This window comes from Procambarus clarkii, chromosome 46, assembly GCF_040958095.1.
Source record: "Procambarus clarkii isolate CNS0578487 chromosome 46, FALCON_Pclarkii_2.0, whole genome shotgun sequence".
Taxonomy (NCBI): domain Eukaryota; kingdom Metazoa; phylum Arthropoda; class Malacostraca; order Decapoda; family Cambaridae; genus Procambarus; species Procambarus clarkii.
In genome coordinates this window covers 16,320,185-16,464,363 of record NC_091195.1, presented here as the reverse complement: position 1 = coordinate 16,464,363, position 144,179 = coordinate 16,320,185, and the positions used below count along the sequence as shown (strand labels likewise).

The 144,179-nt window shown below is 42.8% G+C and overlaps 2 protein-coding genes across 3 annotated transcripts; one reads left to right on the top strand and one right to left on the bottom strand.

The window, feature by feature from the left end:
• Positions 1-23,650: 23,650 nt before the first annotated feature.
• Tnpo (transportin 1) lies at positions 23,651-120,531 on the bottom strand. 2 transcript variants are annotated; one of them, XM_069301715.1, is made up of 22 exons: positions 120,375-120,531; positions 95,260-95,335; positions 94,727-94,821; positions 94,174-94,335; positions 91,883-92,013; positions 87,764-87,845; positions 75,015-75,158; positions 74,388-74,546; positions 73,867-74,055; positions 72,672-72,789; positions 69,994-70,196; positions 69,070-69,219; positions 68,034-68,195; positions 66,083-66,190; positions 63,831-63,989; positions 63,408-63,495; positions 52,643-52,741; positions 49,589-49,684; positions 47,853-47,928; positions 44,775-44,949; positions 39,623-39,734; positions 23,651-29,898 (listed from the first exon to the last, which is right to left on the bottom strand). In XM_069301715.1, exons 1-21 carry the CDS (start codon positions 120,528-120,530, stop codon positions 39,627-39,629), a joined length of 2,736 nt encoding a protein of 911 aa, XP_069157816.1. In that variant the 5' UTR covers position 120,531; the 3' UTR covers positions 23,651-29,898; positions 39,623-39,626. The 2 variants fall into 2 exon arrangements, 1 of the variants encoding a protein (XP_069157816.1); XR_011222173.1 differs by lacking the exons at positions 23,651-29,898; positions 47,853-47,928.
• A 4,842-nt stretch (positions 120,532-125,373) lies between these two features.
• LOC138350545 (uncharacterized) lies at positions 125,374-134,486 on the top strand. Its single transcript, XM_069301555.1, has 4 exons — positions 125,374-125,398; positions 131,314-132,081; positions 132,362-133,740; positions 133,836-134,486. The coding sequence occupies exons 1-4, from the start codon at positions 125,374-125,376 to the stop codon at positions 134,484-134,486; spliced, it is 2,823 nt and encodes a 940-aa protein (XP_069157656.1).
• The last annotated feature ends 9,693 nt before the right edge of the window (positions 134,487-144,179 follow it).

Here is a 144,179-nt window from a genome sequence, read left to right as displayed (position 1 = left end):
TGTACATGACATGATCATTTCATTAAGATCAATGATTCTAATACGAATCTTCTCAATATTTCATGTTTTTCTTCACTGTCGAGGGAAGGTGAAAAAATAAATTTTAAAAATTAATAATTTTGTAATGTAAATTTTCTATATTTCTATTAGGAAGAGCAATCAAGTTACTAAAATTCATGGTAAAGAAACTAGTAACTATTGAAGGATTTTTTTTACGGCGTTTCGTTCCTCTCTGGGACATCTTAAGGTAAAGATTTAATAAAGAAGGTGTTGTTGTTTTAGATTTAGCTGCTCAGGACGAAATGTGCATGTAGCACGGGCTATAGTGAGCTATATATTTTATATTTTACGGATTATATTTTACTAGTCGTGTTGTATATTAACATACAATGAATTAGCTACTCAGGACGAAATGTGCATGTAGCACGGGCTATAGTGAGCTATATATTTTATATTTTACGGATTACATTTTACTAGTCGTGTTGTATATTAACATACAATGATTCAAGTTACAATCTGGACGTCGTTGTCTTAGTTCCTGTGCAGTTGTGGTTCTCTTTGTGCTGTGCAGTGAGCTGGAGGAAAGCTTTTCTTGATATTGCTATATTCATGTGGAGCAAGCTTTACCTTTCATTTACGACATCAGATCGTGGTGGACGTATTAGTTTGCTTCTGCACTGATTTAGATACATTTGTATTCAGTTTACACGAATATACTGGATATGTTAATTAAATTATTTATAAATTAGGAGAAAGCTTTGAGAACTCTTCAGTGTAGTAGAAAGAAAGTAACTTTGTGTATATATATATATATAAATAATTTCTGATGAAGTTGGCTATGTCACGGCGTGTTAAGATTTCACCACGGCTGTCGAGACAGTGATTGTAGACGAGTGAGCCTCAGTATTATTGAACAGCAACGCACAGGTGTAGTCTCCAGCGTGTGTGTTACTAAAATGGTTGAAAATAAGGTAGGAGTGAGGGACATATGTCCCGCCCAGGGAGTACACGTACCGGTTATTGGCGGAATATCTGGCCACCATTTCACCTGTGGAGTTCAACCACTGGACCTGATACTGGCTCAGGTTATCCCGGGGCCACACCTCCGCCTTGCAGAACACGAAGTCGTCGTAATTGTAGCCAATATCGACGGAGCTGCCGTTGACAATTACAGCTTGAGCCAATGAGTTTTGAGGGGGCAGCCAGGTGGAGGAGGAGGATAACAGGGAGAAGAATAAGACTGCTGCAGGGAGGAGTTTGATCTGCATGGTGAAGATCTTCAGTTATATCCTGATGATGTATCTTGTTTAGTAATAAGTCGCTGGGATTTATTGTGAACTTTCGCTGCTCGGCTAGTTGTTGTAACTCTAGGGTGAAATCTGGCTCGGTTTTATATTACTCTATATTAGTAATGCTTGGCTCCAATTCGTTTGTCGTATATATATATATTAGTCTATCTGTGTTCCATATTACTCTATATTAATAATGCTTGGCTCCAATTCGTTTATTGTATATATATTAGTCTGGCTGTGTTCTATATTACTCTATATTAATCATTCTTGGCTCCAATTTGTTTATCGTATATATATATTAGTCTGGCTGTGTTCTATATTACTCTATATATATAATTTTTGGCACCAATTCGTTTATCGTATATCCATTAGTGATCGAAAAGTAATATATACATATTGTTAAGTTCCTCTTTAGTAAATACAAATATAAAATATTTATTAAAAATACTACTCATCTCCTTGTCATAATCCGTTATTTGACCTGTCTCAGTTTTTAATGGACCAATCCTTTCCATAGTCTTTTGTTCGATATAACTGAAAAAACTTTAGGATTTGTCTTTGCTTGCCCTGCTATGCGAACTTCATAGTTTCTTCTTTCTCTCCTTATCTCTTTTTTTAACATTTCTAACCAGTTGTACGAATTCCTGTTCTAAACTGACTTCCTCATTCTTAATCATTTTGTACCACGCTCTCTTTTTACCTATAAGGTTCTTCAAATCCCATGTTATCCACCGAGATATACCTGAAGAACGACACCAGGTGTCTTGTTACTAACGCTTAGATTAATAAATCCAAGTGTCCTATTTGCCTTATTACGAACATTCATGCATTGATCTTTTGGTTTTAAATTCTTACTAATCATAACTCCCAGATCTTTTTCACAAAGACAGAGGGTTATACACAAGACTATAGGTCTAAACTGAAGGCGGAAGCACATATATATCTTGGTTACAATTAATGTTTCAGTGTACGAATATGTAAATACTACTTTCCATTATGCACTGCCACACAAGGGCAGGGGTGAGTTTATTGAAGATGCACCTTAGAAGTAATATAAATAAAATTGTTCTTCATTCTTTAAAATGGACAAGCAAATTTTGGATAAATTGTCAGGATGTCGTCCAGTACATATGAGTCAATGAAATAATTACACAGTTGGTAGTAAATAGGCCAGGAGGTCTAAAATCTTTTACGATTTCCCATTCAACAATATAGTGTTGTAGTGAATGCATTAAAGGTTTGTCATAGAGTTTACTATCTGAATATTCTGGTAGTGGCTCAGCTTCACTAACCTGCCAGATGTGCCTATAGCCAAGGCGAATTCGCTCAATGACTACATCACATTGCCTGGTCCGGTTACTGTGCTGACAATACAAATACCTATTATTACAAAAGTTGTCATAGCTTTTAATACTGCAGCTTTCAGGTCTCTGGGCATTTCTTAGTCCATCTAAATCTGAAGTAATTTCTTCAATTTGTATGTTTTGTAATAATTGCATTAGATAGTATAAAGTCATAATCATTGTTTTCTTTCCTGCAAGCTTCATTGGCCAATCGATCTACAAAGTCATGTTTTCCACTCCAACATGGGATGGGATCCACACAAATTTTATACAATAGTTATTATCATTGGCAAAAATTACATTCGATTTAATATTATAAGCTACTTCAGATATAAATTATTATGGGATATTAAAGGACCACAGACCACTTTTAGTCACAAAATATCATTCAACCCCCATTGAGAATTAGATACTCAGTGGCTAGATAAATTACCCCGTAGCTCAGTCTGTGTCGTACTTGCCCTCTGTGTACAAGACATGATCATTTCATTAAGATCAATGATTATAATACGAATCTTCTCAATATTTCATGTTTTTCTTCACTGTCGAGGGAAGTTGAAAAATTAAATTTTAAAAATTAATAATTTTGTAATGTAAATTTTCTATACTTTTATTAGGAAGAGCAATCAAGTTACTAAAATTCATGGTAAAGAAACTAGTAACTATTGAAGGATTTTTTTCTACGGCGTTTCGTTCCTCTCTGGGAAATCTTAAGGTAAAGATTAAATAAAGAAGGTGTTGTTGTTTTAGATTTAGCTACTCAGGACGAAATGTGCGTGTAGCAGGGGCTATAGTGAGCTATATATTTTATATTTTACGGATCATATTTTACTAGTCGTGTTATATATTAACATACAATGATTCAAGTTACAATCTGGACTTCGTTGTCTTAGTGCCTGTGCAGTTGTGGTTCTCTTTGTGCTGTGCAGTGAGCTGGAGGAAAGCTTTTCTTGATATTGCTATATTCATGTGGAGCAAGCTTTACCTATCATTTACGACATCAGATCGTGGTTGACGTATTAGTTTGCTTGTGCACTGACTTAGATACATTTGTATTCAGTTTACACGAATATACTGGAAATGTTAATTAAATTATTTATAAATTAGGAGAAAGCTTTGAGAACTCTTCAGTGTAGTAGAAAGAAAGTAACTTTGTGTATATATACATATAAATAATTTCTGATGAAGTTGGCTATGTCTCGGCGTGTTAAGATTTCACCACGGCTGTCGAGACAGTGATTATAGACGAGTGAACCTCAGTATTGTTGAACAGCAACACACAGGTGTAGTCTCCGGCGTGTGTGTTACTAAAATGGTTGAAAATGAGGTAGGAGTGAGGGACATATGTCCCGCCCAGGGAGTACACGTACCGGTTATTGGCGGAATATCTGGCCACCAGTTCACCTGTGGAGTTCAACCACTGGACCTGATACTGGCTCAGGTTATCCCTGGGCCACACCTCCGCCTTGCAGAACACAAAGTCGTCGTCATTGTAGCCAATATGGACGGAGCTGCCGTTGACATTTACAGTTTTAGCCAATGAGTTTTGAGGGGGCAGCCAGGTGGAGGAGGAGGATAACAGGGAGAAGAGTAAGACTGCTGCAGGGAGGAGTTTGATCTGCATGGTGAAGATCTTCCGTTATATCCTGATGATGTATCTTGTTTAGTAATAAGTCGCTGGGATTTATTGTGAACTTTCGCTGCTCAGCTAGTTGTTGTAACTCTAGGGTGAAGTCTGGCTCGTTTTTATATTACTCTGTATTAGTAATGCTTGGCTCTAATTCGTTTGTCGTATATATACATATATATATATATATATATATATATATATATACATATATATATATATATATATATATATATATATATATATATATATATATATATATATATATATATGTCGTACCTAGTAGCCAGAACGCACTTCTCAGCCTAATATGCAAGGCCCGATTTGCCTAATAAGCCAAGTTTTCATGAATTATTATATTTTCTCAATTTTTTTTCTTATGAAATGATAAAGCTACGCATTTCATTATGTATGAGGTCATTTGTTTTTAATTGGAGTTAAAATTAACGTAGATATATGATCAAACCTAACCAACCCTACCTAACCTAACCTAACCTATCTTTATAGGTTAGGTTAGGTTAGGTAGCCGAAAAGGTTAGGTAGTTAGGTAGTCGAAAAACAATTAATTCATTAAAACTTGGCTTATTAGGCAAATCGGGCCTTGCATATTAGGCTGAGAAGTGCGTTCTGGCTACTAGGTACGATATATATATATATATATATATATATATATATATATATATATATATATATATATATATATATAGAGTTAAAATTAACGTAGATATATGATCTACTATATATATATATATATATATATATATATATATATATATATATATATATATATATATATATGTCGTACCTAATAGCCAGAACGCACTTCTCAGCCTACTATTCAAGGCCCGATTTGCCTAATAAGCCAAGTTTTCATGAATTAATGTTTTTTCGTCTACCTAACCTACCTAACCTAACCTAACCTAGCTTTTTTTGGCTACCTAACCTAACCTTACCTATAAATATAGGTTAGGTTAGGTTAGGTAGGGTTGGTTAGGTTCGGTCATATATCTACGTTAATTTTAACTCCAATAAAATAAAATTGACCTCATACATAGAGAAAAGGGTTGCTTTATCATTTCATAAGAAAAAAATTATAGTAAATATATTAATTCAGGAAAACTTGGCTTACTAGGCAAATCTGGCCTTGAATAGTAGGCTGAGAAGTGAGTTCTGGCTACTAGGTACGACATATATATATATATATATATATATATATATATATATATATATATATATATATATATATATATATATATATATATATATATATATATATATAGCAGCAGGGTACAGTAGGGTTTCAGCAGGGCACAGTAGGGAATCGACGCTGCTGTTTGGGGAACATGAAGTTGTTTCTGCAGAAGGTGTCCAGCAGGGAGACCCACTTGCCCCTTTTCTTTTTTGCATGGCTGTTAAAGAGGTCACAAGCAGGTTGACCAGCGAACTCAACATCTGGTTCCTGGACGATGGCACCCTGGCAGGGACACAGGAGTCCCTGCTAGAAGATCTACAGCTGGTGAAATCTAAGGGAGAGGAGTTAGGACTCACCCTAAACCCATTAAAGTGTGAAATCATCTCATCTAGCCAACCAACCATAGATGCAGTGCGAACCATATTGCCAGGAGCCCAAGTGATCGCTCCCACCGACAGTGTGCTGCTAGGGGCACCTCTGGGCTCGAGCGCCATTGAGGTAGTCCTCGAAGAAAAGCTGAACGACCTGAGGAGGATGGAGGGAAGAATAGGGGCTTTGGACGCCCACGATGCTCTGTACCTTCTCACAAGGTGCCTGGCTTTGCCCAGACTGACCTATTTCCTAAGGTGTGCTCCCTCCTTCGACAGCCCAAAATTAACAGAATATGACACACTCCTAAGGTCAATAACCGTGAAAGTGTTAAACCTCTCCCTGCAAGATGACCAATGGGACCAAGCAACGCTCCCAGTTAGACTCGGGGGATAGGTATTCGCAAGGCGACCCAGTTAGCATTGCCGGCATTCTTATCCTCGACCAGTGCAACAGGTGAATTAGTTAAGGAAATACTACCGGAACACCTAAGAGACTTCATTGGGATTCATGATCCCAAATTCGCGGAAGGAGCCGGTCAGTGGGACACTCTTGTCAACTCTCATCCTCGACCGACTTTTCCAAATGACTGCAAACAGTCCAAATGGGATAGCCCCATAGTGGAGAACATCGCCACATCATTGCTGGAGGCAGCTTCCAGGAAGGACAAAGCGCGTCTTCTAGCTGTGCAAGCTCCCCATGCCGGGGACTTCCTGTTGGCAGTCCCTAATTCCGCCTTGGGGACCCGCCTGGACCATCGGACCCTAAGTATTGGTGTTGCTCTGCGCCTTGCCGCCCCTATCTCCACCGAGCACCGGTGTATTTGCGGCCATGCTCGGGCAGACCAATACGGCAGCCATGGTCTCATCTGTCGTAAGACACAGGGAAAGATTGCCAGACATGAAGCAGTCAATGACATCATCAAGAGAAGTTTGGCTTCAGCTGGGTGCCCAGCACAAAGGGAACCTCAGTTGTGCAAGCCTGACAACAGCCAAAAACGCCCAGATGGAGTCACCCTGCAGCCGTGGAGAGAAGGTAAACAGGTCGTGTGGGACTACACGTGTGCATCCACATTGGCTGATACCTATCTACCTTACAGCGCAGCTGAGGGAGGCGGGGCGGCCACCTTCAGGGAGACCCAGAAAACTAACAAGTACAGGGACCTAGAACGTTGTTACAGGTTCGTGCCAATAGGCTCTGAGACTCTGGGCGCCTGGGGTAAATGTGCACTTAAGTTCCTGAAGGAGCTGGGCGAGGAACTCATTGGGAAGACTAGAGACCCAAGAGCGGCCAGTTTTATGTTCCAGCGCCTCAGTGTCGCTGTTCAGAGGGGAAATGCGTGTTGTATCTTGGGTACGCACCCGACCCCCGAGGAACTGGACGAGGTCTTCGAACACTGATTGGTATATTGTTATATTGTTATATAAGTGTGTGTTTTCTGTAAACTGTAACATTGCAATAAAATCAAATAAAAAAAAAAAAAAATAATAGGGGTGGTAGGAGAGGAAAAGATTAAAGTATTCAGTGAGAATCCACAAGGTCTTCTCTGAACACTATTTATTTTCTTCTTCGAGGATGTGGGTCCCTTTAATTAAACCAGTGGTGGTACCCCTATATATATATATATATATATATATATATATATATATATATATATATATATATATATATATATATATATATATATATATATATATATTAGTCTGGCTGTGTTCCATATTACTCCATATTAATAATGCTTGGCTCCAATTCGTTTATTGTATATATATTAGTCTGGCTGAGTTCTATATTACTCTATATTAATCATTCTTGGCTCCAATTCGTTTATCGTATATATATTAGTCTGGTTGTGTTCTATATTACTCTATATAAATATTTTTTGGCACCAATTCGTTTATCGTATATCCATTAGTGATCGAAAAGAAATATATACATATTGTTAAGTTCCTCTTTAGTAAATACAAATATAAAATATTTATTAAAAATACTACTCATCTCCTTGTCATAATCCGTTATTTGGCCTGTCTCAATTTTTAATGGACCAATCCTTTCCATAGTCTTTTGTTCGATATAACTGAAAAAACCTTTAGGATTTGTCTTTGCTTGCCCTGCTATGCGAACTTCATAGTTTCTTCTTTCTCTCCTTATCTCTTTTTTAACATTTCTAACCAGTTGTACGAATTCCTGTTCTAAACTGACTTCCTCATTCTTAATCATTTTGTACCACGCTCTCTTTTTACCTATAAGGTTCTTCAAATCCAATGTTATCCACCAAGATATACCTGAAGAACGACACCAGGTGTCTTGTTACTAACGCTTAGATTAATAAATCCAAGTGTCCTATTTGCCTTATTACGAACATTCATGCATTGATCTTTTGGTTTTAAATTCTTACTAATCATAACTCCCAGATCCTTTTCACAAAGACAGAGGGTCATACACAAGACTAAACTGTAGGTCTGAACTGTAGGCGGAAGAACATATATATCTTGGTTACAATTAATGTTTCAGTGTACGAAAATGTAAATACTACTCTCTATTATGCACTGCCACACAAGGGCAGGGATGAGTTTATTGACGATGCACCTTAGAAGTAATATAAATAAAATTGTTCTTCATTCTTTAAAATGGACAAGCAAATTTTGGATAAATTGTCAGGATGTCGTCCAGTACATATGAGTCAATGAAATAATTACACAGTTGGTAGTAAATCGGCCAGGAGGTCTAAAATCTTTTACGATTTCACATTCAACAATATAGTGTTGTAGTGAATGCATTAAAGGTTTGTCATAGAGTTTACTATCTGAATATTCTGGAAGTGACTCAGCTTCACTAACCTGCCAGATTTGCCTATAGCCAAGGCGAATTCGCTCAATGACTACATCACATTGCCTGGTCCGGTTACTGTGCTGACAATACAAATACCTATTATTACAAAAGTTGTCATAACTTTTAATACTGCAGCTTTCAGGTATCTGGGCATTTCTTAGTCCATCTAAATCTGAAGTAATTTCTTCAATTTGTATGTTTTGTAATAATTGCATTAGATAGTATAAAGTCATAATCATTGTTTTCTTTCCTGCAAGTTTCATTGGCCAATCTATCTACAAAGTCATGTTTTCCACCTCCAACATGGGATGGGATCCACATAAATTTTATACAATAGTTATTATCATTGGCAAAAATTACATTCGATTTAATATTATTAGCTACTTCAGATATAAATTATTATGGGATATTAAAGGACCGCAGACCACTTTTAGTCACAAAATATCATTCCACCCCCATTGAGAATTAGATACTCAGTGGCTAGATAAATTACCCCGTAGCTCAGTTAGTGTCGTACTTGCCCTCTGTGTACAAGACATGATCATTTCATTAAGATCAATGATTCTAATACGAATCTTAATATTTCATGTTTTTCTTCACTGTCGAGGGAAGTTGAAAAATTAAATTTAAAAAATTAATAATTTTGTAATGTAAATTTTCTATACTTCTATTAGGAAGAGCAATCAAGTTACTAAAATTCATATTAAAGAAACTAGTAACTATTGAAGGAATTTTTTCTACGGCGTTTCGTTCCTCTCTGGGACATCTAAAGGTAAAGATTTATTAAAGAAGGTGTTGTTGTTTTAGATTTAGCTACTCAGAACGAAATGTGCATGTAGCACGGGCTATAGTGAGCTATATATAATATATTTTACGGACTATATTTTACTAGTCGTGTTATATATTAACATACAATAATTCAAGTTACAATCTGGACTTCGTTGTCTTAGTGCCTGTGCAGTTGTGGTTCTCTTTGCGCTGTGCAGTGAGCTGGAGGAAAGCTTTTCTTAATATTGCTATACTCATGTGGAGCAAGCTTTACCTTTCATTTACGACATCAGATCGTGGTGGACGTATTAGTTTGCTTGTGCACTGACATAGATACATTTGTATTCAGTTTACATGTATATTGTTGGATATTTCCAACATCGAATACAGCATTGTTGTATTCTCATTACTTATTACTAACCATATTAATATTGTAGTAAGTGAAATTAACAACTCGTAGAATTCTCCTGTACTAATAATTCATCTGTGCATTAGGCTAGAATTCTCACGTCACCTGACGCCAGTATTGCGTCAGATTTCTTTACAGTAAAACACATTATATTCAATTTGTGTGAGAATTAAATACGATTCTCCATAATTAAAGCATTCTGTATGACAACTGATTGCAGACGAATTGTTCTTTAACTAAAAGCCGAATAGAGCGTTAGAATCATAGCGTCTACCTCGCTTTAGTGTTAACGTCATTAATGAATGCCATGGGGAGACATTAATTCCTCTCCCTTATATGTTTACTATTCTTAAATAGTTAAATAATAATATTCCGTTCCTCTAAATAATAAACCCGTCCAGTCTTTAGAGTTTCAAGCGCGAATGCGAGAAATATTAATGTTCAAGACAATAATTTGTGTTGTGAACGTCGACTGGGCGTGGGTTGGGGGACGCCATCCTCAGTCGGGAAGCGGACACGTGCAGGGCCAGAAGGAGGCAAAGCTGCGCTTACCGTACTCACAAAAGACGCCATTGTCCAGCATATAGGACAAGTGTGTCCATCCACAGATGAAAGCCGCCACTGTGAGGCGTGAACGACCTTGCAGATAATATCTTCAACTAGTGCTGGTGTTAAAGAGGGACCTTAGACTTGGTTCCTGACAACACGTGATCAGCCAGCTTGAAACGCATCAATCCAGGATAGGTTCACCGGAGCTTGGGATGCGAAATTACGGCAATCTTAATACTTACACAGTGCCCACAGCTAAGTACCTTTTATTTGATGCATCATTTATAAGTTTATTAATAGCGGGGTGATTGCACGTCACGCGGCGAGACAACACCTAATAACAGGTGATTAGAATTCTATCTGTAGATATCAGTAATCTTGAATATGAATTGAGTAGTTAAATCAATTGCTACTGGTAGTTATTTATCTTGCAGCTCGAGAGACGGATTCCTCATGCTGCCTTCTCCATGTTAATCGTGCCATTCGTCAATGTGCCAGAATTGGAGATTAAGAGGACTTCCAGAGTTATCTAAAGGATCCTACTACAAGCTAAGGCTTATTTCTTTTTTCCTATATTTTAGCAATTTGATACATTCAGAATTTTTCAACATAATGTGTGATTTACTGTAATTCATTGCTATGCTCATATTCATGTTCTTCTTTGTATGAATAATATTATATTCAACATTATTTATAGGATTAGATTATTATTAATTGAATTAGTGAACGAACCACACTGATTCCTGGACGTAATGACCTCCAGTAATAACCCCCCAATGTTGGTGTTTGAGGTTTGGTTTTTTAATAATACAGCCCATTAATTATTCTTATGATCATGCTTTCTAGTCATATCCATAGTCACTGGTTTCCTCTAGAATTTTATCTAATGATCTGAAATTCTCAGTTTCCCTCTTTACTTTAAAAGCGGGTGGTCCTTCGTAATTTAATTTACTACTTTAATTATTAATTAATCAGAATCAAACCCAAATATCCCACATATATACTGGAAATGTTAATTAAATTATTTATAAATTAAGAGAAAGCTTTGAGAACTCTTCAGTTTAGTAGAAAGAAAGTAACTTTTTGTATATATATATATATATATATATATATATATATATATATATATATATATATATATATATATATATATATATATATATATATATATATATGCAAACAAGCCTGAATGGTCCCCAGGACTATATACAACTGAAAACTCACACCCCAGAAGTGACTCGAACCCATACTCCCACAATTGGTATGTACAGGGACGCCTTAATCCGCTTGACCATCACGACCGGACAATAAGGAAGTGATAGCCGAGGCTATATGAACCACTTCCCCGCCGGCACTCGGATGGTAATCTTGGGCATAGCATTTTATCAAATCACCTCATTCTTTGGGGCACACGTGAGGAACACAAATGCAAACAAGCCTGAATGGTCCCCAGGACTATATACAACTGAAAACTCACACCCCAGAAGTGACTCGAACCCATACTCCCACAATTGGTATGTACAGGGACGCCTTAATCCGCTTGACCATCACGACCGGACAATAAGGAAGTGATAGCCGAGGCTATATGAACCACTTCCCCGCCGGCACTCGGATGGTAATCTTGGGCATAGCATTTTATCAAATCACCTCATTCTTTGGGGCACACGTGAGGAACACAAATAGTAGATTCCTTATTGTCCGGTCGTGATGGTCAAGCGGATTAAGGCGTCCCTGTACATACCAATTGTGGGAGTATGGGTTCGAGTCACTTCTGGGGTGTGAGTTTTCAGTTGTATATAGTCCTGGGGACCATTCAGGCTTGTTTGCATTTGTGTTCCTCACGTGTGCCCCAAAGAATGAGGTGATTTGATAAAATGCTATGCCCAAGATTACCATCCGAGTGCCGGCGGGGAAGTGGTTCATATAGCCTCGGCTATCACTTCCTTATTGTCCGGTCGTGATGGTCAAGCGGATTAAGGCGTCCCTGTACATACCAATTGTGGGAGTATGGGTTCGAGTCACTTCTGGGGTGTGAGTTTTCAGTTGTATATAGTCCTGGGGACCATTCAGGCTTGTTTGCATTTGTGTTCCTCACGTGTGCCCCAAAGAATGAGGTGATTTGATAAAATGCTATGCCCAAGATTACCATCCGAGTGCCGGCGGGGAAGTGGTTCATATAGCCTCGGCTATCACTTCCTTATTGTCCGGTCGTGATGGTCAAGCGGATTAAGGCGTCCCTGTACATACCAATTGTGGGAGTATGGGTTCGAGTCACTTCTGGGGTGTGAGTTTTCAGTTGTATATAGTCCTGGGGACCATTCAGGCTTGTTTGCATTTGTGTTCCTCACGTGTGCCCCAAAGAATGAGGTGATTTGATAAAATGCTATGCCCAAGATTACCATCCGAGTGCCGGCAGGGAAGTGGTTCATATAGCCTCGGCTATCACTTCCTTATTGTCCGGTCGTGATGGTCAAGCGGATTAAGGCGTCCCTGTACATACCAATTGTGGGAGTATGGGTTCGAGTCACTTCTGGGGTGTGAGTTTTCAGTTATATATATATATATACATATATATATGCAATTGACGATCACAAAACACTGATCATTTTATGCGGAAAATCCACAGAGAAATAACGTTCACCTCATTTCATATTTCTCTGTGGATTTTCCGCATATATATATATATATATATATATATATATATATATATATATATATATATATATATATATATATATATATATATATATATATATATATATATATATGCGAACAAGCCTGAATGGTCCCCAGGACAATATGCAACTGAAAACTCACACCCCAGAAGTGACTCGAACCCATACTCCCAGAAGCAACGCAACTGGTATGTACAAGACGCCTTAATCCACTTGACCATCACGACCGGACATAATGAGGTGATAGCCGAGGCTATTTGAACCACCCCACCGCCGGCACTCGGATAGTAATCTTGGGCATAGCATTTTACCAAATCACCTCATTCTTTGGGGCACACGTGAGGAACACAAATGCGAACAAGCCTGAATGGTCCCCAGGACAATGGTCCCCAGGACAAATTTTGTCCTGGGGACCATTCAGGCTTGTTCGCATTTGTGTTCCTCACGTGTGCCCCAAAGAATGAGGTGATTTGGTAAAATGCTATGCCCAAGATTACTATCCGAGTGCCGGCGGTGGGGTGGTTCAAATAGCCTCGGCTATCACCTCATTATGTCCGGTCGTGATGGTCAAGTGGATTAAGGCGTCTTGTACATACCAGTTGCGTTGCTTCTGGGAGTATGGGTTCGAGTCACTTCTGGGGTGTGAGTTTTCAGTTATATATATATATATATATATATATATATATATATATATATATATATATATATATATATATATATATATATATATATATATATATATATATATAAATAATTTCTGATGAAGTTGGCTATGTCTCGGCGTGTTAAGATTTCACCACGGCTGTCGAGACAGTGATTGTAGACGAGTGAGCCTCAGTATTGTTGAACAGCAACACACAGGTGTAGTCTCTGGCGTGTGTGTTACTAAAATGGTTGAAAATGAGGTAGGAGTGAGGGACATATGTCCCGCCCAGGGAGTACACGTACCGGTTATTGGCGGAATATCTGGCCACCGTGTCACCTGTGGAGTTCAACCACTGGACCTGATACTGGCTCAGGTTATCCCTGGGCCACACCTCCGCCTTGCAGAACACGAAGTCGTCGTCATTGTAGCCAATATCGATGGAGTTGCCGTTGACAATTACAGCTTGAGCCAATGAGTTTTGAGGGGGCAGCAAGGTGGAGGAGAAGGATAACAGGGAGAAGAGTAAGACTGCTGCAGGGAGGAGTTTGATCTGCATGGTGAAGATCTTCCGTTATATCCTGATGATGTATCTTGTTTAGTAATAAGTCGCTGGGATTTATTGTGAACTTTCGCTGCTCGGCTAGTTGTTGTAACTCTAGGGTGAAGTCTGGCTGAGTTCTATATTACTCTATATTAATAATGCTTGGCTCCAATTCGTTTATCGTATATATATATATATATATATATATATATATATATATATATATATATATATATATATATTAGTCTGGCTGTGTTCTATATTACTCTATATTAATAATTCTTGGCTCCAATTCGTTTATCGTATATCCATTAGTGATCAAAAACTTAATAACATGTTGTTATTATCTACATAACGTTAAATAATGCAGATAGCTAATAGTTATCAGCTGCCAAGTATTGGCCTTACCAGTGGAGGTGAAATTACTGATATGCAGACCATTGAGCTGTTACGTCGGCATGTGCGATAGGTGGCGATTACCGGGCTGGGTTGTGGTGGCGATTGGGCAGTGAACTGTCATTCTCTCACCCTATTAGTGAAGTACAAGCTGGGGTTGTATTGTATTTTATGTCAGATGGAAAATATATTTCTATTGACCAACACCCGACCCATTATGAGTAATTTGAAAGTATTCGTGTATAATGTAAGATTTGTGGGGAAATATTCTTGTGCAGAATAATTGTTAAGTAAGAATGACTGAAGTGACGCATCTAGCAAAGTAAATTATCGTAGTATTGTACATTGTTATTAACTGTCACAGACCTCCAGATAACGTAGAAGCTGGAAGACTATTAAACAAGTATTTTTAACATTTTGTTTTTATTGTTATTTTCTACCACAGACGTGGCCACACATTTACAATGCTAACTAGCATATATACATTTTCTTCTGTCCTTCATGGACAGGATGAAAGATTTGTCAAACAAGCAGTTCAGAGATTTATTGAATAACCACAGGTGATCGTAGTGCTTTCAAAATGTTAGGCGTTAGGCTACATACGTAGATACACAGATTTATCAATGCATTAATGTGAATTTATTATGGTGAAATGTAAATTCTGATCAGCTTTATACACATACTTACACACACACACACATACATACATACATACATACATACATACATACATACATACATACATACATACATACATACACACACACACATAAATACACATATATTTGTCTCTTTTACTCTGACAGGGTGAGATAGCTGACAGAGAAACTAGTGTGCAATTAAGAACTTAACCACTGAAGGTGATTAAGATACCTTTACAAACTCAGGTTATATAGTTACATTACATGGTTAATCTAGGGTACAAGTTCAATATATCATCAAGTGTTCCAGTACTCATATAGTAATTACACAGTTCAGCATACTTTAGCCCAGGAGGGCGAAAGTCAGTCAGTATGGGACATTCTACAATATAATGTTCAAGAGAGTGCATGTTTTCTCTTTCACAAAGTTGACACATTGTGTACTCGACATTTGGGTTTTGAGAAAGCTGCCAGATACGTCTATATCCCAGACGTATTCTGGCCACTATAACATCACATTGCCGTGTTCTTGCTCTATTAGTCCCATATGTGAATGTCTCCTCACGATATCTATCATAATATTTAATACTACAACTTTCAGGTCTTTGTGAATTTGTTAGGTCGATGAGATCTTCATTAGACATTTAAGTATTCTCTTTGTAACTGTTAGTGAAACACCCATATCAATTTCTACTACTGGTTTTCTACAGGCTGTCTTTGCAAGCATATCAACAGTGTCATGCCTTGAGATGCCAACGTGTGAAGGTATCCATAGGAATTTAATTTCAAATCTGTTTTCTTTAGCAGTTAAAACATTCATTCGAATATCACTGACTATTTTGTGGGTGTCACTACTATGTGCGTTCAGTGCCAGGAGTGCACTCTGCGAGTCACAGTATATAAGTCCACTGCCTTTGTCTTTTAAAAATTCAGTGGCAAGATATATGCCTGCAAGTTCGGTTTGAGTTGTACTTGCCCAATCATTGACGCGCTTCATTGCTGTATGTACAAGAGAAGGTTGTTCAAATATATTACATGCGCATCCGGTACATAGTCCACCTTCTTCTACAGAACCGTCGGTATAGCACTGAAACACATCGTTACCCATACTCTGAGTACTTTCAGTGATGCTTTTCAGTGTTATCTGTTTTTATAATATAGTGTTCACTATCTTTCTTAGGTGCATTTACAAAATCAATTGATAGATCCCAGTTATCCCATGGAGTAATTGGTTGATTAATCATTTATTGAGTTGGGTACATATTTAAGATTTAGATGGAATTGGCTACCTTGTAGAACCAAAATGCATAATCAGATGTCGCTCTTCTTCTATGGACCTCAGGTGAGTGCAGCATATTAGAAAGTTTTGGTTGAAATTTCATGCGTTGCCGAGATCTACTCAACGCCTTCACGCCGAAAACTGTACTAATGGACAAAATTCTTTCACTTATGGTAGGTAATTTTAACTCTGCTCTCATATTTACTATTCTCGTGGACTTTGGAGCCCCAAGGATGAGACGCATAGCTTCATTTTGCAAGGTTTCAAGAGAAGGATCTTCAGAAGGATCTTCATTCCTTCTGAAGATGTATTAATATACGAAAGTACTTAAGGAAATTCCTTTTTCAATTCTTCCTCCGTGGTCTGACAATGTCACATTTTTCATCACATGTTAATTTTCGTGATTTACACACACACACACACACACACATACACAAGATGCCGAAGAAATATAAGAAAATTCACCTTCGCAAATAGAGTGGTAGACGGTTGGAACAAGTTAAGGTAATTACACTTAGGTAATTACACACACACACACAAACACACACATATATATATATTATTAAATATGACCGAAAAAGTAAGATTAATAATTCTAACACGAATTGTCTCAATCTTTCGTACATTTCTTTTCACTGTTGGAGGTAATTCAAAAATCAATTCTCCAAAATTCATTTTTATTTCTAGTCTGACGCGACACTTGAGCGCGTTTCGTAAAACTTATTACATTTTCAAAGACTTTACAGATACACAACTGAATAGAACTTACATATCTCCGATTTGTTTATATCGACATTTGAGTGAGGTGGATGGGGTGAGGTGGTATTTAATAGGGTATTAATTTCATCAACACAAGACAGAACATGAAACAATGGGTATTGAAATGGAAGTGATTGTAGAAAACCTATTGGTCCATATTTCTTGATGCTTCTATATTGGAGCGGAGTCTTGAGGTGGGTAGAATATAGTTGTGCATTAATTGGCTGTTGATTGCTGGTGTTGACTTCTTAATGTGTAGTGCCTCGCAAACGTCAAGCCGTCTGCTATCGCTGTATCTATCGATGATTTCTGTGTTGTTTACTAGGATTTCTCTGGCGATGGTTTGGTTGTGGGAAGAGGTTATATGTTCCTTAATGGAGCCCTGTTGCTTATGCATCGTTAAACGCCTAGAAAGAGATGTTGTTGTCTTGCCTATATACTGGGTTTTTGGAGCTTACAGTCCCCAAGTGGGCATTTGAAGGCATAGACGACGTTGGTCTCTTTTAAAGCGTTCTGCTTTGTGTCTGGAGAGTTTCTCATGAGTAGGCTGGCCGTTTTTCTGGTTTTATAGTAAATCGTCAGTTGTATCCTCTGATTTTTGTCTGTAGGGATAACGTTTCTATTAACAATATTAAAAGACATTTTTAAAAGACAAAGGCAGTGGACTTATATACTGTGACTCGCAGAGTGCACTCCTGGCACTGAACGCACATAGTAGTGACACCCACAAAATAGTCAGTGATATTCGAATGAATGTTTTAACTGCTAAAGAAAACAGATTTGAAATTAAATTCCTATGGATACCTTCACACGTTGGCATCTCAAGGCATGACACTGTTGATATGCTTGCAAAGACAGCCTGTAGAAAACCAGTAGTAGAAATTGATATGGGTGTTTCACTAACAGTTACAAAGAGAATACTTAAATGTCTAATGAAGATCTCATCGACCTAACAAATTCACAAAGACCTGAAAGTTGTAGTATTAAATATTGTGATAGATATCGTGAGGAGACATTCACATATGGGACTAATAGAGCAAGAACTCGGCAATGTGATGTTATAGTGGCCAGAATACGTCTGGGATATAGACGTATCTGGCAGCTTTCTCAAAACCCAAATGTCGAGTACACAATGTGTCAACTTTGTGAAAGAGAAAACATGCACTCTCTTGAACATTATATTGTAGAATGTCCCATACTGACTGACTTTCGCCCTCCTGGGCTAAAGTATGCTGAACTGTGTAATTACTATATGAGTACTGGAACACTTGATGATATATTGAACTTGTACCCTAGATTAACCATGTAATGTAACTATATAACCTGAGTTTGTAAAGGCATCTTAATCACCTTCAGTGGTTAAGTTCTTAATTGCACACTAGTTTCTCTGTCAGCTATCTCACCCTGTCAGAGTAAAAGAGACAAATATATGTGTATTTATGTGTGTGTGTGTGTGTGTGTGTGTGTGTGTGTGTGTGTGTGTGTGTGTGTGTGTGTGTGTGTGTGTGTGTATGTATGTATGTATGTGTGTGTGTATGTATGTATGTATGTATGTATGTATGTATGTATGTATGTATGTATGTATGTATGTATGTATGTGTGTGTGTGTGTGTGTGTAAGTATGTGTATAAAGCTGATCAGAATTTACATTTCACCATAATAAATTCACATTAATGCATTGATAAATCTGTGTATCTACGTATGTAGCCTAACGCCTAACATTTTGAAAGCACTACGATCACCTGTGGTTATTCAATAAATCTCTGAACTGCTTGTTTGACAAATCTTTCACCCTGTCCATGAAGGACAGAAGAAAATGTATATATGCTAGTTAGCATTGTAAATGTGTGGCCACGTCTGTGGTAGAAAATAACAATAAAAACAAAATGTTAAAAATACTTGTTTAATAGTCTTCCAGCTTCTACGTTATCTGGAGGTCTGTGACAGTTAATAACAATGTACAATACTACGATAATTTACTTTGCTAGATGCGTCACTTCAGTCATTCTTACTTAACAATTATTCTGCACAAGAATATTTCCCCACAAATCTTACATTATACACGAATACTTTCAAATTACTCATAATGGGTCGGGTGTTGGTCAATAGAAATATATTTTCCATCTGACATAAAATACAATACAACCCCAGCTTGTACTTCACTAATAGGGTGAGAGAATGACAGTTCACTGCCCAATCGCCACCACAACCCAGCCCGGTAATCGCCACCTATCACACATGCCGACGTAACAGCTCAATGGTCTGCATATCAGTAATTTCACCTCCACTGGTAAGGCCAATACTTGGCAGCTGATAACTATTAGCTATCTGCATTATTTAACGTTATGTAGATAATAACAACATGTTATTAAGTTTTTGATCACTAATGGATATACGATAAACGAATTGGAGCCAAGAATTATTAATATAGAGTAATATAGAACACAGCCAGACTTCACCCTAGAGTTACAACAACTAGCCGAGCAGCGAAAGTTCACAATAAATCCCAGCGACTTATTACTAAACAAGATACATCATCAGGATATAACGGAAGATCTTCACCATGCAGATCAAACTCCTCCCTGCAGCAGTCTTACTCTTCTCACTGTTATCCTCCTCCTCCACCTTGCTGCCCCCTCAAAACTCATTGGCTCAAGCTGTAATTGTCAACGGCAGCTCCATCGATATTGGCTACAATTACGACGACTTCGTGTTCTGCAAGGCGGAGGTGTGGCCCAGGGATAACCTGAGCCAGTATCAGGTCCAGTGGTTGAACTCCACAGGTGAACTGGTGGCCAGATATTCCGCCAATAACCGGTACGTGTACTCCCTGGGGGGGGGGACATATGTCCCTCACTCCTACCTCATTTTCAACCATTTTAGTAACACACACGCCGGAGACTACACCTGTGTGTTGCTGTTTAACAATACTGAGGTTCACTCGTCTACAATCACTGTCTCGACAGCCGTGGTGAAATCTTAACACGCCGATACATAGCCAACTTCATCAGAAATTATTTATATGTATATATACACAAAGTTACTTTCTTTCTACTACACTGAAGAGTTCTCAAAGCTTTCTCCTAATTTATAAATAATTTAATTAACATTTCCAGTATATTCGTGTAAACTGAATACAAATGTATCTAAGTCAGTGCACAACCAAACTAATACGTCCACCACGATCTGATGTCGTAAATGAAAGGTAAAGCTTGCTCCACATGAATATAGCAATAGCAAGAAAAGCTTTCCTCCAGCTCACTGCACAGCACAAAGAGAACCACAACTGCACAGGCACTAAGACAACGAAGTCCAGATTGTAACTTGAATCATTGTATGTTAATATACAACACGACTAGTAAAATATAATCCGTAAAATATAAAATATATAGCTCACTATAGCCCGTGCTACATGCACATTTCGTTCTGAGTAGCCAAATCTAAAACAACACCTACTGTATTAAATCTTTATCTTAAGATGTTCCAGAGAGGAACGAAACGCCGTAGAAAAAATCCTTCAATAGTTGCTAGTTTCTTTACCATGAATTTTAGTAACTTGATTGCTCTTCCTAATAGAAGTATAGAAAATTTACATTACAAAATTATTAATTTTTAAAATTTAATTTTTCAACTTCCCTCGACAGTGAAGAAAAACATGAAATATTGAGAAGATTCGTATTAGAATCATTAATCTTAATGAAATGATCATGTCTAGTACACAGAGGGCAAGCACGACACAGACTGAGCTACGGGGTAATTTATCTAGCCACTGAGTATCTAATACTCAATGGGGGTGGAATGATATTTTGTGACAAAGTGCTCTGCGGTCCTTACAAATCCCATAATAATTTATATCTGAAGTAGCTTATAATATTAAATCGAGTGTAATTTTTGCCAATGATAATAACTATTGTATAAAATTTGTGTGGATCCCATCCCATGTTGGAGTTGGAAAACATGACTTTGTAGATCGATTGGCCAGTGAGGCTTGCAGGAAAGAAAACAATGATTATGATTTTATGCTATCTAATGCAATTATTAGAAACATACAAATTGAAGAAATTACTTCAGATTTAAAAGGACTAAGAAATGCCCAGAGAACTGAAAGCTGCAGTATTAAAAGCTATGACAACTTTTGTAATAATAGGTATTTGTATGGTCAGCACAGTAACCGGACCAGGCAATGTGATGTAGTCTTTGAGGGAATTCGCCTTGGCTATAAGCACATCTGGCAGGTTAGTGAGGCTGAGCCACTACCAGAATATTCAGATAGTAAACTCTGCGACAAACCTTTAATGCATTCACTACAACACTATATTGTTGAATGTGAAACCGTAAAAGATTTTAGACCTCCTGGCCAATTGCACCACCAACTGTGTAATTATTTCATTGACTCATGTGTACTGGACGACATCCTAACAATTTATCCAAAATTTGCTTGTCCATTTTAAAGAATGAAGAACAATTTTATTTATATTACTTCTAAGGTGCATCTGTGTCGCCTGCCTCCAAAGACGAGCATCTTCACGGCAGAACTTTATGCCACTATCTATGCTCTTCGTCTTCTTTCCGGTTGTAGTCGATTCTGGCAGTGCCCTCATGGCTCTGGGGTCCTTTAATTCAGTCCATCCGAACGTAGTAGATTCAACATCGGCTGTTTCTTATCTCCAGTAGATTTAAGACAGTTTTGTTCGGGTCGCAGCCATGTTGGTGTGTCTTTAAATGAGCGTGCAGACACTGCCGCAAAGGAAACTATCTACTCTTGTCCCATCTCCCGTAAAGGTATTCCTTATTCAGAATTTTACCCAGTTATTCATTCCTCCATCCTTGTCCGTTGGCAGGGTTGTTGGTCTTCTGTAACAACAGAAGAGTACGCAGTTCGATAACAAACTGCGTACTCTTAAGAGTAGTGTCCCCGTGGCTTTCCTCATACCACCATAACCGGCTGTGGGGAACGGCTCTGGCAAGGAAGAGTATTGGCCATATGCGCTTACCTCACGGACACAATGAAGCGCCGCCCTGCTCCTTATTGCCCCTCTTACAGTTGTGCATATCCTTGTTGAATATCCTGACTTAAAGGACGCGCGCGTCTGGCTTTCCGACAGTCCCTCGCGGTCACTTATCCCTCGATAGAATTCTTGGCGAATCAGATACTTTTGATATAGTTCGCCTTATGTGCTTCTGTTCTCATATTGGCATCCTCGGTTACATTAAGCGTTCGCTGATTATTCTGCACATTGGATGGTGCTACATAGACTTACTGGTTTGGTACCTTTTGATAATTACTTCCTTTTGTCCTATCACTCCCTGGTCACATTTATCAAATGCCTTTACAACAAAGTCGGTGTATTCAACATTGCATTTTGTTCTAATGCTTCCATGCTTTTGTCAGTGATCGAGTAACTGCAAAAGGTTGATACCTGGTTGATGGGGTTCTGGGAGTTGTTCTACTCCCCAAGCCCGGCCCGAGGCCAGGCTTGACTTGTGAGTTTGGTCCACCAGGCTGTTGCTTGGAGCGGCCCGCAGGCCCACATACCCACCACAGCCCGGTTGGTCCGGCACTCCTTGGAGGAATAAATCTAGTTTCCTCTTGAAAATGTCCACGGTTGTTCCGGCAATATTTCTTATGCTTGCTGGGTATGATCTTCCTGCTCTAAATCCATGTTGATCTAGGTTGTGAAGGTCGGAAGGTATTGTTCCCCATAAAACTGATCTCGTGCCTCAAACTTGTGGGGTTAGTGCAACCTGTTCATAATTTGCAGCCATCGCTTTGCTCCTTGCCTTCGTATGGGAGCTAAATCACCAGATTTACTCCCCTTTTGGGATGTCCCAAAACCAAGCTTTTTTCTCCACACTATACTTAGCGTTTATGCTACTGGGCCTTTAAATGTCTATAATTACAGAACTCCATGCGTCTAGACCTGGAGGCGCGTGCGAGTGCTATAAAAATTTAAGCCAGAGCCAAAGAATACCACCTACCAGGGCAGCCAGGATGGCCGAGAACTGGCCAGTGCAGGAGGGAAAGGTGGAGGGGCATTGTCCCAGTGCTCTTTTCCCTTTTTTAAACATGGAGCCCTACTGCATAACACACTCGTGCGTGTGTAAAAACAGCTTTCTCCCTCTCATCTCATCATCATCTCAACTGAACACCCAACTAGCCTCAAGGCAGCCAATCAAGGGCGACCCCTCATGGCTAACTCCACAGAGTGCTTCAAATTGCCTGTAAAGGCTCCTTACATTTATTCCATTTTTTAATGTACAATGCCTAGAGGAGACAGGAGATTCGACAAGTTTCGCAATAGCATATTGCATCAAATTTGGATTAAATAAAACTATTTATTCACCAATCCATTTATACTGATGCACCACTACTTTTAACAACACAGTGTATACTAGGGTCAGGCAGAGGTGGCGACAGCTTCGGCCAGTGACCCTTCTCCCTCCCCTTAAAATATTAAAAGCAGTTAACAATTAAAAAATGTATATTTTTGTGACCCAACAAGTATGGGAACCTGAAACTGGAGTTTAATACTGCATACCAATGTGAATCTCTACCCCCATCCCCAAACTCCCTACTTATTTAAGAGCAATTGATTCCCTGAGCACAAAATTATTATCCATAAAAGTTAGGTCACTTGTAGCGGCGCGCGAGCTGCCACCCACCCTCCTCCTGACCCCTCACCACAGCGATAGGAAAGGCGACATATGGCTGGTTCTGCACCTTTGTGACTTGGATCCTCCCAGATCACTTTCAAAACAATATTTTGCACATAAAAACTAAAACTGTTATAAAATTAGACGTTTTCAACGCGTCAAACAGGCTTTGATTTAACATGCAGGAAGACTTCATAGTGACAATTATTTTATTATGTTTCACAGGCACTTTAATCTGCCAAAAACAATATCTTTTTCAATCAACAATGAATAATGTTATTAGATGTTATACAAGTATAAAAAAAATTAAAAAATTATCAGCCATGGAAATGTACACAACAAAGAACCATGGGAGAAACCTTGGCCAGATCACTCTCAACCTCTGCATCTCAAAAGCAAAATACTCACACCTATCCCTAATTATCAATGTTATCTTAAAAAAAATTAAACAAAAAATACAATTTAAGATAAGAAGGGTTGCATGGGGTCACCAAACACAACAAAAATATCTGCCATAACACTGCCCACAAGTCAAATGGAATTCTTAAAGTACAAAGCTACTTGGAATCTAATATGCATTCTAAGGTATTTAGTATAAAAAGAGATAACAATACTTCCTTATAGACTGTGTTACTTCAAATTTTAAGACACAAACTCACGATTGTAAAAAGCACTGGAAATCTTGATTCTTAAATAGAATGTAGTGGGAATTATACGTACGAATGTGAATTATTCCAACAATACACTACAAACGATACACTGCCATACATCACATACAAAGGCTCAGTTGATGGGTAACAATAAATACTAGATTATTATAACTAATGAAATAAAAATCTTATGCAATACACTAGCAAAGGCCCTAATATACAGTGGAAGTAAGCAGAAAGATACGAGTTAAAACAAAGATGACGTACACGAGGAAATAAAGGGGACAGGACTGCGCCAAGTGATACAAACCAAAAATAAATCTTCCTATGTACAATATATTACAAAGTCACAAGAAATTCATATGTATGGCAACAAGGTATTCTTCTCAAAAGGTGCACAATACTCTCAGAGCGTAATGCTAATTTACAGCTAAATAACCACCAACAAAGCCCTATCAAGAGAATTCTACCATTCAAGCCTAAATTTGTGCAAAGATCATATCACAATTGATTTACAAATCAGGATTTACATCTATCACAGCAAAAACCAACAATTTGTACAAGAAAACATTCTCGGGCAGTCAACAAACTTTCACTGGTGACCCACAGGCAGTTCAGAAACAATGTAAAGACCATATCATAGGCATCAACAGACATACTGGTTGGCTTTGGGGTTATGCACTTGAGAGGTGTCTTGCTCTTATCAATCAAAATAATTAACAAAATATCATTAAAAACTGATATTAACAACAATATTTGTACTAGAACATCAGCAAATGAGCAAAATATAGGATAAAATTAACCTAACTCCTAATAACATCTCTCAAATAAAAATAGAATAAGAATTGTCCCTAACATATTAATGACTAGTTAAAACCATAACTATTAAACTCTTTATCATCACTGAGCATGATCAGAAACTAAGAAGAGGACCCGCATTATAATAAATTCGTAAAACACGAATTCGTCAAGAAGAATCAATCATTCAAAGATACATCTCATTCATACACCCTCCATCCACTCACAGAGTGAATAATAAATTAAATAAAATTAACTGCACAATGTCATTAGTAAAACCGGTTGTTCGGTTTCCCTCAAGTTCACTTTCAGGAAGCAAAACATGAAAATGAATTTGAGCCAATCCCAAGCCGAGATTACTAGTGCTACTGTATCAAGTGAGCACCCACCCGGCTCCTAACTTTTACCTAGCCATACGTAAGTCTGACCACTCCATCCCTCCCAACTCCTACCTCCTATCCTGAACCTATCTGCAATATTTAGACACTTTGATCGTCCCCAGTGTCAGCGGTGCTTCTGCCTAACAATTTACCTAGCCGCTAGTTACGAGGCACCGTGACGCAAAGAACAATTTCCTAACTGCCAAATGACATGATATTCAGCCTAGCAAATTTACCTATCTTCTCACATAAGTCATTTGACTGGGCCTATCACATAAACGAGAATTATATTGCAAGGTGATATAAACGGATAGAAATTACCTTCTCATTGCAGCAAACGCCTCCATCCCTCAACCAAGATACACACACAGTGTATCTCTTCAAGCTAGCTTTTCAATACCAACCTGACCTTATCCTCTCAAGCCTTAACCCCAAGCCAGATATAAGATGCATAGGTGTGAGTGATACGATGACTGATTGGTGCATTCTAGGTGGCCACTTGTTTTTTGTTAGTAAAATGCTGATTTCAAATCTACTTGGGGCATAAACATTCTGAACAGTAGTGTGTGTGGCCTTCCAAGTAACCAGCCAATGCCAATTTTTAGTTAATGGCGCAACTATCAACACTGGCATGCAATGTGTTCACAGAGAGCGAACAAATAAACCAATTGACTGTCAGGGGAATATTCCAACTTTAAGGCACAGTCTAGGACAAAACAGACAGAGCTTCAAAAAGGGTGACAAACTTCATCCTTATTACCAATCTAAAGATCATACCAAAATAATATTCAAAAAACCATGGCAGCTACAATACTGGCAGCCAAGATAGGAAGAGAAAAATATATTTTTTTTTGTCCCTATCATAAGGAAATCAGAATGTTAGAAGGTTGACTTTTGTGTTGTTTACAATTTTGGGCAGCTAGAATTGGGCAAGACTGGGGCTACACCAAGACCATATTATACATTAATGGCTACCCATCTGGTTCATACTTTGCCGAGGGTTACAAGTCCCTGCTTCTATGTCTAGTTGCTGTCTTAGAATCAGCCTAGACCACACGACAAGAAGCAACGACACCTACACACTCGCATGTGAAGTATAACCAATTTTCTCCTCAAACACGAGGCCAAATCCAGTCACCATCATACAAGATCCTACCAGCTTTCACAGATAATGAAGTTTGGTTTAATATTATTAGTGTGACAAAGCTGCATACTGTATACTGAAATTAATAACCAAAAATATGATATGACTGGAATGCGCGCACACAGGAAAAAGGGAAGAGGAAGGAGGGGGGTATAGTAAAAGAAAAAAGGGAAATGAGAGAGCAGGTGGAAGACACACACAAGAAAGAATTAAGACAAATTGATTACTGTACTACAAATGTCTCAGATCGAGTACAAGTGTCATTAGTGAGCATCACACCAGTGTGATGAATATTAGTGAGGGTGTGTGCGCGCACGTGCACACGAGCGTGCGTGCATGCCTGTGTACATATTTACAGACATACAAGTTCAAATTTTGTGAAGGTGATGAGATTGAACGTTCACATACATGTCACAGAACGCAAGGCATCAATACATAAATCAAACTTCTTATCAATGCTGTTTCACAGTTTAAAATGGCTAAGGACTCTTGTGTTGAGGCAATACCCCTGGGGTAAATAATGGCTATCATCAATGAACATTATAACAAAAGGAGATCACTGCATAAAACTTTCATACAATGTTCATTGACAGCTATCAAAAATTTGTTTTTAACACTCCTGCAATTAAAATATGATCCATTTTTCAATACAGCTTCAAACAGACCAAAAGACAATACATTATTTGCCCTTGACACAGGAGGTGGTGAGGCCACATTATCTCTCAACTCATTATTGCCCAGCACCCTACTAACAAGTCACCGATACATATGCAAGTAGTAATTATAATGACATACTGAGGGCATGCAAGAAACACGGCAAATAACGACACTACTGACAATATCATCGCTACAGATACACCAAACAAACTGCTACCAGGGTTACTGCCGACAGTCAGAACACTGTGATCCGAGGTGGCTACGCTCCAAATACACTTGGATACACCTACAAAATACAAATTCATGAAAAAATGTCTCTAATAGCTTGTATTCTGACTGCCAACACAACCCCTACAGAATTTATGATTTTTTTGAAATGGTGAACCCAGAAACCTTGAAGATGCCCCCAAACAATGTGTTTTTTTTTTCTTATTTGCCCCTGATGGATCCCTCTATTAGAGAAAAATTAAAAAAAAAAAATTAAAAACATAAAAATGCCCCTAGTTATTAGCCCATAGCCTATACAATTTCCTAACTTTCAAAATATATATTTTTCAGCCCCCGTAACAAGAACCAAAGAGTTTTGAGTGTATACAAAGTTGATATGTATATCTCTGGAAGGTGACTTACACGTGAAAATGGTCTCAAAAAATGCACTGAGCTTATACCACTCTTTGGCTCTTAAACCTACAAATTTTGCATTGTATTTGGTTTAAGTGTGTGGAACCCCAAACCCCTCCTACAGTAAATGAAGCTAAGGTCCCCCTTGCTATATATAATACTAACAGTATTTTCTCCCTCAACACTCCCCACTCGTAAACAGCATTTCATTAATTAACATCTATTGCACAGCATATATCCCCCACTTATCAATGATTCAAATGTAAAGACTTTCAGAGGAAAAAAAAAAGTGATATTTAACTTACTTTGCATAACAGTACAAAAATCAAAGAAATCACTATGATCACAGTCGTTTCCATTAAGTCCTATGTGTGCACTGGGAAAACAAATTGAGGTATATCCTTCAGCAATACCATCCTGAGCAGGGCATGTGAGAGTTTTTGTAGCGCTCAATAACAGCAAGTGACTTGGCCCACAGGGCTGCGAGGACCTAAACCCTCCAGCCGGACGGGGCTAAGAGACTTGACGAGGTGATATGAACCCTTTGGCTAGATCCTATTGCTGAAGGTTAGACCATTAAGGCACAGTATAGCTACCAGCCTGAGCACCACTCGAACTACCAAAGCTGCTTGTATCTATAAAAAGCGACTTCACACAGTTTGAGAGACGTTATATATTGTATTATACACCATTAGAAACAAACTCTGCACTGAACCATCAGTTGCGCTTGATGTCACTAGTCTAATCTCCTCCTGATAATCTACACGTAAAACTGAGGCCATCTGCTTCTCATACGCATGTGTGAACAGAGACAAAGTAGCACCATATCAAGGTAGTGTTTTAGTTGTCCAGCACGCTGGCAACAGCAGTAGCCCCAGGCTGGTAGAATTACTGTTGAGAGGCACACGCTACTTCAATCTCCTATTACTCCTGCCACACATCATCCTGCAGGTGGAATCTTGCCCACACTGCTCAGACGAAGAAAAAAATAATACATGACCTAAACAACAATGACTTGTGAGAAAATATGGTCATGGATACCATGATTGGCACAAGGAAAGACTTATTACAGTAAGTGATCATGTAGAAAATAAAAGTTTCCATGTATTTACATATCTTACATAATATAAACCATCACTACCTACACATGAGGTGATGTGAGGCATGTGGCAGGAGTGCATAGAATGAGTGGAGCAGCCTGGTACACCCACACAGCTGCCCACGCCCTTGGCCAGGTCTGGTTGGGGCAGTGCACAGGTGGTGGGTGGGCGTTGATGTTCTGTGCTGGGGACTAAGCCTCCCACCCGGAGTCCCTCCCACCAGGGGCTGACCACCCCCCTCCCTCCGCGTCCCACCCACCCAGTCCGCGAAGTCCCTCCCTCGACGATGCGCGCGGCAGCCACCTCTAGCTAGCCCCTGCTTCTTGGCTCTGGCTGAACCTGCCTTGCAGTTCTGCAAGTATTCATCAGCATCCTGTACAGCAAGACAACACTGTTCAACAGGCAGGCAAGCAAGCTGAGGAGAGTGGCTGAGAGAAGAAGTTAATCCCTCCCCCCACCCAGGCACGCAGACTCCATTGACATGGAAAACCTGGGCCTCCTAACTGCATACGCCACAGAGCTCGGCCAGGACTAATTCCCTCGTCCTGGGCTCTGATCTTGACACGACAGCAGCACCACCTGTTGAATAAAGAATCTGGTGAATAATACCATCAATTCACATTTAAAAACTATGTATTACTGTAATTCTGCTCTAGTTAAACTGTTTTAGTTTCTAATAGGATCTGGTGCATTGAATATTGAAGGACCTCTGCACATTCTCAACCATAATTGTCTTGATTCTTATCTCTTTACTTCATTCGTATCTCCACAAATCTTAAGTCACTCCCATTACTTAGTTTCAAATGTGAATACAGAGCAGTAATGCCAAAGACACGACCATTGACTGGCTCATGCAGAGTACAGTATACAATTAGTTAACAGTAAAGTAATTGTGAGAACAAAAACAAAAACATTTATATAAAATGAAATCACAGAAGTGTGATTATCTATGAGAAAATCACTGGAGCAGGATGGTGGAATTGAATATATCTACTTTATTAATGAGAAAATCATTGGAGCAGGATGGTGGAATTGAATATTTATCTACTTTATTAAAGTTTTAGACTAAGCAGTTCAAAGACATCTATTCCAAAAGGACACCTGAATTATATTTAATGTAGGAAGTGAACTTTATGTTGTGCACAGAAACATGGTCTGTTATGCCGCACTGGACTGTGTGATAGCACACTGGAAATGCTCTAACTGCCTTTTAAAATAATTAAATAAATTAAGTGAATTAATTTAATTATTCGGCTAAAATATCAATAGGATAGATATAATGGTTAGAGAAATGACGTGAGGATATTAACCTGACAATGCACTGATGCAGCATCAGAGTGAGAAAGTGTTAACTGAAACCGACATGGTGCTCAACATGGTGGGGATCTGTCATTAACAACGGCTTAACTTTCCCTGCCACAATTAAAACAATGTGTTTCTATATAAACCTGTCTCAATAGTCTCCTCAGCATGCACGCACAATAGGGAGAGAAAACCATCACCACAACCATCTAACATTTGTATTAACACTCTCGCTACACTTGAGGGGGTTGTCCAATAGGGAATAAAGTGCCTCAACTTTCAAAACACATCAACACTTCCTTTGTTCAATGCCACTCAAGGCACTTTATATTACAACACAATCAGTCTAAATACATTTCCGATTGCAGAAAAACTTGACGCTATATATGTACACCACAACCAGAGAGATTTAACACTAACAAGACATGGAACGTATTAGAACAAGGAGGAATCGTGCAGGAACGTCTGTGGGAGGTTTGACGCTGAGAACCCCCAGTGTCGTTAACCCTCAAACCGCTAGGGGCCCAAATGGAATTCACACCCACAGGCGCAACAAAAAAAAAAATCCAAAAAATTCTTTCGTCTTATAGAAGTGTTCATTTTTGTTCCCTGATCACGGAAAAAATAACAAAAAAATTGCAGGTGGCATATTTTAGCCGCAATAGGGTAGGGAAGTGTGGCAAAAAAGGGGCGTTGGCAGAGCCTTCGCCAGACGAGGTCTACTCCGCCCGAGCTGTCAGACGGCAGTTGCCACAAATATATTATTACCTAATTATTTCAATGTCTGATTTTTTCTTAGTTTTTTTGCAGTAATATTATTCCATACAGTGAATTGTGGTATATTTATATTATAAAATGTGTGAACCATTGCTGTACTCAAAATTATGGTGTGCATATTAGTGATTCAATTATTATGTTCATAAAATAAACAAATAGTTTTGCTGTTGTTACACTATATACACAGGTTATATATAAGTATTTGCATGTTTTGTACACCATAACGAACTACTAAGTTGGTCTTGTGAGTCAAAAAGCAACGAGGAGTGAAACACCAAACACCAGCGAGCCACTCACTGCCACTCCCTCCCTCAACACCACCTCACTCACCCTCATTCACCTCCCACAATACTCTTTTGTATTTATTCACTATACACAGACGTTATATATACGTATTTACATGTTTTGTTCACCATAACTGTACATCTAAGCTTGTATGGTGAGTGAAGGCCATAAGACGTAGCTACTCACACAGTCAGCTGATCGGCGGCCGCCCTCAAGGCCAGACGCACTAATATTTGTCCTCCAACAATATTGTTTGTGGTGTTATTACGCTATATACACACATTATATATAAGTATCTACCTGTTTTATTCACTATACCTGAACAAATAAGCTGGTATGGTGCCCAAAGACCATAGTGGCCATCAGTAAACATGCCAAGTCGTGCAGACGACGCTCCTCCCTCACCAAAATGGCGGCTCCCAACCTACTCCTCTCGCTGTTATCTCACACTATACACACGTTATATATAAGTATCTACATTTGTGTTCACCATGGCGAACCACTAAGCTGGTATGGTGAGTGCAGTCAATAAATGGTGGCCACATACAGTCAGAAGACGACGCCACAACCCTCCCTCCCACAGCCTTACTCCTCCCTCCATGGAGCACAGCGCTAAATATCACCACAATCCTGCTATTATCAGAATCCTGGTCAGTTTTATCACAGTCAGGGGGCTTCAGTAATACTATCACTGCTAAATAATAGCAGTATCATTTATATTATGGTATTTGTAGGCGATGCTGTGGTCACAAGCTGAACAGCGGTGCTGTGAGCTCGTGCTGCGTGCGCCAGCCTTGGTGGCTTGCTCAATACTGACGCTGTAACACCCAAGAATGTTGGCCTGGATTTTTTTTCTAGGTGGCATCTGGCAACTATCGGTCGTGGCTGTACTATAGCTGCCCCTATCCCAGGTGGGGCGTTTAAATTATAGCGCTAGACACGAAATCATATATAAATGATGAGCGCGGTTTCGGTTTTGTCACTGATATCATTTATATATGATATGCGCGGTTTGAGGGTTAAAGGAAGGGGTGATCGAGACAATCCTTGAATTCTCAACTGTAAAGGTTTTGTGCTCCCCAAGGTCCTACTCAGCAAGGCTTAAAATGTTTACAATCAGTGTGTCTTCTAGGATATGTTGCATTATAAATACAAATTGGGTGTGAAAATGTTTACAAATGATTCTCTAGAGTTGCAAAATCAAAAGTGAATTTACAATATTATGCACGACTTGAGCATAACAAAACCAGCATTGAATGTAATGAAGCACCATTTTCTGGGCGAGTGTCTGAGGCTCCCCGGAGCTATCCATGCAAATGTGTATATCTTTATAATTTGGCATCAGTCAGTGTGGGTAGAGTTCTAGGCCTACCGAGGACCACGAGCCAGAACCTGGCCCCCTCAGAGACACACGAGGAGCAATGGCCTATAGAAATGCACATGATTTCGAGCATTCTATATCTGCCATTGACCGGGACAGGCACCCCAGAAAGATAAGTGCCCCAAAATAAACCCCTATTCTGATTAAAACAATGAAAATAAGCAAATGAGTGGACACAACTCCCCAAAATGAAAACGAGCAAATGAGCATGACATCACACAAGCCGCACCGCATGTCTGCACAATTTCCCCCCCCCCCCCACCCAGGGAAAGGGAAGGGAAAGCCCCAGACTCTTGCACCGGTGATCCACCCTGCAGTTCTGAGGCTCAATGTCAAAAACATGAGAAAACTGCCGACCCGAGGGAGGGAGGGTTGCCAAGGAGCCTCCGGGACTCAATTAAATAATGACGTTATATTACATTCAACACTGGTTTTCTGGGGGAAGTCCCTACGGCTCCCAGAAGCTAACTACACAAAGCCAAGGACAAAAAGAGGGACAAATCCAGGAGACAGAAACCACGAGTCCGAACCCGAAAATAAAACAACTGTCAACCCCAAATGACCCCTCGGATGACCCGGGAGACCTGAACCTTAGAACAGGGACGAAGGGAACCCGGGTCAACTCAAAGCTCGCCCAGGGCCACAGAGGCCGCGGCACACAGGCAACGGCTAAGAGTCGCAACCGGACACAAGGAGACGTGCCCCCGGCCAACCAACCAAGCAGCAATAACCCCAGGGACCCCTCTGGAAAATAGCTGTCCCAAAATCACCAGAAAAGAAGAGACTGCCACAAACGAACAAACCAATCACCAGAACCCAAAGAAGCCAAAGCTACCAATAAACAAACCTGAACCGAAGGGGCCCCAACAAACCGAGGGAAAAAGAGCACCTTGCCCAAGATCAGGATGGTTCAGGTGGCGCATGTGCAGGCTGGAGGTGAACAACACCCAAGACAGCCTGCGAATGGTGCAGAAGGAACAACAAACCGAAGCAATCCAAAGCCGCTCCGCCAGTACCGCACGAAACAAGGCGACAGTATGTGGCAAGATGACGGTCCTGAACCTCCACGGGAAAAGGACAAGACCACGTCAACAAAAAGCACAGTATACCTACAAAGAGAAAAAAATGAAAAGGACCAAGAAAACCCCATACCGCCGCCAAGACGAAGCACACAGGTGGGACACACATCAAAGAAGACACCTGATCAACAGATGGTGAGACTCGAGTCAATATTACCAGACTTGAAGACTGAAGGAGATGACCGAATCAGCCCTGTCACGGACTGTACCGATCGTTTAAATGAGGCAGAGCCATGGGAAAACTCCTGGGTGCTTACACCGAGCAAGCAGCGCCTGAAGCAAGGAACCAAAAGGAACATCCTCCAGGGAACCAGGAACCCAAACCCGGGGAAAGAACGAACCCGGATGAGCAGACATGCCCCGTCTGGGGAGGCAGCATATATGTATATACATATATGCTGGTATATACATATATATACCATATATGGTATATACATATATATAACATATATGGTATATACATATATATAACATATATGGTATATACATATATATAGTTGGTATATACATATATACACCGCCTCTGGTGATGTATATACATATGTATATGTATATACATATATACATGCCAGGACATATTTGCATTAGGAAAAATTGCACCAGACTCACAAAGGGCATCCTTGCTAGTGCCGGGTTGCTGGGTCCTGTAGGCCTACTGTGAAACCGTACCAAATACTTTTGAGTTTTAAGTTTGTTTCTTTGTTGTGCACTGCCTCATTATAACATCTTTCATGCCCTTTATGTGTCGATAATAATTTGCCAGCTCTTCATCATCAGTCACTTCTCTGACACCATCCCCCGCCACTGACACCACCAGACTTTGCTGACACCATCCCCCACCACTGACACCACCAGACTTTGCTGACACCATCCCCCACCACTGACGCCACCAGACTTTGCTGACACCATCCCCCGCCACTGACGCCACCAGACTTTGCTGACACCATCCCCCACCACTGACGCCACCAGACTTTGCTGACACCATCCCCCACCACTGACGCCACCAGACTTTGCTGACACCATCCCCCACCACTGACACCACCAAACATTTCTGACACCACCATTTATTACTAATCCTTCATTCTGACTTCGTAATATAATAAAGCAATGTTACAAGCAACTGAAATAGTAAAATATTTGAGTTTAGTACGGTGTGTATTGAGGCAGCAGCGGGGAGCCACTTGGGGCAGCAGTCAGCTGGTCACTCAGGCTAGACTTGGAGGCGTCTCATTCACACGCCCGACACTCCCATAGAGGATAGCTGACTTCCTAACCCCCCTAATACATCCCTCTCACCACTGACACACCCATTTATTATGCATTCTTCATTTTGACTAAGGAATATGATAGAGCGATGTGTATCAAGCCACTGAAATGGTAACATTTTCTCTCCTAATTTTGTGAAAACCATCAAGTGAGTTTAGTGTCGACGCGGTGATTGATGCCAAATTGAGGCAGGCAGGTGGTGCAGTGTCAGCCGAGGCCAGAACTGGTGGGTGGACATGTCTCCAGTCACCCTGACAACACCTTCCATCACTGACACCACCTGCCTCCCCTGACAACATCTGACATCTGCCTCCCCCGACAACACCCGACACCACCTGCCTCCCCTGACACCACCTGCCTCCTCTGACACCACCAGTCTTTTCTGACAACCCCCAATGAGAATAACTTCCACCACCTGCCTTTTGACGCTAAACCCCCAACTACTGACACCAATTGACCCCAAACTCCAACCCTCACGAATGATGAAACCTGCCTCCCCGGACACCATTTTATCATCCTTCAACCATTTCTCGCTGGAAACAAAAGGTAAGCAAAATATAATATTGTACAACCGTTTACATTTTCGTGAATCATAGTTGGTGACAGTGGCTATCATCAACTGTGACTGCTCGGTCTGTGTTTGCTTTGACGAACAATCCTCGCTTAACCCAACATTTGTATGCTCCACTCATCATTCAGTACTGAATTCAATTTGTTCGGATCATCCGGGAATTCGATAGAGCGGGATTCGTTAAGAGTGAGGATGCACTGTATCACCCACGGCCCATGTGTAGGACGCATGAGATCCAAGCTGCCACATTCATCTTTTGGGGAGGGTGCCTACAAGGCTTATTTAACGAATATTAGTAGTGTCGAGACCGAGTACAGAGAGAAGAAGTGATTATTTTATAATTAGATATAGTATCAAAAGATGATAAGTAGTATGGAAGAGGCCCAATGAGTCCTAGAAAGGACTGGATGTAAGCCCCACCAAAAGGCAACAGACGTTCCAATAATGTAAGTAGCGAAGATCTACTCGAACCTATGAAATCCCAGACCAAGCATAAAATCACGAAGGCTTATATGGACCCATTGGCATCCGTGACCAATGGTCGTACAGGATCCCGATATGATTTGAACATGATTGCGACGTGATGGAGAAGAATACGTGCCCATGATAAGATTGATGAGAAAGCGGTGAAAATTATCCACAGGAAGGACGTAACTGATGGATCCGAAGGACAAGGAACCGAACCCGGGAGGGGATGACGCCCAAACTAACTCGTACGCAGGTGGGGGGGGGGGGCCACTCCTTGTAACAAAGCCCCGCTCTGAGGGTTGCAAAACCCAGGTGGTGTCCAACGAGACCCAAGGTCCCCCAAGTCGGCTCCTTCCCAACCCTGGGAACCTCCAGATCAGGCCCCGAGGGCAAGTTATCCTCCACAGCACCGGCCTCACAAGAAAAAGCCGGGGCAGTCAAAAAAGCAGGAAGACCTGCTTTTGTGGGGAAGCAACCCACTGGTCAGACCCCGGTGCCACGGCTAGAGGAACCAACTCGAATGCCTCCGCCGCCACCCCACCGCTACCATTACCTAGCCAAATACCAAATCTACACAGTAAAATAACAACATACTGGAGTAAACGATATACAAGAAAATGCAGAATAGAACTAGTGAAGAGCAGGGGTGATATAGGCACAATCAGAGAACGATGTATAAACATGAGAGGTACACTGTTGTTCAACACCCTCCCAGCGAGCATAAGAAATATTGCCGGAACAACCGTGGACATCTTCAAGAGAAAATTAGATCAGTTTCTCCAAAGAGTGCCGGACCAACAAGGCTGTGGTGGGTATGTGGGTATGTGGGCCTGCGGGCCGCTGCAAGTAACAGCCTGGTGGACCAAACTCTCACAAGTCAAGCCTGGCCTCGGGCCAGGCTTGGGAAGTAGAAGAACTCCCAGAACCCCCCATCAACCAGGTATCAACGAGGTAATCCCGAAAGGGGCAGCTCCCAAAACTGCCAGTCTCAAACTTTTAAACCCTGCCCCGACCCCGAAGCTCTCAGGCGCTTAGGAGCCAGAGGCAAGGGAGGGGGTGGAAGGGAACAGAATGAACCACAACAGGGGAAGAACAAAGAGGTGCAGACTGAACCAAGGCCGAAGCAACCAATGCCTCCAAGTACGGGTCCCTATAAGCAAAGCGGGGTAGCCACATGGCATCCGGGGAAGCAACCAACCTAGCACGTTGCAGCAACCTTTACCAATCATGCAATGCCTGAGCCGCCTGCACCCTAATAACGTCAGCAGTAGATTGGGCGAATTGAGTCATAATGAACAACGCTCGCAGGACTCCGGGTCGAGGGTGTCACCGACCCAACGGGCAGCATGACAGAGGCAAAACAATGAGCGTCGCCTTGACACAAGGGAACAGAACAACCCTCAAACTTGCACAAGGCAAGAGGGAACCCAGGGGGTCGCATCCGTCAGACCCAGTGTGCCTCCAAGGGATTTCTCAGGGCCCCCTAGACTATTATTGCTAAGGGTAAGCCCAGGCAGGGTACTGATAACCTGTGCTCAAGACTACTAAAGAACAAACTGATAAAGTTGAATCCCCTAGGACGTGTCCACTCACGGGAGCCAAGCAGGGTTTACCACCAAACAACAGGGGTCAAGACCCTAATATAACAGGGAGCAAGGAAGACCCCCCCCCCATAGGAAAAAACAAAAAATAAAAGAAAATCCCTGAAAGAGGACAACGTACCCAGGAGGAACAGAGCCGGCTGCTGTAATAGGTGAAAATTAGCTGCACAGTATCTTACACCCCTACTGGTGCAAAAACTACCTCTCACCCCACGGTAACAAGAGGGACCTCCCCCCCCCCCCCCCCAACACACTCAAGGCGGTCACTGAGCAGCTTCCCCCTCCCGGGGAGGGGAAGCTGCGCAGACATGCAGCGTGGCTCGTGTGACGTCGTGCTCAATTGCTTGTTTTCATTTGGGGAGTTGTGCCCACTCGTTTGTCTCCGTCATTTTAACCAGAATAGGGGGGGGGGTTTGTTTTGGGGCGCTTACCTTTCTGCGTGCCTGTCCCAATCGATGGTAGATATAGAATGCTCCAAATCCCATGTGCCTTTCTATAGGCCATTGCTCCTCATGCCTCTCTGAGGGAAGTCAAGTTCTGGCTCATGGTCCCCAGTAGGCCTAGAACTCCACTCACACTGATTGATGCCAAAGTTTAAGGATATACATATAAGCCTGGATAGCTCTGGGGAGCCATAACAAGGGGAGTTTCTGGGAAGCTTCCCAGAAACAGTATGGTGGGAGGAGGATGTTGGCGAGTGAGGTGTTTTTGAGGGAGGGAGTGGTGGCGAGTGGCTGGTGTGTGGTGGCCACTCCTCGTTTTTTGACACCATATCAACTTAATTGTTCGTTATGGTGAACAAAAGATGCAGATACTTATATATAACCTGTGTACATAGTGTAATAACTGCAAATGTATTTGTTTATTGTTTTATGAACATAACTAAATCACTAATACGCATACGATATTTTAGAGTAGAGCGATGATTCACACATTTTATTATATAAATATATCACACTACACACTATTGAATAATATTACTGCAAAAAAGAAAATAAGAAAAAATCAAATCAAACACATTGAAATAATTAGGTAATAATATCTGTGGCAACTCCCGCCAGACAGCTGGAGCGGAGCTGACCGCCTCTGGCGCTTGCTGTCAACGCCTCCTGTTTCCCCGACTTCCCCCGCCCTATTGTGGCCAAAATACCTGTAAGCCACTTACGATTTTTTATTATTTTTCCCGTGATAAAAAACACAAATGAACACTTATAGAACGATTATTTTTTTCTTCTTCTTCCACCTGTGGGTGTTAAAGGCCAAATAACCCAGAGCAGCTTAGGGGTTAAAGTGATATTTATTCTCACTGCATTACCACAACTACACAACAGTATGTAGATATTGTAGAACAGTGTAGAACAGTGTGTGTGTGGTGTGGAAAAAAAAAATAGTAGTAAAACAGTTGAGAGGCGGGCCGAAAGAGCAAAGCTCAACCCCCGCAAACACAACTAGGTGAATACAAAACCATCATCAAGGACTTATGTTCAGCACCGAGTCACCCAGTGCCTCAGGGTACACCTCAGGAGGTCTGGCTGCGGGGACGCCAAGTCCCAAAAACATCAAGATAACCCACCTGCTCACACGCCATAATGCTGGGTAAGGCGTTCCTTCAAGGGAGGAGGAAATTGTTCTGTGAACCGCTTCCAGTTCTCCTCGCCAACTTGCTCCTTAAAGCAGTGTAGTATCTGAAGAAAAACAAACAGTTTAGTTAATCATGTAAATAAATTAGACATTTTGAAATGTGGTATTGTCAGTCTCAAACACTTGGCAAAAATTTAATCTATAAAATTAGAATATCTGCAAATGTCCAAAGTATGAGACCAGATGTTTGGGGCTAACCTTATCCAACTTTCAAGTATGACACATGGGGCTGGGGAGGCTACTCAGCCACAGAGGCCACCCTTTAAGAAATATCTGCATCTGTGCTGACCTCTTGTGATTTTCATTAACCTTAAGCGGCATATTAAGTTTTGAGTAATTAACGCAAAAGTGCGCATCACTGCATATGCAGTTTTGGAATACTACGCAAAATTTAAACGGCCTGCGGATACATGGGGTTCACATCACCTTCCTCAGGGCTTTTGTAAACAGACGCCATTTTTTTTAAATTGTGGGCAACATTCTTGGGTGAGAGCGCCTCAGTACCGAGTGAGCCACCAAGGCTGGCGCACGCAGCATGAGCTCACAGCACTGCTGTTCAGCTTGTGAAGAACAACAATAGTAGTAAGAAATGTCCACAAAGTGGATATGCAGTTGGTGCCTTTATATCATTACTGAGTAATACATAATGACAAATAATAATGAATAACTATGTTAATATGATGTATTTTGTATCAAATACATTGTCCAATGTTAATATGTTACTTTCATCAATGTCCCACAAATATTTTTTAGGGGAATTTTTTTTAAGATTAGTTTCTCCTCCTTTGTTTATTATCTGATTTTGTTGTAACCTTTACATCCTGGAGAATGCAAATGTTTTCATAAATATTTGAAGATGAAATGAAATTGGTCAACAAATAAATATGTCACAACTCGCAAAACTTGGAACTGAATTTTTTGGGGGCTGATTTTTTCTGATTTCAAACTATTTTCTTTGTCTCTTTAGGTTGTTTTGATGATTAGGGACCATATTAGGGCCTTTTCACTTATATAAAATATACCCTAAATATATCCCCTAAGTCAATATAATTATTATAATAATCCCTATATTTTGTGCATTTTTTGGGTTATTTTTTTTTTTACTTCATTTCAACACATATTGACCAACAACTTTCACATATTCGAGTACGAATGCCAAACAATGTTTATTAAAACAAATTAACAAATTAAAACTACCTTTATTCATTGTTGATAACTTCAATTATCTCTGAAACTTGAGTTTCAACTTTGAGTGGCTTCTAAAATTCCAGTTATTGACCAATTCTCATTATTTTGACATAATTGTGTGCTTGGCTGTCTGTTCTACAATCCCATCGAAATGGATTTTTCATGAACTTTATACATCTGGAGTTGTAATTTTTTTGGTCTAAATTTGCCACATATTTCAACTGCCGTATTGATGATCTTTTTACAGTAAACTGTACTGAAAACCTATATTCTAGTTTGATGAAAATGAAGATCATGTGCTATTCTGTGAGAATAATAACATTAAATGAACAATTAATGATGGTTCATATTTTTTATTCCAAATTGAAAATCTGAAGTTTTCAATATTCAATTTCAAAATTAATTTTGATTCTCTTGTTTTTCAAGTTACACTGTGATCATTTAGACAAAGTTGGAGCATTTGCCTAGTTGATTATGCAACAAAAAAAATGGGAAAGTGTTTGTGCACGTTTTAAAAACTTGTGTTAAATTATTTTTAGTCAAATCATATATGTATGTATTGAGCGGTCTAAGGGTAAAAGCCCGCCTCTCAACTGTCAATCAATCAACTAAATCCACCCCCCCCCCCCCCAAGGAAGCATCCCATAGCAGCTGCCTAACTCCCAGGTACCTATTTACCGCTAGGTGAACAGGGGGCATCAGGGTGACAAACTGTGCCCATTTGTTTCCATCTCCACTAGGGATCGAACCCCTGACCCTACAACTATGAATCCTGTGCGCTGTCCACTCAGCCGTCAGCCCCCCCTCCCAAGGTTAAGGTGAACAAAAGATGCAAATACCCCTGCCACATGGGCGCCCACCAACACTGGAGGTTCATGGTTCTCATGACCTTGCTCACAACAGCCCTCCCCCCCCCCTTACGGTCGAAAAGTTTCCCAATTCCGGTAATTTTACCCGGGTATTTGTTGTTACCGACTTTATAAAACACTGCAAATTGACTTCAAGATAGATACTGATCAAGAACAGAGCCAATCAATGACGAAAGCAGTGAAAGAATGGCCTACGATGGAAAAGTTCAGGAGTGTTTGTCAGTAGTATAGAAAAGGGCGCCTTTTTATGTTCTTATATGCAAATATCCCTTTACAGCATTCTATTGCAAACAATTTGATACCAAATTGAATAACGGCACAAATTGAGGAGAGAAAGCCTAAGCCCCGAAATCATCAAGATAACCGCAACAAGATAGATGTGTAATAAGATCATCTTCTATACTGCTGATGCATATACAGTGGTACCTCGCATAACGATTGCCCCAAAAGACGAATATTTTGGGTAACGAACGGCCCGATCGGCGTCAAATCGTCCCGTATGACGAACGCTGGTTTGAGTAACGTCAACACCACATGGTGGGGTCGCGCTGCTGCTTGCACATTCTTAGACGCCTCCGACGATGCACATAAATTATGTTGTTCTTGTTTAAAGATGCTAATGATGCTGGGATATAAAAGGGTGACTGCTGAGATGTTGCAAAGCATTGACGTTTTTGTAGGAAAAAAGAAATGAAATATCTGATATACAACAAATGTCAAAAAAGTTCGTTCGGTGTTCGGCAGGTAGGCTGCTCCATTATAACAATCTTTCTTTGTTTCAAATGTGTTCCATTTGTTTTTTATTTGTCATTTACGTCTCAATAATGGAGAAGCCTACCTTACATACACTGAATAAACCATTATGACATTTTCCTTTCTTCAAATGTGTTCAATATTTATTTTTCATTTGTCTTATAGCAAAAGGTTCGTTCGGTGGTCGGCAGGTAGGCTGCTCCATGTTTCTTACATACAAAAAACGTAAATAATAAAAAATATGAAGAATTTGGAAAACCAGTACAAATGTCAAAAATGTTCGTTCGGTGGTCTACAGGTCGACTGCTCCATGTTTCTTAAAAAAAAAAAAAAAACGAAAAATAAAAGAACTGTTGAAACAATTTGAAAAATGGACAAATGTCATAAAGGTTCGTTCAGTGTTTGTCGGGTAGGCTGCTCCATTATTGAGACGTAAGTGATAAATACAAAACAAATGGAACACATTTGAAACAAAGAAAGATTTTCATAATGGAGCAGCCTACCCAACACTGAACGAACCTTTTGCTATAACGAATATGAAAGACAAGGGCTGCTGGCTGGGTTAGTAGTGCGTGAGCAACCATTTGTAGCACACATGCCTCTGGCTCTCAAACACCTGTCCCACACGGTGTTGAAAGACTGTACTCAGTGCAATTCAGACCCTATTGTTTGAAGAACATAAGGGTCATAACATTGGTGAAGCTAGGCGTAATATGGGCTTAACACAACGGTCGGATGCCTGTGATACAGCACCTATGAGGATGATACAGCGAGCGTATCCAGGTGTAGCTCTGAGCCCCACCCTTGCCATCTCTAATGTATATAGATGATACATAGATGAATCGTTTTCTGCGTTCAGTGATGATGCATCTGATACAAGTAGCATAGATGAACAGTGTTAGCGGCTTCCATGGTGGTGGTGTTCATTGATATTTTTAAGAATACCTGAATCTTTTCCTGACTGATGGACACTGTTTGAGGCTAGCTGAATCTCTTCCTGACTGATGGACACTCTTTGAGGCTAGCTGAATCTCTTCCTGTGTGGGACCTTACAAAGCGATCTTTTCAAGACTACCTTACAAATTGAGCTTTTCCTATAATCGTTTCAATACTACCTTATGCTTTACAAGCTTGGCTACATACCACCTACAAGTACTAAAGCCAAGGGTGCACGCGAGTGCATTATTTGCAAGCACACATAACGATGAAACAGGAAACAAAAATCTATCTGTAGCTGGTGCAAGGAGAGCAAAGTCGCGCTGTGTACCATGGACTACTTCGTTGACTATTACGCACCTCCAAAGTACTGAGTGTGTAATACAGTGTGTTACTGTGTAAATAGTATGTGAAACTGTACATATTGTAATATTAGTGCATTTTTACCACGTAATATTGTGACAATAAACATTTATTGTGGACACATTACTGACACATGTATCACAGTTTCATGGAAAATTATGAACATTCTACTGTATACATATTGTAAAGGTCACAAATATGTATCATATACGATAAAAGAAACAAATAAAACCGCATTGGAAATGCATAGGAAAAATATTTGAAAATATATTTGTGGCAACACGCGGTGCTTGAATGGCCTGCGCGACCGTGCCTGGGAGCTTCACACACGGGCGACCAGGCCCTGATGATGTCACAGCGCACCTTGTCCACGCCCTCACAGCCAAAGTAAGTGGAATTTGGTAATTATTTTTACATAGACATGTTCAGGGACGGTAATTTATCATTTTACAAAGAAAAATTATATTTTGGGGAACATTTGATGTCATGCACACTAGGGAAATTTCACAATAAACACAGTGCATCACACTGGTTACATGGGGGACACTCGTTTTGTATGACGTCCGTTTCACATGACGAACATGGAACGGATTAAATTCGTTATGGGAGGTACCACTGTACTTACAGCCAACTGGGTCTTAAAATAATTTAGTAAAATTACTTTACTCACAAACTACTTTTAATACAAAAAATGTGATTGATAATAAAACAATGGTATAAAAAATACCACTGATTTAGTCTCATCTCTTGCAAAGCACTCAGGGACAGTGAGAACTCACCAGCCGTGAATAGAAAATACCACACTTCACAATAGAACAGTGTTGGCCATGGACACTGGGCCATGATAGTAATGATGGACCTGCCCAGCTCAACAGACCTGGACAGGTCTGTCGAGCCTGGCCTCAGGTCGGGCTCGGGAAGTCGAAGACCTCCCAAAACTCTCTCCAGGAAAGCAAAAATACAGAAAAAAATTACCTTGTGGAACATTTCTTTGAGATCTTGCTTGGGGTTGATCCACGAGGCAATGGCATCGCAGAAGAAGATGAAGTCCTCTACCACACCTCCCGGGTTTACACTGATCATGTTGCACACCCCGCGGAACGCAGAGTCCTTCTCTTCATTGTCACGGATGTTGCGCAAGGATATGCACCTGCACAAGTCAATGGCCAACAATGTCGCCCCAAGAGGAGGATATCGCCAGTGGCCAACAGTTACGGGAATGGCGAAAAGTCACCGATGAGAGGTAGAGGGAGAGAGAGAAGAAAAGAACTGGTTGGTTACAGGTGTCATGTTCCTGTTCACTACAAACTAACACACAAGATGGGCTCCGCTCAAACCTCCGTGGACAGTTAATGGTCACATCTAAAAACTACGTAACATAACAGCTTAAAAAGCCTCTCTACTGCAACTACCAAGTCCAAAGAGGTTTGTATGGAAAGAAATAAACCTAGAGATAACACAAAAATAAATATTGGGACACTGACAATGCTATTCTGAAACTATAATAAAAAAAATGAAATGAAAAACTGTCGTGCTAAAGAAAATGCTCTGGGAAGACTAGTTTAACTAACAAGCACGTGAACAGACGGGGCTGCGGCAACTTCAACTTTACTCAACACTTAAGCAAAACATGGGGGAAACAATCAGTCTCTTCAATGATACTAACAAAATGAAATATGGGAAAGCTAAATAATAATAATAAACAAATATTTAATAACTGCCAAAAACAGAAGCATTAATAAATAATTATCCAAATAAATGCTCAACACACACACACACACACACACACCACACCCGCACTTGTATTCTTGCAAGAGACTAGCAGTGAAAGTAACGGGGAAAAAGGATCGTACACAAGGCAACATATGAAGGCCTATATATATACAAGGGGTACATTTTAGAATGAATGCAAAACTTGCAACTGAATGTGTGCACATCTGAAGGAAAATTATTTTATATGAGCAATGGTGATGGTAAGAAATTGGAGTAGAAGAATCAAGAAATAAACATTCAATACATACATACAGTACAACTACAGTCAGCCATGTGCTTTACAAACCCCTTTTTAAAAAAAAAATGCATTATTCAATTTGTGTTTGTTCAAATAAAAAATATGAATAACTGATGAGGCAGTCAGTCTCAATAAAAATGTGCAATAAAGATGGAACTAATTTGCCCAGTGACCGTACACAGTGCCACTTGAGTTGTGTTTATACACTAATGGATGGCTCAGAAGTTGTCAACTCTGCCATGGCATTAGGCACACGTTCGAGTACGTACATGGTGAAAGGCAGTCTGCCGTGGTTACCTTATCACCATTATTCTCCACCTCAGCCAATCCATCACTATCACCCACCACAACCACCTTTAGTATCTAAATAAACACTATCAAAAGCTTCAAACACACACACACACACACACACACACACACACACACACACACACACACACACACACACACACACACACACTGCTACATACAAGATCACACATTACCAAGAGGCAGAACTTGATACGTTGCTCATTTACCACAGAGTTAAAATATGCAAGGACTCTCCCTCACACACACGCACTCACAGTCTAACATTCAAGTTACATACACATAGCCACACACACACACATCTGCCAAAACCACAGATGGCCTATAAGAACCTAAACAATAGAATAATTCAGAATGCTATACACACACTGCCAGACCTTTCCTGGAGTCTGCATCATCATCATGGAAGCCCCACCTTGTGATGCACAAGATCAAGTATGTCCAAAGATTTACTACAAGACTGGTGCCAGAAATAATGAAGCTGTGTTAACAAGACAAGCAATAAAGCACGTCCAACAACACTACAAGACACCGACAAGATATCACCACAACACACAAAACACCGAGCAAGATACATCAGGTGGACAATTATAAATAATCCCTTAAGAGAGAAAATAGAACAAAAGGGAATAGGTGAAAGCTGGAAACTTGAAATACAATAAAGTATTCATATAGTGGTGAGAGTTAGTGCAATGAACTGGGAACAATGGCAGTCACTTTCAGTTACAGCTTAAGCAACAGGATTACTAAAAATGAGGAATAAAATGAACACACACACCTGATAGAGAAATAGTAGAGGCTACAAAAGCTAGATCTCACCCCGCCAAACAGGTAAGCACAGACAACACGCATGCACATCCAGAGACCAGCGTACGCACACACACACACGTTCTTACCAAATGCAAGTAAAATAACTTTAATGGCAAGTGAACTTAAAAATAAAGTAAGTTAATCTAACTTTAAAACTCCACATAGTTTATCTAAATCATACTAAAGACAAAAATACAGACAAGCTATATTACTGGCAACAAAATGTACCTAACCTGGGCACATTGGTTCACTGAACTAAACACTATCATTTCAAATGTAAAAAACTCTCATGCTAAATAAAAGAATGCTCCAAAAAACTGAAGATTTAAATAATGTGCTTCGTGAGTGGCTTGAACTGTTGACAAAGCTTGCTGAACCAGTACCCAGGCTAGGTCGTGAAGGAACTTTAACCCACAATTTTATTGGCAAATATTAAAAGCTTGCTAGAAGGGACAGACTGGGACTCACTAAAGCACAAAATGTGGCACACGCGCAAAAAAAAAAAAGACGCGCGCTTCAATCTCGGCTTCCTCTTGAACCTTGGCATATTACCTCCCCGCCTTGAGCACAAGCCTTTACTGGGCAGTGGTCAAGAGCTTCGTCAATTTGGGAGAAATGAGGAGGCACGAGAAAAGCCGAGACGACAAAAAGCGCGACCCCCTCTCTTAAGGTCCCGTGTCCACATTAAGCACTAAAATGATCAAATTGATACTAATATTACTATAACCAGTGTCAACTTTAGCAAAATATACAACTTTTGGCAAAAAGAGAGCTTAAGTGTTACAGTGAAGAGGCATTAATAATAATAATAATTAATAATAATAATAATAATCATAATAATAATAAAAAAGTACTAGAAACATTAATGTGGAGTAATGCTAAATGGAAGTCAAAGATACAACTGAAACTGAGGGTTTACACACCACTGCCTGATAAACTGTTGCAACAGGGGAGCCACTTCATTGGGGCACACATAGCCTAGGCGTCCAATTGTAATGGCTAAAGAGCACAGCAACACGCAGGAAAAAAGAAAAGGAGAAAGAAAACCATGACATAATGATAACAAACCCATGGGGAGATTGGTAACAATAATAATAATAATGCTAATAATAATAATAATAATAATAAGAATAATAATAATAAGAATAATAATCATAATTAACAAATTAGAACGGAGTGACATAAGGCAGTAATAATACAAAATTACCAATTAATGATGAAAACATCAACAGTATCATAAACCGGTTTGATGAGCAAACCTTTAGTGTACAAATTGATTCATGAAGGAAGTTTCTTCACAACTAATAAATTAATGATATCCTCAAATAATTTTAGTAGTAGGTGAATACTCAAGTGGTACACAGGGCAGACTAGAACTACCAACAGGTCCTGTGTTCGGTATCGTTCAACCACTCTAAACCAAAAGGAGCAGGGCCTTCGGGAGGGCCTGCTACGCCCTCCCAAATTAAGTACTGTACACACAAACAAAAAAATAAAAAATCTTAAATCGGAAGTAACTCATTACTAGAATAGTATCTATACAGGCAAAACAATTCACTTGTAATGCATACTTTTATAAATCCAAATTAATTCTATATACCTGAGAGAGAAATCTTGAACTTTTTAGCTTTCAACAAAAATCTTTACGTGCCAAAGATGCACACATCAATCATGAACGCAATATTTCAAATTAAAAATGATAATAAAAATCCTGTGAAATTGAATTGCATTAAAGTTTTCTCTCTATTGAGTGGAGCAGACAGGAAAAGGTAGCGCAGCAAGAGGATGCAGGTAACAGCAACTAGTTACTGACTGGGCTGGTGTGGGCCAAAATATTAACCTCTAATCATAGAAATAAAACATTTAGTAATGGTAGTCAACAGGAAACTTACAATCGAGATAAACCATCTTGGGTCCGGTATTACAATAACTTTTAACGAGTCGTTCCATTAAGCCCAAAACCTCTGTTATCCCAGAGCGAGCCAATTGGAATGACTGATGAAAGAGGTTAGAAGGTGGAATAAACAGTGTGCAAACTATATTACATGATACAAGCAGTGTGCTGGTTAACAGCTCAGCCCAACCTGCTACAAATCAACTCTGCTAATTTAAAACAAAATGTATACTGTATATATATATACGGGAACTTTATTGTGAGCAGGCAATCAATGACCAGTTTCATTGTTCTACCTTGTCCTCTCCCTGATAATGTTCACAGTATCAGGGATCCCCACCAACTTCATTTAAATACTGAACACACAAATTCAGTCTTACACATAACCCAAACAGAGTAAATAAGGCTATAACTTTACAAGAGACGAGCTGTTGCTTGCACTGTAGATCTAGTAAACAAACTGGGGATCCATGTTACCAAATATATAGACAAATGTGGGTCGTCAAGTACTCTTAAATAATATTTACTGGGTCGGCCAAAACATCTCAAACTTTGAGGATTAAATGGTTACAAAGGGCTCTTTAGAAGATTACGAACCATTTAAATAGTCATACGTGAATATTATAGTTATTAGACGCCTCATTACACTGCATATCAATTCTGACTTTTAGAGGGGGGTGGTGGGGAGCAAACAAAAATATATGTAAACCCGACAGCAACAATAGGGTGTGAACAGTTTGGCATAAAAAGTAAATGAATACATACCTGTATTTTCAAGCAAGGTCTTGGGTGTGTTTGGCTTGTTAATGATGAAGATAAGGTCAGTGAGAACTAGGTTTATGTACACACGCATTTCTGGTCCTGAAATAAAGTAATTAAAGCAGTTGACGAATGAACTCCATTATTAGCAAGAAATCCCATGTAAAAACTAATATTGGCAAAAAAAAAAAATTATATATTAGAATCTGGGGAACCAGATGTACTGTATTTAAAAAGTAATCAAGGCTCCCTATATATGTAAACAATACGAACATACTGGACCTTTGACAACCCGCCGGCATCATGTCCTGTAAATTTAAGCAAATACTGTATATAAATACTGCATCTATAATAAGAAATCTATTATAGAGCTCCCCATTCCGGGGAGGGGGAAGCTGCGCAGATGTGCAGCATGGCTCGTGTGATGATGTGCTTGTTTGTTACTTTTCATTTGGCAAGTTCTGTCCAATCGTTTGTCTATTTTCGTTGTTTTAACCAGAATAGGGGTTTGTTTTGGGACGCTTACCTTTCTGGATGACTTTCCCGGTTGATGGCAGATATAGAATGCTCCAAATCACATGTGCATTTCTATAGGCCATTGTTCCTCGTGCCTCTCTGAGGGGGCCAAGTTCTGGCTCGTGTTCCCTGGTAGGCCTAGAACTCTACCCACATCGACTGATGCCAAAGTTAGTGATATGAATACCAGCCTTGATAGCTCCGGAGAGCCGAAGAGGCTCCCCCCAGAAAAAAAAAAGCGTTGAATGAAATGAAACATCATTTTCTGGGCGAAGCCCCGGAGGCTTCCTGAAGCTATCCAAACTGATGTGCGCTATATTAGTTTGGGATCATCAGTCACAGGAGTTCTTATGCCTACCGGGAACAACGAGCCAGAACCTGGTCCCCTCAGAGGCGCAGGGAGCAATAGTGTAGGAACACTTTACATTTAAAGTATGGCATACTCTGCCATCAACCGGGGTGGGCACCCACTAAGATAGGCGAACAAAAACAAACTAGCCAGTAAAATTGTGACCTACAGCCAGAAAGAGCAAAGAAACTACTGCTAAAAAAAAAGTAACAAAAATCACAAACTAGCAACCTGCCCGCAACTAGTACTCCCGCTCATTACCATATACACCCCCCCCCCCCAAACGAGGGAGGGGACGCCGGCCGCTCACCACCTCGGTTCTAGGCATGATGTAAAACCCAAAAAGTGCCGACCGGAGGGACGGAGGGTGCCAGGGAGCTTTGAGGGGCTTCGCCCAGAAAAATGAAGCTTCATTACATTCAATGCTGGTTTTCTAGGGGAGATCGGTCAGCTCCCTGAAGCTGGCTACCTACAGAGAAGGAAAAGCAGGGACTTACCCAGGAGGCAGCGGCGACGGCCACAACAGATGCCGTAAGGCCATACAAGGCCGGAGAGGGCCTTGGGTGTTCACTAGATATCAGGCGGCCAGAACCCTGTTCGACTTCCAAAACCCCCGTGCCCAAATGTCAAATCAAGAAATATTCCCAAAATACTGCAGCGAGCGCCGCATACTTCTACACAACATGGGCACAAGGGTAGACTGCAGGCAGGCTGGACGTGACAATGCAGGCAACCTGAAACACACGAGCCCGGGAACGGGGAACCAGGAAAACCGGATCCACCCAGAACACGTCCACCGCCACTGAACCTGTGGCCCTCAGATAGAGGTGTCGAGGCATAAAGCCGCCACCCACGATGCACCCCCGGCCGAACCAACCAAGCATCCACCACCACTGGACCCGCTCGCCGTCTCATTCTTCGCCAAAAAAAGGAGACGGCTGCAACCAAACATAATGACCGGTTGTTTAGTTTGGTTGCAGCGAACGAAGCGGCGTATTTATTTTTTGGGTGGTTAAACGACCACCCAGAAAATAAAGTGTTTGCAGAAATGTCACGGAGAAGACCCCAACAATCAAGTGAGCATCTATAATAATTCTTATCTAGAGAAGCTAATTTGTTAATCAATAACAACTTCAATCTGACAACTTATACTGATTAATTTAGGATAAATTTATCAATCATTATCACAGTTATCAACAAGTAATAATATTTACTTGCACAATCTATAAATCAATTGAAATCTTGCTTGATTAATATAACTAGTTATTTTTACATTTACTAAATAAAATCCTAATTACTTTTGGAACAGTATAAGAACTTGGCTAGTGTGTGTGAACAGTTTTTCCAATTTTTTTGAAGCTAGAACAGTAACCAGTAAATTGTTTTACTCATTATTAATGTTGTATTTTTTAGTATTTAATCCAGTACAATGTATATTGATGTGGTTAAATGCCAACAGGTACATGTTTCGTCTATCAATATCCGTGTTTACCCTTAAGAAACGTATCTGAACCTACAGCCCATTATCAAGGCACACAAGAGGATACTGTGGCCGGATATTTAAAACAGCTAAGGATTCTTTTTTTTTTTTTTTTGTAGTTGTAATTTTGCCCTTACCTATTTTTACTCCCACATATTTTAATCAATCCCAGGTATTTATCCCACAGACCATACTGTCATCACTAACAATTAGTATTCCAGTATACCACACACATATTATAGGTTTACGCAATTTAACAAAGGTGCATATGGCACTAACTGTCTGGCTTGCCTGACAAGATCAAGAATGATAAGCATAGGTGAATTGAAAAAGATATGGAATCCAAATCAAAAGTGAACATGCCAGTGCAGCATGGTATATAACTTGCAAATCAAAGGAAACACTGTAGACGAGTTGACAAACACGAGTTGACAGACGAGTTGACAGTGCGAGGAGTAACAGACAAGTCCACGGTAGTGAGGCAACATGACTGGAAAGAAGTTTGTATCCCCAGACTCCCCCACACACATCATGCACGTCCTACTGAACCAATTTGGCCTTAATAATAGTATCTCATCCAGATGTTCTACACGACTTTAGACACGAGTTTAGAAGGCCTGCTGACAATGAGCTTATACTGCCCAATTCCACTACAGGTGAAATTCATGTTCAATATATGTATATTAAGCTAAAATATAATACAGAAGTTTCTTACCTAGTTTCACTGAAATTTCTCCTATAGCCCAGGTTGCGTTGTTGCACACAGATATCAACTCAGGATTCAAGTTCTGGCCAAGAATGCCCATAAACTCAGCTGCAAAGAGAGATGCATCAATGAGGAGCAGAATACCATTAACACGACAACATTGTGAAGCATGACATGCCTCGTTTAGATTTTATATTAAGGATACAGTTGCCACTGCAAAATTAAACATTTATTATTGGGAGGTCAAACAATTTCAAAATACAAACATCTTTACAAAAATACACATGCACTGCACATGACTGTACAGCACTACACAAGATGTTCATTTATAGATCAACATCTCATGCTGTACTGTACATACCAGTTTTTTGGTAAATATATTTTGAAATTCAATATTAAATTTTCCAGATAAATGGCAATTATATCCTACGTATAATTTATACACTATGCATGCCACAGTCATGACTAAAAGATGTAATTCTTATGCTAATGTTAACCAAAATATGCCAGATGCTGGCCGGCCTACTAGTCGTACTGCCCACTCAGTCAAGTGTCGGACTGTCCACTTAGCCCCTGTACTGTAGCCCTTCCATTTAAACCCCACTGTGGATCTACACTGGGCTAAATACACATCTTGAATGTAATGAAATGTTCCTTTATGGCAAGGAGAGCTAAAGGAACCACCGGGGGAAAAAAGCAGTATGTTAGTCTGGCTGAAGTAGTTAAAAAGACTATTAATCTCAGAAACAGAAATGGTCATACAACTTGAGTGGGCCTACTCAAATTGTGATAGGGTGTTTATGATGCAAAAATCATCATATAAAGATTGTACATGGTGCATTACTTGTAGTCACTTTCCTTGTCTTCAGCTATACGTTCAGCACGGAAGCACGAATTATATGCCAATTGTTGGAGGCAAATTACCACGATTTACACGCACTCAACCACTCAATATATTAACCAAAATTATTTATCGTGTGATCTTCAGTTTGACCAATGCATATGATGTGGTGATCATTGGTTAACAGTTTAGTATCAACATTATATATATATATAAACAATCATTGTTGAACCCAAGATGCAGAATGATGAACGTTCTTACCAAACAGTGGTGAGGGTGGTTAGTCTCCTTACCACTCACCATGCCCAACAGTCAGCTAACTACTTTCAGAATTTTCTCTTTTTGTTTCCTTATATCAGAAACAGTACTAGTGCCTATATTAAATTCAACATATTTATCAACAGTCTCCGTGGTGTAGTGGTAAGACACTCGCCTGGCGTTCCGCGAGCGCTATGTCATGGGTTCGTATCCTGGCCGGGGAGGATTTACTGGGCGCAATTCCTTAACTGTAGCCTCTGTTTAACGCAACAGTAAAATGTGTACTTGGATGAAAAAACGATTTTTCGCGGCAGGGGATCGTATTCCAGGGACCTGCCCGAAACGCTACGCGTACTAGTGGCTGTACAAGAATGTAACAACTCTTGTATATATCTAAAAAAAAAAAAAAAAAAAAAAAAAAAAAAAAAAAAAAAAAAAAAAATTCCTTGGCAACACCTGAAGTTGACTGGCCATTTTCACAAAGTTGTACAGTATAACATGTAACTTGTCCTTAATTGTTAGGACAACCTTCTTCCTCTCACCTCCAGAACGATTCACGCTGCTACCAGACATAGTCTTGGCCAAAAATGTTCAAAGTTACTATGAAAATAAAAGTGATTTAAAAAAATATTTCACTAATGGCACGGTACTGTGGTGTAACATGAGGGTCGAGACCACATGGCTTGACCAGGCATGGACGGGTCCAGTCGGGGCAAGGAGGCACATTACGTAGGCCGCCAGCAGGAAAAAAAAAAAACTATTCTTGAAGGAAACTTCAGCCTGTGCTTTTTTATTACATAATTACTAGTATTTCTTTTGATTTTGGCTATGATGAATTGTTCTAAAATTAATGGTAATTCCTGTACTGCAGTGTATAGGCCCCTCCACATCCCCCCTTATTTCCCCAGGTGGTCCCTCCCAACACCACCCACCCACCCCACCCCCTCCTCCACCATGTGTCACGAGCCACAGGCAGATGGGATTAACACGGTACGGCCCGCCCCATGGCTTTCATATCCAGACAATTCAATGATTATTCGGCTGACTCTCCAGATAGTGTAACATCGGCAGCAAGTTAACCGGCTCCGATTTTTTTATCCACCTAAACCAATTTTTATCCGGCTCCCATGGCCATTTTGGCCATATATTGAGAACTTTATCCGGTCACGATTTTGGCCGCATAAGGGCGTTTTCCAGATGTTCGAATCCCGGATAATCGAGTGGTCACAGATGTGTTCATTTGATGTTATTATTCTCACAGAATAGCATATGACCTTCATTTTCATCAAATTAGAATATAGGTTTTCAGTATAGTTTACTGTAAAAAAAATTGTCAATAGGGCACTTGAAATATGCAGCAAATTTAGACCCCAAAAAATTATAACTCCAAATGTATAAAGTTTATGAACACTCCATTCTGAAGGGATTGTAGAACAGACAGCTGAGCACACAATTATGTCAAAATAATGAGAATTGGAAAAATGGAATTTTAGAAGCCACTCAAAGTAGAAACTCTAGTTTCAGAGATAATTGAAGTTGAAGTTATCAACAATGAATAAAGGTAGTTTTAATTCGTTAATTTAATTGTATGTTTTTAATAAACATTGTTTGGCATTCATACTCAAATATGTTAAAAGTTGTAGGTCAATATGTGTTGAACTGAGGTTAAGAAACCCCCCCCCCCCCAAAAAAAATATAGGAATAATTATAATAATTATAATGATTTAGAGGATATATTTAGGGTATACTTTATATAAGTGAAAAAGCCCTAATATGGTCCCTAATCATCAAAACCTAAAGAGAAACGAAAGAGTTTGAAATCAGAGAAAAAAATTCAACCAAAATAAATTAAAAGTCTCAAGTTTTGCGAGTTGTGACTGATATATTTATTGGCCAATTTCATTCTATCTTCACATAGTTAGGGAAACACACACACACACACATTCTCCAGGATGTAAAGGTTACAACAATCAGATAATAATGGAGGAAAAAAAATTAAAATCTTAAAAAAACAAAAACAATTCCCCTAAAAAAAATTAATTTTGGGACATTGATGAAAGTAACATATTAACATTGGACAATATTTATATGATATATAACAAAATAGAGCATATTAACAGTTATTCATTATTATTTGTGTCATTATGTATTACTCAACAATGATATAAAGGCACTAACTGCATATCCTCTTTGTGGACACTTATTACTACTATTGTTCTTCTTTGAGCACAGGACAGGTGCTTGCATCTCTCTTATTGAATAATCCTTCAGTTCCAGTTATTAGGAGCTGTTCTCCTAATCAACAAAACGTTATTTTTTTTTAAATTCGTCTAATATCAATTTCTGAAAATATTTTGATGAAAGTTTCACGACACTGAGGCCAATAAGTTGGAGATTTGTTTAACATTTTCAAGTTTTTACACAATTCAAATATTTTTCGCTACCAGGCCCCCAATATGCACGGTAATATGTGCGGTCCAAGGGTTTAAAGGGTTAATTAGCATCCATGAAACACAAAAAATCTAAGTCAAAAGTCTACCGTGATTTAGCCGTATTGGCCCGGAGAAGATTTTCGGGTGAAATTTGGGAAGGTACTGCAAGGGAATACCTTCGTCCCTTTATTTTCATTGTTTCACTTTCATCGAATAGTGGATAAATTATCAAAGAAACATCCAAGGTCAACACTGAAGTCCTCTGCCACACTCGGCTGTGATAGCAAAACGGGAGGTCTGGGTGTTGAGAAGTCCAGGTCCAGCTCCCCCCCACCCATTTGCCAAGTTTCTATACCTGACCTAACCAGTAAAGATACAAATATTTACATTATTTCCACTTTTCCTTACATTTTGCATCCAAGTTAATCATACTAGGAAAAATTAATTTGAGGATTTTTTTTATTTTATTTGGGCAGATGTGTGCATTTCCATAGTAGTACTTTAGGGGTTAACACTTTCGCACATCCGTGGCGCTCGAGAACGTTACTAATTTTTCTCTCGAGTGCGCGTAAGGGACGCGGTCACGAGTTGCGAGAAAAAATATTTGTATAAAATCCATTTTCTATCCGATCGACTTAAGGACAGTTTCAAAATGCGCTCCATGAAATTCTTGTTCTCCCCAATAAGCCACATGGCATCCCAGCCTACGCAATCACGTGGTCGGCCCATTGTTTTGTTGACACGAGGAGTGCCCGCACCGCTCTCCTCTCGCGCGCCAAACTTGATTGGTTTTACGCATCTAAGGTTGATAATGTCTGGAGTCATAGCAACACTCCTCCCTTTGTTGATTTTACTGCAACCCCCGGCCTGACCATTCCCACACCAATGTCTCCATTACAATTTATACTAATATTTTTTACAAGAGCGTTGATAGAATATCTCACAATCGAAACAAACTTGTATGCCTCACATTATACATTTTGCTTCTGAAACCTCAAGGAATTTGTGGAAACCAGTGATGGTAAAAGAAATGGCCAGATATTTGGAACTCTGACAAAATATGGGGATAATCAAGCTCCCTACCATGAGGATGTACTGGCAAACAAATATGCCCTGGTATGCTCGTTTCTTCAACCTGTTTATGTTGTCGAGACGGTTCCAACATATTGCCCAGTTCTTCCATACGTATAACAACAATGCAGTTCCCGAGAACAATCCGGACAGGTTGATAAAAGTGTGACCAGTGATGGAGTATTTTACAAAGAAATTTGCAGAAGTATATGTTCCAAAGAAAGAATTGAATCTGGATGAAGCTATGATGCCATGGCGTGGCCGACTCTCTTTCAAGGTGTACAATCCCAACAAATATGGTATAAAATTTTACATGTTGGCTGAATCAACATCTGGCTACATATATGATTTTGACGTATATTTGTGGTATTGGAAAAACTTCAGTGGAAACCGCCATGGGGTTGATTCTGCCTCTAGTGAACAAGGGTAATCATCTGTACATGGATAACTACTACAACTCAGTTACCCTGACAGAGAAGTTAAGAGAAGTTGGGGTTTACACATGTGGCACACTTAGACTGCAACGTGGTGCACCGAAGGAACTGCAACAGCAGGCAAAGGGTAAATTTGCACTGGATACCACCCTGTACCGGTGCAAAGTTAACACATTTGTTATACAGTGGTACCTCGGAATGCGAGTGTCCCTGTATGCGAGTTTTTCGGAAGACGAGCAGGATTTCCTCGGAAAATATGTCTCGGAAGGCGAGGGTTACCTCGGAACGCGAGTTTGTTGATACGTGTACAGGCCGACTGGCGCGTGGTGGCATGGCGATCGCGCCTCAGTTTACCAGTGTCTCGTGTCCAGTGACTATCCCACCTGAATTCTTCACAAGGATTTACAGTTTTTTATCGTTTTTTTTTTGCCATTTGAGCATAAAAGTTGTCATTACAGTATATATCTTGCCATGGGTCTCAAGAAAGCCATTGGTAAGGTTCAACCTAAGAAAATAGCTGTGAGTAGAGGCAGTAGAGGATGTCCCTTCTTGATTAAGAAAATGTGTGAAGTATGGGAAGAACTGCAAAGTTTCGTTGAAAAAACTCACCCAGATAAAGCTGTAGCAGGCCGTTGCATTGACCTTTTAAATGATAATGTGATGTCTTACTACAGACAAGTGTTAAAATGTAGGGAAAAACATGTGTCATTAGACAAATTCTTAGTAAAACAAGCAAGTCCTAGTGGTATGCAGGCAAAATGTGCCAGAGTGTGCATACCAGTGAAGTCCTCACTGCCTGATGTGATAATGGAAGGGGACTCCCCTTCCAAACAGTAACTCCTCTCTTCCTCCCACCTCCTCACCATCTTCCATACGCCTACAGCATTCAACAGCAAGGTAAGTAATAACTTGAACATAGTTTTGTAGGTTTATTTAGATGAATTAGGTATAAAAATTTAGTTTGATGTGGGGTTTTTGGGGTAGTCAGGAATGGATTAATTCATTTCCCTTTATTTCTTATGGGGAAATTAGCTTTGGAATGCGAGTTTTCGGAATACAAGGCGTCTCCAGGAACCAATTAAACTCTTAAACTGAGGTATGCCTGTACTATGGAAAGACAAGCGCATTGTCTCACTCATCACCAACTTGCACAATGCAGACACTAATGAAGTGCAGCGAAGGAAATGCATTCAGAAACGTGGCGGAACAACTGGACTCGAACTGGTAACAGCGAACAAACCGAAACCCATATGTGATTATAATCGGTTCATGAAAGGTGTTTATCACTTCGATCAAATGATCAAGTATTACGAGTTCGCAAGAAAAACTCACAAATAGACGAAGATGATCACCTTTTACTTTATGCAAATGGCTTTGCATAATGCATTCGCTTTGTATAGGAACCACACAACTGATAGCAAGAAGTTCACATTGCTAGAGTTTCACGAGGTGGCAATTTCGTCCCTACTGAAGTGGAACGCTGAGGAATGGCCTGCAACTACAACAACTACAACCATACCACATGCTCCAGACATAGATGCTAACGCTGGTCATCCTGCTGATGCCGCCGTGTCAACACCCAGATCATCTGGTGTGAGGCGGCCTCTTTTCAGATCAACACCTCAAGGCCACGCGTCCTCACCAACTTCACAACACGAGATGTCTGGCAAGGACCCCTTGACCCGACGGTACTGACAGAAGACGCGGACACAAGTCGTCCTGTTCCTCGTAAAAGAAACCGACGTATTGTGGATCCTGAATATCGTCTCAACTACAAGTTGACACACGAAATTATCAAGCTGCCAAAACGTCTAAAGTGCGGTGTTTGCTCCAAGTCTGGCATAAGGAAGGACACTAGCTACGGATGTAAAACGTGTGATGTGGAACTGTGCGTTGTACCTTGCTACACTAGATACCAGCGGAAAAATGTATTTTGGGTAGACAAGAAGTAACCACCTGCAACAGCTTCACTCCACCTACGAAACATCTGTTGAGCAACTTCAGGATAGTTGACCTGAAGGAGGTGGAGTGAAGAAAAAATGCTCAACTTATTATTCTACCATCAGCATCGCCTTGGTAAGTACACATTTTGAATAATTTTTCATCAATAAGATATATTTTATACGTTTTGTAGACCATTACTTTGCGATTTTTTTTCATACCAGAATGGACAATATATCACATAATATTCTATGAGTAAACAAGAAACTTCAGGAAGTATTTTTTGGGTGTTGTTTTGGGTTATGACCAATAAGGTCATAAGGATGACCTTATTGTTTGAAGAACATAATGGTCATAATATTGGTGAAGCTAGGCACAATAAGGACCTAACAAAGGCCAGATGCAAGTGATACAACACCTATGAGGACGATACAGCGAGCGTATCCAGTTGTAGCTCTGAGCGTCACCCTTGCAATCCTATGCTATCTCCAATTTATTTAGATGATACATAAATGAATCGTTTTCTGCGTTCAGTGATGATGCATCTGATACAAGTAGCATAGATGAACAGTGTTAGCGGCTTCCATGGTGGTGTTTTCCATAGATATTTTCAAGAATACCTGAATCTCTTCCCGACTGATGGACACTCTTTGAGGCAAGCTGAATCTCTTCCTGTGTGGGACCATACAAAGCGATCTTTTCAAGACTACCTTACAAATTGATCTTTTCTTATAATCTTTTCAATACTACCTTATGCTTTACAAGCTTGGCTACATACAACCTACAAGTACTAAAGCCAAGGGTGTACGTGAGTGCGTTATTTGCAAACACACTGAATGAAGAAACAGGAAGCAAAAATTTATCTGTACCTGGTGCACTGAGAGCGAAGTTGCGCTGTGTACCATGGGCTACTTCGTTGATTATTACTCACTTCCGAAGTACTGAGTGTGTAATACAGTGTGTTACTGTGTAGTGTGTGAAACGGTACATATTGTAGTTTAAGTGAATTTTTAACAGGTAATATTGCAACAATAAACATTTATTGTGGACACATTACTGACATGTATCACAGTTCCATAGAACATTATGAACGTTCTACTGTATACATATTGTAAAGGACACAAATGTGCATCATATACGATAAAAAAACAAATAAAACCGCATTGGAAATACATAAAACAAATAATTGAAAATATATTTGTGGCAACACCCGGTGCTTGAATGGCCCGTGCGACCATGTCTGGGCGATTCACGCATAGGCAACCCGGCCCTAATGACGTCACAGTGCACCTTGTCCACGTCCCCACAGCAAAGTAAGTAGAATTTAGTATTTATTTTTACATAGACATGTTCAGGGAAGGGAATTTATCATTTTTACGAAGAAAAAATCATTTTGGGGGGAATACCATTTCATGCGCAATGGAGGAATTTCACAATAAACTCGGTGCAGCAACGGTGGTTAATATAATTTGGGAAGATTAAAATCTCAAACAATATTTCTGTGATGGACTCTGCATACACACACAACACCCACTTAATTATGGTTGCATGGGTAATGCATACCTGGAGGTTTCGCGAGTTCTTGTACTCCGAGGACAGCCTGCGGCCAGGCTCGACATTTGTATTGGAAGTCCAGGTATGAATGTTCTACCCACCATATCGCCTTAATATTTGCTCATAGATACATTCACATCATTTAGAGTTCATTGTGCAGAAAATACATTATTGGTACAGGATTGTCTTTACATGCAAATTCAATAATGGTTGCTAAATAATATTTCTGTTATTTAATTGCGTACAAATTGGCAAGTACACGGAACACCCGGAGTATACTCGAGTGGGTTTGGGAGTAGTTTCACTCCCAAAGCCCCGCCTACAGCCACACTTGCTTTGTGATAACTCGCCAATCATGCAGGTGTACTACAACATGGCTTTGATATTCCGGTAAAAACAAAACTGTAGGGTCGAGCCCGTGCCGCTGCCTTATGCACCAGATACTCCGACGGAAGATAAGGATGTCTGTCCCAACAGCAGCACACATTATTATTGGCAAACACAGCCCAGTCCAGGCCGTGTCATTTGTCCATCTAAACATAACCCGAGCCAGTCCATACACCCAGATATTTAAATGTGAATATTAATGTAAGCCAATAAGGTTCCTTTTTTTTTTTAACCATTTAAATTTGAAATTTGGTTGCTAACGGTATCAGACATTTAGTGAATTAGTTTAGCTGAAATTTTGAGAACCAGCTTTATATACCATAGTAAATTAAGCGCTACATTTCACCCTAGTTTTACAACCTTTCATGTAACATGCCCATTCTTCAACAAATTTAAAACCTTTTCATATTCTTGTGAGCGGCTGACAGCCGAGTGGACAGCACTTCGGATTCGTAGCCCTGTGGTTTCGGGTTCCAATCCCCGGTGGAGGCGGAGACAAATGGGCAAAATGTTTCTTTCACCCTGATGCCCCTGTTACCTAGCAGTAAATAGGTACCGGGAAGTTAGACAGCTGCTACGGGCTGCTGCTTCCTGGGGTGTGTGTAACAAAAGGGAGGCCTAGTCGAGGACCGGGCCGCGGGGACGCTATGCCCCGAAATCATCTCAAGATAACCTCAAGACAAGATATACTAACAATAACAATGCAAAAAGTAAGTGTGTGTGGTTACATAACCTATGCCTTCATTAGAGCATCAATTTTGAAGGACCAAGTTTATGTCATTCTTTTCCTCTTATTGTATTTGAAACATAATTCATGCTTTGTGTTCCAAGATAAATCACATCTGTACATGACACTTGTAGAAAGTAAACGTCTGATGTTACACCCAAGACGTGCACTCAGAGCTACGAGGGGCGAGACAAAACATTAGGGCCCTTTACCCAACCTTGCCCGACCTGAGCTCGCCCTTGCCCGACCTGAGCTTGCCCTTGCCCGGCCTGAGCTTGCCCTTGCCCGACCTGAGCTTGCCCTTGCCCGACCTGAGCTTGCCCTTGCCCAGCCTGAGCTTGCCCTTGCCCAGCCTGAGCTTGCCCTTGCCCGACCTGAGCTTGCCCTTGCCCGACCTGAGCTTGCCCTTGCCCGACCTGAGCTTGCCCTTGCCCGACCTGAGCTTGCCCTTGCCCGACCTGAGCTTGCCCTTGCCCGACCTGAGCTTGCCCTTGCCCGACCTGAGCTTGCCCTTGCCCGACCTGAGCTTGCCCTTGCCCGACCTCCCAGGCAATTGCATGCAACAAACATGCCTTCAGTGTAGCTTTGTGCAATGTTGACTGCTTCAGAGATCATTACATTCTTTACAAGTCTTTAAAAGGGTAGGTAGGTGCTAACCATGTAAATACCAGCAAGTACATAATAAAAGGGGTGGAGAAAATATTTAAAGTTTAGGTTTATTTTAATACAGTACTTCATATACATCTCGGCTGCACTGGGGGAAGGGGGGTCTTGATCCGATCCAACGACTGTATGAGCTGGGAAGGGTGTTTCAACATATCTAATACTTTACACATGCATCCCTGTTGCACCGGGGGCTGGTAATCCTATCCAGCGAGAGCCTCACTAATGTTGTCATAAATGAACTTCCGAATGGGAGAGCTCAGACAACACTACAAATACAGGCCTATCAAGAAAGCCTAACTACATCATAAAGTCAAGCACTAAACTAAAAAAAAAGGTAAACAAGCAATACTTCATATAACAGTTATTCGTGTTTGCTGCTTTTAGCTACATCAACGCTATAACGAAATTCACAAAATATTGCGTAAAAATGGAGAACAAAACCAAAACACTTTAATCTACTTACATATACAAGGAGCCACATACTGGAAACATGCTTTGGTCAGGTCACCCAGTAGTGCAAAGGAGCTTTGTCTAACTTCTGGCATGGGGTCCTGTTAGAAATTGTCATGGGGTTAGATTTAAAGGATTTGGGATTTATTAATCTAATATTAAATAAAACCGTAACTTTACACTGTACATCAAAATTTAGGGAAGGTTTCATATCTAATTACAATCACAGTAGGTATTAGTAGTTAACTAGCCAAAATAAACCTACAAGAAAAAAAGGCCATAACTATTAAAGCAAAACAAAATGTATATCATCGTACTGTAATACAAACTAGCTAAGTCACACCTATTAGACCCACAATAGCCTAAGCTCAAACTGTCTTGGTGACAGAAGATACCCATGCACACTACACACACACACACACACACACTGTTTTACCTGCATAGCCTGGTACAGCAGCGACATAATATTAGACTGTTGGACCAGTTGGCCCACGTGGCCATTCAGTCCCTCCGCTAACCCAGACAAGAGGTCTAGCGACACGATCATGAAATCCTTGTCTGCCGCTTCAAACTGCCCCGGGTTTGCAGAATGAGCCTGAAAAAGATGGAAATAAAATGCCTACCAAAACAAATTCTCAACATTAGCCTCTACAATATATGATACTGCTGCTAAGGTTATTCAACCATTCATGTTTTTATCTAGGGCTGTGAGGGTGAGCGCGAACCTACAACCCCATAGAAATCTGCTTGTACGACTTTCACAAATCAGTGGTGGTCCAGTGGTAGAGTGCGCGACTGGCAATGCCGGTGTCGTAAGTTTGCATTACCTCACAGCCCTGGTGGATTTTCTCATCGATATATATCACGTTAGTGTGATTTTTGTGGTTTACTAATGGTAATGTGGCCTATCGGGCTATGAAGACAGCCTCAATCACCACACAATTACCAGGGGTGCTTGACCCCAAAGCCAGGCTGCAAGACGAACTCTCCAGAAGACGTGTTAAACAAATCAAATGCTTATGTGTTGCATTTGAGAATTGTGCTATTTTTTTTTAATTAGGCTATCTTTTAATTTTGTTTTCATCACACTGTGATTTGAAATAAATATGGAGGAGTTTGGAAACATTTTAACATTAACTTTATGTGAACATTAATAAAAACAAAAATATATCCTTAGCAATTGCACTATGAAGTTTTTGCCAAAAACAAGTGCACAGTGCAGTGGTTAAGCGGTGCTGTCACCCCCCTCCTGGCTGCACAGCGGTGCTGTCGCCCCCCCCCCTGGCTGTATAGCGGTGCTGTCACCCCCCCCCCCCGGGCTGCACAGCGGTGCCGTCGCCCCCCCCACCCCGGGCTGCACAGTGGTGCTGTCGCCCCCCCCCCCCCCTGGCTGTATAGTAGAGCTGTGTGCTGCTGCTGTATGCACCACCCTTGGTAGCTCTCTCGGTACCAACGCTCTCACTGCCAGGAGTGACATGATTTTTTTTTTCCAGATTGAGTCTGTTTACTGAAACCCTGAAGAACAGGATGTTCTCTGTACACCCCCCCCCCCTCGCCTTCCCCCGTAGGGAGTTTTAAATCTTAAGCTAAATGCCAGAACAACCCTGGCCGATGTGTGCACCATCGATGCAACAACCTTCCATTATTTTCTAATAGATGGTATTTGCGTAGAACGGAAACTTTCTACCATCTGGAGGGTGAAGAAACACTGATCAATTAGTCTATTAAAGAGATTATTATTTGAGATGCTAGCTATTATAAAGATTATTCATTGTATATAAGGGACTCACTAGAAAAATCACATTCCTCTAGTGATAATACCCACACGGGACTTGTAAATTATGTAGTCTCCGTACAGTTTAACAGTCTCCGTGGCGTAGTGGTAAGACACTCGCCTGGCGTCCTACGAGCGCTTTGTCCTGGGTTCGTATCCTGGCCGGGAAAGATTTACTGGGTGCAAATCCTTAACTGTAGCCTCTGTTTAACCCAACAGTAAAATGGGTACCTGGTTGTTAAAACGACTCTTCGCGGGGGTCGTATTCCGAGGAACATAGGATTAAGGACTTGCCCAAAACGCTACGCTTACTAGTGGCTGTACAAGAATGTAACAACTCTTGTATATATAAATAAAATAAATGTACTTCACTTCTGACAGATTTAAAAACCAAGTCACAAGGCCCCTCCCCCAAAAAAATTGAACCTAAGCCAGCCACAAAGACACCATTTTTGTCTTAATGTAACATATGGAGATGACCATTACATTCCTCCTACATCTTCCACAAAAATTTTGCAAGTTTTGTGCCTTCCAAAATCCAAATTACATTATAATCAATTTCTGAAACAATGTTCTTTCCTGGCTATTTACCATCAAATTTTTAAAATGCCTTATGTCACACTCAAAATAACGGTAAAATATGACAAACTAGAATGTTTCAGGAGTACGAAAAATATAAAAGGTTAGAAAGACAGCCCATAAATATTTAATCACATTCCACTAGTCACTAATAGGAAAGCTCTACCAAATTAATACCCAAAGGCTTTCACTAGTTATAATATAGATGAACAAAAGACTAAAAATAAAGGAAAACTTCAAAGCCTCTTAACATTAGAAAACTTAGTAGGCAACTAAGAAATAAAAAAAAATGCCCCAGATGGCACATTACACTAACAAAAATAAACTGAGCTTACCACAGTCTGGTTCAAGGTCTGCTCCACCAGGGACACACATCGCTGGTAAACAGGACCACAATATGGCAAGAATCCTGACTGGAGAGCTGTTGCAACACTCGACAAGCACTGAAATTTTAGCAAATAAGTATTTAACTATAATGTGGTGCTATAATGCACCACATGTATATGTCTATTAGCAGCGCTATCAAACAATATATTTTGAACTACTAATTACTACAAAAACAATACATGTTTTCCAGTAAAAAAGTGAAATTCTATACAACTTATTTCACTGCATCCTGTAAGCCTTAAACTGCAACAAAGTTCTGCAAAGTACCCCAACATTAGGTTTAACAAAATATATAATACTGAGAGATTTCAATGCAAAATTCACTAAAACAAATGAAGGAGGATCATTTGCGACCTCCTCCGATCCCTCTCAACACAACACTTACCACTGCCTCCCATGCTTATTTACAAATCTATTTCCTGATAATGTACCACCATTTAAAATCAATATCTGAATATTCAGCTAGATCAATTTTTTCCAAAGACTGGCAGGTCCTCTTCTGGGCTACCTACTAACTGTGGGGGGCCTGACGGCCAAGTGGACAGCGCTTCGGATTCGTAGACCCGAGGTTCCGGGTTCGATCCTCGGTGGACGTGGAAACAAATATTCCGTTTCTTTCACCCTGATTCTCCTGTTCACCTAGTAGTAAATAGGTACCTGGTAGTTAAACAGCTGCTACGGGCTGCTTCCTGGAGATGTGCAACAAAAAAGGAAACCTGGTCAAGGACTGGGCCGCGGGGACGCTAAGCCCCGAAATCATCTCAAGATAACCTCAAGATCTCAAGAAGGGGTTATGGAAGCCCCAACAATAAACGTATTTCTGAGAGAGCCAGCAAACAAGTGCACAAAGTCCAGAGAACCAGGTCACAGAACCTATCAGCTCGGGGCACACATCACGAAATGCCAGAGTAAACTACCTAAAAGCACCCGAAAACCACATAACCGCAAATGACAACACAGCTAAGAAGCCATGAAAAACCATTCATAGACACCACGGGACATGAAAGTATAGACTGGCAAAAATGCTCAAGATTAGTACCAGAATCGAGAGGTTATAAGAGCAGGTCGAGAGACCTCCTGGTGGACCAAACTCTCACAAGCGAAGCCTGGCCTTGGGCCAGGCTTGGGGAGTATAAGAACTCCCAGAACCCAATACCCCATCAACCAGGTAACGACCTCTGCTGCTGGTCTCTGGTGATGACCTGAATTAAGACTAATTATCTAACTCAATTCATCACCCAATCAATTAGGTAAGGAGACTAATGACTGTCTATATATCAAAATTTGTCCCTCCCACCATGAGGCATGGTCAGACCAGGCACTGGGGTCATAGAGCCCATAGAACCAGCACAAGGTACGCGAGGTCACGTGAGCCTACCAAACTCACTCGGGCCTGCTGGTCAAATTGGCTCCTGGCTCAGGGACCATTACAAGGTCAAAAAAATATTGATTTAAATGAAAAAAAAAGTTGTTACAAAAAAGACTACAATTATAAAAATAGTTTTGAATATTTACACCCTGACAAAAATCGGCAATGTGAAAGTTGCCGCTAAAGTACTCTGCAATTCAGAAGGACTTCAGACACAGGTCAACACCAAGGTACATCTTATCTTGAGGTTATCTTGAGATAATTTCGGGGCTTAGTGTCCCAGCGGCCCGGTCCCCGACCAGCCCTGCACCTCCAGGAAGCAGCCCGTGACAGCTGACTAACTCCCAGGTACCTATTTACTGCTAGGTAACAAAAGCATCAGGGTGAAAGAAACTCTGCCCATTGTTTCTCGCCGGCACCCGGGATCGAACCTGAGACCACAAGATCACGCATCCAGTGTTCTGTCCGCTCAGCCACCGGCTCCCAATACATGGGTATAGAACAAAAATATCTTGCTAAAATAACATTACCTCTAAGAGAGGAAATAGATCCTTATCTTCATCTTTGAGCACATTCCATTTCTCAATCAAAGGGGGCATCAGCATCTGAATATACTCTTCTTTATTCAAGTAGTTGCCAACGGAGTCTGCTAGAGTGCCAATGGCATCATACAGTATGAGAAGATTTTTGGCCTGAAAAACAAATTGATATGTAACAAAATATATATATTTCTACACAAGTATAATTTTCTACAATTACCAGTACCAGGCATTACATAATAATACAGCTAGATTTACACAAAATTGTATTACAGTACAGTAAAAAAAGGGTTCAAACTGGCTACTCTTTATGGCTAATTCATTATTAAGAACATTATATACCAGTATTTTATCAGGAATTCATGAGCGTCAGACCATATATTGACAGAAGCTAAGCCTATATAACCTGACTACTCTACTGTACGTTCTTCACAGCTACCAGTGCAAGTGATCTCAAGACAACTCGAAACCCATTGCAATTAGCAAATAGAAAAATTACACACGCGCACATACACAAATACTGTGTAAAGCACACTCGCCTATGGGTGAAAACATCACCTCATATCACACAAGACAAGCAAACACTTTCAAAATTTTGGCGTTAAAAGAATAGTGTCGTACAAATTTTGACCTGACCAAACCCCACACAAGTTCAGAGCTAGCTATGTACTTAAATAATAGTGTACAAATTTGAGTCCTTCACACAACTGAGAAGCAGGACCAAAGAGCCAAAGCTCAACCCCTGCAAGCATAACTTGGTGAATACTTTGATTTCTTTACTCAGACTTAACACTTCTCCACATTCATCTATCACATGCCACAGCTCTAAATGCTATGCGTAACAGTGGCTGTACAAGAATGTAACAACTCTTGTATATAAAAATAAATAAATAAATAAATAAAATCATCTTTTGGATAATACATCTATCTATCTGGCTGGTCCCAAGTCTCAAGTTTTACTCAAGTCATCTTTATTACCTCCACGTCCCTTGCTCGCAGCATTTTTAACTCGATACTAATTTCTTACCTGATATTTCTTAAAAGCAAAGACTAAAGTTTTGAGGATATCAGCAAGGTAAGGAACCAATTCTGTGCACGCTTCTTCTTCAAGTGTGGCAAAGGCGGAGCATGCAGCTTCCTGCACGCGCTTGTTGCTGTCCAAAACACACTTTAGCAGCTGCAAAAACAATAATGTACTATATTAATAATTGGAAGACTACGCACTCGACACCAAAAACACACACACACACACACACACACACACACACACACACACACACACACACACACACACACACACACACACACACACACACACACACACACACACTACAAACTCATGGGCTCGAGAAAGGGTGTGGAAACAATATTCCACTCTTTGGAATAATACATTTACTTCTCTATTAACATATAGAAGCCATCCACAAATCACTGGTGTAAGAAAGCATCATTTCAGGGCCTCCAGACTATTCCATCTAGAGCTGAAATATTACACGATGGATTAAACCCAGGCAGGGGATCTTCCCTATCCACCACCGATATTTAAGCTCGGATTGAAAGCCGTGTTTCTGTGGCTCTTTAGCGTAGCTCTGTGGCTGCCTCTGATACACGGGCCAATGCACCGAGGAGCATTTTAAAAATGTTTAAAACAATGCAGTAAAAAGGATATATCCACCAATGACAATAGGAACCTTTGCACCACCTTTCTTAAACACTAAACTCTCAAGCCAACACACAAAAGTATTCTCAACGTACACTTCAGATTGCACAAACACCAAACAGATTTGAAAAACAAAATAATAATAATTCGCCAAGAATTATAAAACATTCCTTCTGGGGACATTTTATAATAATTGTATGAAAACTAACACACTTTACCCCTTTACAGGAACATCCAAATATTAATATCAATCACAATTCCAGTAAAACTCCAGCAACGGCAGATACTAACCTCGTACATTAGAGGTTTGAGGTAGGTGTGGTCGGGAAGGACAACTGCCCAGTGACAGTAGCGGGAGAGTGTCCAGCAGGTGATGGAGCGAACCAGAGCCTTCTTATCTTGTAGACAGTTTATTAGGTAAGGGATGAGCTCAGGAAGGTGCTGGGTCATACCATTCATGCAACCTTCTGCAATTGCTCCTAGAGCAAGGATCCCTAAAAAAAAAAAAATTATATATATCTTAAACATCACATTATGTTTTAAATCTCTAGATCTACTTCAAGGCTGCTTCGATTGTGATATAAAACCATACAAATAATTAATAATGTTAATACGCAACTTCAAACCTACTACCTACCTACCCAAACCTATTTTTTCAAATGTTACAGTGTGTAGCTCCAGTATGCCCTCTGCCACTCCCGTAAACCTCAAAAATGTGTTCCGTGATCTATAAACCAATTCCCATGTGTCCTGGAAGTTTGTTTACTTTGTAATCTAAACACAAAGGTGGACAGTCCTGCCTTAGAGCACTAAACACACATACTCCGCTGCTATTTCTGCTCTACCAACGTGTTGTGTATCTGTTACTTGCTCTGACAAGATCAATGTCCCTATGGCCCAGTCTCTGACCAGGCCTCCTGGCAAGTACAAATGTATTGAGCATTACCCTACCATATTTTAGTGGATCTTGAACATTAGAAATAAAATAAAACATTGCTAAGGAATACATTCCAACATTATACAATTGAATATTACAAGGAAATCTATTATTTGCAATTATAGTTTTGCATAAATTTACAGGGATGCATCATCTCCAATGAAACTCTTAATGGATGGCAGTAATCTGAGTGTCTTACAAGTTATCAGAAACATAACCATACTGTATAGTATAAGCCTGGATTGTACCTGGATGGAATTCTAAGTTTTTCTACTCCCCAAGCCCGTCCCGGGGATAGGCTCGACTTGTCAGAGCTTGGTCCAACAGGCTGTTGCTTGTAGTGGCCTGCAGAGCCACATATCCACCACAGCCTGGTTGGTCCAGCACTTTTTGAAGAAGTCTATCCAGTGTTCTCTTGAAGGTGTCCACGGTTGTCCCGGCAATATTTCTTATGCTCGCCGGGAGGATGTTGAACAACAAGGGGCCGGTCGGCCGAGCGGACAGCACGCTGGACATGTGATCCTGTGGTCCCGGGTTTGATCCCGGGCGCCGGCGAGAAACAATGGGCAGAGTTTCTTTCACCCTATGCCTCTGTTACCTAGCAGTAAACAGGTACCTGGGAGTTAGTCAGTTGTCACGGGCTGCTTCCTGGGGGTGGAGGCCTGGTCGAGGACCAGGCCGCGGGGACACTAAAGCCCCAAAATCAACTCAAGATAACTCAAGATATATAACCGTGGACCTCTGATGTTTATACAGTGTTCTCTGATTGTGCCTATGGCACCGCTGCTCTTCACTGGTTCTATTTTGCATTTTCTTCCATATCGTTCACTCCAGTACGTTGTTATTTTACTGTGTTAATTTGGGACCTGGCCCTCCAGTATTTTCTACGTGTACTGTATATTATTTTATCTCTCTCTCTCTCATCACCTTTCTAAGGAGTACGTTTGCAAAGCTTTGATATGATCCCAATAGTTTAGGTTCTCTATTGCGTCTGTGTGCTGTATATGTTCTCTGTATTCCCTCCATTTCAGCACTCCCTCCTGCTCTGAAGGGGGAAGTGAGTATCACGCACTATTCAAGCCGAGACAGCACAAGTGATTTGAATAGTATAATCACTGTGATGGGATCCCTACAATTGAAGGTTACCTTAATGCATCCTATCATTAGGATAGGATACAAATCACACAAAGTTCCCAAGACAAAAAAGAAACTATGCCACTTTGTGGTGTACTCTTACTTGTACAGTTTGCCAGTTGATCAGTCAAAAATGAATGAGTTGGATCAGGGAATAGTATTGTGTTGTCAGTTCTGACATCTGGTGATCAGTCCAGTGACTTAAAGGGCTATTCAGCAGTTAGCTAGAGTACTGGAACCTCAATTTTTTTTCCTAGTTGCATTTTAGGCAGGATTAAATAGCCTACAATCTCCCTAGAGCAGCAGTATCCAGCAGTCACAATTTGTAAAGTACTGTTCCCCTGCTGCTTTAGAACAGACTGACACGCACCCCCCAACTGCTAAATTCTAACCAGAAACCAATAAGATCTTGCCTAAAGTCACTAAGGAGGATAGTTCAAAAAGCAAACCATAACAGTACTGCATTACATCAGTACTTGCTAAATTGGCAGCAAACAATTTTAACTTAAAATTATATTAAGACCCCAAATCCACAAACTTAACAATAAAGGCGTTAACATTTTGGTTCCTCCCGGGCCATTATAAAGTTGAATAATAATGGTCAGGGGGACCAAAATGGCATTAATTCCATTTTGTTCGTGTTTGTTGGTTGTGTTTTATTTTCAAGTGTGTTATCGATACTTATTTTCCAAATTATAAAGTGACTAATCCCCTCACATGCCTATTCTTACCTCATCTCTTTTTATGAGGAACTAGTAGCCCTCTGCATGCCTGGATTACTTCAAAGTTTGAAAAGCAAAATATGCCATCTTTTCCAAAGACTCCTCTTTGCTTTGGTCTTATTCTACATCGCTGTATTAACTTTGTCTTCCAGTCAACCAACATTTTCTAGACCTACCTGATTCACGAATTTCCCACTCCTGGTGAAAGAGCGTCTCCTTTAGAATAGGCAGGATGACTGGTAGCATTTCTTCCCGGAACACATTGGCCAGGACGTCTAGGGCAGCGGCGGAACACTAATGGAACAAAAAGATAAAATCAATTTAAATTATACACAACTCTCAGGCATGACTAACATCAGACTACTGTAACACTATAAATGTTATATTTAATATTTCACTGAAAATAGTAGCGTCAGTTCACGCAGGATGCTGACGGCACCAGGTTGTCGGTCTTTGACATAAAGACGTCACACCTTCATTATTGTTGTTGGTGTTAACATGTCCGGCAAGGTCAGGTGACCCTCTACCTTGTGCCAAGCTATTAATTGCAGACAGATGGCTGCACAGCGCACACAGCATGCACACGTCACTCACATTGTGCGCACGGCGGGCACGCGTTGCTCGCACGGCGGGCACGCGTTGCACGCACAGTGCACACAGCATGCACACATTACTCATACAGTGCACAAAGCATGCACACACATTATTCGCAGAGTAATGTGAGTAATACTGATTTATTTATATGTTGATTTTTTTTATATGCACAAAACTCTTGCTTAAATATTGTCTAAACAAGCAGAAACACTTACTGTATTAATCACTAAAACAAGGTACAAAAGACTTGAAGCAAACGGTAAATAAAAAAAAAAAAAAAAGATCGTTTATAATGTTCAAATTCATGTGTACTCAAAACTGGGTTGGAAACGTATATGAAATTTAGGACACACCCCTCTATAATAATCCTTAAAATTACTTGACATTGCTGTACTATATTTCATTAAATACATTTTTGAAGAAAACGTTACGATTTTAACCTTAAAACTCTATTCAACATATTTCCAAAATTTCAAGATGTTCATTACAAAAAAAATTCCATATTTTTTGGTCCTTCATATAATATAAAACTTAATATACAGCTTCCAAACAAGCAAAATAAAATTATGCCTCATCGACTTAGTCCCAAGCGGCTTTTTTATTTATAAATTAAACAACACTATAGTAACAGTAATTACCATAAAGCTCCATTCTTCACCTCTACTGAACACTGTCATGCATAATACATCATAATTTGTAAGGCTAAGGAGTCATATCCCAAGATAGTTTAACCTTCTTGACTATTTGTTAAACTATGAGTGTACTGTATTCTTTTACCTTTCTTAAATTCCAGTCTGAGAGAGAGGAATCATCATCTAATCCATCGTCAGACTCGTCATCTGGGAATTCTTCTCCGCTACCCCCATTTTCCATGGGTTCATGTCGGATAGTGTGACGGGACTTGTGAAAACGGGGTTTAATGTCTTCACTTCGATCTGGCACGCTTTCATCTTCCTCCACGTCTCCCTGAGAAGACAAATTTTGAGAAACTTCAAAACCCTCGATTTTCATTTAAAGGAAGCTATTTTAAACAAAACAAAATATTTCAAGATATAAATGAGAATTCCAAACTCCTTTACATCTACAGGCGATGAGTCACAATAACATGGCTAAAATAAGTTGACCAGACCACACACAAGAAGGTGAAGGGACGACGACGTTTCGGTCCGTCCTGCACCATTCTCGTCGACTTGAGAATGATCCAGGACGGACCAAAATGTCGTCGTCCCTTCACCTTCTAGTGTGTGGTCTGGTCAACTCCTTTCATCTAACAATTTCATTAACCCTACACTACTAACCTTCAAGAGAATGATGTCTATTTCAGAGTACTTCATGCCCCGCACTAGAATGGGTATTAACTTGGGTAGGTGAGGCTTGAGAGCTTCTTTACAAATTGGGTGTTCCGCTAACGAGAGCCAAAACTCGCAGGCTTCCAGTGCCACGTTTTCATCAGGGTCCTGCAACACAAAATACTGGCCTTTTAGCGTCACATTCTAAGAGATAATGCTACAGTATGTGAGAGTACACGTTTCTCGAATTCCAGAAAATACCCAACAAATTTTAAGATATAAGGAGAAAAAATATAATTGTCATAACCAGCTATTTATAACAATCACAAATCACAGTCCATTTAAAGTAAATAAATTAAGTTGAGCTTTTCATAATTTCTTTCCTCTACAAATAGATTACTGCACATGATTTGCTCCACAAGTAAATTTGGAAATATTCCTTAATCTTTCTTCTTTAACTTTCTAGAAACTTTCTAGTTTCTTGCCCAAAAAGCTGTGCATATTAGTAGCTTTAGGCATATACTAACTCTTATCTAAAAATCCAACATTCTGCTTGTAACTCAATGTATAGAGTTTACTGTACTTTCACCAAAATAAACTACCCAATTGCTCTGGGTGTACATCTTGGCCACATACCTGTGTTCGTATCATCATGTATTCTATAATGTTATGCATATGAGGAATGAGGGAGGAAATATGAGCGTCCAGGAGCATGACGAGGGCACGACACACGTTCTTGCGCACATCTGGGTCGTCGTCCATGGCCAAGTGAAACAAATTCTGCAATGACGATAAGAGTCAAGTTAAAACAACATACGCAAACCAATAAAACCATCGGTGGAACATCACATGTATATACATTTCCACACACAAATCTCATTTTCTCGCCCCGTTACAATTTTCAAATTTTTCCCAAACCCCCGTTAAGTTTACAATGAAAGAACAGGAAAGTCTAAAACTGTAAAAAACAAATTTCTGTACAAAAAAAAACACAATATGGCAGTATTGACAATAACTTGGTCAGGTTTAAGACTGTGTACTGCCAAGTTATAATTTACTAGGACGGGTAAAAGACCTGTGAATGGAAAATTACATTACAAAATTTGTCTAGTGAAAAGTATAGTTATTTTGTTTCCAAGAGTTACTGTAGTTAGTTTGCTTATTCCCCGCCCCCACTCCCCCCGACTTTCAGAAATACATATTACTGTGCAAACCCGTCACAGAATATAGATTAAATTAAAATTCTTAAAAAAAAAATTGCATATAGTATACAAATTAATAGTGATTAATCAATGATACGGTCATATAATAAATATTTATACATTATCTTAATGTTATATTTATATTACAGTATGTTATATGTAGATTTATTTATATTTATCCTAATGTTTGTAATTCATAAAAATATTAAACTTGCAACACTAAAGTTTATAATAAAATAAACCATACTTCAACTTTCAGGATATTCCTTACTTCAACCTCTTTCATAACTTTGTTTCCTTCAACTTGGGGCATTTTGCTTCCTACAACTTCACTGAGAACTTGTGCCATGGCCATAATACACCGGTTTGCTCAAGCCAAGTACACCTTATCACAAGCTGTATATTCCTATCTGGGCATTTAATGACCTTGAGAGTTAAAGGTCTGATGTTTGGTGTCAGCTGTGATCCCAATGTGTACACACCACACTACAAGTGTACCACAGCGATGGCATCTGATGAATACTTGAAGCGTGCCACTTGTCTGCCAATATTACTCATCAGAGCAACGCATATTACAGATGAACCTATTATATGTACATGTGTCTAGCCAGTAATAATGTCCGTTACAGAGCTTCAACACACTACAAGCCACCGCTGCACTTTGAACGAGGATCAGGCAATACGAGGTGTAGGCACGAAGGCTGACCTGCTGCTACTGGTACAGCTCACTCAAATATTCCTGGTACTGGGGAAGGTGAAAGCACCACACTCATGATGTTGACACACACTCACCCACCAGACATGTTGAGACAAGCACAAACCACCATAACAACTCTATCAACCCAAATAAACTCGATATTAAAATTCAGATCTAATCAAACACTTTTATAAAACATAATGAGAATGTTGCAAATGCATAAAGTAAAGATATTAGGAGTATGCCAACCAAGCAAGAACTCGAACATGTTTCCAACACGCTTGAACTCCCTCTACGAGCAGCACAGTTACAGTGGCTGACTGAGGCGTGATTTCTCAACACTGATTACCCAAGGGCCTCCCACTTTGTATTCCCATCAATGCATCATTAACACGTCAGATAGGATAATTACTCAACATGTATTAACAAGTAACCAGCACAAGTTATGCTATTTAAATACTGTATAGTGAACAGGATATATTACAAATTATCAAAAGAAGCATGTAAGTGAAATTTATAGAATGTTGACTTTTTTATATATAAATGTTGACACACACTTACTGATATCTAGTTATACACATACATTAGTTAAAACAAAATCTTTTGCAAATATATATATCTAAATTATATTGCTCCAACCTATTTCTTTTAATAAAGGAATTTTTTTAGCTTCCTCTGTGTATACATTCGCCTAGTTGCATTCACAATGGACGAGTCGCAGCTCTTGGGTCCCACTTCTCAATGCCTTTCGACTGGCAAACAAGTTCCAGAGCCTGTTGGGCTTTGTTAGATCTACAGTGCATGGAGTCTGCCTCAGTACAAGAGTCTGAATGACTTTGTTCACATTAAAAGGCACTTCTTACATTAGCCAACCTTCCATATGTAGGTATATGCATGTACTCACTCGCCTAGACGTGCTTGCGGGGGGTTGAGGCTCGGCTCTTTGGTCCCGCCTCACAACCGTCAATCACCCCATTTACAGACTCCCGAGCCCATTGGTTCTTGTTTAGTATTAGGTTTAGTGATGAAATCACTTGTCAGTAATATAACTTTTCTAAGTTATCCCAAGATGTTTCTCATACCAGAGGCTTTATTAAAGAGGAATTTAACATAAATGTTCAACCACTGAACCATATTGTTTTATATATTTTTTGTTAAATAATCAATTAATATTATTTTCAACAGATTGCTATTAGAATTATTACCATGAATTAGGTCATGTGTTGAAATTTTGGAGAACCTCCACATTATTAACCGTCACGATAATGTTTGACCCCCCCCCCCCCCCCGGCTCCTGGAGTTAACCCTTTCATTGCACCATAATATAGCAGTGTAAGGCATCTAATAGACTGCTGCTGGGATATTATGACCTCTATAAAGCAGAAAGAAGGCAGAATGGGAGGGAAGAAGGGGGGTAAGAGGCAAAATGGGAGGGGAGGAGGGGGTAAGAGGCAGGATGAGAGGGGGAGGGGGTAAGAGGCACAATGGAAGAGAGGAGGGGGGAGGAGAGGCACAATGGAAGAGAGGAGGGGGGGGGAGAGGCACAATGGAAGAGAGGAGGGGGGGGGAGAGGCACAATGGAAGAGAGGAGGGGGGGGGAGAGGCACAATGGAAGAGAGGAGGGGGGGGAGAGGCACAATGGAAGAGGAGGGGGGGGAGGCACAATGGAAGAGAGGAGGGGGGAGGAGAGGCACAATGGAAGAGAGGAGGGGGGGGGAGAGGCACAATGGAAGAGAGGAGGGGGGGGGAGAGGCACAATGGAAGAGAGGAGGGGGGGGGGAGAGGCACAATGGAAGAGAGGAGGGGGGGGAGAGGCACAATGGAAGAGGAGGGGGGGGAGGCACAATGGAAGAGAGGAGGGGGGGGGAGAGGCACAATGGAAGAGAGGAGGGGGGGGAGAGGCACAATGGAAGAGAGGAGGGGGGGGGAGAGGCACAATGGAAGAGAGGAGGGGGGGGAGAGGCACAATGGAAGAGAGGAGGGGGGGGAGGCACAATGGAAGAGAGGAGGGGGGGAGGCACAATGGAAGAGGAGGGGGGGAGGCACAATGGAAGAGAGGAGGGGGGGGAGGCACAATGGAAGAGAGGAGGGGGGGGGGGAGGCACAATGGAAGAGAGGAGGGGGGAAGAGGCACAATGGAAGAGAGGAGGGGGGGAGAGGCACAATGGAAGAGAGGAGGGGGGGGAGAGGCACAATGGAAGAGAGGAGGGGGGGGAGAGGCACAATGGAAGAGAGGAGGGGGGGAGGAGAGGCACAATGGAAGAGAGGAGGGGGGGGGAGGGGGAGAGGCACAATGGAAGAGAGGAGGGGGGGAGGGGGAGAGGCACAATGGAAGAGAGGAGGGGGGAGGGGGAGAGGCACAATGGAAGAGAGGAGGGGGGGGGAGGGGGAGAGGCACAATGGAAGAGAGGAGGGGGGGGGGAGGGGGAGAGGCACAATGGAAGAGAGGAGGGGGGGGAGGGGGAGAGGCACAATGGAAGAGAGGAGGGGGGGAGGGGGAGAGGCACAATAGAAGAGAGGAGGGGAGGGGGAGAGGCACAATGGAAGAGTGTGGAGAGAATGGAAGTAAGGAGTGGGAGGGGAGGAAGTAGGAAGTAACGGCATAAGAGGCACGTGCAGGAGGCATGAAAGAGGAACAGGAGGCTCATGGAAGGGCTAACACACCTACAAAACTGAACTATATTAAATGTAGCTCCAGCCACAATATCTGCAGCAAAATATACTCTAAATATCATGAGAGAAGAGATAAGGAGGAGGAGGAGGAGCTTATAATCACACTAAAGTGCTGCTCAACCAATACTAAGTCTCTTATCTTAAGAGGCTCTGGCTAGCATCTTCCAAGACGCACATCACAGTCATGTTTGTCATGGTTAAATAGGTTTAAATTAGAGAATATTGTTATTTGTATTCTTTCAGTGACAATATAATAATTACTTGTGCCTTATTCCCTCCCATGCAGGATAAATTCAACATGTAAACATTTATATATCAAACTGATGACCATTTGTTGCAACACTGGGTAACAGGTTTCTGCCGCCCAGCTGGGATTTATTTTTGATTTGTTTTATTTATATATTCAACTTTGTATTATGTCCAAACCACAATCTTCAACAACTTTTGGGCTAAATGGTCTTAATTTGTAAAATTGTAGAGGGTTGAGTGACACTGGGAAGGAGACAAGTGTATCAAAAGTGACATGTTTAGGAGGGGGGGGTCATCAGACATCTGGCAGGTGTTGGCAGCCAGCCAGCCAGCACCGTGCTTAGTGGCGTACACATCACTCCCTACCTCCCTCCCTTTAACTCCCGGCAACCACTCCCTCCCTCCCTTTTTCCCTCCCTTTAACTCCCGGCAACCACTCCCTCCCTCCCTTTTTCCCTCTAACTCCCGGCAACCACTCCCTCCCTCCCTGGTACTGCCTACCTGTCACTAACTACAGGCAACCACTCCCTCCCTCCCTCCCTTTAACTACAGGCAACCACTCCCTCCCTCCCTGCAACTTCCTACCTGTCACTGACTACAGGCAACCACTCCCTCCCTCCCTGGTACTGCCTACCTGTCACTGACTACAGGCAACCACTCCCTCCCTCCCTGGTACAGCCTACCTGTCACTGACTACAGACAACCACTCCCTCCCTCCCTGGTACTGCCTACCTGTCACTGACTACAGGCAACCACTCCCTCCCTCCCTGGTACTGCCTACCTGTCACTGACTACAGGCAACCACTCCCTCCCTCCCTCCCTGGTACAGCCTACCTGTCACTGACTACAGACAACCACTCCCTCCCTCCCTGGTACTGCCTACCTGTCACTGACTACAGGCAACCACTCCCTCCCTCCCTGGTACTGCCTACCTGTCACTGACTACAGGCAACCACTCCCTCCCTCCCTCCCTCCCTGGTACAGCCTACCTGTCACTGACTACAGGCAACCACTCCCTCCCTCCCTCCCTGGTACAGCCTACCTGTCACTGACTACAGACAACCACTCCCTCCCTCCCTCCCTGGTACTGCCTACCTGTCACTGACTACAGGCAACCACTCCCTCCCTCCCTCCCTGGTACTGCCTACCTGTCACTGACTACAGGCAACCACTCCCTCCCTCCCTCCCTGGTACTGCCTACCTGTCACTGACTACAGGCAACCACTCCCTCCCTCCCTGGTACTGCCTACCTGTCACTGACTACAGACAACCACTCCCTCCCTCCCTCCCTGGTACTGCCTACCTGTCACTGACTACAGGCAACCACTCCCTCCCTCCCTGGTACTGCCTACCTGTCACTGACTACAGACAACCACTCCCTCCCTCCATCCCTGGTACTGCCTACCTGTCACTGACTACAGGCAACCACTCCCTCCCTCCCTGGTACTGCCTACCTGTCACTGACTACAAGCAACCACTCCCTCCCTCCCTGGTACTGCCTACCTGTCACTGACTACAGGCAACCACTCCCTCCCTCCCTCCCTGGTACTGCCTACCTGTCACTGACTACAGGCAACCACACACTCCCTCCCTGGTACTGCCTACCTGTCACTGACTACAAGCAACCACTCCCTCCCTCCCTGGTACTGCCTACCTGTCACTGACTACAGGCAACCACACACTCCCTCCCTGGTACTGCCTACCTGTCACTGACTACAGGCAACCACACACTCCCTCCCTGGTACTGCCTACCTGTCACTGACTACAGACAACCACTCCCTCCCTCCCTGGTACTGCCTACCTGTCACTGACTACAAGCAACCACACACTCCCTCCCTGGTACTGCCTACCTGTCACTGACTACAGGCAACCACACACTCCCTCCCTGGTACTGCCTACCTGTCACTGACTACAGACAACCACTCCCTCCCTCCCTGGTACTGCCTACCTGTCACTGACTACAGACAACCACTCCCTCCCTCCCTGGTACTGCCTACCTGTCACTGACTACAGGCAACCACTCCCTCCCTCCCTCCCTGGTACTGCCTACCTGTCACTGACTACAGGCAACCACACACTCCCTCCCTGGTACTGCCTACCTGTCACTGACTACAGACAACCACTCCCTCCCTCCCTGGTACTGCCTACCTGTTACTGACTACAGGCAACCACTCCCTCCCTCCCTCCCTGGTACAGCCTACCTATCACTGACTACAGGCAACCACACACTCCCTCCCTGGTACTGCCTACCTGTCACTGACTACAGACAACCACACACTCCCTCCCTGGTACTTCCTACCTGTCACTGACTACAGGCAACCACTCCCTCCCTGGTACTTCCTACCTGTGAATACTTCATAGTAATCTTCTTGCCCGCCACACTTCATAGGAGTAATTCGCTGTGTTTTAACATATGGCTTCCACAACTTTTCAGTGTATTCCATGTTTACCCCTTGGTTGTGTAAACGATTATTTCCTTATATTTCTTAGACTGGTTTGTTTCCAGTCACACTTCTATCCTCTAGTCTTATTTTCTTTAAATTTAAAGAGGTTCTCCTTTTCTCCACCTTGTCTCTGGTGGGAGCAGTTGTTGGAGTGGGCAGTGGTGGTGGTTGTTGGAGTAGGTGTTGGCCAGCAGTTTTGGAGTGGGGTGCCATTCCACAAGACCCAGAACTACTGAGATTGTGACAAGTTCTCACTCAACCAGCAGATTACAGAACCAACTTGGAATGAACACACACTAGATCTGATGTTCACAATCAATCAATGATGAATTAATCAGACATTATAATTTCATACTACATACTCAGGTCATAAACTTGTTGAAGTGCAAACTAACATTAATAATGGTAGTAGGTCCTAGGGGACCAACAAGCGAGAAGGGGTATTCAACCAATTAAATTTCGAAAGCGAGAGGATCGACTAGGAAACAGACCTTGCAAACATTCAATGGGAGTCAGTCGTAAGTGACAAAACTTCCACACACAAATAGCTCAACTGATAGCTGAAGCATACAAGATCTGCTTGAAGCATGTGAAGCCTGTAAGGAGGGTCAGAAAGAGGACCACTCAAGGTGAACGCAGTCTACTGTACAAAGGAAAAAAAATCACGGAAAAGCTTTAACACATGACTATCACAGGAAAGGAAAAATCTTAACAGGGAGATCGAAGTAGAGCAAACATCGAAGCAATCATACTCGTCTGAGGAAATGAAATTGGAATAGAAAACTATACATAAAAAAAAATACAAAATATTTTTTCATATGCAAAATCAAAAACCTCCACCAGTATTGGACCTTTAATTACAACTGAAGGTACGTACACAGAGGGCAACCAAGAAATTAATGGAATTCTATGACGCCAGTATGAGCACACCAATGAACAACATGAAAGAAGATCTAGACAGCTTCTTTATGAATGACATCCAAGAACAGATAACATAACGGATATTAACACAAACTCAGAAAATTCCGAAAAAGAAATTGACAACATGCCGATGCACTCAGTCCCTGGTCCTGACTCGTGGAATTCAATACTCAAAGAAATGTATAGTAGCAGTAGCATGAGCATTCAGTGTAATATGAAGAAAGAGCCTGGATACAGGGAAGATATCACCAGCACTTAAATCTGCAGATATAGCTCTGCTATTCAAAGGAGGTAGTAAAGCTTTGGCCAAAAATTATGGACCAGTTGCACTATCACACAGTTTTTGAAAGTGTGATTAGGAATCAAATTTCTAGTTTGATTGAAAATAATGAACTGAACAACCCAGGACAACATGGATTTAGAGCAGGAAGATCCTGTCTGTCACAGTTACTCAATCACTGACAAAATCTCAGAAGTCTTAGAAAAAAAGCAGAATGGAGACATTTGATAATGTAACAATTGACTTGATAATGGTCCAGGACAGACCGAAATGTCGTCGTCTCCATCTTCAAGTGCGTGGTTTGGTCAACAGAATGGAGATGTTGAATACACATACTTTGCAAAGGGATTCGACAAATGTGACCATGGAGTGATACAGTAACCCATAAAATGAGATCAAAATGAATAACGGGTAAAGTGGGGTTTTGATTTTCAACTTTGTCAAACAGAATGCAGTGATGATCAATCAAATAAGAACAGGCCCAATTGCAGTAAAAAGCTCTGTATCCCAAGGCACAGTTCTTGCACCGCTGCTATTTCTCATTCTAATCTCGGATATAGCCAAAAATATTAGCCACAGCTTTGTGTCATTCTTTGCAGATATAAAAATCAGCTAAAAAATTTCCTCTGTAAAAGACATTAAAAAACTGCAGGCAGATATTAATACAGTCTTCGATTGGACAACTGAACATAACATGATGTTTAACGGTGACAAGTTCCAGGTACATAGGTATGGTGGAAACGAGGAATTTAAACGAAACACAGGGTACAGGACACAATCAGATGCATAGAAGGAAAACATGTAAAAGATCTGGGAATTATGTCTGACGACCTGACATTTAGTGAATACAGTATAACCGAGCAAATATAACGGCAGCCAGGAAAATGACAGAATGGACTGTGAGAACATTCAAATCCAGAGACTCAACAGCAATGCTAATACTATTTAAATCCCTGGTGCTGTCTCATCTTGAGTATTGCTCGGTACTCGCTTCCCCTTTTTAGAGCAGGAGAGCTCTCTGAATTAGAGGGAATTACAGAGAACATGTATGGCATGCATAGAAACAATAAAACATTATTGGGACTCTCTCAAAGCTCTTAAAATGAACTCTTTGGAAAGGAGACAAGAAAGGTATCAAATAATAAAGGCATGGAAGATACTGGAAGGCCAGGTCCCAAATTTGTACAGTAGAACAACAACATACTGGAGCAAAAGACACTAAAGAAAATGCAGAATAGAACTAATGAAGAGTAAAGGTGCCATAGGCACAATCAGAGAACACCATCTGATCATCAGAGGTCCACCACTGTTCAACACCCTTCCAGCAAGCATCAGAAATATTGCTGGAACAAAGGTGGCAAAATTCAAGAGGCACTTGGAAAAGATTTGCAAGAAGTGCCAGACCAACCAGACTGTAGTGGATATGTGGGCCTGCAGGCTGCTCCAAGCAACAGCCTGTTGGACCAAGTTATTACAAGTCGAGCCAGGCCTCAAGCCGGGCTCGGGTAGAACAACTACTCCCACAACCCTCTCCAACTCCCACAACCCATTGTATTCTCATGGTTGAGAATACTATGCTAAAGTGTGTTGGGGCAAGAACGCAGCCTTACATCACCCCCGTTCGTCACTGCTTTTAACTCTTCTCTTGACTGATTTATATACAAGGATAATCACCACATCTAAAATTTTAATTTTGATTATCAGCACTTCCACCGTATCATTTGTAGTGTTTAGCAGCTCAGTGTCTTACATATACAGGCTGACCCCTCACCTTGCAGCCTATGTTTCCTATCACATCTGAAAAGATTGAATTCTGATATGCATATATCACTGTTGTAATAGTCCAGTCTATGAATTTTGAGTTAAAGCTGGAAACATTGCATTTGCCTCATTTAGAAGACCAGTTACAAAGTGGACATTGTTTTGCATGTTTTGATGCCTTGTATGTTGGCAGATATCAAAGATGTTATCGTATTCTTGAAGTGCTGGTTTATCTTACTGTAATTACCCAAGTGTAGTTACAGGATGAGAGCTACACTCATGGTGTCCCGTCTTCCCAGCACTCTTTGTCGTATAACGCTTTGAAACTACTGATGGTCTTGGCCTCCACCACCATCTCACTGAACTTGTTCCAACCGTCTACGACTCAGTTCGCAAAAGAAAACTTCCTAATATCTTTGTCGGCACCTTTGTTTCCTTAGCATGAATCCGAGTCGCCTTGTTCGTGAAGTTGCTGGTTTCAACTACATCTGCTGTGTGTGCTAATATCTGTAAGGGTGCCACTGTGTGTGTACTGATCATCATTTGACCATGTTGATGGTAGAGTCTTGACATTTCTTGCCATTCTTTTCCTCTCTCACTAAGAAATCTTCCTGGTATGTATGGTTGTTGTTGTGTTCATAATGGCACGATTTTAATTTTATTAGCTTGCTTGCTTTGATATGAAATGCTCGACAATCTGTTAAACATTCCTTGTTTAGGGAATTTTTACACAATTTGGGTGGAAAAATGTGCCATATTCAGAGCAACATTTGTGTGTATTCAGGATATTCCTGCACTTACTTGGGTGTATATATTTATAATGGCAGGTTCCAGGATCATGCTTTACTGGATTATCTTGGTTTATCTACACTACACACTGTATTGGCTTTTTCATGAACGATTTAGGTAGAGATCTTACAGATTCCTGTCATTGCTTGGTCACTTCCTTAACCACTTCTAATATTTCTTTCTCTGGCCACTAGTGCATGGGGTAGCTGCATACTTCCTTGCACCTTTCTATATGCTGTGTAACTACCACCATTTTCTTTGACAAAAGCTCTTTTTTGCCTGTTCAAATTCCTTGCCTAAGTTATCAAATTCACTACAGTAACATCTAGGTTTGATTCATCTTCAACTAAATTTAATCATGTATTTTCCTCCTCCAGGACTTTTCCCTTTAGTTTCGAGTTTCTTATCCTTGCATAATTCTTTTATCTGGTCTTCAGGAGCAGACAGATTCAGGCCTATTCTATAAATTATGTAAAAGCAAATTTTAGAGGTTGAAAATGACGAACAGATTCATGAAGAATGAAAAGGTAATATGTGAAACACTAAATGAACAGTTCCAAAGAGTGCTTATGCAAAATAAACTTCTCATAGAACAAAGGAATACAAGGAGTCTCTAGAGATAAAGTGGAGAAATGCTCAAGGAGCCAAGTAGGAACAAAGTAGTTGGCCCAGATAGAGTATCACCTTGAGTTCCGAGAGAATGTACAGCAGAGCTCAGCATTCCACCTCAATTGAGTTTTCAGTCATTAGTGCACAGGATTCTCGGCAGTCATATGGAAAAAGGCTAACACAGTTCAAATCTACAAAAATGGTAGCAGGGAAGACCGGCTAAACTATAGACCTGTATTGTTGACAAGCATAGTAGTCAAAATATTAGAAAAATAATCAAAGCCAAATGAGTAGAACACCTGGAGAAAAATATGTTAACAGACAGTATGGGTTTCAATCAGAAATATCCTGTGTAACAAATCCATTTAGTTTCTATCATAGTCACAGATCTTGCAGGAAAATGATGGTTGGGTTGACCCTTATCTGGACCCAAAATGGCTTTCAATAGTCCCACATTAGAAGTTGTTCCAGAAACTGGAACATACAGGAGTGACGAGTAGACTCCTGAGATGGATGAAATTTGCGTTTACAAATTTGAGGGCAGTAATCGGAAGCAACGCATCAGACTGGACAAATGTTACTAGCCGAGTACCACAAGGTTCAGTTTTTGCACATGTTCATTGTCTATATAAATCCTCAACCAGAAAGAATACAGAATTATAAGAAAATGTTTGCTGATGATGCAATACTACTAGGGAACGCCAGAAACTAAGAAGACTGGCATGCCTTCAAGAAGACCTAGATAAAGTAAGTGTATGGAGCAACATTTGTCAAATGGAATTTAATTGGAATAAATGTCATGTTATGGAATGTGGAATAGGAGAAAATAGGCCACACACAATCTACCAATTATATGAAAAACCTTTAAAGAATTTTGATAAAGAAATATCTAGAGGTGGTTCCTAATAGAAAAACCATCACCCGAGGACTACGAAGAATATGGAGAAATTGCGAATATTAACTTGATGTATCAAAGAGAAAATCAATAGGAGCCGTGATGAACATTCAAACCTATGCGCTGGGTTCCAAGGCATGTGCTTGGGAGTATCCAGGGAATAGATTCAAATCCTCATCACAGCTCATACTGATTTTCTCACCACAAAGAATATTGTGTGAAGTGTTCGCTACACTTTTCAACTTCAGAATCACTTTTTAAGTACATGGATGATGATATATTAAAGAAATTGTTCACGATTTTGTGAGGCCAAACTTGGAATACAACATGCTTTACATATGTTGTATGATGCATTGGTGTTGTATGATGCCCTATCTCAAGATAGCACATCAATAAACTGGTAAAGGTGTAAAGACATGCAACTAAATGGCTCCCAGAACTGGAAAAAAAAAGATCTAAGAGGAGAGAGAGGTCAGAGGCATAAATATACCAAAGCTAGAAAATAGAAACAAAAAAGGCCAAGAACAATTTTGAAAATGGCAACTTCTAAGACCAAGAGAACATAGGTTCAAAATAAGGAAACAAAGCTGTTGAAAAAACATTAGAAACTTTATCATTGCAGTGGTAAACGGTTGGGACAAGTTAAGCGAGATGGGTGGTGGTGGAGGGCAAAATCCTAAGTGCAGAACATTAGTTACAAAATGTCACATGACAGTACTACTGGGCAGACAGGACACCAGACGAGTAGCTCTCATCCTGTAACTATACTGAAGTAATTACACATTATACCAGCACTCAACTCTCCCAATCACAGGAGGAAGACAAGTAACCTAAAACAATAACAATAAACAAATGTCAAACTTACTTGTAAGAAGGCATCAATGTTTTCCATGAGAGCTTGTGTTTTACTGATGATAAATTGATTTACACACGCAATAGCATGAGATCTGAAACCAACGACAAAAAAATATGATAAGTATCTATTTTCTGCCCTCGTGAAAATACTGTACATGGTACTAGACTATGCTTAGATTGTAGTAGAGAGGGAGGGGGGGGGGAGCATGGAGATGGTTGGATGGTTATAGTTGGCAAGGGTGAAGGGAAGGCCATTATCAGGAGAAAGTACCAAGCCATTATGACTACTGTATATAGCACTTGGAAGGGATCAGGATAAGGATTTGGGACAGGACAGGTAGAAGGAATGGTGCCCAACCACTTGGACGGACAGGGACTGAACACCAACCTGAATGAAGTGAGACCGTCTTTCTACCATCTAGCCCAAATGGTTGGAGGAGCAGGGGGGGGGGTGTATTTGCCTAATTGTGCTTGCTGAGGGGGGGGGGGGTTAGGTAGGTAGATACCTGCTTGATGGGGTCCTGGGAGTAACTCCCCAAACCCGGCTTGAGGCCAGGCTTGACATGGCATTGGCTCTTTGCCCCCACCCCCCCACCCCACTCTCTTGAAAGACTGACAACTGGTATACAGGTTCAGACCTACTGGCCTCTAACATATCTACATTTAAACTGTGCATAGTCTACTCTACTCCCTAGTGAATTACACAAGTTTATTATTGACACTTATCCTCTGCACTGATCACCTGTTAAACACTGGCAGCCCCATAATGCACACAAAAAACTATTCTAAAAATAGTTATATTTTGAAACTATTGCACTTGTCAGTTTTGTCTCTAACTGCATTATCAAGATGCAGTTCTACCCATTTCTTCGTAATGCTATCTGCATTTGTGTACCTAATTATTATACTACTAATTTCTACTGGGCTGCTTAGTTTCTTCCTGGGAGTTAGGTTCTCCTTTTGGGCTGGTCCCATTCCTGGTTTTCTACAAGAAGTGCCAGAGCAACTGGGCTGTGGTGGATATTTTAGCCTGCGGGCTGCTCCAAGCAACAGCCTGTTGGACCAAGCTCTTAACACTTTCGCTCAGTAATGACGCAGTATGGCTTCTAAAAATTAGTTGACGAATGTGTGGGAACAACGCAGTATGGCGTCAAAAATTAAACAATTTGGCCTGCTTTCGGCTTGGCTGTGGATGGGAAGCAGCGCGGTTTTGGACATTATATGCATATACTCTTGTAGGGAATTTTATTGGGAGCACATTGATATCAAAATGCAAGACCTAGGATGAGAATTGAGGTGACAAAGTTGAAAAGAGAACACATTTTATTGCTCTTGATGAACGATCATGGGTAACGCGCTGTCACTTTCTGTTTGCTGCGGGTGGTATGCTGGGCTTTTGGACTTTATATGTATTTAGTCCTGTAGAGAATTCTATTATGAACACATTGATACCAAATTGAAAAACCTAGGACGAGAATTGAGATGACAAAGTTGAAAAGAGTGTACACTTTTCTGTATTACCACACGTTCCTGTGGAATGCCAGGCCCACCTTGGGGTGGTCAGGTGCTCGCTCGCAGGTAACGCATGGCCTGTTTTCATCTTGTCTGCGGGTGGAGCACACAGCGGTTTTTTACATTATATGCATATACTCCTGTAGGGAATTCTATTGTGAACACATTGATCTCAAAATGAAAAACCTAGGACCAGACTTTAGGTAATCAAAGTGAAAAGAGTGTACACATTTTATTGCTCTTGACGAGTGCTCACGGGTAACGCGCACACTCTTTCTCTGTTTGGTGCGAATGGTATGCCAGGCTTTTGGACTTTAGTCCTGTAGAGAATTCAATTGTGAACACATTGATACCAAAATGAAAGACCTAGGACAAGAATCGAGATGCCAAAGTTGAAAAGAGCATACACTTTCCTGTATTGCCACGCGCGCCTGTGGTATGCCAGGTGCCACTTGGAGTGGTCAGGCACTCGCTCGCCCAAAACGCAAAAGTGTTAAAAGTCAAGGACTTGGGTAATGGTAGAACTCCCAGAACCTCATCTAGGGTGGCCTTTTTCCTTGCCAGTCTGATTGGGCCCATTATTATCCTCCTGACCAAGCCTCCCATCTTGCTCCCTGCTAACTCCATTTACTGCCTGTCTTTCCATTCCCCTGCAATTTTCCCAGCCTGTCTATATCCTCTTTCTTCCTCACATGTGTAGTAGTAGCTGAACAACACCCGGCTGTGGTTCCCCCTTCCCCTCAAACTTCTCTTCTCTGCCAGTATTTACTTCACTGAGTGACTCCTTTAGAAGGTAAGCATCATTGGTCTTTTGTCATTTATGTTGGACCTATCCAAACTTTTTTTATTTCTTGGATTGCCCAACTTGCCTGCACTTTGTCCGGGATTCCCTTCAACTCTTCTCAGTCTCCATCTTGCATGTGGCTCCCTCTGGTTCTGCCAGGTTGTTTATAATAACTGATCGCTTCCTTTCCATTTCTTGTTTAGGTCACAACCTAAGGTAAGGTTTAAGGTTAGGTCATAAATAAGGTCACGACCTTATTTGAGCTGTCATCAACTATCACTGTTGCCTTTATTATTAAAATTACAGTACCTCTCAACATTTGTCAACTACTGCAAGTCCTCGCTGGCTCCTGACCCCATCTGTCACATCTATTTTTTTTTTTTTTTAATCTTTGTGCAGTTTCTCTTATTCCATCCTTTCAATTCTATGTTCCTCTATGTAAGAAATGGGAAGATAAAACAATGAGTACAAGGAAAGGTTAAGGAAACTAACCTTTCCCTATGCTCACCGACACACTTGTTCCTGCCCTGGTTCATTAACTTCAATTAATCTCCTTCAGTCCTTATCTCCATTTCTACTCCTACTTGAATTTCATGTTCACTTTCTCTATGGTCATATTCAGATTTCAATTATCATATTTCTCTATTCAGATATCCTCTTTTACCCCATTTACTATTTCAGTAATTGTCTTATTATAAACTATCTCCAACTTTATTTTTTTCCCACCTTCGTCTCCATTACTTCTTATCCCTTTTAAACTCTTCTAAAGTCTAGCTCTATTCCTCCATAATGCCTTCATTTGTTTTATTCTCCTTTCTCATCCTGATCTCAAGGCAAGGTCCCATATTACCTGGTTGACTTCCATCAATCTTACTAGCTCTTCACTGCTGTCCATCTTCCTATTGCTTTTCCACTTCTCTCTAGTTGGCCCATCTTATTTACTCTCTTTTTCATGTTTTCTCTTGTCTCACATCTTGGTCTATGCTAAAAACTGCAAGCTGGATATTTGAAGTTAACTCTGCGGCATGACAATAAGAGAATCTCCCAACCCCCAAGACAGTGGCGTAACTGGTGCGTTGCTCCTTTTGTCCTTTCTACTGCTCTTTGTCCTTTAGGGTATTTGCTTATTCCCAGCTGTGATTTTCCCAGCAACATTGGTTATTTCTTTACATAAAAAATATGTTTACACGTATCTACTGAACTACCTATCCACTGTTTACCATTTTGAGTCACTTCTGGTTTGAATGTTCTTCTATTGTTGCTTAACTGTGATTTTTAAATCAAATATTTCCTCCACACAAAAACCTTGGAGAGTTGAGTGGGTAGCTACCTCACTTGTTTGCCCAGCCTCATCTCGGGTCTCACAGAATAAACACAAACAGATTATAATAATGAAACAAAGAGAATGAACACCCAACTGTTTTCCTTTCTCTACAAGCAGGGACAATTCTCAGTAATATATATTAAAAAAACAAGTGAATCAGGTGATTAGTCACAATAACGTGGCTAAAGTAAGTTGACCAGACCACACACTAGAAGGTGAAGGGACGACGACATTTTGGTCCGTCCTGGACCAAAACGTCGTCGTCCCTTCACCTTCTAGTGTGGGGTCTGGTCAACAAGTGTATCATTTGGAAATATGATGCTATTTATTTAAACAATTACTGTACAGCACAATTTTAACAATATAAACAATAATAATATATATTATAAACCTTTATAATAACTAACTACTCTACAGTACTCTTAAGTAATAATTAAATAAGAAATAAATGCAGAAAATACAATTCCAAATTACAAAAAATACATTAAAATAATAATTATGGTAATTACCTTATTTTCGAGGAGGAGTGTTTGAAGAATTGAAGGAACTTTGGAATTAAAGTGTCAAGAGGCCTGTCGGGGCTCTTCTCTAAAAACTCGGCACTGTCTTCACAAATTTTCTGAAGAGCGCCAAAGGCTCCCTGATAAAGAAAAAGAAAAATACTTTAAAGAGGAGGCCTGGTCGTTAAAAGAAATCCCAGGAGAGAGAGCCCTGGCTACAAGTGGAATGGAAAGCTAAGGCACATACAGAGAATTGAGAATGGTCCAGGACGGACCGAAACGTCGTCGTCCCTTCACCTTCTAGTGTGTGGTCTGGTCAACATAATTTAGCCACGTTATTGTGACTCATCGCCTGCACAAGGCACATACACCCTGTGAAACACATCTGTGACAAACACAATCTTGAAGTAAAGACAAAAACAAAGCAGCAGAATGTAAGGTTCCAGGAAAAGCCAACACCACTTTAGGTGAAACTGAGAAGCTGACGATAAGCCCAGCAGAGGCTACCTAGGCCAGGGTTGAGGGCACTAGGCAGAAGAGTGAGGGGGGGGGGGGGGGCACACTGGATGGGACCTTTAATGGCCTGGTGGTCAAGCACATCACTGTCAGGGTATTTACCCAGTTCTTTACCTAGGAGGGTGTCTAATTTCCTTAAGATAATCTCGGGACAATCCAGCCCATCCTCCTGTTTTGGTAATACTGTACTTATAGTAACGCTGAGGACCATAGTACATATACGGATGTACAATGCAATTAGAAAGTAGGAATCAGTACTATTGAATTTAGACAAACCAGAAAAGATTTTATATTTATGTTGCAAAGACAAACTAAACAAACCTAATCTTCCTAGGCCTAATATACTGTGTGTCTGCTCTACTAGGCCTAGAAAGGGGAAGGGAACTATCAGGAGAAAGTGCAAAGTCATTACGACTATATGGCACTTGGAAGTAATCAGGATTGGGATTGGGGATGGGTCGGGGAGAAGGAATGGTGCCCAACCAATTGGACAGTCGGGGATTGAACGCCGACCTGCATGAAGCGAGACCGTCGCTCTACCGTCCAGCCCAAAGGGTTAGACCTCAGTTACCTCTGAGAACTCCAAATTAATATGACCACATGTAACTAACAATCAGAATCTCTTGAAAACGTCCATCATGAACAATTCTCAGGCACGACCAAATGCCACCACTCAGTACTCATGCAGTGCTCATTCACTAATTACTAATGCAGAAGTGAGTACAGTACTAGGTCCTGAAATGAGTACTTGGGAAACCTGACAGCTGAGTGGACAGCGCCTCGGATTCGTAGTCCTGAGGTTCCGGGTTCGATCCCCGGTGGAGGCGAAAACAAATGGGCAGTTTCTTTCACCCTGATGCCCCCATTACCTAGCAGTAAATAGGTACCTGGGAGCTAGACAGCTGCTATGGGCTTCTTCCTGGGGAGGTATGTAACAAAAAGAAGGCCTGGTTGAGGACCAGGCTGCTTGGATGCTAAGCCCCGAAATCATCTCAAGATTAGCTCAAGATAGGCGAGTATTCATCCAAGTCAGAAACAGAATCATCCAACCATCTTCAATAACAAGACCAGGGGGCCTGGTCAGAGAGCGGGCCGCAGGCACGTTGTTCCCCAAAATGACCGCAGGGTAAGGTACTAGCAAGAGGCCTAATCCATAAAACACATCAGCAATAAATAGGAATATATGAATAATGGAAACTCCCGAAGGTCAACTGGTCCATACCAGGCAGCCTCCTATTCTATCCACCCTTATCTTGAGGTTATCTTGAGATGATTTCGGGGCTTAGCGTCCCTGCGGCCCGGTTCTCAACCAGACCTTTTTGTTACACATTCCCAGGAAGTAGCCCATAGCAGCTGTCTAACTCCCAGGTACCTATTTACTGCTCAAAGAACAGGGACATCAGGGGTGAAAGAAACTCTGCCCACTTGTTTCCGCCTCCACCAGGGATCGAACCCGGAACCTCAGGACTACGAATCCAAAGCGCTGTCCACTCAGGTGTCAGGCTCCACCCTAACTCATTTGTCTGTGTTTAAGCTACAGTGATCACATCTTTATTATGTTACCTTACCTACCTTGAGATGTCCAGCTTTTCATATAAGAGGTACCAGGCAAACAAGACCGCCAAGCCGCCTCGAGGAAAGCAGCCACAACACTAATTATTAGCTGGCAATTTGTTCTATAAAACAATAACCTTGTTTCAAAACCAGCCTTTATCAAAGTCTTGCCAAAATCTATACTCATCCAATATAGATCCACCGTCTACCACGTTATACTGGTACTGTACCTCACAAACATTGTAGTCCGCGGAGTCTAACATTTCGCACAGCCTAGGAAGGAGTTCGGGCCAAGTCGAAAGTTCGCCTTTTGATGCTGTTGTCGTAATAAGGATACCGACCGTCGCTCTGATGAGCGGCGAAGGGTCCCCCACCGCTGACAGACATTCTGCCTGAAGAGTGCAAAGTAAATATATTAAAATATAAATTTTAAGTACTTTCTTACACATAATATTGTATCCAGTTTTTCCTTATGTCATTCCAAAACTTTATGAAGTATATAAGATGTTATTTTGAAGAAACATCCGACTACAGTATCCCACTTACTGAAAACTAAAGGCATTAAAAATGTCTGCCAATAATAACACACATTTTCATGCAAACTGCAAACATAATAAAGAACTGTACTCATATTTATAAATTACTGGTTTAATATGCCTTAAATAATAGTAAGCTTTCTATATCTTTAGATGTAAAATACAGACAAGAGAATGTTTAAAATGCAAAGAAACGGTAAAAAGCTCGGAAACAAAGGAACGTCTCAAAACAAAACGTAATACTAACCTTAATAAACTGTGCCACATCAGGGGGAAACTGATGAAAGTGTGCCTTGACATTATTCTTCAAAATTAGCCCACTTAGGGATCTTGTAGGTTCATCTGGCAAAAAACAAAGGGGGGGAAACTATGGTAAGAAAAACAAGACAAAAAAACTGAACATGACAGTAAAAAAGGAATTAAGAAGTGCATAATAGAATTTCTTCAAATAGGATCTGATGGTGGTGAGGTTTGCTAAGAATCAATTAAGCGGTACTGTATAACCAAATGCGTCAAGTATCCGAAGATCTAAAATTAGTGCAACTTGAATAAAACACAATAAATAAATTACATTGCATACTACCTACAAAATGACGGAGCCTACACCTTGTTATCCAGCATGGCTACGAAATTATGCAGGTCACAATAAATAGAAAAATAAATAAATAAGCCAAACAGCTAAATAAACGCTTGAAGACATTTAACGGTATGAAGATACACTGTACTTAACTGCCTATATATATTTACCTTACGACGTAACTCAACTGCCTATGTATTTACCTTCAGAAGTTAGTTTTGTGAGGACAAATATAAGATATTTGTTGAAGTCTGTGAATTTGTTGAGTTCTTCTAGTTTCTGAAAAAAAAGAAAAAAAAGGATGCATAGTACTCCGCTCAGCTATTAAACCTGCATGTGCTTTTCAATTCGAAACCTACAAATAACATAATACCTGCTGCAAAATTATTGTTTTTGGGGCTAACTAGTCCATCCTAAGTAATCTATCCTCTACAGGCATATTTAAAAAAAACAGGATTAACTTGTGAAAACACTTTCTAGATAAATACGAAAACCCAATAGTCGAAAATGCAAAATACAGATATTACATGAATGAAAAACATTTCATTACAAATTAAGAAAATGTACTGTGATCAAACATTTCAGGAGAGCATACAGAATTTAAAAGCTAGTAAGGCTAAACAGAATAACAAAAAATAAAAATATCGGAATTTATCTAAACTAATTTTTTTTCAAACTAATTACTAATCAATTACTGGCAGTAATCAAAAGGAAGTACTGTACTCTGTACCTTCTTTCCCCAGTTACACAACTGTCTTATAAGATACAAGCAACTTGATAAAATTATTAAGACTTGTGCAGGATGATCAAAAGCTCGAGTCAAACAAACAAAAGCTACCGTTACTACCAAGCACTAGAACTGGCTACTTACACCACGTCGACACCTTCCAGCCAGACCCGAGACACTGTCACTACCAGCGTAAGCACTACAGCAGGTTAAGTAATTACTACAACGATATAGATACACGAATCTATCCTCTGCTGCCATATAAACCTTACCTCCGCTACTCGAGTGTTACTTCTAATATGCAGGTGCTAAAATAATACGTAGTAAAGTACTGTAGCTGATGCATAATATTAACTAAGTGGGCACTACTCGCACAGTTACGCAAAGTCTCACCACCAGCTTTCCAAACTCTGCCCCACCTACACAACCCTTCGCCATCCCCTGTACAGGACTACAACAGCAATGTTATGCACAATAATTAGAACTTCGGCAATATCACTAGATAAAGGTACCAATTAGCTGGACAAATTGGATTGATTTACAGTGGAATCCCATTATCCAAATCTCCCTTCTCCAGATTCTTGGATTATTCGGAGAAGGGAGTTTGTGGAGAAATTAACCCTATTATCCATGAATTTATTATTTAAACATTACAGATAAGTTTACGTTGGTGTAATTTCCAGAGTTATTATTCGGAAAATGACAGAGCATACATACCTCCTAAATTATTAATTAAAACAGATGTGAATTCTTATCATGAGGAAAATAGGGTGTGAGTAAAAAGTAGATGGGGAGGGGGGGGGGGGACACTTGGGGCATACCTGTAGAGGGTTCCGAGAGTTCTTCTACACCCAGAGCCCGACCTGGGACCAGGCTCGACAAAAGATTTGCCCGGTTAAAAAAAAAACTCGTAAAAAGTAGATGGGGAGGGGGGGAGGACACTTGGGGCATACCTGTAGAGGGTTCCGAGAGTTCTTCTACATCCAGAGCCCGACCTGGGACCAGGCTCGACAAAAGATTTGCCCGGTTAAAAAAAAAACTCGAAAAAAAAAAAAAAAAAAAAAAAAAAGACAAATTTTACTCATCAGTGAAGAGTTTTGAATATTGACCCACGCTTAAATACTGTTTTCATAGGAGTAATAAAACATTTACCAGAAAATCTTGTCTAAGACAGCAGTTTGGGAAAGGCAATGAATCCATTTTGGAAAAAAATCTTACATATGGTTTTCATTTTGCAAGTGATAGAACATGATCAGTTTTGTTAGGCGCAGATTTCAGTCTAACTCAGAGGTGTCAGAAATGTTTCTCTAAATACGGCTAAAAGTCTCCAATTATTTATTGTAACGAGTTGCCAAGACATTTCATAAAATCTAGTGCTAAAAAAAAAAATTGATAGGCTTTGAAAAATAAGATTTAGGGGCCTGGGACCAGATTCTGGAAGCAGCTATGCAAGCACGTACGAAACCTGTACATCTTTCCTCAATCTTTAGCGGCTTTGTTTACAATTATTAAACAGTTAATGAGCGCCGAAGCACCAGGAGGCTGCTTATAACAATAACACAAGTTGATTGGGAAGTTTTCATGCTTGTAAACTGTTTAATAAATGTAACCAAAGCCATCAAAGATTAAGAAAAGATGTCCATGTTCATAAATACTTGCGTATCTGCTTCGTAAATCTGGGCCCCTGGATCCTGGGAAAGACTATAGAGATGAGGGTGAAATTTTGTTCCAGTCAGGCTCTGCAGGTAGATGTCTGTCATAAGTTAAAATTATAATGTTGCTCAGTGAAACTTGCCCCATAGAGCAATAGAGGGGGCTACCTGGCTGAACCCAGGTCTCCCCCCCCCCCCTGTACCCACTTTCTCACTTCTCCATTTTGCTCCTCTCTCCTTCCTTCCTTCCCTCCCTCCTTCCTTCCTTCCTTTTAAATATCCCCACCCCCCTCTTAATCTTAGAAAAATTATACAGTGGAACCTCGGTTGACGACTGCCCTAGAAGACAAACTTTTTGGTTGACGACGCCAAATTCATCATGAAATTTGAATTGGTGCATGAAGGTTTACTTGGATGACAACGTCTGTTCATACGCGTTAGTCGAACGAGCTCGTGGTGTTCGGGGTGCAGGGCAAAGTACACTCAGTTTGTTTACTGTGTAGTGACGACCACGTTTGAATTCTTTGAAGAAATACATTGTTTGCCTGATTTTTTGCTTTTTGAACATAAAAGTTATTATATATCACGCCATGGGTCCCAAGTCAGTCAGTGGTAAAGTTCAACCTAAGAAAATAGATGTAAGGATAACAATAGAGGAAAAACAACAGATCATTCGTAAACATGAAAATGGTACGAGTGTTGTTGATTTAGAGCATAGGATGTCCCTTCATCAGTTATTACACTAAATGAAATCCAACTAAAAATCACAGCAAAATTTTGGATATAAGTACAGTATGATTATTTGTACACTGGACGTACAAATGATTCCAAATAATCAAGGTTGCACTGTAATAACTTTTTTTACAATTTTAAATGAGGTGAGTGGTACTATTATTACAGTACAGTAATATAAAACTAATCTGGCTTTATTTAAGTTTGTTAGGCTGGGTAAATAAATTCCAAACATCCCAATAGGGCCACAAGGTCTCCAGCTTGTGATTGCTTTTAGTTTTGTGTTTATTTTGATTAAATGTAAGTTGTTATTATTTAGCTTTTAATTATGGCAACTTTAATTTCAGTAATAAAACACCAGTCTTTGCAGGTACTCCGAGTTGTGCATGGGTTATCTTCTCATTGCATGCGTTTGGAGAGATTGTTTAAGTGAGACATACCCTTAGATACAATCACACTTGGGTAACTTGAGGTTATCTCGAGATGATTTCAGGGCTTTAGTGTCCCCGCGGCCCGGTCCTCGACCAGGCCTCCACCCCCAGGAAGCAGCCCATGACAGCTGACTAACACCCAGGTACCTATTTTACTGCTAGGTAACAGGGGCATAGGGTGAAAGAAACTTTGTCCATTATTTCTTGCCGGCGCACGGGATCGAACCTGGGACCACAGGATCACAAGTCCAGTGTGCTGTCCGCTCGGCCGACCGGCTCCCTCCATGTGATGGGTACATCAACACCATCACAATTTTAAACCTTCCCATGCTTTTGTGTAGTCCCTACCCACCCTCTGCAACACACAAATGTTCAAATGTAGATATGATGGAGCCTAGTAGGCTCAGGAATCTGTACACCAGTTGATTGACGGTTCAGAGGTGGGACCAAAGAGCCAAAGCTCAAGCCACTCAAGCACAACTAGGTGAGTACACACGGTTAGTTAAGAGTTTACTAGTAGCTGAGAGTAACTTGGCTAGTAACAAGGAGCCGGTCGGCCGGGCAGACAGCACACTGGACTTGTGATCCTGTGGTCCTGGGTTCGATCCCAGGCGCCGGCGAGAAACAATGGGCAGAGTTTCTTTCACCCTATGCCCGTTACCTAGCAGTAAAATAGGTACCTGGGTGTTAGTCAGCTGTCACGGGCTGCTTCCTGGGGGTGGAGGCCTGGTCGAGGACCGGGCCGCGGGGACACTAAAGCCTTGAAATCGTCTCATCTCAAGAAGATACCCCCTTTCTCAAAGTTCCTTTCTGCCTCTCTCCTCTCTCCTCACTCCTGTGTACAGTATTTGTTCTTGTTTGCTTGTAGTGCTGGGAAGTTTAAGGGTTGGACCGCTTCCCATATTGCACCCATTTTCTTGTCTTTTCCTCTGGCCCTCTCACAATTTCTGTTGAACCAATCCTGTTTTCTGGTTCTGCATCTCTGTTTTAGTATGAATGTTTGTGTGATGATATTTCTAGATGATATTTGATGATGAGATATTTCTTTTTCTAAACACCCAATACAAAATTTGGACTTTCTTCTATCCGCAGTGTTTTGTACACCTTACAACCCGTTCTTTCCCTTCGGGGGGCGGGGGAAAGGTGTCCAGGATTCAAGGCTAATGCTTGGCTTTAGCGTCACCAAACCTTGCAGGGAAAATGGTCTGAGGCACAGGATGGACACAGGTTAACCTCAATCAACAAAGTTAAATACAGAACAGTACAGTACTGTACTTCAAGTTTCATGAAGTCAAGCATGAAATATTTGTCGTTTCCCCAATAGTTTCCACTGCTTCGTAATTATAAATTTTGAGAGAACTGGTAGAGAGGGAAGTGGGGGAGTAGAGGAGGCTGAGAATGAAAGGGAGGGACACTGTGGGGGGTGACAATGTGGGGAGGGGGATGATGTGGGGGAAGAGACAATGTGGGGGAAGGGGACAACGTGGGGGAAGGGAACGATGTGGGGAGGGGGACGATACAAGGGAAAAATATGCAGTGCAGTGCATCCTCCCAAATCCAGGCTACTCTATATTGGATCCCTCTAAATGGACCAAATCTGCCCACCTAATTTCCCACCAAAACTCCGATTTCTAAAAATGCAAAGGGTAATTCCAGGAGGCCAAAGACCATAAAAAAAAAGTCACCAACACTATTCACAAAAAAAAAAAAAAAAAATTCACAATTCAGAAAGACCATCACAAAAAAACTCTCAAACAACTGTTTTGCCAATCTTGTTTTTTTTTGGCATTCCAAAACAATGCATTTGTATGTTAGAAATATTTTTTTATTTATATTATACTGTAAAATAATCGATATTTTTTTCAAGGCATCTAGACCTGCTGTGAGGGGGTACAAACCAGCCGTGTGTTTCCAGCACGTGCGTGTGGGGAGGATGGGGGGGGGGGAAAGGGTGTTTGACACTTCACTATATGCATTTTTCAACCCATCCTCCGAACTGACAGTATGGTTTAATACCAAGTGTAATAAGTTCATTTCCCGATTGTTACGAATAGTACATAATTACACTTACTTGTGCTGTTACATTTACCTCCCCATTTTTGGAGGAGGGGCTGGCATTTTTACTGGCTTTGCTTTACATTATTATTTGCGAGTTTAAATAATGTTGAGGCAATAATATGGCCGAAACGCTTTGCGTAATAGTGGCTTTAGGCATTGTATGTACTAGCTCTATCTATAAATCCATCAACTTTTGTATCTTACCTTCTATGTATGTACCTTACCTGAATAAAAATTTATTATTATTATTATTTATTAATATAGTTATAGGTCAGAGGAACTTCCCTACCATAGATAATAAGGTCAATTACAGGATTAGAAAAACACTATCACAACTGGAAAGGAAAGTGGCTGGCAGAAAAGTGAGCCATTCATACTAAGTGCTTTTTCTTATGTCAACAAGCAAAGGAAGCAGATCACATAGCTTGAGAGTAAAGAGCATTGGTGGAAGGCGTGATAAAAACACACAAACTTTCATTCTACACGACTGTAGCCTGTAGGCTGAGAGACCGGCATTAACCATGGGCACTGACAACTTAAAGGCCACTTCTGGCTGACTGCACAAGTTTACGAGTCAGCATGACAGTGCAACAAGTATCTTGCTGCATTTGTGTTATCAAACTGGTTATCAAGTTACCAGCTTGTGCTACAAAAAAATTATTTATTGGCATAAAAGGGTCTATGTACATTTACTGTATAGCTTCATAAGCAAAATCCAGAAAATAGCCCAAATATTGCAAAATTTCCAGAAATCTGCAGAAAAACATCAAGGCATATTAGATCAAATAACAATCACCTTAAATGGATAACAAATTAAGCCACCTAATAAGCCTAAAAAAAATCTTACCTAGGTGTAAAACCATGTTTTAAGAGGAGAAAAATTTTTGCTGTTTTATAGTCTAAGAAAAAACACCAATTTCTGAAGTTTGTGAGCACAGCATAGGCTCCTCCCACAATGCCTTTAATATGGATTGAATTTACAGTCCAGAACCACCCCTAACTCCACATCCCCCTAAATCACATAAGTGTGTGTCTCAAGTTCCTCAGTATCTTTCTACAATTTGTAGCATGGCTTGTTTTCCCCTACTCAACATACCACTCACTGCATGGTATTTATTCACGTTGAATTCCATTTGACTTGTGATGCTACGCTCCCTTGATTTGATGGGACAGTCATCCAAGTCTCTTATTTTCCCTAGTAACTTGGCATCATCAAACACACACGGTCAACAGCTTGTTGCTTGGTTATATGGCCTCAGGCCGGGCTCGGGGAGTAGAACAACTCCCGAAACCCTCTCGGGTATGCTCCAGGTATGAAAACTGTGGTACTTACTCCACTTGTAACATTTTTCCAGACTGATACATTGCCTCGTAATCACTGATCTAATTTCACCCACCCACCCACACAGAGGGGGGGGGGGGGGGGGGAATGAATGGAGAGAGAGAGAGAGAAAAAAAAAAAAAAGCAGCAGCAAGCAAGCGATACCCATAAATTCTCTTGGGGGGGGGGGGTTGTAATAAGAAGCCTATCCAGGACAAACTAAGAAACATGGATTGTGGGAGGGCATATCATTTTATTCCAAAGGAAAACTAAGCATTAAATGTGGCATTTGTAATAAAAGATTTTACGAGCTGTGCAGAATTATCTTCACACATCACACGCAGAAAGGGAACGTACCCTATATGTAATCTGTTACCATGACAGACTAATGTGGACACCTCTAGTCAAACTGATAAGACAAGCCTCACACATTAATTATACAATTTTTGGTATTTATTGTGCACCCCATACCCATGCTGTGGGAAGTAGTGTGAAAGGTTACACACACACACACACACACACACACACACACCAAGTTTCAGCATGGGTTCTGAGAGAATGTGCATCTGAGCTCAGCATTCCACTTCACCTGATCTTTCAGGCATCCCTGTGTACAGGAATCGTAGCAGACGTGTGGAAACAGGCTAACATAGTTCCAATCTACAAAAGTGGCAGCAGGGAAGACCCCCTCAATTATAGACCTGTATCATTGACAAGTGTAATAGTGAAAGTATTGGAAAAGCTAATCAAAACTAAATGGGTAGAACACCTGGAGAGAAATGATATAATATCAGACAGACAGTATGGTTTTCGATCTGGAAGATCCTGTGTATCGAATTTACTCAGTTTCTATGATCGAGCCACAGAGATATTACAGGAAAGAGATGGTTGGGTTGACTGCATCTATCTGGACCTAAAAAAGGCTTTCGACAGAGTTCCACATAAGAGGTTGTTCTGGAAACTGGAAAATATTGGAGGGGTGACAGGTAAGCTTCTATCATGGATGAAAAATTTTCTGACTGATAGAAAAATGAGGGCAGTAATCAGAGGCAATGTATCGGAATGGAGAAATGTCACAAGTGGAGTACCACAGGGTTCAGTTCTTGCACCAGTGATGTTTATTGTCTACATAAATGATCTACCAGTTGGTATACAGAATTATATGAACATGTTTGCTGATGATGCTAAGATAATAGGAAGGATAAGAAATTTAGATGATTGTCATGCCCTTCAAGAAGACCTGGACAAAATAAGTATATGGAGCACCACCTGGCAAATGGAATTTAATGTTAATAAATGTCATGTTATGGAATGTGGAATAGGAGAACATAGACCCCATACAACCTATATATTATGTGAGAAATCTTTAAAGAATTCTGATAAAGAAAGAGATCTAGGGGTGGTTCTAGATAGAAAACTATCACCTGAGGACCACATAAAGAATATTGTGCAAGGAGCCTATGCGATGCTTTCTAACTTCAGAATTGCATTTAAATACATGGATGGCGATATACTAAAGAAATTGTTCATGACTTTTGTTAGGCCAAAGCTAGAATATGCAGTTGTTGTGTGGTGCCCATATCTTAAGAAGCACATCAACAAACTGGAAAAGGTGCAAAGACATGCTACGAAGTGGCTCCCAGAACTGAAGGGTAAGAGCTACGAGGAGAGGTTGGAAGCATTAAACATGCCAAAACTAGAAGACAGAAGAAAAAGAGGTGATATGATCACTACATACAAAATAGTAACAGGGATTGATAAAATCGACAGGGAGGATTTCCTGAGACCTGGCACTTCAAGAACAAGAGGTCATAGATTTAAACTAGCTAAACACAGATGCCGAAGAAATATATGAAAATTCACCTTCGCAAATAGAGTGGTAGACGGTTGGAACAAGTTAAGTGAGAAGGTGGTGGAGGCCAAGACCGTCAGTAGTTTCAAAGCGTTATATGACAAAGAGTGCTGGGAAGACGGGACACCACGAGCGTAGCTCTCATCCTGTAACTACACTTAGGTAATTACACACACACACAATGGGCTCAGGGACTGAACTCCAACATTCAGATTATACAAAGAATTTACCAGATACTGTGTTTATATGCAGATAAGACATAAAATAAAATTTGACACCAAGCAACCCACAGGATCTGGTAGCTCAGGAAGCCACAACAGCACCATCAAAGAACACCATAACAGCAATACTGTACTATGGTTCAAACAATAATATTAGCAATGAGAGCTAATATTGGAAGAGCAAGTGCAAATAAATAGAAATTAGGCCAGAAAACATAGATTTTCTGCATCACAAATGTACACCAGCACACCAAACACATACAAATGGGAAGACATACAAACATTATGCACAGGAAATGTGCACACAGTATGTTAAACTGGCAGACAAGATGCAGTTCTACACTACCGAGAAAATGCTGGTACTGTACATGCTAGGAATGCGTGCATGCAATTTTGGAACTGCAGATTTTTCCGCCCAAAGCCATGCTCTCAAAGACATGAAATGCGATCATCTTAATTAAATGGTCAGATTTCCACAAGAGAGTAACAGAGCATTATAGACCTTAAGGTAATTTCGGGGCTTAGCGTTCCTGTGGCCCAGTTGTCGACCAGGCCTGGACAGTGAAGTCCAGATCAAGATATAATTCAAAGCCATGTAATAGAGTAGATCAAATGGAGGAATACTGTATATTAAAGAGGAACTTGTATGTATAGAGTTCTTAATTTAAACTACAAATGGGGTGAAAGAGATACTTAGAATCAAAGTAGAGAACAAACTTCATTAAAATTTTAATATACAAACCCCCAGCTACAACTGTTGAGGAATTCACAGAACAGATAAATAAAGAGATCTTGCCTCAATAATCTAGAAAACCTGGTACCAGATATAATTTTCCTTGGGGACTTCAATCTATGCAATTGAATAAGGAGAATATCAAACAATACCATCACAACAGGAAATCAACCTGGAAACAACCAATCACTGTTCAGAGAACTACTAGATTGTGCCAAATTTTCACACGACCATCAGATAACAAGAGCCAACTAGGAACGAAAACACTATCTGATCTTCACAAACAACGAAGACTCGGGAACATTGTGATTTGAGCATGTAGGTTGCAAACGAGAACAAACCTACAAAAATACATGTAATACATCAGAAAGGATAAACAAGCCAGAAGGGCTGTTCAATAAATTCAATTTCAACAATATGAGGATTAATTGGGAAAAATTAAAAACACTAGAATTAGCAAACCTCCAATGGGAACCATATTACTCCTTCCACTGACCACATCATGTATACATGATTTTGGCCTAATATATATGATTTTGCGCAGTTTGATTGAACTGCTCAAATCATATATATACAATTTAGAGTACTGCATAAGATTTATGAAGTCCCACAGGTACACGGGGATCATATCAGCTTTCTCAAGCCTCCAGTAAACACCATTTTGAAGAAAAAAATCATGGACACCATTCCCGGGTGTGAAGGCCTCGGTACCAAGTGAGCAACCAGGGCTGGCACATGCAACACAAGTTAACAGCACCACTGGTCAGCTTGTGACCATAGCATCAATTAAAATTGACAAAATATATAGAGATTTTCCAACAGTACTACCTACTGTACCTGTTGAATACCTGTTCATTCCGAGGATTAACATCCCTGCGGCCCAATCTCTGACCAGGCCTCCTGGTTGCTGATCTAATCAACCAAAATCGATTCGTTTGAAGTGGCTGCTCACAGCCTGGTTGATCAAATATCCTTTGAAAGTGTTGAGTTTTCTTTTGAAAACTATGAGAGGTTGGCCAGTTATGCCCCTGTATGAGTAGGGAAAGTGTGTTGGAAAGTCTTGGGCCTTTGATGTTGATTGAGTTCTTTCTCAGCTCAGAGATGCATGATCTCTATATTTGGTCTTGGGAGGGCAGGATAAACAAAGACAATGTTTACACTTAATGGTCAGTGACTACCCAATGTTACATTATCTACTAGTTACCATATGCATCCACGATACAGTATACTTCTTGTCGATTTCTCAGGGCAAGCGCGTTCCAACATTTGGTTAGGTTACCAAAGGTTATTTTCACTATGTTAACCTGTGTTATTTAGGTTACGTGCCAGTAGAACTGTTCTCAGAAAGAATACACAGCAGTACAAATCATGGATGATAGCTATGATTGATTAAATCCCAGTGCTTTTTACACTGAAAACATAGTACTGTGCGGTGACACCTCGGCTCACGAATGCCCCTATTTACGAACTTTTCAGGTTACGAGCCCAATTTCTTCGTAAAATCTGAATCGGGTTACGAGCTTTGCCTCGGGAAATGAAGTTTGTTGATACGTGTATGGCCACCACGCGATCGCAGTGCCACCAGCGCGTGGTAGCACGGCTATTGCGCCCGAATTCTTTGTAAAGAATTAGTTTTCTCTGATTTTTGGGTATTTGAACATAAAAGTTGTTGTTATATATCTCACCATGGGTCCCAAGAAAGCCGGTGGTAAGGTTCAAGCCAAGAAAACACATGTGAGAATGACCATAGAGGAAAGACAAGAGATCATTCATAAGCATGAAAATGGTACATGGTTTGTTGATCTAGCTAGGCAGTACAACAAATCTCTCTCAACAATATGCACTGTACTTGCTAAGAAAAAGGACATTATGAGTGCTAAAGTGGCAAAAGGCACATCAACAATCATGAAACAAAGAACACAAACACTTGAGGATGTTGAAAAGTTGTTATTAATTTGGATACACAAGGAGTTAGTTAGCAGGTGATAGCATTTCAGAGATCATTTGGGAGAAAGCAAGGCAATTGCACAAAGACGTTTTAAAGAAAACCCCTGGAACAAGTGATGCTGATACGAAAGAGTTTAAGGCAAGCAGGGGACAGTTAGGGAAATTTAGAAAAAGAAGTGGTACAGTATTCATAGTGTTGTGAGGCATGGGGAGGCTGCCAGCTCAGACAAACCAGCGGCTGAAAGATTTATTGACGAATTTAAAGATTTGGAAGGGGGATTCCCCTTCCAAACACTAACACCTCTCTCCTTTCCCCCCACCCCCTTCCTCATCGTCCTTCATACACCAACAAGTCATCAGTAAAGGTAAGTAATAACTTTTACATACTTTAATACTGAAGATTTGGGGTGAATTAGGTATAAAATTTACTTTTGAAGTTAATTTTTTGGGGAGTCTGGAACGGATTAATTCAATTTACATTATTTCTTATAAGAAAATTCGCTTCAGTTTACGAATATTCGGCTCATGAGCCGTCTCTGGGAACGGATTAAATTCGTAAGCTGAGGTACCACTGTACAAGGTTACATTACAACATCAGACAAAGTATTAAATAGACCTATTAACCAAACGAGTGGTCGGCAAGTGGAATGCACAGAAGCAAAAAGGTTGTTGAAGCCATTCCATCCATATCCAAGAAAAAATACGATGAAAATGTTGAGGGAAGTAATTAGCACATCAGGTGTAAATGACTAAGTGGTGGAGTGCACAGCAAGATCTCGCTCCCCCCATAGTCACTGATAGGTACGCAGCGTGCAAATGGAAAAATACCCATTCGCAAACAGAGTAGTAGACTGTCGGAACAAGTTAACTGAGAAACTGGGATAAAATAAAGGAAACTATTTTAAACTAAAGGATAAAATTTGGAGAATAAAGGAGGCCAAAACTGTCAATAGTGTCAAAGCATTACATGACAGAGCTGGGATGCAGGACACCAAGAGAGTATCACTCTTGGTTGATACCTGGTTGATGGGGTTCTGGGAGTTGTTCTACTCCCCAAGCCCGGCCCGAGGCCAGGCTTGACTTGTGAGTCTGGTCCACCAGGCTGTTGCTTGGAGCGACCCGCAGGCCCACATACCCACCACAGCCCGGTTGGTCCGGCACTCCTTGGAGGAATAAATCTAGTTTCCTCTTGAAGATGTCCACGGTTGTTCCGACAATATTTCTTATGCTTGCTGGGAGGACGTTTAACAACCGCGGACCTCTGATGTTTATACAGTGTTCTCTGATCCTGTAACTACACTCATCCATTCTGTAACTGCACTCATCCTGTAACTACACTTAGGCAATTACAATGAGTCACAACAACCCAATATATTGACACCAAGAAGGAAGCAAGACCAAGACCACAGTCTCCGTAGTGTAGTGGTAAGACACTCGCCTGGCGTTCCGCGAGCGCTATGTCATGGGTTCGTATCCTGGCCGGGGAGGATTTACTGGGCGCAATTCCTTAACTGTAGCCTCTGTTTAACGCAACAGTAAAATGTGTACTTGGATGAAAAAACGATTTTTCGCGGCGGGGATCGTATTCCAGGGACCTGCCCGAAACGCTACGCGTACTAGTGGCTGTACAAGAATGTAACAACTCTTGTATACATCTCAAAAAAAAAAAAAAAAAAAAAGTGACAATACACACTACAGCATACTAGTGCAGAATGTTGGACCAACCTCTCAGGCTTCAGGAATGCCAGAAGCAGTCAATAAATTGAACAAATTTGAGTGCATACATGTACTGAAGATGAGGTTCTGACATTATTAAAATAAGCAAAACACAAGGAAGAGAAGAGTCACAGTAACTAAAGGGGAATTCCATCTCCTAGATACAGTACTATCAAAACTTTCAGAAAAGCTAGAACATGTATAATACTACAGTATATACAAAAGACAACTGCAACCAGCAACGATGATTTTAACAATACAGTATTGGATGCAATAATGCATTACAATAGCTCAGATTTGTATCAAGCCGATTAATCTGAAATATGCTATAAAACACACAGGAACACCATAAGCAGCTACAGACCTGCATCCTGTGATAAAGGTAACAGCTGAAGCACAAGGTTTTATGATGGGATAATTTATCCAAGAGACAACAAACTACATGAATAACGAATAGGAGGGCCAATTTTTTTTAGCCCTATATGAAACTGAACTCACCCGAGGTAACAGTATTCCAGGAGTCAGATTCACGAAGCAGTTACGCAAGTACTTACGAACGTGCACATCTTTTCTCAATCATTTGACTGTTTTGTTTACATTTGTTAAAACAGTTTATAAGCATGAGAACGTCCCAATCGACTGTTATTGTTATAAACAGCCTCCTAGTGCTTCGGAGCTCATTAACACTAATAATTGTAAACAAGGCCGCCAAAGATTGAGAAAAGATGTACAGGTTCATAAATGCTTGCGTAACTGCTTCGTGAATCTGGCCCCAGGTCTTGTGCTAACAGAAACCGACATGATCGATCAAAACCAGGCACGAGGAAACATCCCTACACATGATCACATACACCAAATATAATGATATATAATATATGATAAATATGAAATATATGATAAAGGCACAAAAAAATTTATACCAAAACAGAGATGCAGAACTAGGAAACAGGATTGGTTCAATAGAAATTGCGAGAGGGCTAGAGACCGAAAGACACAAAAATGGAATCAATACAGGAAGAGGCCGAACCCCCAAACATACCAGCGATACAAAGATGCGAGAAACAACTACACGGCAGTGAGGAGAGAGGCAGAAAGAAATTTTGAAAAAGGGATTGCGGACAAATGTAAAACAGAACCAGGTCTATTCTATAAATTCATAAACAACAAATTGCAGGTAAAGGATAATATTCAGAGGTTGAAAATGGGAAATAGATTCACGGAAGATGAAAAGGAAATGTGTGAAACACTAAACGAAAAGTTCCAAAGTGTGTTTGTACAAAATGAAATCTTTAGGGAACCAGATACAATAAGAATTCCAGAGAACAACATAGAACACATAGAGGTGTCTAGAGACGTAGTGGAAAAAATGCTCAAGGAGCTCGGTAAGAACAAAGCAGCTGGCCCAGATGGCGTTTCACCATGGGTTCTGAGAGAATGTGCATCTGAGCTCAGCATTCCACTTCACCTGATCTTTCAGGCATCCCTGTGTACAGGAATCGTAGCAGACGGGTGGAAACAGGCTAACATAGTTCCAATCTACAAAAGTGGCAGCAGGGAAGACCCCCTCAATTATAGACCTGTATCATTAACAAGTGTAATAGTGAAAGTATTGGAAAAACTAATCAAAACTAAATGGGTAGAACACCTAGAGAGAAATGATATAATATCAGACAGACAGTATGGTTTTCGATCTGGAAGATCCTGTGTATCGAATTTACTCAGTTTCTATGATCGAGCCACAGAGATATTACAGGAAAGAGATGGTTGGGTTGACTGCATCTATCTGGACCTAAAAAAGGCTTTCGACAGAGTTCCACATAAGAGGTTGTTCTGGAAACTGGAAAATATTGGAGGGGTGACAGGTAAGCTTCTATCATGGATGAAAAATTTTCTGACTGATAGAAAAATGAGGGCAGTAATCAGAGGCAATGTATCAGAATGGAGAAATGTCACAAGTGGAGTACCACAGGGTTCAGTTCTTGCACCAGTGATGTTTATTGTGTACATAAATGATCTACCAGTTGGTATACAGAATTATATGAACATGTTTGCTGATGATGCTAAGATAATAGGAAGGATAAGAAATTTAGATGACTCTCATGCCCTTCAAAAAGACCTGGACAAAATAAGTATATGGAGCACCACTTGGCAAATGGAATTTAATGTTAATAAATGTCATGTTATGGAATGTGGAATAGGAGAACATAGACCCCACACAACCTATATATTATGTGAGAAATCTTTAAAGAATTCTGATAAAGAAAGAGATCTAGGAGTGGTTCTAGATAGAAAACTATCACCTGAGGACCACATAAAGAATATTGTGCAAGGAGCCTATGCTATGCTTTCTAACTTCAGAATTGCATTTAAATACATGGATGGCGATATACTAAAGAAATTGTTCATGACTTTTGTTAGGCCAAAGCTAGAATATGCAGCTGTTGTGTGGTGCCCATATCTTAAGAAGCACATCAACAAACTGGAAAAGGTGCAAAGACATGCTACTAAGTGGCTCCCAGAACTGAAGGGCAAGAGCTACGAGGAGAGGTTAGAAGCATTAAATATGCCAAAACTAGAAGACAGAAGAAAAAGAGGTGATATGATCACTACATACAAAATAGTAACAGGAATTGACAAAATCGACAGGGAAGACTTCCTGAGACCTGGAACTTCAAGAACAAGAGGTCATAGATTTAAACTAGCTAAACACAGATGCCGAAGAAATATAAGAAAATTCACCTTCGCAAATAGAGTGGTAGACGGTTGGAACAAGTTAAGTGAGAAGGTGGTGGAGGCCAAGACCGTCAGTAGTTTCAAAGCGTTATATGACAAAGAGTGCTGGGAAGACGGGACACCACGAGCGTAGCTCTCATCCTGTAACTACACTTAGGTAATTACACTTAGGTAATTACCAAGATGGAATACAATTGTTAAAACTCATATACAGGTCTAAGATGATCACTTCTTTGACTAACCGAGATTCTCAGAGAGACTTTGCAAAATACTCCCTGAAGGTATTTAATTAATACATTAGGACATTGAACAATCATAAGAATAATTTCACAATGTTGGGAGTGGTCACAATGGGGAGCCGGTTGGCCGAGCGGACAGCACACTTGACTTGTGATCTTGTGGTCCCGGGTTCGATCCCGGGCGCCAGCGAGAAACAATGGGCAGAGTTTCTTTCACCCTATGCCCCTGTTACCTAGCAGTAAAATAGGTACCTGGGTGTTAGTAAGCTGTCACGGGCCGCGGGGACACTAAAAAAGCCCCGAAATCATCTCAAGATAACCTCAAGATAAGATGTTCATCGCTGAACTTGTACAAAAATACAGGCCAAGAAGAATGAATTTGAGAAGTAACAAGAACTTTAACAACCAAGCTGAACCTTCTGGACAAAGTATCAATGCACAAAGATTCAGATTACAAGATATACGAAAGTGCAATAAATGCAGCTAACAAGAAACTCAAGATCAGAAAGAATGGAAAAAAAATACATGATAAAATCCTTTTGCTTATACAAGAGATCAAAACAAGTCAGAGTATGATCCTTTAACCATTGGACAGTGACTAGGGAGAAATGGTCATACCGGCCTATGCACAAAATATATAAAAATTCAAAAAAATTGTTTTTAATTATAGAATTACAGTATTAATGCGTATGTAAAATGTAAGAAACACAAAAAGTAGCAAATTATTATTATTTAATTCTGCACTCTGCAAGATTGTGTCTGGCACTTGTCAACACCTGGTGCTGGACTTTGCACACACTTCCTGTTTTATCCTTGGATGTTTCAGTGTTTTACCACTTTTTTTTCTTTATTTACAGACCACAGACACATTACAGACAGCCACATGCTTTGCTAATGCCATGAATTCGAAATCTTCCAGTTTTCCGATCAAGGTTGGTTCGGTTACTCGTGATTAGGCAATACAAAATAGAAAGATAGGAAGTAAAGCAAAAGTTGAGTGTGTTGATAATGCAGTATGGCAGTAGTACAAACAGAAGCTATTCATGGAAACGACACGTGAGTTTCACCAAGCAATGAAAATTCGAGAAATGCGTAGTGATGGATGGCTCAGAAGCTTTAAAATCCGCCATGGCTTTAGGTTCATTAGGATACATGGTGAAAGAATCTGCTGATGGTCTGGTGCTCCTGCAAAACAGCAAAGTTGCACTGCTGCTAAATAATAGTGCAACACATCCACGAGGTGATGAGCTAGTAAATGGCAATATCATCGGTACATTCGTATCACCAAATATAACTTCACTGATCCAACCCATGACTCAAGGATAATTAAGAACCATAAGCACTACTACAAGAGCATGTTTGCCAGATGTATTAATAATCAGCCAGGAATAGTTAAGGAGTGTTTTTTAAAGTCTTCACACTAGTTGGTTATCTGGACTATTGCTAATGCATGGTACAAGGTAAAGCAAACACTAAGACATAGTTGGAAAAAACTTTGGCCTACAAGTCTGTTTCCCGAGGAAGATGATGAGGCAGTTTTTGAAGGATCTGCAGCCAAGAAAGTTAGCAAGAAGACAAAATTGAGAGAGGAACTCCTAGCCTGTGTCTAGAGGTATGGCTACAGGATTAAGTCCCCAAAACTGAGAGCAGAACTGATTAAACATGACTGAAGATGAAATTATAAAATTATTTACAGCAAAAAAGTCAGAAGAGTGCAATAATGATGATGGCGAGGAAGGGGGAAAATGAAGAGTTAGAGGAAAAACGTAATATGGAAACAGTTCCGCAATATTTTGAAGGCATTCTGGCATTTATGGAAACAAGTAACCGAGTTTGAAACTAAGGACACAATGAACCAGTACAATTTTTATATTAAATTTTTTAAAACAAGATCAAAGGGAATGAAACAAATATCAATGTTTTTTTTTGCAAAGAATTCCAAGAAAGCACACATTGCCCCACCTGCACCTAACTCATCACATGTTGACCCAAATGCGTCAACATCTGAGGTTACCTTATCACCATTAATCTCCACTTTGGTCAATCTAACACCAACATCCACCACCACCTCTTCCACGTAAATATTGCTCCATCAACAATGATCATCAAGATAGCAAGTGAATCAGGACTTATCATATTGGCGAAACCAAACAAAATACTGTCGATTTTATGCTATGAACTTGCCGATTTTCCTCCCTAGATTTAAAGGCAACTTATACAAACGCAACACGTTAACCGACGGGTCTCGGCCCCGAGGAGTTCACAAAGCACGTGGCTGTCTAATTCATAGTACTGGTACTGTATATGTCAAGGGACAGACAGCCAGTGTATATACATATATACATGCCAGGCTTATATCGAGCCCCACCAGGATGACTAAGTCCTGGGTGCCTATTTACTACTTGGTGAATAGAAAATGTGGCAATAGCAAATGTGCCTAACCATTTCCATCCCACCTGGGATTCAACACAGAATTCCCGACTAAGTCACGAACAGTATACGCAATTGAAGCCAATATATACACATGTTTACAATATATATATTGTAATTAGGCAAATGTTTGGAGTGATGTTAAGAAGACCACTTTAAGGAATTCACAGAAGAAAAATCCTAACAATTGGAGTTAATTGGGGGTATAAAAGACGACAACGACGAAAAGATGATTTGGAAGCTACCTTTCCAGAAGAGATTTAAGGGATTTTCTAACAACCTGATGTAATTTAGGGCATTTTCTAACAATCTGATGTGATATAGGGCATTTTCTAACAATCTGATGTGATTTAGGGCATTTTCTAACCTGATGAGGATTAAGGCATGCAGTACAGTATATTATCAAGTATATAGAATAAGATGCCAACGATCTAGGTCATGCTGTTCTGAGTGGAGACGAGATTCGTCAGTCTCGTAAGGTGGAGGTAGACGAGGTTGAGGAGAAAGTAACTCCATGGACAACTGAGTTCAGTGTCCATCTGACTTTTGCTGTTAAATAAATTATTCATCCTAAAAAGCTAATAATAAGAGACCAATGAAAAATGGAGAATAGCCAAAACTGATGCTTATTTGGCAAGATAAAAAAAAAAACAGACTTCCAGCTAGCAATGCCTTAACAGCCGAGAGTAATTTTTGGGATAGGTTTGGTTAGTTTAGGTAAATGTACAGAATTTACGGTCCCTCGGAAAGCAAGCTCAGCGGTTCCTCGGAAAGCAAGCTCAGCGGTCCCTCGGAAAGCAAGCTCAGCGGTCCCTCGGAAAGCAAGCTCAGCGGTCCCTCGGAAAGCAAGCTCAGCGGTCCCTCGGAAAGCAAGCTCAGCGGTCCCTCGGAAAGCAAGCTCAGCGGTCCCTCGGAAAGCAAGCTCAGCGGTCCCTCGGAAAGCAAGCTCAGCGGTCCCTCGGAAAGCAAGCTCAGCGGTCCCTCGGAAAGCAAGCTCAGCGGTCCCTCGGAAAGCAAGCTCAGCGGTCCCTCGGAAAGCAAGCTCAGCGGTCCCTCGGAAAGCAAGCTCAGCGGTCCCTCGGAAAGCAAGTTTAGGTAACACAAAACCCTTACAGGCGTATGAAGTACAGCGTTATTTGGATGCCAGTTTGTGGGTGGCAATACTATTGTATTAGGGTACAGCCTCAAAGGGTGCATGTTAAGCAGAATCATAATGCAACATACAGATATCCAACACAAAACATTCAGGCCAAAAAACAGCACAAATGCAGGCACTAGTAGTGACGTCACTCATCAAATTTGCAAGATCCAGGGTATGAACCTTACTGACTTATATAGTTTGAATGCAAGTACCACAGTGCAATTATTGTTGACCTAATTTATTTTGACTGCTGTTACTGTATACTACAAAGAGAATTAAGGAAGTAATTCAGAAAAACATATTCCTAAAAATTAGCTACACAAAACAGTTCCCAAATGCCAACTTTTAGAAAGTGCCACAATTTCCAGGTTCACATCGCTTTAATGCCCAACTTTCAGATCAAAATTTACGAAGCATTCATGAAAATTAGACGTAATAGTGATGGAACATGCCACACCTCATCCACGCTATAAATATACACGGCAATTTTTTATTATGTAGTTAAGTTTGTTTAAGAGTATCAATGACATAGCAAGTTCAGATTTTTTGCAGCACTTTGCCCTACTAAAATAAATGCAGTCTAAATAATAAACAATCAAAATAATAATTCAGTAATTCATCAAAATAATAATTCAGTAATTCAGTAATAAATAAAATTCAGTAATAAACAATCAAACATCCAATTAAGGAGCTAAGTGTTGCTAGTTTCTGTTTTACTTGGGCGGAGTATGAGCACTTATGACTCATATGGTCGCTTCAGTAAGATTTTGTCCCATGTGTTTAACAACAACAACTGCTCTGTTGAATCTAAGTTGAAATCTTAATGGGTTTGTAACTGTTCACTGTGTTAGATAATGTTCCAATGGTCTGTGGTGGTTGTAACTGTTAGATAATGTTCCAGTGATGTTTCGGGCATTACTGTTCACTGTCTTCATTCATCAGGGTGAATAACTCATTTTTGGCCAATTCAACAATTTTGTGACCACACACACAAATACGTTCGAGTAATAGTTGATGCTACTCACTGAAGAATTTTATTCTACTTTTTTTATGGGAGGGGGGACTAATGTAAGATATCAGGCAAGATTAAATATGAAAGTGTTAAATGGCAGTGCCTCAAGTTTTTATAATAGTCAAATTAACACACAATTGTATGGTTGATCCTAAACCAGCGCTTCAACAGCTTCTTTTCTAAGTGTTAAAATCATACATGTATTTGGGATGGATTGGCGAGAGGATAGCTTTGGGGGGAAAGGGGTGGAGGGAAGGACAGCTTTCGTGGGTAGGGGGGGGGGGGTTGAGGGAAGGGCGGCTTTTGTGGGGTGGGGGTTGAGGGAAGGGCGGCTTTTGTGGGGGGGGGGGTTGAGGGAAGGGCGGCTTTTGTGGGGTGGGGGTTGAGGGAAGGGCGGCTTTTGTGGGGGGGGGGGGGTTGAGGGAAGGGCGGCTTTTGTGGGGTGGGGGTTGAGGGAAGGGCGGCTTTTGTGGGGGGGGGGTTGAGGGAAGGGCGGCTTTTGTAGGGGGGGTTGAGGGAAGGGCGGCTTTTGTGAGAGGGGGGGTGAGGGAAGGGCGGCTTTTGTGGGAGGGGGGGTGAGGGAAGGGCGGCTTTTGTGGGGGGGGGGGTTGAGGGATGGGCAGCTTTTGTGGGGGGGGGGTTGAGGGAAGGGCAGCTTTTGTGGGGGGGGGTTGTGGAAAGGGCGGCTTTCGTGGGGGGGGGGGGGTTGAGGGAAGGACAGCTTTCGTGGGGGGGGGTTGAGGGAAGGACGGCTTTCGTGGGGGGGGGTTGAGGGAAGGATGGCTTTCGTGGGGGGGGGGTTGAGGGAAGGACGGCTTTCGTGGGGGGGGGTTGAGGGAAGGACGGCTTTCGTGGGGGGGGGGTTGAGGGAAGGACGGCTTTCGTGGGGGGGGGGGGGTTGAGGGAAGGACGGCTTTCGTGGGGGGGGGTTGAGGGAAGGACGGCTTTCGTGGGGGGGGGTTGAGGGAAGGACGGATTTCGTGGGGGGGGTTGAGGGAAGGACGGCTTTCGTGGGGGGGGTTGAGGGAAGGACGGCTTTCGTGGGGGGGGTTGAGGGAAGAACGGCTTTCGTGGAGGGGGGGTTGAGGGAAGGACGGCTTTCGTGGGGGGGGGGGTTGAGGGAAGGACGGCTTTCGTGGAGGGGGTTGAGGGAAGGACGGCTTTCGTAGGGGGGGGGTTGAGGGAAGGACGGCTTTCGTGGGGGGGGGGTTGAGGGAAGGACGGCTTTCGTGGGGGGGGGGTTGAGGGAAGGACGGCTTTCGTGGGGGGGGGGTTGAGGGAAGGGCGGCTTTTGTGGGGTGGGGGTTGAGGGAAGGGCGGCTTTTGTGGGGGGGGGGGGTTGAGGGAAGGGCGGCTTTTGTAGGGGGGGTTGAGGGAAGGGCGGCTTTTGTGAGAGGGGGGGTGAGGGAAGGGCGGCTTTTGTGGGAGGGGGGGTGAGGGAAGGGCGGCTTTTGTGGGGGGGGGGGGGTTGAGGGATGGGCAGCTTTTGTGGGGGGGGGGTTGAGGGAAGGGCAGCTTTTGTGGGGGGGGTTGTGGAAAGGGCGGCTTTCGTGGGGGGGGGGGGGGGTTGAGGGAAGGACGGCTTTCGTGGGGGGGGGTTGAGGGAAGGACGGCTTTCGTGGGGGGGGGTTGAGGGAAGGACGGCTTTCGTGGGGGGGGGGTTGAGGGAAGGACGGCTTTCGTGGGGGGGGTTGAGGGAAGGACGGCTTTCGTGGGGGGGGTTGAGGGAAGGACGGCTTTCGTGGGGGGGGTTGAGGGAAGGACGGCTTTCGTGGGGGGGGTTGAGGGAAGAACGGCTTTCGTGGAGGGGGGGTTGAGGGAAGGACGGCTTTCGTGGGGGGGGGGGTTGAGGGAAGGACGGCTTTCGTGGAGGGGGTTGAGGGAAGGACGGCTTTCGTGGGGGGGGGGTTGAGGGAAGGACGGCTTTCGTGGGGGGGGTTGAGGGAAGGATGGCTTTCGTGGGGGGGGGGGTTGAGGGAAGGACAGCTTTCGTGGAGGGGGTTGAGGGAAGGATGGCTTTCGTGGGGGGGGGGGTTGAGGGAAGGACGGCTTTCGTGGGGGGGGTTGAGGGAAGGACGGCTTTCGTGGGGGGGGGGTTGAGGGAAGGACAGCTTTCGTGGAGGGGGTTGAGGGAAGGATGGCTTTCGTGGGGGGGGGGGTTGAGGGAAGGACGGCTTTCGTGGGGGGGGCGGTTGAGGGAAGGATGGCATTGAGGGGAGGTGGTGGAGGCAGGACCGCTCGGAGAAGGTGGGGGGAAGGATAACTTCGGGGAGGTGGGGGGAGGATAACTTGGGGGGGGTGGGGTTAGAAGGTTATCTATATCTAAACATGACAACTACATAGGCCTGTCTGCAATAACCACAGCACCATATAAGCCTGCACCTTAGGTGGCCCATTGACACACCAGCATCCCACACACCAATAACAAAGTGCCACTGCACAATAATCATTTACCAGCCCCAACTGCCACAAGCAACATTATCCAACAGAGAAATAACACACGTTTTCAATTTCCTGAGATACAGAGATGCATCAAATTCTACTTATAAATCTGGCCAATAATACATTACCACAATTTCCAGACCCAAATTTTTTTTTACAAATTATTATTAGTGCCTCGTTTCATAATGATCATTCTTTGGGGGGGGGGGAATAACATGCGTCCACGAACGACCCGCTTTGAATGGTGCGCATGTCGCCGGACACTAGGTTCATGAAAGGTACATCTAACAAAAGCAATTCCAGTATGAAGAAGTGCACCTAACCTTTCCAGTTCCTCCAGAAACTTAACAATTTGGAAAATGTCACATAAAACACACCAATGCAATGTGAGAATTCCTCACTCTGGATGCCTGTGATAAAAATAACATGGCTTATATAACGCCTTAAGCTCCAATCCTTTTCCCTATCCATGGGAAGAGCGTATGCAAGTTTATTAAGGTGGGAAAATGGAGCTAGGTGGTAAGGTGGAGCGAGGTGGTGGTGATGGAGCTGTGGAGGTGGGGCAAGTGGAAGATGGAGCCAGGTGGAGCGAGGTGGGGCGAGGTGGGGCAAGGTGGAACGAGGTGGAGCAAGGTGGAACGAGGTGGAGCAAGGTGGAGCGAGGTGGGGCAAGGTGGAGCGAGGTGGGGCGAGGTGGGGCAAGGTGAAGAAAGATGGAGCCAGGTGGAGCGAGGTGGAGGAAGAAGGAATAAGGTGGGGCGAGGTGAGGCGAGGTGGGGCGAGGCGAGGCGAGGTGGGGCGAGGCGAGGCGAGGTGGGGCGAGGTGGAGCGAGGTGAGGCGAGGCGGAGCAAGGTGAGGCGAGGCGGAGCGAGGTGAGGCGAGGCGGAGCGAGGTGAGGCGAGGCGGAGCGAGGTGAGGCGAGGCGGAGCGAGGTGAGGCGAGGCGGAGCGAGGTGAGGCGAGGCGGAGCGAGGTGAGGCGAGGCGGAGCGAGGTGAGGCGAGGCGGAGCGAGGTGAGGCGAGGCGGAGCGAGGTGAGGCAAGGCGGAGCGAGGTGAGGCAAGGCGGAGCGAGGTGAGGCAAGGTGGAGCGAGGTGAGGCAAGGTGGAGCGAGGTGAGGCAAGGTGGAGCGAGGTGAGGCAAGGTGGAGCGAGGTGAAGCAAGGTAGGGCAAGGTAAAGCAAGGTGGCGAGGTGGGGCAAGGTGATATGGTGATATGGAGCAAGGTAGAGCAAGATGTAGGAGCAAGGTGGTGAGGTGAAGCAAGATGGAGCAAGGTGGCGAGGTGGAGCAAAGTAGAGCAAGATGGAGAAAGGTGGACCAAGTTGGAGCAAGGTGGAGGGGCAAGGTGGTGCAAGGTGGGGCAAGGTGGTGGAGCAAGGTGGAGCAGCAAGGTGATGCAAGGTGGGGCAAGGTAGAGCAAGGTGGTGGGGCAAGATGGAGCAATGTGGAGGGGCAAGGTGGAGCAAGGTGGAGGGGCAAGTTGGGGCAAGGTAGAGCAAGGTGGTGGAGCAAGGTGGAGCAAGGTGGGGCAAGGTGGAGGGGCAAGGTAGAGCAAGGTGGAGCAGCAAGGTGGAGGGGCAAGGTGGGGCAAGGTAGAGCAAGGTGGAGGAGGGCTGCTGCTGCTGGCATCATGTAAACATTGCTCACCCACCACATCCACCTTCCAGGCCACCAACCAGGCCCAGCTCCTCCCCCACCGCCGCCTCCACCAGCCGCCCCCCGGCCAGCCTCACATACCACGGCGGGAGCCACACGCCCCACCTCACGCCCAGAAAAAAAAGGAAAATCAATACTTAGCACTTCTTGATCAGCGGTCCACCGCCGCCATCCCCCCTCCCCCCCACACACTCTCCAGCAGCGACATAACCCGACAACTTTCACCCATTTCTCGCGCTTATATCACACTCACGGCCAATAAAACATATTCTACCTGTTGCACTGATTGTTGCACTACAGTGTCCGGGGATTGTGACTCGCGCAGTAATCCTAAAATCTGTGCTAAAGCGTCTGTATCTGGATTCCACCCCATGTTTTGCGCCGGTGAGGGAGTATATCCAGTTATGGTGGCAGCCGCGCGAGCTCCCATCCTCCCCCAATGGCAACACTCAACCTCACGCTCTAAATAACCCCATTCCCGCCGTTATTTAATGCTTTACTCGGCTTTAACCCCGTATTCTGTTATATTTGAAGGGTTTAATTTATTTTTGGGTTTGTCTAGGGTTTAAAATGGGGGAAATAGGGAGGTATGCGAGCTTTCTTCAGCCTTCGCTTGACTTCAGAGTACTTTTGTGTCCGGCTACGCCATTGGCTGCTTCGAACGCGCACATTCTGCTCTCCGCCAATCGCGAGCAACGTACCAGCGCGGCGGGGAGCTAGTGGGCCCTCATTGTGATAGATGTAAACAAACAGGTGTACATAATAGTTGAACAATAAAATAAATACCATCACCAACACTCGACATTAAATGATTGTAATAAATTGTACTGTCTCGCCGAGCGTGACAATGACAGGAATTAGAGGGTAAAGAGAGGAGGCGGCGGCCGTAAGCCTACCACCCTCCACGTGCTATGCCCGCGGGCCGTTACACCTCATCCCGTTACGGGCTCACCATAGCCCGTGCTACTTGGAACTTTTTGTTCCTGGTAGCGAATCTTTAACAACAACAACAACCTCATCCCATCAACATTACTTTTTGACATTTATGAAAACACATTTATTCAAATAATACTCCCCCGAGTTGATATACAGCACTTGTCATTGATGGTAAAGGAAGATTAGGCCAGCAGAGTGCAAGAGAGCAACTTTGCAAGGGCCTGAGGTTATTAAGCTGTCAGCCGGGCGAGCGTGACCACCCTGTCACGCTCTCACGCCATGCAGATGACAGTGTCACTCTCTCCCTCGTACGCGGCATTTATCTGTGTCACGCCTGTTCTCTTGTCATGCTTGACTCATGCATGCTCTCTGGCCCTGCATATACCTGGCTGTGTCACGTTCACTGTCTCGCCCTGCATATGGCTGTGTCACGCTCAGTGTCTCGCCCTGCATATGGCTGTGTCACGCTGGCTGTCTCGCCACGTACATGACTGGGTCACGCTGGCTGTCTAGCCACGCACATGGCTGTGTCACGCTGGCTGTCTAGCCACGCACATGACTGGGTCACGCTGGCTGTCTAGCCACGCACATGGCTGGGTCACGCTGGCTGTCTAGCCACGCACATGACTGGGTCACGCTGGCTGTCTAGCCACGCACATGGCTGGGTCACGCTGGCTGTCTAGCCACGCACATGACTGGGTCACGCTGGCTGTCTAGCCACGCACATGACTGTCACGCTGGCTGTCTAGCCACGCACATGACTGTCACGCTGGCTGTCTAGCCACGCACATGACTGTCACGCTGGCTGTCTAGCCACGCACATGACATGTGTCATGCTGGCTGTCTAGCCACGCACATGGCTGTCACGCTGGCTGTCTAGCCACGCACATGGCTGTCACGCTGGCTGTCATGGCTGTCACGCTGGCTGTCTAGCCACGCACATGGCTGTGTCACGCTGGCTGTCTAGCCACGCACATGACTGTGACACGCTGGCTGTCTAGCCACGCACATGGCTGTCTAGCCACGCACATGACTGTGTCACGCTGGCTGTCTAGCCACGCACATGGCTGTCTAGCCACGCACATGACTGTCACGCTGGCTGTCTCGCCACGCACATGACTGTCTAGCCACGCACATGACTGTCTAACCACGCTCATGACTGTCACGCTGGCTGTCTAGCCACGCACATGACTGTCTAGCCACGCACATGACTGTCACGCTGGCTGTCTAGCCACGCACATGACTGTCACGCTGGCTGTCTAGCCACGCACATGACTGTCACGCTGTCTGTCTAGCCACGCACATGACTCTGTCATGCTGGCTGCCTAGCCACGCACATGACTGGGTCACGCTGGCTGTCTAGCCACGCACATGACTGTGTCACGCTGGCTGTCTAGCCACGCACATGGCTGTGTCACGCTGGCTGTCTAGCCACGCACATGACTGTCACGCTGGCTGTCTAGCCACGCACATGACTGTCACGTTGGCTGTCTAGCCACGCACATGACTGTCTAACCACGCTCATGACTGTCACGCTGGCTGTCTAGCCACGCACATGACTGTCTAGCCACGCACATGACTGTCACGCTGGCTGTCTAGCCACGCACATGACTGTCACGCTGGCTGTCTAGCCACGCACATGACTGTCACGCTGTCTGTCTAGCCACGCACATGGCTGTGTCACGTTGGCTGTCTAGCCACGCACATGACTGTCACGTTGGCTGTCTAGCCACGCACATGACTGTGTCACGCTGGCTGTCTAGCCACGCACATGACTGTCTAGCCACGCACATGACTGTCACGCTGGCTGTCTAGCCACGCACATGACTGTCACGCTGGCTGTCTAGCCACGCACATGACTGTCACGCTGGCTGTCTAGCCACGCACATGACTGTGTCACGCTGGCTGTCTAGCCACGCACATGGCTGTCACGGCAGATGTCTGAAAAAGACGTACTTTTCTTGAAGTGATGATTCCTGTCGGACAAAAAGATTCACCATATTGATAACCGGGAACACTTCTATGGAAGGAATGACGTGGATGCTCCGTTGTTGTTATAGATTCAGCTACTCGGAGCAAGTCCCAAGTAGCACGGGCTATGGTGAGCCCGTAATTTACCTGGCACAAGAGCGGGACAAGTAGCACTGGCTATGGCGAGCCCGTAGCGGACTTACCTGGCAAAGGAGCGGTGCTCAGATGCTCTGAATGGGGTGCATTTATCTAGGGCTGGAGTTGTTGATGTTTCAAACTCGTTGGACCTGTGGTTGGAGGCATTTGTTTGGGTTTAAACTGTTAGTAGATAGTGATATGGGAATTAATATGAGGAAAGGAGGCAATATACGTATGTGTTGGTTGGAGGGGGGGAACATAATAATAAAAATAATTTATAGAGAAAGCGCCAAGCCATTATGACTATATAGCACTGGGAAGGGGTCAGGATAAGGATTTGGGATGGGATGTGGGGGAAGGAATGGTGCCCAACCACTTGGACGGTCGGGGTTTGAACGCCGACCTGCATGAAGCGAAACCGTCGCTCTACCGTCCAGCCCAAGTGGTTGGACAAGGGGGGGGGGGGAAGGGGGGGGGGAAATGGGAAATGAACAGGGAAGGAGAAAGCCTCAAAATAACAATACACTTCAGGTACATTACACGAACAATAGGAGTCTAAGAAACAAAATAAATGATTTAAAAGCTCTTGTCTGCACAAAAACAATAGATATTATTGCACTTACTGAAACTTGGGTGAATGTAGAAAATAGAGAACTATTAGCTGAATGTCAAATAAACGGATTTAAACTATTTCACACAGATACTTTTTTGTGTTATTATTATTATCTTCTACCACAGACGTGGCCACTGTATATTAGACGAGGAGGGGAAGTAGCCATATATATGTTAGGGAAAATTTGAAATGCAGCCTCAAAGAGGGAATCAAAACTGAGTCACACATAGTAACTATTTGACTAGAATTAAACGAAAAAGGTAAAAAATTTATGATAGGAGTTATATACAGGCCACCAAACTTAGACAGAATGGAAGCAATAGGATGAAATATCTAGAGCATCTGGGTCTAGCAGTATTTATGTCATGGGTGACTTTAATTTTAGTGGAATAAACTGGCTTTAACAGAACAGGGAAAAATGAAGCAGAAAATTTTCTACAATTAATTGACGATTGCTTTTTTTAAGCAACACATTAAGAAACCAATGCAGGAAACTAATATTTTCGACTTATTGTTAACTAACAGGGAAACAAAATAATGACATTGAAATAGGGAGTGAGCTAGAGGACAGTGATTACAAAGAAATCAGATTTAGCATAAAATGGAAGAGATTTGTAGGATAAAATTCTGTTGAAGTGTCAGAATTTGGAAAAGCTGATTTTAATGCCTAAGAATGTTTTTGGGTGATTTAGATTGGAAAGTCTTGGGCATAGGGGGTGGGCAGAAAGAGAGCTTGGGACAAAAGGATTAAGAATGGGGAAGTTTGTTTAGAACGGGAATTCGTCCAACTGGTTAGAAATGTTGTAAAAGAGATAAGGAGGGCAAAAAGAAACTATGAAGTTCGCATAGCAGGGCAAGAAAAGACAAATCCTAAAGTTTTTTTTTTCAGTTATATCGAACAAAAATTAGGGAAAGTATAGGTCCATTAAAAACTGGGACAGGTCAGATAACTGATAATGACGAAGAGATGAGCAGTATTTTTAATAAATATTTTATCTCTGTATTTACTAAAGATTAACGTAACATTATGGCTTCAGCCGAAAAAGTCTATGTGGGTGGGGACGAGGACAGGTTGACTAGTTTAGCAGTTACCAGGGAGGATGTTATTAATAAACAAATAGTAAAACTCAAGCCAAACAAATCCCCAGGGCCAGACGAAGTGTTTGCCAGGGTGCTTAAAGACTGCAAAGAGGAGCTTTTCAAGCCATTGTCTACCATATTTAATAAATCATTAGAGTCAGGCAGAGTGCCAGAGTCGTGGAAGGTTGCTAATGTGGTACCAATTTTCAAGAGAGGAGATAGATCACTTGCATCAAAGTATTGTGGTTGCTATTGTGGGAAAGTTATTCGAATCGATAATTGCAAATACCATTCGTTTTCATCTTGAAAAACATAAATTAATAAATGATTCACAATATGGTTTTACAAATGGCCGTTCATGTTTAGCAAATTTGTCATTTTATTCCAGCATAGTTGAGGCAGTTGATAGTGGTAAGGATTGTGATGTTGTGTACCTTGACTTTAGCAAAACTTTTGATACAGTGCCACATGAAAGACTGGTTAAAAAGATAGAGGCTCATGGTATTGGGGGTGCTATATTAAGCTGGATTAGGGCATGGCTATACCAAAGGAAACAGAGAGTTAGTATAAATTGGGGTTAAGTCAGTGGGAAAATGTTGTAAGTGGAGTGCCTCAAGGCTCTGTCCTGGGACCTCTGTTATTCATAATATATAAATGATTTAGTTTCAGGTTTGATCAGCAATATTTGCAAATTTGGCGATGATACAAAAATCGTGAGAGATATAACACGGAATAAAACTCACTATCACTACAAGCTGATCGAAATAGGGGTTTGAAATGGTCAAAAGATTGGCCGATGCAGTTTAATGCTGATAAATGTAAAGTTTTGAGGCTTGGTAATGATGATAGAGTTACAAGATACGAGCTAGATGGTGTTGAGATTGCAAAGTTGGATTGCGAAAGGGATCTGAGAGTTAGGATTAGTAAGAATTTAAAACAAAAGGATCAATGCATGAATGTTCGTAATAAGGCAAATAGGACACTGGGATTTATTAATCGAAGCGTTAGTAACAAGACACTTGGTGTGGTTCTTCAGCTATATCTTGCTCTGGTTAGGCCCCATTTAGGTTATGCAGTTCAGTTTTGGTCGCCGTATTATAGAATGGATATAAATTCACTAGAACGCGTCCATCGTAGGGTGAAGTTAATTCCGCAAATTAGAAACTTGTCATATGAAGAAAGATTGACAAAGCTTAAATTGCATTTTCTGGAAAAGCGAAGAATTAGGGGGTGATATGTTAGATGTACAAATGGATGGATGGTCATAACAAAGGGAATATCAATAGGGTATTAAAAGTATCAACACCAAAGAGAACACGAAACAATGGGTATAAACTGGACAAGTTTAGATTTAGGAAAAACCTGAGTAAATACTGAAAAAATCATCCTGAATTTGTTCAGTATCATCCTAAAATACTGAATCAAATGGAATCATCCCGGACGTAAGTTCGAACCCTCATCACGGCATTTGTGGATTTGTTCATTTGATGTGTACGCTATTGTTATATCTGTGTGCACTGGGTAAATACTGGTTCGGTAACAGGGTTGTTGATTTGTGGAACCAATTACCGCGTAGCATAATAGAAGTAGGATCCCTTGATTGTTTCAAGAGTAGGTTAAGCATATATATGAATGAGATTGGGTGGATATAAATTAGTATCAGCTGTTAGGGCCGATCATTGCACACAACAGGAATGTAATTTAATCGGGTTGACAGCACTACTACTCAGTTCGTATTACAGGTTGCATGTTGGTGCGTCGTTAACAGTTATACTGGGGCCAGATTCACGAAAGCACTTACGCAAGTACTTACGAACGTGTACATCTTTCCTCAATCTCTGACGGCTTTGGTTACATTTCTTAAACAGTTTACATGCATGAAAACTTCCCATTTAACTGTTGTTATTGTTATAAACAGCCTCCTGGTGCTTCGGAGCTCATTAACTGTTTAAATATTGTAAACAATCCGCCAAAGATTGAGAAAAGATGTACAGGTTCGTAAGTGCATTTGTGAATCTGCCTGCAACAGCACCAGACAGAGGTAGTGTGTCTGGAAGGTCTAAGCAGTGCTGTGATGAATTGCTCTTAACCTTGGCACTGAAGCTCGTGTTTAGCTGCATAATTCATCTGTATATGATGAGGAGCTTCAGCGCCTCCCTCATGTTGATGATTCTTGTGCATCTGGGCCGACAAGAATTATGATCATGACTTGAAATTGAAACTGAAATAAGTTTATTGAGGTAAAATACACACAAAGGGATGAGGTAACTCAAGCTATTCTCACCCCGTTCAGTACATCGTGTTAATATATACATAGACACACATCACAAACAATAAACATATTACCGAACTTTCTGAGAGATAAACATATACATTACCTGATCATGACTTCATTTTATATTATTGATAATGTTTTAGCCTAGTGCCGGGAAAACTGTAAAGGGTGATAGCCAATTTGGAAGCTAATGAACATCATATAGAACATTCTGGCATATATGAGCTTAAGATTTAATTAATCACAATTTCACTACTAATATCCGTACTGGCTGCAATTTTCGATGTGTTGATTATTTACTATAAATAGAGGAGCGGTGGCGGTAGTCTCTTCTAGACTGGGTTTTGTTTTATTTTTTCTGTGGAAACAATAAAACCACATTGAGTAATTGTATATAGATACAAGAGTGTCAAGGAGTCTTATGGCGTGTTGACACTCTGTATAATGACACGGATGTCATCCGTGTACCAGTTAACATCCTCATCCACTTGTGTAAACATGTCAATTATTAGGCTATGCATCAACACTGAAAATCGCAGGTTCATGTTAAATTTCCTTTAATACCAAAGAGAGGCTAATTGTTCCAGAATGAACTGCCTATTAACTGTGTCATCAGCAGCTTGGAGATCAAGAAAGGCACCATATTATTTGTACATGACACATAATAATAATTATTATTATTATATCCTTCGTTCCTGCCTAATGAAGTACTCAGCAAAGCCAGTCTGTGTACCTCTCTCATATAAGTTGAAAATGAGTTGACTTATTGTGGCATAGACTTGACATACTCTCCAGCATACAGTTATATGGGCAGTATGTCAGCTTAAGCGGGTCGTGAAGAGTGACCAAGCTGTGAAGTGTTAGAGAGCTTGCTCATTTTCCTTCACTTTCAGCAGTGATTGTTGTATGGTTAATGTCTTGTATAAACTGGGACAGGATGAACAATCTGTAGGCGGAGAGGGGTGTACATGCCTCTACGGAGGTGTGTCCACTCACAGGATGAGTGGCGCTGCCCAATACTGTCACTATGGCGGTGTGTCCACTCCCAGGATGAGTGGCGCTGCCCAATACTGTCACTATGGCGGTGTGTCCACTCACAGGATGAGTGGCGCTGCCCAATACTGTCACTATGGCGGTGTGTCCACTCACAGGATGAGTGGCGCTGCCCAATACTGTCACTATGGCGGTGTGTCCACTCACAGGATGAGTGGCGCTGCCCAATACTGTCACTATGGCGGTGTGTCCACTCACAGGATGAGTGACGCTGCCCAATACTGTCACTATGGCGGTGTGTCCACTCCCAGGATGAGTGGCGCTGCCCAATACTGTCACTATGGCGGCGTGTCCACTCACAGGATGAGTGGTGCTGCCCAATACTGTCACTATGGAGGTGTGTCCACTCACAGGATGAGTGGCGCTGCCCAATACGGTCACTATGGCGGTGTGTCCACTCACAGGATGAGTGGTGCTGCCCAATACTGTCACTATGGCGGTCTGTCCACTCCCAGGATGAGTGGCGCTGCCCAATACTGTCACTATGGCGGTGTGTCCACTCACAGGATGAGTGGTGCTGCCCAATACTGTCACTATGGCGGTCTGTCCACTCCCAGGATGAGTGGCGCTGCCCAATACTGTCACTATGGCGGTGTGTCCACTCACAGGATGAGTGGTGCTGCCCAATACTGTCACTATGGCGGTCTGTCCACTCACAGGATGAGTGGCGCTGCCCAATACTGTCACTATGGCGGTGTGTCCACTCACAGGATGAGTGGCGCTGCCCAATACTGTCACTATGGCGGTGTGTCCACTCACAGGATGAGTGGTGCTGCCCAATACTGTCACTATGGAGGTGTGTCCACTCACAGGATGAGTGGCGCTGCCCAATACTGTCACTATGGCGGTGTGTCCACTCCCAGGATGAGTGGTGCTGCCCAATACTGTCACTATGGCGGTGTGTCCACTCACAGGATGAGTGACGCTGCCCAATACTGTCACTATGGCGGTGTGTGTCCACTCACAGGATGAGTGGCGCTGCCCAATACTGTCACTATGGCGGTGTTTCCACTCACAGGATGAGTGGCGCTGCCCAATACTGTCACTATGGCGGTGTGTCCACTCACAGGATGAGTTGCGCTGCCCAATACTGTCACTATGGCCGTGTGTCCACTCACAGGATGAGTGGCGCTGCCTAATACTGTCACTATGGCGGTGTGTCCACTCACAGGATGAGTGGCGCTGCCTAATACTCTCACTATGGCGGTGTGTCAACTCACAGGATGAGTGGCGCTGCCCAATACTGTCACTATGGCGGTGTGTTCACTCACAGGATGAGTGGCGCTGCCCAATACTGTCACTATGGCGGAGTGTCCACTCACAGGATGAGTGGCGCTGCCCAATACTGTAACTATGGCGGTCTGTCCACTCACTGGATGAGTTGCGCTGCCCAATACTGTCACTATGGCTGTGTGTCCACTCACAGGATGAGTGGCGCTGCCCAATACTGTCACTATGGCGGTGTGTCCACTCACAGGATGAGTGGCGCTGCCCAATACTGTCACTATGGCGGTGTGTCCACTCACAGGATGAGTGGCGCTGCCCAATACTGTCACTATGGCGGTGTGTCCACTCACAGGATGAGTGACGCTGCCCAATACTGTCACTATGGCGGTGTGTCCACTCCCAGGATGAGTGGCGCTGCCCAATACTGTCACTATGGCGGTCTGTCCACTCACAGGATGAGTGGTGCTGCCCAATACTGTCACTGTGGAGGTGTGTCCACTCACAGGATGAGTGGCGCTGCCCAATACGGTCACTATGGCGGTGTGTCCACTCACAGGATGAGTGGTGCTGCCCAATACTGTCACTATGGCGGTCTGTCCACTCCCAGGATGAGTGGCGCTGCCCAATACTGTCACTATGGCGGTGTGTCCACTCACAGGATGAGTGGTGCTGCCCAATACTGTCACTATGGCGGTCTGTCCACTCCCAGGATGAGTGGCGCTGCCCAATACTGTCACTATGGCGGTATGTCCACTCACAGGATGAGTGGTGCTGCCCAATACTGTCACTATGGCGGTCTGTCCACTCACAGGATGAGTGGCGCTGCCCAATACTGTCACTATGGCGGTGTGTCCACTCACAGGATGAGTGGCGCTGCCCAATACTGTCACTATGGCGGTGTGTCCACTCACAGGATGAGTGGTGCTGCCCAATACTGTCACTATGGAGGTGTGTCCACTCACAGGATGAGTGGCGCTGCCCAATACTGTCACTATGGCGGTGTGTCCACTCCCAGGATGAGTGGTGCTGCCCAATACTGTCACTATGGCGGTGTGTCCACTCACAGGATGAGTGACGCTGCCCAATACTGTCACTATGGCGGTGTGTGTCCACTCACAGGATGAGTGGCGCTGCCCAATACTGTCACTATGGCGGTGTTTCCACTCACAGGATGAGTGGCGCTGCCCAATACTGTCACTATGGCGGTGTGTCCACTCACAGGATGAGTTGCGCTGCCCAATACTGTCACTATGGCCGTGTGTCCACTCACAGGATGAGTGGCGCTGCCTAATACTGTCACTATGGCGGTGTGTCCACTCACAGGATGAGTGGCGCTGCCTAATACTCTCACTATGGCGGTGTGTCAACTCACAGGATGAGTGGCGCTGCCCAATACTGTCACTATGGCGGTGTGTTCACTCACAGGATGAGTGGCGCTGCCCAATACTGTCACTATGGCGGAGTGTCCACTCACAGGATGAGTGGCGCTGCCCAATACTGTAACTATGGCGGTCTGTCCACTCACTGGATGAGTTGCGCTGCCCAATACTGTCACTATGGCGGTGTGTCCACTCACAGGATGAGTGGCGCTGCCCAATACTGTCACTATGGCGGTGTGTCCACTCACAGGATGAGTGGCGCTGCCCAATACTGTCACTATGGCGGTGTGTCCACTCACAGGATGAGTGGCGCTGCCCAATACTGTCACTTTGGAGGTGTGTCCACTCACAGGATGAGTGGCGCTGCCCAATACTGTCACTATGGCGGTCTGTCCACTCACAGGATGAGTGGCGCTGCCCAATACTGTCACTATGGCGTTGTGTCCACTCACAGGATGAGTGACGCTGCCCAATACTGTCACTATGGCGGTGTGTCCACTCACAGGATAAGTGGACACCAGGCACAGTGTGGCAACACCAGGCACAGTGTGGCAACACCAGCCACAGTGTGGCAACACCAGGCACAGTGTGGCAACACCAGACACAGTGTGGCAATACCAGACACAGTGTGGCAACACCAGTGTGGCAACACCAGACACAGTGTGGCAACACCAGTGTGGCAACAATAGACACAGTGTGGCAACACCAGTGTGGCAACACCAGACACAGTGTGGCAACACCAGGCACAGTGTGGCAACACCAGACACAGTGTGGCAACACCAGGCACAGTGTGGCAACACCAGACACTGTGGCAACACCAGGCACAGTGTGGCAACACCAGACGCAGTGTGGCAACACCAGACACAGTGTGGCAACACCAGACACAGTGTGACAACACCAGGCACAGTGTGGCAACACCAGGCACAGTGTGGCAACACCAGACACAGAGTGGCAACACCAGACACAGTGTGGCAACACCAGGCACAGTGTGACAACGCCAGGCACAGTGTGGCAACACCAGACACAGTATGGCAACACCAGTGTAGCAACACCAGACACAGTGTGGCAACACCAGGCACAGTGTGGCAACACCAGGCACAGTGTGGCAACACCAGGCACAGTGTGGCAACACCAGGCACAGTGTGGCAACACCAGACACAGTGTGGCAACACCAGTGTGGCAACACCAGACACATTGTGGCAACACCAGACACAGTGTGGCAACACCAGACACAGTGTGGCAACACCAGACACAGTGTGGCAACACCAGGCACAGTGTGGCAACACCAGGCACAGTGTGGCAACACCAGGCACAGTGTGGCAACACTAGACACAGTGTGGCAACACCAGACACAGTGTGGCAACACCAGGCACAGTGTGGCAACACCAGACACAGTGTGGCAACACCAGGCACAGTGTGGCAACACCAGACACAGTGTGGCAACACCAGCCACAGTGTGGCAACACCAGACACAGTGTGGCAACACCAGGCACAGTGTGGCAACAACAGACACAGTGTGGCAACACTAGGCACAGTGTAGCAACACCAGGCACAGTGTGGCAACACCAGACACAGTGTGGCAACACCAGGCACAGTGTGGCAACACCAGTGTGGCAACACCAGGCACAGTGTGGCAACACCAGACACAGTGTGGCAACACCAGGCACAGTGTGGCAACACCAGTGTTTCAACAGAAGGCACAGTGTGGCAACACCAGGCACAGTGTGGCAACACCAGGCACAGTGTGGCAACACCAGACACAGTGTGGCAACACCAGGCACAGTGTGGCAACACCAGTGTTTCAACAGAAGGCACAGTGTGGCAACACCAGGCACAGTGTGGCAACACCAGGCACAGTGTGGCAACACCAGCCACAGTGTGGCAACACCAGGCACAGTGTGGCAACACCAGACACAGTGTGGCAACACCAGGCACAGTGTGGCAACACCAGACACAGTGTGGCAACACCAGGCACAGTGTGGCAACACCAGTGTGGCAACACCAGGCACAGTGTGGCAACACCAGGCACAGTGTGGCAACACCAGGCACAGTGTGGCAACACCAGTGTGGCAACACCAATCACAGTGTGGCAACACCAGCCACAGTGTGGCAACACCAGGCACAGTGTGGCAACACCAGGCACAGTGTGGCAACACCAAGCACAGTGTGGCAACACCAGGCACAGTGTGGCAACACCAGTGTGGCAACACCAGGCACAGTGTGGCAACACCAGGCACAGTGTGGCAACACCAGGCACAGTGTGGCAACACCATGCACAGTGTGGCAAAACCAGGCACAGTGTGGTAACACCAGGCACAGTGTGGCAACACCAGGCACAGTGTGGCAACACCAGGCACAGTGTGGCAACACCAATCACAGTGTGGCAACACCAGTGTGGCAACACCAGTGTGGCAACACCAGGCACAGTGTGGCAACACCAGGCACAGCGTGGCAACACCAGTGTGGCAACACCAGGCACAGTGTGGTAACACCAGTGTGGCAAAAGAAGGCACAGTGTGGCAACACCAGGCACAGTGTGGCAACACCAGGCACAGTGTGGCAACACCAGACACAGTGTGGCAACACCAGGCACAGTGTGGCAACACCAGACACAGTGTGGCAACACCAGGCACAGTGTGGCAACACCAGTGTGGCAACGCCAGGCACAGTGTGGCAACACCAGGCACAGTGTGGCAACACCAGGCACAGTGTGGCAACACCAGACACAGTGTGGCAACACCAGTGTGGAAACACCAGGCACAGTGTGGCAACACCAGTGTGGCAACACCAGACACAGTGTGGCAACACCAGGCACAGTGTGGCAACACCAGGCAGTGTGGCATCACCGGACACAGTGTGGCAACACCAGGCACAGTGTGGCAACACCAGGCACAGTGTGGCAACACCAGTGTGGCAACACCAGGCACAGTGTGGCAACACCAGCTACAGTGTGGCAACACCAGGCACAGTGTGGCAACACCAGCCACAGTGTGGCAACACCAGGCACAGTGTGGCAACACCAGACACAGTGTGGCAACACCAGCCACAGTATGGCAACACCAGGCACAGTGTGGCAACACCAGCCACAGTGTGGCAACACCAGCCACAGTGTGGCAACACCAGGCACAGTGTGGCAACACCAGGCACAGTGTGGCAACACCAGGCACAGTGTGGCAACACCAGGCACAGTGTGGCAACACCAGGCACAGTGTGGCAACACCAGACACAGTGTGGCAACACCAGTGTGGCAACACCAGGCACAGTGTGGCAACACCAGGCACAGTGTGGCATCAACAGACACAGTGTGGCAACACCAGACACAGTGTGGCAACACCAGGCACAGTGTGGCAACACCAGACACATTGTGGCAACACCAGACACAGTGTGGCAACACCAGGCACAGTGTGGCAACACCAGACACAGTGTGGCAACACCAGTGTGGCAACACCAGGCACAGTGTGGCAACAGAAGGCACTGTGTGGCAACACCAGACACAGTGTGGCAACACCAGGCAGTGTGGCAACACCAGACACAGTGTGGCAACACCAGGCACAGCGTGGCAACACCAGTGTGGCAACACCAGGCACAGTGTGGCAACACCAGGCACAGTGTGGCAACACCAGGCACAGTGTAGCAACACCAGACACAGTGTGGCAACACCAGGCACAGTGTGGCAACACCAGGCACAGTGTGGCAACACCAGACACAGTGTAGCAACACCAGACACAGTGTGGCAACACCAGGCACAGTGTGGCAACACCAGGCACAGTGTGGCAACACCAGGCACAGTGTGGCAACATCGGAGTCAGAGAAGGAGAACGTTATGATTGTTTACATTGACTCGTGCTCTACAAGTGGATACTTTAGGCATCCTGGAGCCGGCCGTGTCTGGCTCCCCCTGGTGATGTCTGTCTTCCCCCTGGTGGTGTCTGTTTCTCCCCTGGTGGTGTCTGTCTCTCCCCTGGTGGTGTCTGTCTCTCCCCTGGTGGTGTCTGCCTCTCCCCTGGTGGTGTCTGGCTCCCCTGGTGGTGTCTGTCTTCCCCCTGGTGGTGTCTGTTTCTCCCCTGGTGGTGTCTGTCTCTCCCCTGGTGGTGTCTGTCTCTCCCCTGGTGGTGTCTGGCTCCCCTGGTGGTGTCTGCCTCTCCCCTGGTGATGTCTGTCTTCCCCCTGGTGGTGTCTGTTTCTCCCCTGGTGGTGTCTGTCTCTCCCCTGGTGGTGTCTGGCTCCCCTGGTGGTGTCTGCCTCTCCCCTGGTGGTGTCTGGCTCCCCTGGTGGTGTCTGTCTTCCCCCTGGTGGTGTCTGTTTCTCCCCTGGTGGTGTCTGTCTCTCCCCTGGTGGTGTCTGTCTCTCCCCTGGTGGTGTCTGTCTCTCCCCTGGTGGTGTCTGTCTCCCCTGGTGGTGTCTGGCTCCCCTGGTGGTGTCTAGCTCCCCTGGTGGTGTCTGTCTCTCCCCTGGTGGTGTCTGGCTCCCCTGGTGGTGTCTAGCTCCCCTGGTGGTGTCTGTCTCTCCCCTGGTGGTGTCTGTCTCCCGTGGTGGTGTCTGGCTCCCCTGGTGGTGTCTGGCTCCCCCCTGGTTGTGTCTGTCTCTCCCCTGGTGGTGTCTGTCTCTCCCCTGGTGGTGTCTGGCTCCCCTGGTGGTGTCTGTCTCTCTCCTGGTGGTGTCTGTCTCCCCTGGTGGTGTCTGTCTCCCCTGGTGGTGTCTGGCTCCCCTGGTGGTGTCTGGCTCCCCCCTGGTTGTGTCTGTCTCTCCCCTGGTGGTGTCTGTCTCTCCCCTGGTGGTGTCTGGCTCCCCTGGTGGTGTCTGGCTCCCCTGGTGGTGTCTGTCTCTCTCCTGGTGGTGTCTGTCTCCCCTGGTGGTGTCTGGCTCCCCTGGTGGTGTCTGTCTCCCCTGGTGGTGTCTGTCTCTCCCCTGGTGGTGTCTGTCTCTCCCCTGGTGGTGTCTGTCTCTCCCCTGGTGGTGTCTGTCTCTCCCCTGGTGGTGTCTGTCTCTCACCTGGTGATGTCTGTCTCTCCCCTGGTGGTGTCTGGCTCCCCTGGTGGTGTCTGTCTCTCCCCTGGTGGTGTCTGTCTCTCCCCTGGTGGTGTCTGTCTCCCCTGGTGGTGTCTGTCTCTCCCCTGGTAGTGTCTGTCTCCCCTGGTTGTGTCTGTCTCTCCCCTGGTGGTGTCTGTCTCTCCCCTGGTGGTGTCTGTCTCTCCCCTGGTGGTGTCTGTCTCTCCCCTGGTGGTGTCTGGCTCCCCTGGTGGTGTCTGTCTCTCCCCTGGTGGTGTCTGTCTCTCCCCTGGTGGTGTCTGTCTCTCCCCTGGTGGTGTCTGGCTCCCCTGGTGGTGTCTGTCTCTCCCCTGGTGGTGTCTGTCTCTCCCCTGGTGGTGTCTGTCTCTCCCCTGGTGGTGTCTGTCTCTCCCCTGGTGGTGTCTGTCTCTCCCCTGGTGGTGTCTGGCTCCCCTGGTGGTGTCTGTCTCTCCCCTGGTGGTGTCTGGCTCCCCTGGTGGTGTCTGTCTCTCCCCTGGTGGTGTCTGTCTCTCCCCTGGTGGTGTCTGTCTTTCCCCTGGTGGTGTCTGTCTCTCCCCTGGTGGTGTCTGTCTCTCCCCTGGTGGTGTCTGGCTCCCCTGGTGGTGTCTGTCTCTCCCCTGGTGGTGTCTGTCTCTCCCCTGGTGGTGTCTGTCTTTTCCCTGGTGGTGTCTGGCTCTCCCCTGGTGGTGTCTGGCTCCCCTGGTGGTGTCTGTCTCTCCCCTGGTGGTGTCTGGGAGTTTGAAGTGTAGATATGATAGAGCCCAGTAGGCTCAGGAACCTGTACACCAGTTGATTGACAGTTGAGAGTCGGGACCAAAGAGCCAGAGCTCAACCCCCGCAAGCACATCTAGATGTACCACACAGGTTGGGCAACACAGGGCTGTACCCGTCCCATGACATACAAGGACACTCGCGCCGTCCCGCAAAAGCAACAGAAAACTTACATAATCTAAATATACATTTTGAGCGCGTGTGTTTAAGTGCTCGAACGCTGACCCAACACTAGAGTCTTGTTGATAAGGGAGGAGTGAGCTTGTCCACCCGACGTAAAGTTCGTGGCGTCAGTGAATGGACGTTCGGGGCGTTTGATCGTACGTTCTTTAGACGTTAGGCGAGTTTGTGTTGTATGGGGCGTGAGGTCTTTGGTGGGATGGTGTGGGGGTGGGGGGTCCCGCCTGGAGGGGTAACTGAGGTACACATGATCACTTGTTGTATCACGGCACTCACGGTGTCATGTGTCTTCACGTGTCCTTCCCTCTCCTTAACTCACTCTCACTCTCTCTCTCTCTCTCTCTCTCTCTCTCTCTCTCTCTCTCTCTCTCTCTCTCTCTCTCTCTCTCTCTCTCTCTCTCTCTCTCTGTCTCTGTCTCTCTCTCTCTCTCTCTCTCTCTCTCTCTCTCTCTCTCTCTCTCTCTCTCTCTCTCTCTCTCTCTCTCTCTCTCTCTCTCTCTCTCTCTCTCTCTATCTCTCTGTCTGTCTCTCTCTCTCTCTCTCTCTCTCTCTCTCTCTCTCTCTCTCTCTCTCTCTCTCTCTCTCTCTCTCTCTCTCTCTCTCTCTCTCTCTCTCTCTCTCTCTCTCTCTCGCTCTCTGTCTCTCTGTCTCTCTCTCTCTCTCTCTCTCTCTCTCTCTCTCTCTCTCTCTCTCTCTCTCTCTCTCTCTCTCTCTCTCTCTCTCTCTCTCTCTCTCTCTCTCTGTCCTGGTGTAGGACATTATGTATCCTGGTGTTGTTGCGAGGACTCATAACTAGTCGCGAGGACTCATAACTAGTCACGAGGACTCATAACTAGTCGCGAGGAATCATAACTAGTCACGAGGACTCACAACTAGTCACGAGGACTCACAACTAGTCACGAGGACTCACAACTAGTCACAAGGACTCACAACTAGTCACGAGGACTCACAACTAGTCACGAGGACTCATAACTAGTCACGAGGACTCACAACTAGTCACGAGGACTCATAACTAGTCACGAGGACTCACAACTAGTCACGAGGACTCATAACTAGTCACGAGGACTCACAACTAGTCACGAGGACTCACAACTAGTCACGAGGACTCACAACTAGTCACGAGGACTCACAACTAGTCACAAGGACTCACAACTAGTCACGAGGACTTACAACTAGTCACGAGGACTCACAACTAGTCACGAGGACTCATAACTAGTCACGAGGACTCACAACTAGTCACGAGGACTCATAACTAGTCACGAGGACTCACAACTAGTCACGAGGACTCACAACTAGTCACGAGGACTCACAACTAGTCACGAGGACTCACAACTAGTCACGAGGACTCACAACTAGTCACGAGGACTCACAACTAGTCACGAGGACTCACAACTAGTCACGAGGACTCACAACTAGTCACGAGGACTCACAACTAGTCACGAGGACTCACAACTAGCCGCGAGGACTCACAACTAGCCGCGAGGACTCACAACTAGTCACGAGGACTCACAACTAGCCGCGAGGACTCACAACTAGTCACGAGGACTCACAACTAGTCACGAGGACTCACAACTAGTCACAAGGACTCACAACTAGTCACGAGGACTCACAACTAGTCACGAGGACTCATAACTAGTCACGAGGACTCACAACTAGTCACGAGGACTCACAACTAGTCACGAGGACTCACAACTAGTCGCAAGGACTCACAACTAGTCACAAGGACTCACAACTAGTCACGAGGACTCACAACTAGTCGCAAGGACTCACAACTAGTCACAAGGACTCACAACTAGTCATGAGGACTCCTGTAGCACCCATGACCCCCCTCCCTTAGAGCTCATACTCTGGGAACCCTTCTCCAAGAGGTCGGCCCAGATGACCTCTGGATCGTCTTGCAAAGTTAATTACAAATTCCTGGGCTAGTCTTAGTCAGCTAGTTTCAAGCAGGTGATATTTCTTGATCGTCTTGTCAAACATTGTAATGGAATTAGATCCCCAGATTCTTATGTGTGTAAACATCCACGGATCTACCCATTTCAGCCAGGTCAGAGGTCAGCCACACCCTGTAATTAATAATTCCCCTCCTTGAAGAGGTGTATGGTGTCTGTCAAACATCTTAATGTCAAATTTCTCGAGTGTTTGTGCACGTGTATTCACCTAGTTGTGTTTGCGGGGGTTGAGCTTTACTCTTTCGGCCCGCCTCTCCACTGTCAATCAACTGTTTACTAACTACTTTTTTTCCACACCACACACACCCCAGGAAGCAGCCCGTGACAGCTGACTAACTCCCAGGTACCTATTTACTGCTAGGTAACAGGGGCATTCAGGGTGAAAGAAACTTTGCCCATTTGTTTCTGCCTCATGCGGGAATCGAACCCGCGCCACAGAATTACGAGTCCTGCGCGCTATCCACCAGGCTACAAGGCCCCTAACGTGTGGGGCAGACCTCTTACATCCTCATGTAGGTTAGCAACAGCAACTCCCCCCCCCCCCTTTTTCTCAGCCATAGAGGGTGTGTGGCAGGATTGGTGGCATGGGTGTATATATGCCCTGTAGGGAAGTTAGAGAGAGAGAGTGCTGGATACCAGGGTCGAGAGCGGGTCTGTGAAGAACATCACACAGCCAGGGAGAGACAGAGTGAACCCACCGGATGGAGAGACAGAGGCCTTAAGGTAATGTGTGATCTCTGATGGTATTGTTCCATGTCTAAATTTCTTCACATTTTGCCAGTGTAGAGTAGGGCTTATCTTTGATGAACTTCATATTTTTGTTCTCAATAAACTCATGATAAACTTTCCGTCTGTGTCAATTGTTGGATCCTCTTATCCTCTGGACATAGTTTGTGAACACCTGGCCCATAATTAATGACAGTTAAAGAAAGAGGACTCTCCAAGTCAAGCAATGTTTCTTGCCTCATTGCTTGATATAGTTACTGGACAGGCAGGATGGTGGCAGCATAGTTAATTAATTGGTTCCCTGTGGGTAGCATTTCCTTGTAAATGCTACCCACAGTCCTCACGACTAGTTGTGAGTCGCGAGGACTCACAACTAGTCGTGAGGACTCACCTAGTTGTGCTCGTGGGGGTTGAGCTCTGGCTCTTTGAGCCCGCCTCTCAAACGCATACGTGTGTGTACTCCCTCTATTTGTATTCACCTATTTGTGCCTGCAGGATAGACCATTGGCTCTTGGATCCCGCCTTTCAAGCCATTGGCTGTTTATTGCAATGACTCCTGTCTTATTTCCCTATCATATCTAGTTTTAAAGCTATGAACAGAGGTTTCTTCCACAACCTGCTCCTTAAGTTTATTCCATTTTTTCCACTACTTTCACACTAAAAGAAAATTTCTTAACATCTCTGTGACTCATCTGAGTTTCCAGCTTCCACCCATGTCCGCTCGTTCTTTTAGTTTTATGTGTGAGCATTTCGTCTATTTCCACTCTGTCAATTCCCCTGAGTATTTTACACGTTCCTATCATATTCCCCCTCTCCCTTCTTTTTTTTCTAGTGTCGTAAGGCTCAGTTTCTTCAGGCGCTCTTCATACCCCATCCCTCGTAACTCTGGGACGAGCCTCGTCGCATACTTATGAACCTTTTCCAGTTTCCTTATGTGTTTCTTCAGGTGGGGACTCCAAGATGGCGCGGCATACTCTAAGACTGGCGTCACGTAGGCAGTGTAAAGCGCCTTAAATGCCTCTAAAACGCCCTAAAAGCGCCCAAAAATGCCTTACCTGGAAAAGGACAAGGAGAAACTTAAAAAGATCCAAAAATATCCAACGAGACTCGTCCCAGAGCTGAGAGGATTGAGCTATGAGGAAAGAGTGAGAAGTGAACCTTACCACACTGGAGGGAAGGAGAGATAAGGGTGACATGACAACAACATATAAGATTCTGAGAGAAATTGACAGTGTAGACACAGCAGCATTGTTCTAAGCAAGTAACAGCAGAATCAGAGGTCATAGATAAAACACACAGAGATCACACTAACGTGATGCATCAATTAAGGCAGTGTCTGGGATGCTCCCGGACGCAGGTTCGAATCCTCGTCACGGCCCTTGTGGATTTGTTCGTCATAGATAGAAACTGGAGACGCCAGTGAGTCAAAGAGACATCAGGAAGAAGTTCTTCAGTGTTACAACTGTCAGTAAATGGAAGATGTAAAAGTTGTTGAAGCAAATTGGATTCAAAATTTTAAATATAAATATGATAAAAGCTTAAGAAATGAATCATTGCATTCATTTACGAACATTCGGACGGCGAGCCTAGAAGCCTAGCTCGACCCCGCAAGCACACCTAGGTGAGTCCACACACACACACACACACACACACACACACACACACACACACACACACACACACACACACACACACACACGTTAAAGGAACAGGTTATGAAATTAAGGATAGGGGCAGAAGGATTCACTACAAACGACAAGGAAGTGTGTGAGGAACTGAATAAGAAAATCCAGGAGGTCTTCACCTTAGAGCAAGGAGAAATCCCAGAGATAAGAGAGGGAATAGCTAACCAGGAACCACTGGAAGAGTTTAAGATTACCAGCGGGGAAGTAAGGAAGTGTTTACTAGAGTTGGACGTGACGAAGGCTATAGGCCCAGATGGAATCTCCCCTTGGATACTAAAGGAAGGAGCAGAAGAACTGTGCCTCCCACTCTCCATAGTGTATAACAAATCACTGGCAACAGAGGAACTGCCAGAAATTTGGAAGACGGCTAATTAATGTAGTCCCGATATACAAGAAAGGGGATAGACAGGAGGCACTGAATTACAGGCCAGTGTCCCTAACCTGCATACCATGCAAGCTGATGGAGAAGATTGTGCGAAGAAAGCTAGTGGAGCACCTGGAGCGAAAGAACTTTGTAACACAGCATCAACATGGGTTCAGGGATGGCAAGTCCTGCCTCACAGGGTTACTTGAATTCTACGACCAGGCAACAAAAATAAGGCAAGAAAGAGAAGGGTGGGCAGACTGCATATTTTTGGAGTGTCAGAAAGCCTTTGATACAGTGCCACACAAGAGGCTAGTGAAAAAACTGGAGATGTAGGCTGGAGTGAAAGGGAAGGTACTCCGTTGGATACTGGAGTACCTAAGCAACAGGAGACAACGAGTCAGTGTGAGGGGTGAGGTCTCAGATTGGCGAGACGTTACGAGTGGAGTACCGCAGGGGTCAGTCCTTGGACCTATACTGTTTCTGATATATGTAAATGATCTTCCAGAGGGTATAGAATCGTTTCTCTCAATGTTTGCCGATGATGCAAAAATTATGAGGAGGATTGAAACTGAGGACGATAGTAGGAGGCTACAAGATGACCTAGACAGACCGAGTGAATGGTCCAAGAAATGGCTGTTGAAGTTCAACCCGAGTAAATGTAAAGTAATGAAACTAGGCAGTGGAAACAGGAGGCCAGACACAGGATACAGAATAGGAGATGAAGTACTTAATGAAACGGACAGAGAGAAAGATCTAGGAGTTGATATCACACCAAACCTGCCTCCTGAAGCCCACATAAAAAGAATAACGTCTGCGGCATATGCGAGGCTGGCTAACATCAGAACAGCATTCAGGAACCTCTGTAAGGAATCATTCAGAATCTTGTACACCACATATGTAAGACCAATCCTGGAGTGTGCGGCCCCAGCATGGAGCCCGTACCTTGTCAAGCATAAGACGAAGCTGGAAAAAGTCCAAAGGTATGCCACTAAACTAGTCCCAGAACTAAGAGGCATGAGTTACGAGGAAAGGCTGCGGGAAATGCACCTTACGACACTGGAAGACAGAGGAGTAAGGGGAGACATGATCACAACCTACAAAATCCTCAGAGGAATCGACCGGGTAAACAAGGATAAACTATTCAACACTGGTGGGACGCAAACAAGGGGACACAGGTGGAAACTGAGTACCCACATGAGCCACAGAGACGTTAGAAGGAACTTTTTCAGTGTCAGAGTAGTTAACGGATGGAATGCATTAGGCAGTGATGTGGTGGAGGCTGACTCCATACACAGTTTTAAATGTAGATATGATAGAGCCCAGTAGGCTCAGGAATCTGTACACCTGTTAATTGACATTTGAGAGGCGGGACCAAAGAGCCAAAGCTCAACCCCCGCAAGCACAATTAGGTGAGTACAAATAGGTGAGTACACACACACACACACACACACACACACACACACACACACACACACACACACACACACACACACACACACACACACACACACACACATACACACACACACACACACACACACACACACACACACACACACACACACACACACACACACACACACACACACACACACACACACACACACACACACACACACACACACACACATATTAGAAAGAACTTTTTTAGTGTCAGAGTGGTGGACAAATGGAATGCATTAGGCAGTGATGTGGTGGAGGCTGACTCCATACACAGTTTCAAGTGTAGATATGATAGAGCCCGATAGGCTCAGGAATCTGTACACCTGTTGATTGACGGTTGAGAGGCGGGACCAAGAGCCAGAGCTCAACCCCCGCAAACACAACTAGGTGAGTACAACTAGGTGAGTACACACACACACACACACACACACACACACACACACACACACACACACACACACACACACACACACACACACACACACACACACACACACACACACACACACACACACACACGTACGTTCGTAGATGAATGCAATGATTCATTTCTCACGCTTTTATCATATTTACATTTAAAATTTTGAATCCAATTTGCTTCAACGACTTTTGCATCTTCCATTGAGAAGGATTAAGACAGTGGAGGACAGCTTGAGGATTCAAGAAGACCTAGACAAGCTGAAGGAATGGTCAAACAAATGGTTGTTAGAGTTTAACCCAAGCAAATGTAATGCAATGAAGATAGGTATAGGGAGCAGGAGGCCAGATACAAGGTACCAACTGGGAGATGAAATACTTCAAGAGTCAGAGAAAGATAAAGACTTGGGAGTTGATATCACGCCAGACCTGTCTCCTGCAGCCCATATCAAGAGGATAACATCAGCAGCATATGCCAGGTTGGCTAACATAAGAACGGCCTTTAGAAACTTGTGTAAGGAATCTTTCAGAACATTATATATCACATATGTCAGGCCAATCCTGGAGTATGCAGCTCCAGCATGGAGTCCATATCTAGTCAAGGATAAGACTAAACTGGAAAAGGTTCAAAGGTTTGCCACCAGACTAGTACCCGAGCTGAGAGGTATGAGCTACGAGGAGAGACTACGGGAATTAAACCTCACTTCGCTGGAAGACAGAAGAGTTAGGGGGGACATGATCACCACATTCAAGATTCTCAAGAGAATTGACAGGGTAGATAAAGATAGTCTATTTAACACAAGGGGCACACACACTAGGGGACACAGGTGGAAACTGAGTTCCCAAATGAGCCACA

Coding starts and splice junctions, on each gene's coding strand:
- Tnpo (XM_069301715.1), bottom strand. CDS start 120,530: ATGGGAGCTCGCGCGGCTGCCACCATAACTGGATATACTCCCTCACCG. Junction 69,220..69,993: donor TCAAACCTCTAATGTACGAG/GTTAGTATCTGC, acceptor TTGTTTTTGCAG/CTGCTAAAGTGTGTTTTGGA. Junction 63,990..66,082: donor AGACCTTGAACCAGACTGTG/GTAAGCTCAGTT, acceptor CATCTTTTTCAG/GCTCATTCTGCAAACCCGGG.
- LOC138350545 (XM_069301555.1), top strand. CDS start 125,374: ATGGCTATACCAAAGGAAACAGAGA. Junction 132,082..132,361: donor GCACAGTGTGGCAACACCAG/GCACAGTGTGGC, acceptor TGGCAACACCAG/GCACAGTGTGGCAACACCAG. Junction 133,741..133,835: donor GTGTGGCAACACCAGGCACA/GTGTGGCAACAC, acceptor TGGCAACACCAG/GCACAGTGTGGCAACACCAG.